Source organism: Sus scrofa, chromosome 2, assembly GCF_000003025.6.
Source record: "Sus scrofa isolate TJ Tabasco breed Duroc chromosome 2, Sscrofa11.1, whole genome shotgun sequence".
In the NCBI taxonomy this organism is placed as follows: Eukaryota; Metazoa; Chordata; class Mammalia; order Artiodactyla; family Suidae; genus Sus; species Sus scrofa.
In genome coordinates, this window is record NC_010444.4 from 147752025 (window position 1) to 147896203 (window position 144179).

At 43.4% G+C, this 144179-nt stretch overlaps 2 protein-coding genes across 2 annotated transcripts; one reads left to right on the forward strand and one right to left on the reverse strand.

Annotated features, from left to right (window-relative positions):
* On the forward strand, positions 37201-100437 carry TCERG1 (transcription elongation regulator 1). The gene is given in 23 exon segments (XM_003354339.5): positions 37201-37307; positions 43237-43462; positions 45617-45769; positions 47972-48251; positions 48254-48328; positions 52637-52879; positions 57632-57694; positions 58853-59053; positions 60293-60405; positions 61170-61258; positions 69045-69205; positions 70637-70693; positions 70826-70892; positions 73653-73788; positions 74601-74690; positions 84867-84985; positions 88995-89145; positions 93654-93818; positions 94033-94215; positions 96679-96858; positions 97590-97673; positions 98983-99083; positions 100236-100437. Coding segments are annotated over 23 exon segments (3198 nt in total). The 5' UTR covers positions 37201-37248.
* GPR151 (G protein-coupled receptor 151) lies at positions 102835-106081 on the reverse strand. The gene has a single exon (XM_013995300.2). It carries the CDS (start codon positions 105843-105845, stop codon positions 104580-104582), a length of 1266 nt encoding a protein of 421 aa, XP_013850754.2. The 5' UTR covers positions 105846-106081; the 3' UTR covers positions 102835-104579.

The following is a 144179-nucleotide window of genomic DNA, read 5'->3' on the forward strand; positions in this document are numbered from 1 at the left end:
AAGTCGCAGCATCCAGAGGGGCTGCCCGCCTAATAAATTGTTTGTTTAACTGGTTTGGGATGATGAGGTTGACAAGGCGACATGAAGCTTAAAAAGGAAAGCTGCCAAGGCCCCTGATATGCCTGGGGCTCAGGCTGCCTCGAGGGCCTCATCCAGCACGAAGCAGTTCTCAGAAGCCCCCCAAGCTCTGCTGGAAGGCACAGTTCACTGACCGTGTCAGCTGGGGAACTCGCCCAGCCCCTTCCAACCGCAGGCGATCCTGGGGCTCGGGCCCCCAGGAGGTTCTTCGCCACTTGGCACTGCACCTGGCTGCAGGAGATGTCTCGGGTGAGAGGTCGGGGTCCTGAGCTGGATGTACACCTACAGAGGTGTACTGCATGGGGCCACTCATGCGACACGGCCTTTAAAAGAAGCTGCGTGCCAAAAAGATGTTTCTAAGTTGACAGCTGTTTATCACGCTCTATGCGGTGAAAGAATCCTACAGCACACTCTGTTGGGAAGGAAGCAATGCTTTTGTTTTTTAAAGTTTTATGGAATAGACTTGATCTCCAAGGTTGTGCTGATTTCTGCTGTACAACAAAGGGATTCGGTCGCACAGATGCACATCCATTCTTTGTCAGATTCTTCTCCCACATGGAGTATCACAGAGTATTGGGTAGAGTTCCCTGTGCTGTCCAGCAGGTCCCCATTGGCCAGTCCTTCCGTGGACCTCAGTGTGCCTATGCCCGTCCCAAACCCCCAGTCCATCCCTGCCCCCAGCCTGTCTGCTTTTATAACCATAAGTTTGTTTTCAAAGTTGGTGAGTCTGTTTCTGTTCTGCAGATAAGTTCACCTGTATCTTTTTTAGGAATGCTCTTGGAAAGCCTCTTTCTCCTCTAGAATTATGGTGTGGAGTCTGGCTCCCAAGGAGCTTTCCGCAAATGCCAGGGAGTGGCTTGGCGCTGAAGGGCCTAGCTTTTGGCATCGCACGGTATATATTGGAGCTCAGGTTCTACCACTGAGTTGAGTGGGTTGTTCATGCTGCTAAGCCTCTGAAGAGAGGCACCTTCATGTCTAAAACAGGGATGATGACATCGGCCCTAGAAAGGAAGAGAGAGACTGCAGTAAGCCTGGGCACAGTGCTGCAGGACGTCCTCTCTGAGGGCCAGCGCTCGATAGAGGTGATGCTTCTTGAGGTGTGAGAGGACCGTCCCACCGCGACCCCGGGCCACAGGATCTGGCTGAGCGGAGGCTGCACCTCTGCTCAAGGGTTGAAAAGGGAGGTCCTCCAGCCCAGTCCGACCAGGCTTTTCTGCTCCACAGCCTTCCTGTGAAAGCCCTCGTTCCACGGTCCCCTGCCTCTTTGCAGGTCTGTCTTCCCGTCTAACCTGACGCCCTTGGACGGTTGTCTTAGCCGTGTTGCATCACGAGGGCCTGGCACAGTGCTTGGCACACAGCGTGGAACTGGATTCATTCAAACTGCAGCTTTAACCATCTCCACATGTGGCCTCGGGTGGCAAGAAAACCTTGTCGGTTAGGAGTCTTATATTTCTAAGTACAGAAAATGCCGTTGCAGGGGACTTAAACCCATGGTCCAGGAGTGGGGTCGCCTCAAGTGATGCCTCCAGAGACTGACTCATCTTGGTATTGGCTCTACGTTCTCTGACTGGCTCCATTTCAGTCAGAGGTGTTTGCCTCTAGCTGGCAAAATGGCTGCATAGCGCCAGACCTAAAACTCTCACCATTTCTAATCCAGCAGGAAAAAATAAATAAAGCAAGAATTTTTGTCCCAGCAGGAGAGTCACTGCAACATTAATGTGGTCCTACGTCCATCTCTGAGGCTCTCCCGATGTGACAAGAGCATGGAGCTGAGGTGTATGTTCCTCCCGGAGCCGGAGGTGAGAACATCTCCCCTTTAATCATGAATCTAGTCAGATTGGAGTGGGTTCTCGGGGGTACATACTTCTTTTCTTTTTTTTTTTTTTAGGGCCACACTGGAGGCATATGGAGGTTCCCAGGCTAGGGGTCTAATTGGAGCTACAACTGCCAGCTTGCACCACAACCACAGCAACGCCGGCTCCTTAACCCACTGATCGAGGCCAGGGATTGAACCCAAAACCTCATGGTTCTTAGATTCATCTCTGCTGCGCCATGATGGGAACTCCAATATCTCTTTTCTTTCTTTCTTTCTTTCTTTCTTTCTTTCTTTCTTTCTTTCTTTCTTTCTTTCTTTCTTTCTTTCTTTCTTCTTTCTTTCTTTCTTTCTTTCTTTCTTTCTTTCTTTCTTTTTTTTTTTGTCTTTTTCAGGGCCACACCCGCATATGGAAGTTCCCAGGCTAGGGGTCTAATCAGAGCTTTAAGCCGCCGGCCTATGCCAGAGTCACAGCAACGCCAGATCTGAGCTGTGTCTGTGACCTACATCACAGCTCACGGCAATGCCGGATCCTTAACCCACTGAGCGAGGCCAGGGATTGAACCTGCAACCTCATGGTTCCTAGTCAGATTCGTTTCTGCTGAGCCATGATGGGAACTCCAATATTTATTTTCAAATGTACCTAGGATTTCGGTTTTTTTTTTTGCAGATATGGACAGGCCAACACATCAGGAGATGATTGCCACTGAAAAAAGTGTCTGTTCCCAAGAGGAGGGGCATGTCATGCCACACGGGGCCACAGAGGGATTACCAGGAGAGAGACAAGCAGGAGTAAAAGTCTTTATGGTGGTTTTCACAGGAAGGAAGGGTCAACAGCCGAGTGGGTTTAGGAATGGCTGAGCCTACGTCATCTGAATGATTTTCGAGGGCCTGGCTACAGGAATGGTCCCTAGTTGCATGGAACGGAGCCCTGGGTGATTTAGAGTAGGGGATGGCGTTTGGAAAGGCAGGAGCCTGGTAAAAGGAGGCAGATGGGAGTTGGGACTCAGTGTTGATTGGTTTGCATATTAAAGATGTGGAACTGGCACACCCTTTGCCATTTCTAGGAATTAGGTACCCTGGGAGGGGCAGTTCCTCTCTGGGTCCACAGGATGTCAAAGCATCATAAAATGTAGAAAATTAAAGACATATTAATACAGCGCTGGGTGATGGAAAGCCACAGCTGTGTCCTACAAAGAGCAAGGTCTCACCTAGGAATCGTCTCCATGTTGTTGCCATTTATTCATTCACTCTTTCGCTTAGCTCTTTGATGTGCCACACACTCAACTGGGTGCAAGGGACACAGAAGTGAACAAACCCAGCATGGTTCTGCCTTCCTGATTATTAGAGCCATTGATCAAATAATTAGAATTCCTTTTTTTTTTTTTTTTTTGGCTACACCTGTGGAATGCAGACATTCCCTGGCCAGGGAGCGAACTGGAGCCATAGCAGTAACACCGCTGGATCTTTAACCCACTGAACTCCAAATAATTAGCATTCTTAAGGATGCTTAGTTTTGTTCTACTGGGACCTATCCTCATGACGTGGGATCCAGTAATTCACTTTTAAAGGCTTTAATCCACTTATTTATTTTAGGCTATAATGTTTGGCCTGGAAGTATCTTGGGCCACTGGAAAAAAGATCTGATACCCCAAAATAAAAACACCCCAGGAGTTCCCGTCATGGCTCAGTGGTAACAAACTGGACTAGTATCCATGAGGATGCATGTTTGAATCCCGGCCCCGCTCAGTGGGTTAAAGGATCCGATGTTGCCCTGAGCTGTGGTGTAGGCTGCTGTGGTGAAGTTCGGATCTGGCATTGTGGTGGCTGTAGCACAGGCCAGCAGCTGCGGCTCAGATTCGACCCCTAGCCTGGGAACTTCCACATACCTGGGGTGCAGCCCTAAAAAGGCAAAAAAGCAAAAACAAAAACAAAAAAATACCCCAAGTGAGGCTAGTCCTTCACAACACGTGTAGCATTTCAGAGACTACAAAATGCTTTAACTTAGGATCAGTAGATGCAAACTACTACATTTAGGATGGGTAAGCAATGAGGTCCTAACGTACAGCACAGGGAACTCTGTCTGGTCTCTTGGAACAGACCATGATGGAAAATAATATAAGCAAGGGAACGCATGCATATGTAAGCCTGGCTCACTTTGGTGAACCGCAGAAATTGGCTAAACACTGTAAATCAGCTATACCTTCATGTAAAAAATAAAAAAAATAAAAAACCTAAAAAAAACCCTAAACCAAAAATGCTTTAACTATTCTCATGTATTCATCACAATCCCTGATAGACAGAGATTATTATCCTCTTGTTTTGCAGCTGGAGAAGCTAAGGTTTTTAAAGAGAGGTGAAGTGATTTGCCTGAGGATTTATCATTGGCCGGTGGCCAGGCTAAGGCTCAAAACCAAGTCCAATTCTCTTTCCATTGTACTTGCATTTTGCAAACTGTGTTTGCACAGGGACAGAGCATCAAAGTACCTGACCTCACACGGTGAGAAGTTTCTTTCCATTTCAGCTCTCCTTCAATCCTTTAGTTCTGCCAAGTGCAAAGTCTCCTGTTTGTGCCAACATTTCTTTAACACCTTTCACTTGCTAATCTCTCTCTCTTTTTGAAACCAAGAAAGTGCAGGACTCCGTCTCAGAATCTTTGGCAGGTAAATTTGGTCTGGAATCTAATAACGTTACTTTGCTTTATGTATGATAAGTGGTGATTGTTTTTCCATCAACAGTTGAGATATTAAGTGTCCCTTTGAAAAAAATTTATTTTGGAAGTTAAGAGTGTTGATTTAAAACAAATGCTAAAGAAATAAGATGGTTTGTGGAGATGGGCAAGTCATGAAAACGATGCACCCTGGGAATACCGTGTAGACCAAGCAAGTAGGAAGCTACACCTGGAAGGAATTAGACGGTTTCTCTCCCTTCTCTCTTATCCAGGAAGGAAGAGGACTGGGTGAGGCCACGCCCTGTGGAAGGTATGATCACCAGCCTGGAAGACGGTGATTCTCAAACCAAGGTCCACAGACAGATGCCAAATCCGAGACAACCTTTTCGAGAAGACAAAGGAAATGTGTACGTCAGTGCAAAAATGCCTCTTGCTCTGTCTTAAGGTAAGAATGCCCTTCCTCCTAGAATTACGCTCTTCTTCTTTTGGTATGAGTGCGTGTGTCTTAATTTATTCATTTGTTTGGGATTAACATTATTATTATTATTATTATTATTATTTGCTTTTTAGGGCCACATCCGTGGCATATGGAGGTTCCCAGGCTAGGGGTCGAATCGGAGCTACAGCTGCCAGCCTACACCACAGCCTCAGCAACATCAGATCCGAGCCACATCTGCAACCTACTCCACAACTCACGACAACACCAGATCATTAACCCACTGAGCAAGGACAGGGATCGAACCCGCGACCTCTTGGTTCCTCGTCGGATTCGTTTCCGCTGCGCCACAACGGGGACTCCTATCTCTTCCTTCCTTAGCGGTTGCTTCATGAGAGCAGATGACCACTGTTTCTCGCGATTGTTCCAGGAGCTTCTCTTGGCAAAACAAAAAGCTGGCAATCTTAGCTTGACAACCCCTTCCTCTATTTTTTTTTTTTTTTCCTTTCTATCACTGAATCTTTGTTGTAGGAGTCTTCAATTGCTGTTAGAGGAAAAAGGTATGGACAGACCCAGTGTTATAATTGTGGTTACTAGCAGTGCACACCAGGCAGCCGTAAATCCTTATTGAACTCAGGCGCTGCTGTGCATCATTGAAAAGATGCTTCTTTCTCTGCAGTGGAACTAGATAAAGATGGGAGATTAGTGAAATAAGAGAGCTGTTAAAGAGGAGAATAAGCTCAAGTTTCAAGGAGGCTGTTACAAAAACAAATATACAAATAAACCTACCCCCAGACTCCTAGGCCCATATGTAGCTCTCAGGGGGCTCCAAGGCCACCTCACTGGAGATGGACCAGCCGAGAGCCCATTAAAAAGGACAGCCCCACCCCCACCCCCTTCTCTGATGACGGAAATGCAACCTGGTGTATCAGACAGCTCCTTGACCTGGCCATTCCTTTGCCACGCCTCTGTCTGAGGAAATGTCATAACTGGGCACAAATAATTAATTTTATGAATACACATCAGAAATCTCATTTATAGTAGTGAAAAGCTAGAGACAACTTCAATATCCGATCCCCAGAGATGGGTTGGGTAAATTGTGGCACGTTGGCTAGAATACTGTGTAAATATATAAAAATACGCCACTTTTACTTTAAGAGGGAAAAAAAGAGATGATTTCTTTAATCAGGCCCCGTTTAACCTGTTTAAATGGGCCAGCAAACATGCGCCCAAGCTTAAAGGTAGGTATTTGTGGGCTCGCATTTTGCAGTCCTGACGTGCTTCCCTTAGAACCAAAGGGAGACACTAAACCTCCCTGCAAACTCTTTGTAGATTCCCATCTGTGACTTGATAAATATTTGATGCCGTGGCCAGTCAACATCCCTACATTAGTGAAACTTCTGCCCAGGAGCAACTGCACAGCTCTCAGCGACGAGATCGGAGTAAGTTAAAAAGAGTGTATTCATTAGCTACTTCAAAGGGTTTGGTTTGGCAGTTTCGCAGACTGGTTGTTTGGCTCTGCTATCTACTGTGTGACGACCAAAAAAAAATATATATAGATATATACATTACTACAAGAAGGAGCCTGCTTCTTCCCTTAACAATATTTTCCTTCCTTTGTGTTCACAGCCCAGGAGGCAAATGCAGCATGCGTCACCCCCGCCGCCTGCCTGCCCCTTTCCCTTGGTTAAACAGCTGTGAAAATCTAAAATGTGTGTAGGATCTTCCTGGTAACTCTGATGCCCTAAACCTGGAATCTGGTTCCCCTGCCTGATATAATTTTGTACAATGGGGTGGACCACGTATGCTCTCTACACCTTCATGGTTACAATTGATGATTAAGAAGTCAGTGTTTTTGTCCCTACATAGCTTGAGTTGACAAATAGAATGGGTGATCAAAATGTAGCAGGGACCTGAATCTAGCTGAAATTAACTGCAGCCACAGGGGCTTCCAAAAGGACCTGGGCAAACGCCTACTCATTCCTCAAATTTCAGTTTAGATGTCACCTCTTCCTGGAAGCCTACCAGGATTTGTCTCCACTATTTCTGGCGTGGTGTCCCTCCCCTGAGCCTCTATAACGCCTGTGCTTCTCCTATAAGAGCTTCTAGTCTGTTTTCTAGTTTTCCTGCTGGTTTGTAGCTTTCCCTTGCCAACTGGGTTTCAGGAAATCAGCCCTGTCCACCCCTGCCTAGCATAATATCTGGTACTTAAAAAAAAAAAAAAACTTGCTGAATAAATATTTGCTGAATTGAATATATTTGTCTAGAAATTATTGCTGCAGAAGACAGAATCATATGGCATCACATTTGAACGTTTCCTCCATCCATTGCTCCATGCCCCACTCTGCACAGTCTCCAAGCAAGCCCTTGGTCAACTCCCTGCACACTTCTGATGACAGGGAGCTCACCTCCTTCAAAGAGTCAGAGGTAGGCTTTAAGTGACTTAGGACGATGAGTTACATAGGCAGTGAACATGGCAGATCCTAAATTGGGAAGTAGTTAATCCAGTGCCTCAATTTTCTGCAGGGCCTTTATCTCATCTGGGGGTCAAGTCAGTCCCACTCAGATGCCCACAGATAGCAGTTTAAGGCTTTGCTTTCCAAGTCCAAGAGGACTAGACAGTATGCCGAGGTGCTTCTGAACTCTACGAGGAACGTGGAGTCCGTCCTTCCTTCCTTCCTTCCTTTCTGGGGGTGGGGCTGCACATGCAGCATATGCAAGTTCCCAGGCTAGGGGTCGAATCAGAGCTACAGCTGCCGGCCTACACCACAGCCACAGCAATGCCAGATTCCAGCTGCCTCTGCGACCTACACCACAGCTAATGGAAACGCCAGATCCTTAACCCCTTGAGCAAGGCCAGGGATCAAACCCTCATCCTTTTGGCTACTAGTTGGGTGTGTTTCTGTTGAGCCAGAACAACAGAAATTCCCTAGAGTATTTTCTGAAACATCCTTTTTACTTGAAGATCTAGTATGGAGAAAAATATATGGATTTTAAAGAGATAGCACAAGACTTCAACTGATTAGAATCTTTAGGATTGAGCCTTCAGGCTCCTGGCAGTTAAGAATTCAGTTTTGGCCTGATGGGTTATTTTGGTGGAAAACAATATGAGAAATTCTACTGGCCTCACATGTTATCTTCTTTTACCCCCTAAGAGTATTTGTATTTCCATTGGTGTCTTTTGGAAACTAGAAAGGCTTTAAAACGAAAAGGAATCAGTAGACAGTAGAGTTTCAGGCAGCGTGAATTGGGATAGAGAGACAGACAGAGAAGGGTCTTGCATTTACCCTGTCAGCCTTTGACGGTCCCAGCTCAGAATGGATACAGTAAATGCCCATGTGATACAGCTTTGGCTGTGTTTGGACAGCGATTTTTCCCTAGAAAGCCGCGGTTTCCTTAGCTGTAAAATGAAATGAGAATGTGTGCCTCATGGGGTGTTGTGAGCTGTTGCATAAAAAGCACCTAGCTCAGTGCCCAGCACATACTAAGTTCTTGATGACAGTTCTTGTTTGGAAGTACTTATAAAATTAGCATGTGCTGGGTTAGACCCCCCGCCCCTGCCCCCACCCCCCGAATTTGTGGACCTGGGCAAAAATATAAATGACTAAATATTTAAAAGTTATAAACAAGCTAACAACTGCTAAATGTCGTAAAATATGTCCTATCCTTCTACTTTGAAATGACATAGAATATAGGTTTTTTTTTGCTCCTTGGAGCTTTTAAAGAAATTGTTGTGGCAAGAACATAGAACATGAATCTAGAGAAGAAATTTTATATGACCAAATATCAGCAAACTTTAAAGTTGGACTGATCTTTAATTCCTTTCACAGACCTGGGAGTTTGTGTGTTTGGCTGGTGTTCAGAGGAATAATAACAAAGGTATATAATTCATATATTATGACATATTTATTCATAAATTAAATTTTCTTCATTTTGAGCAAAATTGCTAATTATATTCTTATAATCAGGATTTTGACAGAAGTTGCTCTAAGGATAGTAATGTCAATTTAGTCAACCTTGCTTAAGTCCTTGTATTTTTATTTTTAAAGTAATTTTAATATGGTGAAAACTTGCTATTTAGCCAATAACAACTGAACAAGTCAAAAAAGTTTTTGTAATAACATTTACATTCAAAAATCAACCATCAATTTTATATATAAAGTTCACATATTATGATGGGGTCTTACCTTTATTATCATAGAAAATATTAGAACATATTCCAATTTCATCATATAAATCACTGTCACTTATATTGCAATTTTCACCTTCTCTCAAACCACTATCTAGAGCTGTAACATACTGAAGTCCTTTTTTCAAAACTTTTAAGACTGAAATATTATAAGGAAGACCAAAAATTTGCAACATGTTATGATTTATTCAAATCTCTCTTTAATTGACACTGTATCTTGATCCACAGTAACCCAAAAATTGTATCAATAGGTGTTGGTTTGGGGATTATTCGTGTGTAAATGCTCTCTTTTATAGCAAGGCAAATATTTTTGTTTACTTACTGGGATTTTCTCATGTTTTATAGGATTGCCATATTTATTACATATAACTTATTTCTTTTTTTGGTCTTTTGTCTTTTTAGGGCTAAACCCACAGCATTTGGAGATTTCCAGGCTAGGGGTCAAATCAGGGCTGCAGCTGCCAGCCTACACCACAGCCACAGCAATGCCACATCCGAGCCGCATCTGCGACCTACACCACAGCTCACGGCAATGCCAGATCCTTAACCCACTGACCCAGGCCAGGGATCGAACCCACAACCTCATGGTTCCTAGTTGGATTCGTTAACCACTGCGCCATGATGGAACTCCTAAATTAGTTATTTTTAATATTAAAAATTATAAGTGTAATTTCTTACTTTTAATACTATTTCGAATTCTCTATTTTTACACGATTTTTCAAAATTAGTTTTTAACCTATCTTATATTCCTGGCCATTCTGGCATCAAATTTGAAAGTTATTTTTTCAGCTAAACTAGAAAGTATCTATTGTTTTTATGAGTGTTTACTGTTGTCTCACAAAGTTGGCTAAATATAGAACACCTATGACTGTTGTGTAAGCAATATCATAGCCATATTTTTTATCAGCACTTATTTGTTTAGTGGTTTCTTAGGTCATTACTATTTGCTGTTGTTCCAGGCATTTTTCAGTTCTAGTATTTGCATATGCTGGGGTTTTTGTTTGTTTGTTTTTGGTACAGGTAACATTTTGTGTTCTTTTAATTGAGAATGTAAGTACTGTCAGTCACAAAAGGTTTACCTGGACAAAGCTACTGTGAAAACTGACTGTGACATATGTACCAATAGTAACAAAATACTTTGTCTTTCAACTTAAGATATTAAAAACGTTTCTGTGGTTTCTTTCTCTATTTGAAAAACATTTGGATGTGAAATATTAAGTTTTCCGCCATGGAAGTTCCCGGCGTGGCTCAGTGGTTAATGAATCCGACTAGGAACCAAGAGGTTTCAAGTTCAATCCCTGGCCTTGCTTGGTGGGTTAAGGATTGGCGTTGCGGTGAGCTGTGGTGTAGGTTGCAAATGTGGCTCGGATCCCGCGTTGCTGTGGCTCTGGCGTAGGCCAGTGGCTACAGCTCCGATTAGACCCCTAGCCTGGGAACCTCCATATGCCACGGGAGCGGCCCAAGAAAATGGCAAAAAGACAAATAAATAAATAAATAAATTTTTGCCATGTTTATTCAATAGGAAATTCATAGCCAATAATTTGAATGGAAGCAGGCCTATGATTTCAGAAGGATATGATAGACTTTTTTTCCTGGGTCACTTTCCAACAAACAGTAACGCTCCAAAGTTTTCATATTTCTCATCCAATTTGCCAGTTTTCTTGCAATTTCTTTATCTTCTGACGGGAAGGCCAGGATTGCATGTTTTTCTTCAGAGTTGTGACTTTTATGCAGAAAAGGATGTTTTTTATTTTTTTCTTTGGATTAAGAAATATGTTCATCAGTAAAGAACACAAAGTAACAGGTTTCATCAAAACTTTTCAAGTTGTGGATACTAAGAATATTTGGTTGCATTATTTGCCTTGTTTTGCTCAGCAGCTAAAATACGTGAAATAATTTGTCATGCCCATTTGTGAATTGTAGGTGGTTCATGCTCAGCAGAAGTCTGTTTACTTTCAATATTTGCAATTTAAAAAATTGAAGCTGACCACGTCTTCGAAGATTGGAATGTCTTATATCTTTTCAGTCCTTGCTTTTCTGAGCCCCACTTTCATATTTTGTGGTTGTACCCCAATCTCAACTTGTCCTCATCCTCAAGGGCCTATAGAATTAAAAAGATAGAGTGTAATCATATTCAAAAAGTTCCAAGTTTGGAGTTCTCACCAGGGTGCAACAGTGTCGGTGGCCCTTGGGAGCCCTGGGAAGCAGGTTCTCCCCAGCCCAGCATAGTGGGCTGGGGATCCAGCATTGCCATAGCTGTGACTTAGCTTGCAACTGTGACTTGGTTCTGATCCCTGGCCCAGGAGCTCCATATGCCACAGGGTGGTCCAAAAAAAAAAAAAAAAGGCGTTCCCGTCGTGGCTCAATGTTTAACGAACCTGACTAGTATCCATGAGGATGCGGGTTTGGTCCCTGGCCTTGCTCAGTGGGTTAAGGATCTGGCGTTGCTGTGAACTGCGGTGTAGGTTTCAGATGCGGCTTGGATCCTGAGTTGCTGTGGCTTTGGTGTAGGCCAGCAGCTATAGCTCTAATTTGACCCCTAGCCTAGGAACATCCATATGCTGCAAGTGCAGCCCTAAAAAGACAAAAAAAAAAGTTCTAAGTTTGAATATACTTCATCAAAAATGCAATTAAAGTACATGTTAAAATATTGAAAAATTAAAATTATTTTTCCTATTTCTCATGTCTCAGGCAATAGGAAGACTTGAGGAGAGGGACCTCCTCTCTTTAAATAGTTATTTTTTTCCTAAAATATGCAAAATTATCTATTAAAATTTTTAAAATAATAATCATTAAAATTTAAATAGGAGTTCCCATTGGGGCTCAGTGAGTTAAGAACCTGACCTAGTGTCCATGAGGATATGGGTTCGATCCCTGGCCTTGTTCAGTGGGTTAGGCATCCAGTATTGTCACAAGCTGCAGTGTTGTTGCAGATGTGGCTTGGATCCAGATTTGCTGTGGCTGTGGTGTAGGCTGGCAGGTGCAGCTCCGATTTGACCCCTAGCCTGGGAACTTCTATATGTTGCAGGTGTGGCCATAAAAAGAAAAAAAATTTTGAACAAAAATTATTCGAATAAAGCTTCGTTTTTACTCTAGTTTTAAAATATGATTATATCTTATAAAATATTTTTATAAACATAAAATTATTTGCAATTCTTACAGTCAATATCCATCAGTAGCTAATGCAAAAAATTGGTATTATACTCCATGCCTCAAACATGCTATGTCTAGAGTATGTGTAAAAATTATCAGAGTTCCCATCGTGGCTCAGTGGTTAACGAATCTGACTAGGAACCACGAGGTTGCTGGTTCGATCCCTGGCCTCGATTAGTGGGTTAAGGATCCAGTGTTGCCTTGAGCTGTGGTGTAGGTTGTAGACTTGGCTTGGATCCCACATTGCTGTGGTTGTGGCGAAGGCTGGCAGCTGTAGCTCCGATTCGACCCCCAGCCTGGGAACCTCCATATGCCAGGGGTGCAGCACTAAAAAGACAAAAAAAAAATTATCTAAGGGTAATATTGTTGAATATTATAAACTGTTCTCTGGCTGCTACATGTCACTATTGTGAATACTGCAGGCATTTGTGAGTACTTACAGATCGACAGACTGGAACTCAAAGTCAGAAAATAGATGCTCAGCACTCCTGGGAAATGATACTTCATTATGCAAGAATCTATAGCATTCATGACATCCAAGAGAAAGGATTTGACAAGTGAATTCATTTGTCTTTTCTCTTGCCTAAATGCTTCCACAGCTCAAATTCTCCTTACACTCCTAAGCAGTGTCCTTCCATGACGCTGGCAGTGGGAGGGACAACCCGTGATTCTTCCTGACTTTCGACTCAAGTCCCTTTTGCTTTCAGGTCAGAGGGCAAGCGATGTGGAGAAAGCATCTCCTGTGGCCTGAGTCACGGGTGCGGGTGTTTGGGGGGATGGCTGTTTTGTGGCAGCATGGGTACCGACCTCATAAGATCTTTAATAAACTTACCTTTTCATTATGTGTTTGTGATTGTCAAACTCTCTAACATATGAAGTCCCAGGTAGGAGCCCCTCTTGACTTGATCTAAGAGCTATGCTGAGTTCAATTAAAAAAACATTCAACACTACTTATTTGTACAACCTACAAGATTGAGGTAGAAATAGCTTCTCCCAACCAGTGCCTGAATAAGTTACCATACAAACACTTGGGCGTTTCTTTTTCTAGGCATCTGTAGGTCGCAGACACCTCTTGGATCGGTGTTGGTGCAGCTGTGGCTGGTGTAGGCTGGCAGCTGTAGCTCCGTTTAGACCCCTAGCCTGGGAACCTCCATACAGTGTAGGCTCGGTCCTAAAAAGCAAAACACACAAGCAAGCAAACAAACAGCTTTGTAAGCTTCTCCTTCTTAGCAATATATTATGCACTGCTTTTCATGTTGTCATGTAAAATTCACCCTTGACACTTAACCTTATTAGTAGTAGTATTTTTTACTTTTTAGTTCCGCACCTGCAGCACATGGAGGTTCCCAGGCCAGGGGTCGAATTGGAGCTGCAGCTGCAGTCTATGCCAGATCCGGCCTGAGAGATCTGAGCCATGTCTGTGACCTATACCACAGCTCACTGCAGCACTGGATCCTTAACCCACTGAGCAAGGCCAGGGCTTGAACCTGCATCCTCATGGGTACTAGTTAGGCTTGTAACCCACTGAGCGGCAATGGGAACTCCTAAACCAATTCCTTCTTGATTGACATTTATTTTTTCAAATTTTTGTTCTAGATGATCAGGATATTCTCATGAACCTCAAAGTAGGAGAAGGTGGAGGAAAACTCCCAGCAGCTAAAGACCCCCATTGTGTCAGCATCTGTGCAGGAGGAGCAGTGAGGTATGTGACAGATCCGAGAACAGGAGAACTCTGAAACTGGCATAGTGCTCGACCAAAAGCAGAGGAGACCAGTTTGAGAACAACTGCTGAAATTGGGAGGGCGGTTTCTATACTTCCGTGAAGATGCGGGTGTGGGGGCTCCAAGATAAGGTCTGAAGGAGCTGGCCTCGTTTTGGCTCTTTGAACCTCGAATGACAAAGCTCCCTTTCAGGAGAAAGCCTTACCCCAAAAGAAGACGCCTGAGAGCAGATTCCAAATGAGGAGGGGATGGGAGAATAGAAGCAAAGGAAAAAGAAAAGTCTAGATAAAAGAGCAGAGGCTACATCTCAGAGAGTCCAGAGCCATTAAAAAAAAATACTTTGTAGGAGTTCCTGTCGTGGCTCAGTGGTTAACGAATCCGACGAGGAACCATGAGGCTGCGGGTTCGATCCCTGGCCTTGCTCAGAGGGTTAAGGATCCAGTGTTGCTGTGAGCTGTGGTGTAGGTCACAGACATGGCTCGGATCCTGTGTTGCTGCGGCTCTGGTGTAGGCTGGCAGCTACAGCTCCAATTCGACCCCTAGCCTGGGACCCTCCATATACCACGGGGACAGCCCAAGAAAAGGCAAAAAGACAAAAATAAATAAATTAAAAAAAAACTTAGTAAAGATAGAAGAAGGAAACCTGAAGTAATGAAGCCAGAAAAGTTATCCCTAATTTACCCTTCCTTCGTAAAAGAAAAACTAAATATCTATAAAAATAAACAATAGAATAAAATCGTATTCAAATCCAACATTAAGTTTGATATGTCAACTAGCCTTATTGTGATCATTTTGCAATATATGTGTATCAAATCATTACATTGTACATCTTAAACTTACACAATGTTATATATTATACCTCAAATCTGGAAAAAATCCAACACTAAGTTATTATAAGGAAACAAAGAGGCGTTTCCATCGTGGCTCAGTGGTTAACAAACCTGACTAACATCCATGAGGCCGGGGGTTCAATCCCTGGCCTCGCTCAGTGGGTTAAGGGTCCGGCATTGCCGTGAGCTGTGGTGTAGGTCACAGACGCAGCTCGGATCTTGAGTTGATGTGACTGTGGTGCAGGACAGCAGCTACGACTCCAGTTTGACCCCTAGCCTGGGAACCTCCGTATGGCACGGGTGTGGCCCTAAAAAGACAAAAGACAAAAAAAAATTTTTTAAAGGAGCAGAATAACATTCTGACACTGAAGACCTATCAGAAAGACATGCTTATAAAGCAGATGAAAAATTGAAATTATTTCAAAATGAGCAAAAAAAAAAAAAAAATCAAGTGAGAAAGACCTGTGTAAATCAGAACTAAAGAAGCTCAGAAATGAGGCAAGAGAACTCAGAATTAATATTAGTCATTTGAGAGGTGGAGACTAAAACAGAAGAGTGAATAAATACATCAGGTAACAGCTTAAAATAAGTAGTAGGTGCCAAGTAGGGAATTCCAACAAATCAAGGATTCTAGAGAAGGAGTTCCCATTGTGTCCCATTGTTAAGAACCTGACTAGTATCCATGAGGATTTGGGTTTGATGCCTGGCTTGTTCAGTGGGTTAAGTGATCCAGTGTTGCTGTGAGCTGCAGTGTAGTTTGCAGACTTGGTTCGGATCTGACGTTGCTGTGGCTGTGGTGTAGGCCAGCAGCTACAGCTCTGATTCAACCCCTAACCCAGGAATTTCCATATGGTGGGAGGGGGCTCTAAAACAAAAGACCCCCCCCCCAAAGAAAGGATTCTAGAGAAAGCGGTGGATATAGAAGGTAAACAAAAAAACAAAACATATATAACAGAAGACCTGCAAAGAAGAAAATAAGCAATGTAAATTTAAAGGTAATTTAAATTTGAAAAGAAGTGTTTTCCTGATATAAAAAGAGATTTGACACTGGTACTTAGGAAAATTCAAGATATATTCTCAGAGTTCCCTGGTGGCCCATTGGTTAAGGATTTGGTGTGGTCACTGTTGTTGCTCAGGTTCAATCCCTGGCCTGGGAACTTTTGCATGCTGCAGGTGTGACCCCTAAAATAAAGGTTATATTCTCATAAAACTTTTGGCTTTATAAGAAAAGAAAAAAAATCATTTGGACATCTAGTCAAAATATGAAGCCACCTAATGGGAAAGAAATTGTCTTTGAACTTTATTCCAGAAGAAATAGGCTAACATACTGAAGATATTCAAGGAAAGGAAACCTGAGCCAAAGATTTTATATCTCATCAACGTGTCACAAATGATGACCATCAAAGACCAGAGACTATTGATGAGTTTACTGAAGAGGTTTTTGTAGACAACCAAAATGGAAAGACATTGGCATAAAGAGTGAAGGTATTATATGTATATCCACATATAAGGAGAGTTATAAGAAGAGTACATACCCAGATGAAGCAGATGTTGTACAGTAATTGAAAGAGAAGAATGGTGACAGAGACGCAATTAGATAGACTTGTTTTTTATTTGTTTGTTTTTGGTTTTTGCTTTTCGGGGCCACATGTGCAGCACATGGAAGTTCCCAGGCTAGGGGTCGAATTGGAGCAGCAGCTGCTGGCCTACACCAGAGCCACAGCCATAGCCACATAGGATCCTTAACCCACTGAGTGAGGCCAGGGATCAAACCCACATCCTCATGGACACAGTTGGATTTGTTTCCACGGAGCCATAATGGGAACTCCCTAAACATACTTGTGGAATATCTTGTTGCTCATGGAAGTAAAAGGATCTTTATTCAAATGAGACACTGGTGGACAGGGATGAGAGAGGAAAGAAGAAATTATTAACTAATCTTAATATTGTTGGGGAGCCAACAGAAAATTGCAAAAAGAAGAAGAGGGGGACTGAGGTTATTTTAGTTGTAGGATAACAGTAACCATTAAAATGAAAACAAAACCTTCCCAAATACTGAATACATTTGAAAGAGCAAATAAGTGAAACACCAGTGCTATAAAACACTTGCACATGTATAACATAAAACGATATGAAGTGAAAAAAATAAGGTGCAAAGGCGTATACTATTTGAATTAAAAAAGAGGGCAAAATGAGCTTCTGTGTGTGTAACACACACACATGTATTTGCTTATTTTTGCAATTAAAGAAAGGATAAACCAGCAACTAATAAACTGATTATGTACATACATTGAAGAAAACTTCTCAGTTACATTTTTATATGGTTTTGACTTTTTGAAGTATGCTACTCTTTTACCTATTCAAAAAATTAAATTAATGCTCACTTTGGCAGCTCATAGACTAAAATTGAAATGATACAGAGGAGATTAGCTTGGCCCCTGAACAAGGACGACATGCAAATTTGTGAAGCATTCCATATTTTTGTTATGGGTGTTAACTTACTGTGGTAATCATATATATATATATATATATATATCAAATTATTATGTTTTGCACCTTAAACTTAAAAATGTTATATATCAGTTATATCTCAATAATACTAGGGGAGAAAAAGACCACTCTCACAAAGAATAAAATGAAATCAACAAAGATAGGAAAATTCTAACATTAGATATAAAGAGAAACAAATGAACCTATTTCAAGGTTTAAAGGTTTTTAACAGAGCGTTTTACCTTTAGTGGGCTATATTCTAGAGATTAAAAAATATATATCCTTAGGTGAGGGATATTGCAGTGTCCACGGTATCATTTTGTCAACTTTTCCGTAGGTTTAAAAAATTTTCATAATGGAAGTTAGGGCAGGGGAAGGAACACATGGATTGGACGTGGGTGTGTGACTTGAAGACACTTAATCCACAGGACAGCCAGCTAGTGACCTGGGACCTGAGTGACCCGGCCTGAAGGGACAGCTATACTGTATCAGTCAGGAGGAGCCTTTTGGCTTCACGTAACGGGATACTGGAGTCAAAGTAGCTTAAACTGTAAGGATAGCTAATTATCTCATGTAACAAGAAGTTTAAAGGTCCATGGCTCGGGGTTCGTTAATCATCAGCTCAAGGATGTTGCCGCCTGCTTTGGCCAGTTCCTCTCTAGTTCTCCTGGCTTTGCTTCATGGTTGCAAAGTGGCTGCCATGGTCACATAGATCATGTCTTCAAGGTTTTTGCCAGAGAAGTCAGGAAGAGGATGGACCAATGCCTCCTCAGGCTTTGCCCTCTTGTATCAAGGGCTAAATTCTTTCCATAAGCCCTCCCCCGCCAAAGAGTCCCCCAAGCTCTCGTTGCTCTTAATAAACCAATTCTGGTTCACCACCTGGGCTTCGCCTGAAGAAGACTGATTGGGACGGATGACTGTGGAATGGGCAGCCAATAGCTTTTGCCACATGAGCCAATGAGACTCTCTTTGCTCAGGAATCTGAGCCAAGAAACCCAGCCTGGGTTTGGTGTTAGCAATCAAGCTGAGGTGGATGGATGACCAGAAGCTGAGTGAGGACATGGCACACCAGGCTGTGTACAAGCCAAGGTTAAGATAAGAAAAACTATAGAGAGGTGAGGAAGCCGTTTGGCAGAGGAAAGAGAATGGAGCCCACATGGAGAGAATGGAGCCCCGTCGAAGCTTAGAAACTGTTCCCTCAACTGCCTAAATCCCTGATGTTTTCTGGTTACGATTTCGCTTCCAGACTACAGAGAATGCACTGAGTAGGACTCATTCACTAGCAACAGAGAACAACCAAAAAGGACTGCTCTAGCACGAAAGAGGAACTGGTTATCAATGTACTTCCCATGGAAAGCAGGACGTTTAGCCTGTCCCTGGGAAGTATTAGAACCAGAAAATGCCAGAATAGGGTGGTGGGGTGACCTCTCTCTGCCTCTTCGTATGTGTTTCTCTGTGGTCCATTTCATTCTTTTTTTTCCATTGAAGTGTAGTTGATTTATAACATTGTGTTAATTTCAAGTGTACAGCACAGTGATTCTGATAAACACGCACACACACATAAATATACATACATAACACATAACCTTTTCAGGTTCCTTTGCCTTATAGGTTATTACTATTGAGTATAGCTCCCTGTGCTGTGCAGTAGGTCTTTGTTGGTTCTGTTTTATTTACAGTAGTGTGTATAGGTCAATCCCAGGCTCCTAATTTAACCCCTCACAGTTTATTTCATCCTTTTCTCTGCAGTAGGATGTCTCTGCTTCACATTCGTCTTGTTATCATACATCCACCCACACCTTCTACATTTGCATTAAAGTTTGACCCCCTGAAGAACCCAGGCGGTACTCAGTCCCTGGGTCCTAGTTTCAAATTCTCAAAGGAGAGAAGCCGAGGGGTCAGATGTCCAGCCTGCCCAGTCCATAGGCTTCAGGTCTCAACAGACAAGCATGGGATAGTAAGAAGCAGAGCTAGGAGAGAGGGGTCATTGACTAGGCTGGAAAGATACCCCCAAAAGTTTCCCCCACATTCCTGAAAATAATGTCTTTTTCAAGACTGGGGTGGGAACTTACCACCCAGGGGAAATTTTGCAAAGTCTGAAAACATTTCTGGTCATCACAGCTTAGGCAGTGGGTGCTCCCTGCCTCTACTGGGAAAGGCCAGGGATGTTGCTAAAATCCCAGAGTGCTCTCATGACGAAGAATTATCCCATCCCAGATGCCCTAGCACTGAGGGGGAGAAACGCTGCCTCCCTTGGGATCCGAGTCACTGTTCTTTCCATCAAAGGGAGCGTCTGTACCCACAGAGCACACCCCCAGGCCTGGGAAGTCGCAGGACCCCGTAAATATTTGTAGGGCAGAGAGTCTGAATGAAGACACCTTCCCAGGGTTTTGTGGACGCTGGTTCTACTGCTGATTAACTGGATTCGGGGTGCATTCTTGGGGAGGGAGCCTGCAAAGGCAGGAGACGTTGAAGTTCCTGCCCAGGGTGGTGGGGATTATTCAAGAAAAAGAGAAGCTGGAATAAGCAGAAACAGATCCAAGCAGAAGTCAGAACTCTAAACATACACACAACCTGCTCTTGTACGTGCTCAAAACACAAACAGCAGCTGTCTGGCTGCTACCTGCTCCTCCCCAAACACCATAAGGGAGAGTCCCAAACAGCTGTCAGCTATGACAGTAGCATTGTTTTTTCCACACTAACTTGTCAGGCAGGAAGGTACAGGCCCCAGGCCTTTGGGGTTCTTTTCGGCTTAGTCAAGACAACATCTGCTTCCATTTTTTTAAGGAGTGTTGTCCCTGAAATCCTTAAAAAAAAAAAAAAAAAAAATCCATAAATGGCTCAGAGAGGAGAGGCCTTCAAGAATAAGGAGAAGAAAGAAATTTTAAGGCAAGACATCTCCCTGAAATTCCTGATAAACCTGAGGCTATTTGGCAAAGGGGAGTCGTTTTCCAAAGTTTCTGGAGGAAACCTCAGGATTTTAGGTAACTCAGGGTCTTTGCTGCCCTCTGCTGGTTACGGTGGAGACCAGCAGGGGGTTCGAGAGGGAGAAGGGCTTTTCCGTGGATCGCTTCATTCCGTCATGCAGTTTTCCAAAGTGTGTAAATATGCTCTGTTTACTGTTTGTAAGTATACTTTGCCTGTATACTCTGCGCAGGTGCCGTGCTAGGCATTAGTGCAATGGTGGAAAATACACGTCCCTGTCCTCAGAGGACGTACCTTCCAGCAAAGGAGACAAAGTTTAAATCGACAACTAAGAAACATTTTAAGCTTGTTCAAGTGCTTTGAAAGCAACCGGCAGGGTAACGGGTGTGTGTCAGGGGCGCGGGTCCTCAGAGGTGACTGAGCTGAGACTCGGGAGGGAAACAAAGCCAGCTGCGCTGAGAACAGAGCCTCGGGCTCTGGGCAGATTGAGAAGCGGGTGTAAACCCACTCGGTGGGTCCATGAACTCGGTGTGGGGGCCGGGGCCAGTGTGGACGGAAGGCCAGAGGCGACGGGTCACGGAGGTTACCCCGCAGTCTGCGAAGGAACTTGGATTTTCTTCAAAGAAATCTTACCCAGTAGAAGAAGCTGTTGAAAGGCTCCTCTTTTTGCTTTTAAAAGTTTATTCTTGCAGTAGGATATTTTCACTCTAGGAATCCATAAAGATTTTTCTGGAAGGATCAGAAAGTTTACAAGGTGTGTTCATGAAAGGCAACATCTGCCTCCCTCTGGATCCTGGAAGGTAGGGCAGGGGGCAAGACCCGGGAGGCAGAGCTAGGCCGGGCTGTGCCCGAGGCAGGCGGGGCCAGGGTGGTGCCACCGAGATCCGCAGACTGGAGGGGCCTTTGGGAGTTACACCTGCAGGCCCACTGATGAGTTAGACGTGGAAAATGACAGACAGCTGCCAAGGCGACGCGGGCAAGCCGATCAGCTGTGACGGGCGCTTGAAGAAAAGTGGCACCTGCAGGCACAGGCTTCTCTGTGGTCGGGGGCGGGGGGCCGGGGGCCTTGACTCGCGTGCCTTTGCTCTTTCCTTCTGCTCGGTCTGGGTAATTAGACCTGACAGGGCTCAGGGAGGCAGCCCTCGTAAAAATGGCTGTAAAGCCTTTGTGCTAATATGCAGGCTCGCATAAATGTCAGGCGATGCGAATTACAGCCCCGTGCGGGCTCATAGAGAGAGAAAGCGGCTGGGCTGGCTGTCCACGCTGTCTGTAGTTTCGGGGAGGGTGGGACTGGGGACGGTGGAGGGCTGCTGGAGACCAGAGCGGCTCCGAGCCTTTCTTGGAGGTCCTAGTTCTCCAGTCTGTGGGCGCAGCTCCTCACGTGGCCCAGGGCTTCTTCAAGGTGAAGTGGAGCGTATTCAGCCGGGGCTGGGTGGGGTGGGGTGGGGGGAGCAATGTTAGGAACCTGCCCCCGGGGCAGCCTCTGATTCTGGGGAGTAAACAACATACTGTTTCCTGCCTTTTCCAATCCTTGACCCACCTGTCAGCTAATTGGTACCCAGCGCCTGGGAGTGTTCCCCGGTCACCATCTGTCTGGCGGTCCTTTGATGCACCCCAGATGCCTTACAGCCTGGACCCCCAGCTACCTTTCTTTCTCCCCGTTTAGTTCTCTCTTTCTTTGCATGCACTCAACATACAGCTAAAAATCTCTGGGGTCATGTGATAAGCATGGCAATGTGCCAAGGGCCTGGAACCTGGGCTGGGGGCAGAGAAATGGAATAGGAAGACCCTATGCGGAAGAAATCATTCATCAGCCCGGCTGCCAGCTGGATGAGCAACCCCCGGGGGAAGGGACACACTGAAAACCAGAGAAGAACAGATGATGGTGGCTCGGTGGGTTCTGAGGGCTGACGGCAGGCCGGGGATGGCAGGGGCGTTGTCTCAGGGGAGCCTCGGGACAGCCTCAGGTGAGTACCGTGGCCACTGACGCTTTCGGGTGAAGCGGAGGCCGGAGGTGGTGGATTCTGCAGGGTGGCAGCTCCTGAGGGATGGAACCCTTTCTCCACCAAGTCTGCCTGATGCTGAAGCCTTGGCACTGCCCTGTCTCTGGCTCATTGGTTAAGTTACCAGGAGCTTCCTAGCAGCCTGGGGGATAAGCCACATGCCACTCCAGTTTCCAGGACACGCTGCCTTTTGTTTTCGCCTAACTTCTCTTTTACACACTCATGTGCAAGAATACGCACACACACCTCCCATCCTGGCCCTGATCCTCTGGACCCTCAGTGCATCTTGACACTGAATCAAAACTACAGCAACACTATGACTTGGTGACCGAGAAAGCACTTTTAGGGTCACACTCCAGTAAATAACGCCCTTCCCCCCCCAAAAAAAAACACCAGTACATTTCTGGATCAGTTTTCTACATTAGATGATAGTTTTTCATTTTCTGCTCTTAGTTTTTTACTTGCTGAAGTAATTCAACGTTGCCGCAGGCTGCACGTACAGGTCGCAGATGTGCTTTGGATCTGCTGTGGCTGTGGCTGTGGCTCTGATTCCACCCCAAGCCTGCGAATTCCCATATGCTGCGGGTGTGGCCCTAAAAAGGCAAGGAAAAAAAAAAGGTGGGGTGAGTCAAAATGTCCTTCCTCCATCCATGCTTTGCTGCCACTGGAAATGCCATGTCATCTTTGTCTAATACAGTCATGTGCTTCCTACCCGGGAGCTGGCCTCATCTTTGGGAGGAAGGGCTGCTGCCCGTGGGGCTGGGTCTCCTGACCCTCTGCTGGGCTTTTGCTGGAAATCTTAGCATCTATGCTGCAGTTTTTGCTTCTCATTAGACCATATGCTCTTTGGCAGGAGTGGGGTCTCATTATACTATTTCCATTTATCAGTTCAGACATGTACACATTAGAAAGGCTAGGAATGAATGCTTTATTAATGACTTTTCAGTGTGATTACTTGGGCCTAACACATTCTTCTGTGTTGAGGGACCTGTGACCTTGCATGGCAGTTCTGGAAACTTCCTAGTTGAAAGCTCATGGAGTTCTGATGCTCTGATACAAGTGACTGGGCTAGGAGGAAACCGTTTAATTTTCACATTACTCCATGTCTGCCTTGTTCTGGAAATCCTACAGGATCTGGTTGACAAGGGGCTCTGAATATGATACAGCGTAAACCAAAGTCCCAAACCAGAACAAGCCTATTTAGAACTTATCTCTGTGACTTACACTTGATCTATAAGGTTGGAGAAATTATTCCTGTGCATTAACCCAGGCTGCCCAAGTTAGCAATCTTCATGTGGCCTGAAATTCCCAACTGTCACCCTCAAATCCAGTCAATTACCCGGTTTTGTTGCTCTGACCTTTTAAATAGCACCTGAAGCTGATCCCTTTCCTTGTCATTGTCATTGTCTCAGCTCGAAGTATCCTCACGGTCGATCACAACAATTTCTACCGTCTCTCTAACTGCAAACTTGCTCTGGTCTCGAACTCATCCTTCTCTCGGTGGCCAGCAGATCTGACCCTATCACTCCCCTACCTGAAACCCCTACGTACTTCTTAGCACCTACAGAAAAAATATAACCTCACCCACCGTGCTAATTCATCTCCTACCACTCCCCTGCACACCAGTGCTTTAGGCGTAGAGCTGCAAAATCACTTCCGAGATGCTGTCTCTTTTAAAAAATTGAAGCATAGTTGGCTGACAATGTTGTGTTAAATCTCCACTACACAGCAAAGGGACTCAGTCATACATACACACGTAGTACATACTTATACGCGCATTCTTTTCCATGCGGTTTATCGTAGGACATTGCTGATTGTTCTCTGTGCTGCCATAGGACCCTGCTGTTTCTCCATTCTGTGTGGAGTAGCTCATATCTGCTAACTCCAAGTTCCCTCTCCATCTGCTCCCTTTCCACTCCCCCTTGGCAACCACAAGTTTGTTCTCCTGGTCCATGCGTCTGTTTCATAGATAGGTTCATTTGCGTCATATTTTAGATTCCACGTATAAGCGATACAGGGTATTTGTTTTTCTCCTTCTGACTTTACCTATTATGATCATCTCTGGTTGCATCCATATCACGGTGAATGGCATTATGTCATTGTTTTTACAGCTGAGCAGTATTCTCTTGTGTGTGTGTGTGTGTGTGTGTGTGTGTGTGTGTGTGTGTGTATCTCACATCTTAATCCATTCATCTGCTGATGAACGTTTACGTTGTGTCCGTGTCTTGGCTGTTGTGAACGATGCTGCTGTGACCATGAAGTGCTTGCACCCTTTTGAATTAAGAGTTTTATCTGGGTATATGCCTAGGAGTGGGATTGCTGGATCAAACGAAGGTAACTCTATCATTAGTTTTCTGAGGACTCTCCAGACTGTTTTCCATGGTGGTTACACCAATTAACACTCCCATCAACAGTGTGAGATGGTTCTCTTTCTCCCTATCTCCAGCATTTGTTATTTGTAGACTTTGTTTGTTTGTTTTTGCTTTTTAGGGCCATACTCACAGCATATGGACGTTCCCAGGCTAGAGGTCCAATTGGAGCCACAGCTGCCAGCCTACACCACAGCCACAGCCACAGAGGATCCCAGCCGTGCCTGTGACCTACACTGCAGCTCACGGCTATGCCGGATCCTTAACCCACTGAGCGAGGCCAGGGATCGAACCCACATCCTCATGGATTGTGGTCAGGTTTGTTACCACTGAGCCATGATGGGAACTCCCAGTTATTTGCAGACTTTTTAATGGTGGCCATTGTGACTAGTATAGGGTGGCACCTCATTTTAGCTTCAATTTGCATTTCTCTAATAATTAGTTTTGAGCATTTTTTCATGTGCCTATTGGCCACTTGTATGTTTTCTTTGGAGAAATGTCGATTTAGGTCTTAGGCCCATTTTAAAATTTGTTGTTGTTGTTAACGTGTATGGACTGCTTGTATGTTTTGGAAATTAAGCCCTTGTCAGTCACATAATTTGCAAATATTTTCTCCCATTCGATAGGTTGTCTTTTCATTTTGTTTGTGGTTTCTTGGCTGTGCAAAAGCTTCTAGTTTGGTTAGGTCCCATTGTTTATTTTTGTTTCTATTGACTTGGGAGAGTGACCTAAGAAAATATTGGTACAATTTCTGTTAGAGAATGTTTTGTCTATGTTCTCTTCTAGGAGTTTTGTGGTGTTAATATCTTATGATTAACTTTAATCCATTTTGAGTTTATCTTTGTGTATGGCCTGATGGCGTGTTCTTTTTTTTTTTTTTTTTTTTGTCTTTTTGTCTTTTTAGGGCCACACCTGCGGCATATGGAGGTTCCCAGGCTAGGGGTTGAACTGGAGCTGCAGCCTCTGGCCTATGCCACAGCCACAGCAACACCAGATCCGAGGTGCATCTGCAACCTACACCACAGTTCACAGCAAGGCCGGATCCTTAACCCATTGGGCAAAGCCAGGGATCAAACCTGCAACCTCATGGTTCCTAGTTGGTTTCATTTCCATTTCGCCTCAACAACGGTGTGTTCTCACTTCATTGATTTATATGCAGCTGTCCACCTTTCCCAGCACCACTTGAAGAGACTTTCTTTTTCCCATTGTGTATTCTTGTCTCCTTTGTTGAAGATTACCTGACCATACGTATGTGAATTTATTTCTGGGCTTTCTGTTCTGTTCCATTGATCCATATGCCTGTTTTTGTGCCAGTGTCATGCTATTTTGATCACTGTAGCTTTGTAATATTGGCTGAAGTCTGGGAAGTTTATGCCTCCTGCTTTTTTTCTTTTTCCTTGGGATTGCTTTGGTCATTCTTGGTTCCAAAATGCTGTCCCTTAATGCATCTTTTCCTGGTCCTTGTTTGCTTGCTAGTTTTCACCTTCACCATGGAGTTTCCCTCCAAACAGTCCCTTTTTCTGTGTTTCTGCCTCAATTCCAAGCAGTATGGCATAAAGATTCAGGGCAAATGCAATAGTGTGGAGCTGCCTGACCACACCCCCTAAACGGGGGGCGTTCAGGCACCTTGAAGCTCTCTAATTCTCAGTCACCTCATCTGCTAAGTGGGAACAAGGTGCTGCTGTATGTGACTGTCACGAGGAACTGGATGGGAAGTTCATGCAAAATGCCCGTGTATGTTAATCACTTAGTCAACTGTAGTCGTTTGCCTTGGATAAGATTTAGTGTATCTACTTCCTCTTTTAGACTGTATGCTCCATGGACTGCAACTCGTATCTTTGGCAACTGTGATCATTCCTGGCACACAATAAGTGTTTGCTGAATGTTTGCCAAATGGACAAATGAGTTCTCTTCTGAATTCAAAATTAGAACCCTTGGTGTGCTACATTTGTGTAATAGAGAGCACCTATGGCATGCAGAAGTTCCTAGGCCAGGGATCTAACCTGCACCATAGCAGTAACCAGAGCCACAGCAGTGACAACGCCAGGTCCTTAACCTGCTTTGCCACCAGGGAACTCCAATAATTTCTAAAATGGTGGCTTACTGCTACAGAAATAAAAAATTATTACATCACTCTGTTCTGAGACTGGTGTGGTGCTTAGCGACACTGTGGTGGTTGAGTTTTGTAAATTTAAGAGACAGAGTTTCAAATTGACATGAGGGAGCATAGAATCGTAAAGACCTGGGTTCTAGTCCTGTTTGTGGACTATCCACTATCTACCCACTAACTGGATATGTGACTACGAGAAAGTTAATAATCCAACTCTCAGGGTCTCTGCTTCCTTCTCAAATCTGTAGGCAAAGAATGTTGGACCAGATGATCTCAAAGACTCCTTTCGGCTCTCCAGTCAACTTTTTTTTTTTTTTGCTTTTTTGCTTTTTAGGGCCACACCCCATGGCCCATGGAAGTTCCCAGGCTAGGGGTCGAATCTGAGCTGCAGCTTCCAGCTTATACTACAGCCACAGGAACATGGGCCAGGGATCGAACCCACATCCTCGTAGATACTAGTCGAGTTTGTTGCTGCTGAGCCACAATGGGAACTCCAACCTCTTTTGTAACTTCTCAAGGTGGTAGTTTGGGGAAATGTGTACGACCGATATAAAGCAACTGCATTGTGGTAGTTTTAAATATTACCTTTATGAAAAACATGACTAAGCATGCTCGTTAGCCAACTTGAACCCTCTCCCTAGGGTCTCAGGACTGCTTTAGGGACATTCCTGTTCCTTAGACAGTACTCCCCTTCTTTTACTGTGTATCGGGAAAGTATTTGTTGTTTTAGCCAGCTAATTAAAGTCTTTTAAAAACATTATCTTTTAAAGCTGTCCTTCACAGCTTTGGATCATAACATCTCTCTTTTTTTTTTTTTTTGTCTTTTCACCATTTCTTGGGCCGCTCTCACGGCATACGGAGGTTCCAGGCTAGGGGTCGAATCGGAGCTGTAGCTGCCAGCCTACACCAGAGCCACAGCAACTTAGGATCTGAGCCACATCTGCGACCTACACCACAGCTCATGGCAACGCCGGATCCTTAACCCGCTGAGCAAGGTCAGGGATCAAACCCGCAACCTCATGGTTCCTAGTCGGATTCGTTAACCACTGCGCCACAATGGAACTCCATGGATCATAACGTCTCTTAAACAAAATCTTTAACTTCTAATTTAAAAAAAAAATTCCCTTTATGTGAGGTTTCCTGAGATGAAGCTTTTTAATTTTGAAAAATAGAAAAAAAATTAATAGTATGGTTTTGAAGCTGGAACGAACCCTGAAAGACACAATTGTTGTTGATAAAAGAAAGAAATAGAAAGGCCTCACTGGAGTTCCCATTGTGGCTCTGTGGGTTAAGGACCTGACCTTGTCTCTGTGAGGATGCAGGTTGGGTCCCTGGTCCTGCTCGGTGGGTTAAGGACCCGGCATTGCCATAAGCTGTGGTATAGGTTGCTGATTCGGCTCAGATCTGGTGTTGCCTTGGCTGTGGGTTAGGCCACAGCTCAGCTCCAATTTGACCCTAGCCTGGGAAGTTCCATTTGCCACAGGGGCAGCTGTAAAAAGAAAAAAAGTCTCACCAATTTAGTAAGATAAGTAGCAGTTACTTTAAATAATGCATTTGATTAACAGTTTATACTAATGAGCCAAGAATTATAAATGTCATTGAGCATTTTGGAATAAATAAAAAGTTTCTGAGAGTCAAACTAATAAAATCATACACAATGGACTTAGATAAGCCATTTATGTTAATTAACCAAGAAATTGCAGAGGAGTAGTTGATGATTCCAGGACAAATCCAAATTAGGGTAGTTTTAGGGAACGTGATTATCACTTATTGCCTTTTTTTTTTTTTTTTTTAGGGCCACACCCACGGCATATGGAAGTTCCCAGGCTAGGGCTGAGTCAGAGCTGCAGCTGCCAGCCTACACCACAGCCACAGCAGCACAGGATCTGAGCTGCATCTGCAACCTACACCGCAGCTCACGGCAACTCGGGATCCTTGACCCACTGAGTGAAGCCAGGGATCGAACTCGTGTCCTCATGGATCCTCATTGGGTTCATTACCACGGAGCCATGACGGGAACTCCCGAATGTGGTTATCATTTAATAAGTGGGAGCCTAAATAATCATACGGTATCCTATCGGGAAAAAATTGTGTAAGCAAAACAGAGAGGGTCCTTCTAAGTATACTTAATGCCTTGCAGATCTCAGTAGGTCCATTACATTATCTTAAGGGATGACAAATTCACCAGCTCACTAACCACTTATTTTTTTTTGAATCAGCCACTGATGCTAACAATAAAAATGACTTCATTTTTGTTTGTTTCCTGTGGAGCAGAACAGAAAATAACACATCTTTTGTAAAATTTCCCTTTGGGTAGAAAAGTAGGCTTAGCTTCTAAGCAGGCTCGTAGAAGAGTGAGGTTATTGGGCAGGACAGAGAGTGTCCTAATAAAAGAGGGTCTAAGTGGAAGGTATGTCTCTTTTTGGAGGAGTGAATTTTAGGACAATAATGACCCAACCCCATTAAGGACTCAAATCAAATAACTTACTGCTTGTTCTGCTTCCAGCTACATCGAGCTGCTTTCTGATAATTTTGCTTGTTCTGTTAAGGCTGCCCACAGACAGGGCAGGACTGTTGGGCTCATCTGACAGGTGTAGTTCTCAGTAAATAAACTGGCATTCTGGTTTATAGAGGTCTGGTTTATAGATCTTTATGGGCTCAGCTTAAAGTGAGTGTTCTTGACTTTGGTTCTCATCTCATTTTGCCAAGAAAATCTATTTGGGGAACTGTAAAGCCAGGAGTACAACCCTTAACCGCACATATTTTATTTTCCAAGTTCAAAGGTACCTTGGACTCTCCTTTGGCATTTATAAAGCGAAGCATTTTTTTTTTTTGTCTTTTTTTTGCTATTTCTTTGGGCCGCTCCCTCGGCATATGGAGGTTCCCAGGCTAGGGGTCCAATCGGAGCTGTAGCCACTGGCCTACGCCAGAGCCACAGCAACTCGGGATCCAAGCTGCGTCTGCAACCTACACCACAGCTCACGGCAACGCCAGATCGTTAACCCACTGAGCAAGGGCAGGGACCGAACCCGCAACCTCAGGGTTCCTAGTCAGATTCATTAACCACTGCGCCACGACGGGAACTCCTTTTTTGTCTTTTTCTTAGGGCCACACCCATGGCATGTGGAAGTTCCCAGGCTAGGGGTCGAATCGGAGCTGTAGCTGCCGGCCTACACCACAGCCACAGCAACGTGGGATCCAAGGTGAGTCTGAGACCTACACCACAGCTTACGACATTGCTGGATTCTTAACCCACTGATCGAGGCCAGTTATTGAACCTGAGTCCTCACAGATGCTAGTCAGATTTGTTTCTGCTGAGCTATGATGGGAAGTCCCAAAACTAAGTCTTTTCTGGAGACATTTCTCTGCACGGCTTGCCCTTATCATTGGATGAGCATCTTAACCAACCCTCTCATTTTGCAGGTGGATAAACTAAGGCAACATCACAACACGGCTGTTGTTTCCACCCTCTGCACTTGGCGTCGTTGAGAATTCACTATCTGGAAGCTTAAAACATATTTTAGGGAGTTCCCGTCATGGCGCAGTGGTTAACGAATCCGACTAGGAACCATGAGGTTCGGGTTCGATCCCTGGCCTTGCTCAGTGGGTTAACGATCTGGAGTTGCCGTGAGCTGTGGTGTAGGTTGCAGACGCTGCTCGGATCCAGCATTGCTGTGGCCTGGTGTAGGCCAGCGGCTTCAGCTCCGATTAGACCCCTAGCCTGGGAACTTCCATATGCCACGGGAGCGGCCCAAGAAATGGCAAAAAAAAAAGACAAAAAAATATATATTTTAAAAACTTTATGTTTTGAGATAACTTTGGATTTAATAGACGAGTTGCAAAGTCAATCCCGAGATTCCTTGCACCCAGCTTCACTTAGTGTCAACATATTCTATAACCATGGTACACTTATCAAAACTAAGAGGTAGAATACTAACTAAACTACACACCAAAGTCAGATTTCCATGGCTTTTACTGCTGGTGTCCTTTTTCCATTCCAGGTTGCGGTCTAAGACTCCACGATGCATTTAGTTGTCATGCTTCCTTTCTTGCCTTGACAGTTTCTCCGTCTTTACTCATCTTTCATGATTTAGATGCTTTTGGAGAGTATTGACCAGGTACTTTGTGGACTGTCCCTGAATTTGAGTTTGTTTGGTATTTCCTCAAGTTTAGAATTGGGTGACAGATTTTGAGGAGGAAAATTCCACAAGGGCAGAGCTGGTCCCATCCCATCACAGGTGCATGTCAGCACTGACATTGCAAGCCTCAGGTGCCTGGTTAGGCTGAAGTCTTTTGGGTTTCTCCATTGCAAGCCTAAGTTGTATTGGGAGTAGAGTCACAAAGTCCAGCCAACACTTAAGGAGAGGGGGAATTGAGCTCCACCTTCTGGAGTAGGGAGGAGGTTTTTGTTTTGTTTAAATTTTATTGGAGTGCAGGTGACTACAACGTTGTATTTCAGGCATACAGCAAAGTGAGTCAGTCATACATAGACATGGAAGATTCTTTTCCCATAAAGGGTTATTACAGGGGATTGAGTAGATTTCCCTGTGCTGTACAGTAGGTCCTTGTTACTTGTCTATTTTAAATATATAATAGTCTCTACATGTTAATCCCAACCTCCTAATTTATTCCTCCCCCCAACGTTTCCCCTTTGGTAAACCATAATTTTGGTTTTAAAATCTTGGAGTCTTTTGTGTTGTTGTTGTTGTTTTTCATTGTTGCTTTTTAGGGCTGCACCCAAGGCATGTGAAGTTCCCAGGCTAGGGGCCCAATGGGAGCTACTGCTGCCAACCTATACCACAGCCACAGCAACATGGGATTCGAGCCGCATCTGTGACCTACACCACAGCTCACAGCACTGCTGGATCCCCGACCCACTGAGCGAGGCCAGGGATCAAATCTGCATCCTCATGCATCCTAGTCAGATTTGTTTCTACTGAGCCACAATGGGAACGCGCTGTTTATCTTTTGTGAAGACAGGAGTTTCAAAGAACTTGTGGACATGTGCTAAAACCACCACAGTGTTTTGTAAATTTTGGGTGGAGATATTTGAGTAGATGCAATACTTTGTTTCTCAAAGTTTTACCCACCAGTTTTAGCACTTAACAGTATATCTTGCCTGCAACAATGGATGCTGTGGTGCTCTAATGGTAATTTTCTGTTTTATTCCTTTTACACTGATTTAGAAACAGTGATTTAAATGGAAATCGATTTGTACAGCAGCTTGTTTTGTGACCTGGCATCTTTTTATCTGGCTTCTCAACTCGTCCAACTAGGATAAGCCTTTTCTCAAGGATATCTTCTCTTTAGAAGACAGGTTCACAAGGTTTTAAAAAATTTATTTTATTGGGAGTTCCCACTGTGGCCCAGTGGCTTAGTGATCTGGCTTGTCTCTGTGGAGGCGCTGGTTCCATCCCTGGCCTGGCACGGTGGCTTAGGGATCCAGCATTGCTGCAGCTGTAGCACAGGTTGAAGTTCGAGCTCCTATTTTATCTCTGGCCCCGGGAATTTCCATATGCTGCAGGGCTGGCCAAAAAAAGGAAAAAAAAAAGTTTTATTGAAGTGTAGTTAATCTATAATTTTGTGTTAAATTTCTGCTGTCCAGCCAAGTGATTGCTATTCTTTTCCATTATGGTTCCTACAAGGTACTGAATGCAGTTCCCTGTCTCATACAGTAGAACCTTGTTGTTTATCCATTTAACATGTAACAGTCTGTGTCTGCTCACCCCACACTCCTGATTCGACCCTCCCAACCCTTCCCGCTTGGCAACCACAAGTCTGTTCTCCGTGTCTGTCAGTCTGTTTCTGTGTCATAGATGAGTTCATCTGTGTCATAATTCAGATGCCACATATACGTGACATCATATGGCATTTGTCTTTCTCTTTTTGATTTATTTCATTCAGTTTGATAATCCTTAGGTCCATCCATGGTGCTGTAAATGGCACTATTTCATTCTTGTTCATGTCTAAGTAATATTCCATTGTGTATAGGAACATCTTCTTTATTTATTCCAGATTCACAAGTTTCTTTTCCCCTTCTCTTTGTAGTCATCAAATTTTCTCAGTTTTCACATTTAAAAAAGCCCACACATATCAGTGTTAGCTTTCCAACAAGAAGTCAAATATAAGTTAGTTATATCTGAATTTTAAAAAGTCAAAGATGATTTTTTTCATCTTAATCTCTCTCATGAGGATGTTCTTACTCTTTCCACATCCAGTTTGGCTTGTGTCGGATAGCGTGTATCATCGGTTCTCCTTTGATTTCTTATTTGCTATGTGACTATAAACTAATAATGTTAGCAGATACATTTTGCTGTGTATTGGTTTCAATACTTTTAGGCAGTTCCTGATAGTTTAACGTTTCAGAGGCTTAGAAGATTTTCTCTGTTAATGGAAAATTTCAACATTTCTTTGGTGGTGGTAGGGGGGCCTTACCCATGGCATATGGAAATTCCCAGGCTAGGGGTTGAATCGGAGCTGCAGCTGTCAGCCTACACCATAGGCACAGGAACGCCAGATCCTTAACCCACTTAACCCCCTTAATCGCGAGGCCACAGTGGGGGGAAAAATCAGAGAGTATAGTATCAAAAACTCTCACCTCCCCATCACGCAGCTTCAACAGTGATCCAGTGAAGTCAAGGTTGTTTCATCTATACCCCTCCCCTCCCCCATCCCTCCCCTTGCTGTTCTCCATCCTTATTTATTTTGTTTCCGTTTTTGTTTTTGTTTTTTTTTTCTTTTTTTTGCTTTTTAGGCCACACCACAGCATATGGAGGTTCCCAGGCTAAGGGTCTAGTCAGAGCTACAGCTGCAGGCCTACGCCATAGCCACATCAATGCAGGTTCCAAGCTGTGTCTGCCACCTACACCACAGCTCACGGCAACCCCATATCTTTAACCCACTGAGTGAGGCCAGGGATCGAACCTGCAACCTCATAGAGCCTAGTCGGATTCGTTTCCGTGGTGCTACAACAGGAACTCCATTCTTATTTATTTTGAAGCTAATCCCAGATATTTTATTATTTCACCTTTAAGTCTTCAATAGGTATTAAAATTCTTTTTTGGTGTCAACCAGAAGTGATAATCATTAATTAATTTGCTCATTGATTTATTTATTGACTGGCACTGAGCTACATTCAGGAGAAACTGATTAAAAAACATGGAACGCATTAGCTCTCTCTTGGAGTCTGTATTCAGTTGGACATTGAAGTTACTATATGAGACAGCTTAGTAAATTTCTTAGTTACCTAACTTCTCTTTGTCCCAGTTTTTTCTTTTCTTTTTTCTTTAGGGCTGCACCTGCGGCACATGGAAGTTCCCAGGCTAGGGGTCGAATCAGAGCTGCAGAAGCCAGCTTACACCACAGCTACAGCAATACCAGATCCAAGCTGTGTCTGCGAACTACACCACCCCTCACGGCAACGCCGGATCCTTAACCCACCTGAGCAAGGCCAGGGATTGACCCTGAGACCTCATGGATACTAGTCAGGTTCATTACCAGTGAGCCACAATGGGAACTCCCAAGAGTTATCAATCTTTTAAAAAACCAAATAGAAAGTCTATTTGGTTTTTTAAAAGATTCACTGAATCTCTTTAATTCTTTTTCACGGTAATTTAATAAAATCATTCACTGAAGACACAACTCATACCGGCTATTTGAAGTATGTTTTTATAGAACCACTGAGTACAAAATACCTGAATTTCAAGGACATGGTTATGTGAATAAACTACAGCAGTGATGCAGTGAAATGAATTTCTGTCTAATTATCCATCTCTCTCTCTATCTAATACATGTGATAAACATATGTATATGTATCTGCCTTGGAAAGAGTTTCCTTCATTCATTCAATTCAAACTGACGGTTTGTTTTCACCTTCTCTTAAACACTCATGATTAGCTTTCCATAGGTAGCCTTTTTTTCTGCTTTTTTAGGGCCACATATGGAGGTTCCTGGGCTAGGGGTCAAATCAGTGCTGCAGCTGTGGCCTACACCACAGCCACATCAACAGCAGATCCGGCCATGTGTGTGACCTACACGACAGCTCATGGCAACATCAGATCCTTAACCCACCAAGTGAGGCCAGGTATTGAACGTGCATCCTTGTGATTCCTAGTCAGATTCATTTCCACTGTGCCACGATGGGAATTGCACTAGTCAGATTCTTAAACCCACTGAGTCACAATGGGAACTCCCATGGTATCCATTTTGAGGGATTTTTTTTCCCCCCAACAATTGGGATTAGTCTATCTTGAGCTGTGTATACCAGTGTTATTTTTGGAATAATTTGCTGGGACTTGGAGATGCATGCTGATGTTTAAAAAGGGATCTACGCATCCACTCTCATTCATACTTCAATTTGTTCAAATGTCACATATTAAGTGAAATTTTAACCATAGTTTCTTGCTATAGATGAGCATGATTAGAACTGTTTGACCCTTATCACATTTTATCATACCTAACTGAATTCAGTATAGCATATTCTGTAATTCACACATAATAAAACTCACCCTTTAAAGTGTATAATTCAGTAGGTTTTAGTATATTCACCAAATTGTGCAATCATCACTACTATTTAATTTCAGAACATTTGCGCCATCCAAAAAGAAATCCTATATCCATTAGCAGTCCCTGCCTCCTGGAAATGTACTTTCTGTCTCTATGGATTTGCCTATTCTGGACATTTCATTCAATGGACTCATATAATATTTAGCCTTTGATATTTGGCTTCTTTCACCTAGAATAATGTACTCAAGGTTCATCCTATTGTAGCATATGTCAGTACTTAAATTCCTTTTTTATGGCTGAATAATATTCCTTTGTATAGATGACACCATATTTTTAAATCAATTCATCAGCTGTTTGGACATTTTGGCTATTATGAATAATACTGCTATGAATATTTGTGTACAAGTTTTTGTGTACATGTATGTTTTCTTTTTTTAAAATAAAAAAATTTTTTTTGGCAGCACCCAAAAAATTGGAATGTGGAAGTTCCCAGGCCAGGGATCAAACCTGTGCCACAGCAGCGACCTGAGCCACTGCAAGGACAGCACCAGATCCTTAACCCACTGAGTTCCGCACCCCTGGAACTTCTGCAATGATGTTTTCAACTTTCTTGGATCATGGTGTTTAGTAACGGGGCTTCTCTGCCGAACGGTCTTGGGTTTAAGGGTAGGCTGTGTCAGTTATTAGCTGTGTAATTTGAACAAGTTCTTTAACTTCTCTGGCCTCAGTCTCATCTACAAACTGGCTATTCATAGTACCCTCCTATTAGGAGGCCTTTTTATGAGTCCTAAAACAGACAATACGTGGGTAGTAATTAGAACAGTGCTTGGTATGAATGGTTAGGTCTGAGTAATACATTAGTTTAATATTTTATTAGTTTATTGTTTTGAGCGCCGTAACGGCAGAGTTCCTCTTCATTGTGCCTTTGAAACCCCAGTACCTAAAGTCTTTTTTTTTTTTCCTTTTTTTTGGGCCTCCCTGCTGCATATGGAGTTCTGGGCCAGGGATTATATCCGAGCTGCAATCACTGCTGAAGTGGCAGCTGCAGCATGGCTGGATCCTTAACCCACTGGGCTGATGGACCCTGTGTCCCAGCACTCCCACCATAGCACTGATCCCATTGTGCCACAGTAGGAACTCCCCCAGTACCTAAAGTTTTTTTTTTTTTTTTTAATTAAAAAAAAATTCAGAATTCCTTCTGGGTATTAGGATATGCTAATTTCGGACAAATGTGTTTCGAAATTGAAGGACAGATGTTTTAAACTGTAAATTGCCAAGAAGTTTTCTTCCTCCAACTTAATACAGCAACTTATAGCAACTAATTATTTAAAACAACCTAAGAGGTATTCTCTTTTTAAGTATAGTTGACTTACGATGTTGTGCCAATTTCTGCTGTATACGACGAAAGCATTATTTAATAACAGATATAATCTGGTGGCGCCTTAAGACTCCTGATTCTGAAAAGCTGGGAAGGGCTCAATTCCACAGCAACTCTGTGATTGGTTTACGGGTGATCCAGGTCGATTTCTCATTGGCTCACGGGGTGGAAATCGTCTCGGCCTGAGCCAGTACTGCCGGTTTGAGGCCAACATGGCTCCACAATTGGCTTTCCAGGAAGCGGGCAGACACGTGGCCACCGCAGGCTGAGCAGTGGGTGGGAGGACCTAGTTTTGCTTACCGCGAGAGGGCGCCGGCGGTTCCTCGTTGCTAAAGTCTCGTTTCCCGTAAGGCCTTCGAGCGACCAATCAACTGGCTGTCTCCATACCGCTTTCAAAGTCGGCGGGCCCTTTCACCAATCATAAGGCAGATACCACCCTTAGCGCGAGGATGGATGGGAAGTTTGACCAATCATTTCACAGATCTCTGCTCTCTCCGCCTCCCTCACGCGGGATTGACGATCCGTCAGGCCAATAGGAGACGCTGAGGCGGCGGGTGGGTGAACGCGGCCCTCTGTAATGGCGGAGCGTGGCGGGGACGGGGGGGACGGTGAGCGGTTCAACCCGGGGGAGCTCAGGTAAGGGGCCCCGCTCTCCCTCGCATCTCGGCGCTCCGGCGGCCCCGGGGCTGGGCGTGCCGCGCGGAGAGCCGGGTGGAGGGGGGCCGGGGAGCCGCGGCGGCTGCGAGCCAGGACCGCATGGGGTGAGGGGGAAGGGGAAGGCGGCTTGAATGAGCCGGGCCGGGGCTGGGCCGCGGCCTCCTGCGCGTCCCCGGGGCGCTCCCTGCGCGCTTCGCGGGGCCCCGCGCCCCTCGCGGCCCGCGGCCCGCGGGCCGGGTCCGGCCTTCGCGCTTCGGGGCCCCGCCTCGGGCGCGGGCCGCCGCCGCCGCCTCCGCCGCGGCGACCTCCGCCCTCCTCGGGCTCGGCGCGGCCGCGGGCCCGGGTGTCCTCCCCGAGGCCCCGCGCCGCCGCGCCCCGCTGCGCCCTGTCCCCGCCGGCCGCGGCCCGCGCGGTCCCCGTTTGCCCGCTCCCCACTGCCCCGCCTCGCCGGCTCGGCCTGGACTTCGTGCGGCCTGCCTGCCTTTTCGCCCCGGTTCCTCGTCCCGCGTTCGTGCCTGGTAACAATAGCGGGAGCCGTTTGCCGGGCGCCTCCGTGGGCCCGGGAGCCCCTCCTGGGGGTCCCCGCGACCCTCACGCCCGCCCCCGGGGAGGGGGTGCTGATCCCGTGTCCCAGGCCCCAGAGCTGAGCCGTCTTCGGTTAAGTGAGTGCCCCGCGGCAGGCGAGGACCCGGAGCCGCCTGCAGGTGGGGAAGTAGAACCGCGTCGCTTTGGTGGGATGGTGGCCCCGGGAACTGGCCGGGACCCGGGCCGCCGGGCTCGGAGCCTGCAGTCCTCCTCCTCCTCCTCGCGCTGGGTCTGCTCGCGCCGTCGCCCCAAGCAGGGCAGTGACCTTCCTCGCCCTGCTTTCTCACCGCCTGTGGAATTTGTCGTTAACATTTGGTCCCAGTGTCCCGGGGGTACGATGAGTGGGGTTTAAGGAAAATGAGGTCCTGAGTTTTCTGTCTGGTCCTTCCCTCCCCACCACGGGAAAAGGTCGTGCGAGCCGTTCCCCTCCCGTTCTGAATTGTGCCATTGTCAGCGTTTGGGAATGAAAAAGAGCAGAGTAAGTTGGGAGGACTCTAGCATGGTCCAGAGCTCCAGATGGAATTATGTAAGGAAAATGGGTATTGTTAAGATTTCAGGGAGGAAAATCTTGTCTTTGAGATTCTGAGTTGTCAGAAATTGTTAACTCTGGCAGGAATACAGTCTTACTTCTTGGAAGACTCTTAAATCCTTTAAACCCCGTGTGTACACTTGAGTCATGGGTGATCGCACTGCCTTGTCAGGGTCGCGCAGTGTTAGGGTGGAAGGATTATTTCTGATTCTCATCTCCAGAAGGTTCCTTGAGCTGGTCTTAAGGGATTATTTGGGAACATTAGTTTGCATTTTAGAGAGTATTCCTCGTCAGCTTTACAAGGAGTAGCCTTCTAGACTTTATTAATAGTAGTCCAGACGTTGTGCAGGCTTTAAATGAGATGTTGTGTTGTAGGTGTTCCACACCTTAGCCTCTTGGATTGGAAGTCCTCCCAGAGCACGTTGTACGGACCTTCAGTTTAGCACCCCGTGGTTTAAGAGAAATTAGTTGTTCTCCACGGCAGAAATTGGGGCTCAGTTTTTGTGTTTGTGTCCTGAATGTGTTTTGTGGCGTTTCACCATCACGGAGTCTGATGGATAAGGGGTTCAGTGGGTATATAAATAACTGTATCTAGGAGGTTTAGAGATGGCTCACCGCTCACACCTGCATTTATTAAGTGTGTGCAGTGTGAGAGTCACTGAGCCAGGTGCTGGCAGTAGAGTCTTGAACCTGACAAAAAAAACCTTTGTCCCCAAGGACCTTTCATGCTAATTAAGATTGATGTAAATTGTAAACTAAGCACATCAAATAAGGAAATTGGCCTGCAAGTGTGAGGAGACTTAACCAAGATCCCTGACTTATTGACAGGGTCTGGATTAAAGCCTAGGTCTCCCTGCTTGGTGTCTGCCGTATAATTTGCTCCCGTTTATCAGCGTTTAAAATTGTTTTCTCCCCCTGTTATAGTAAAGTAGTTGCAGTCCTCACCATTGGGAAGATTGCATATCTGGGTATAGGACTCCAGGGAAGTACATGTGTTCTTACAAATGTGTGTGTGTGTGTGTTTTGTGGTCATGCAGGTAGGCTTCTGTTTTCCTCACATTTGGAGGTAGTAGGAATGCAAATAATCCACAGCAGACAGAATTTGTGTGGCGATCCAGATGCTGCTAGAACTTGGAGAGTCATATTTGTATAGACCCTTGACCCAAGGCCTTTGTGTAGTTATTACTGCTTCATACCGTATGGCAACGTGCTGTCTGAGTTACCTCCGTGGTACAGTGGGAATAAGAATGTGCTGGTGGTACCACTGACTCGCTTAAACCTTAAACAAGTTCTTTTTCTGTGCTGCCGTTTCCTCTGTAAAAATGGTGCCAAACTTAGCTCATTGGGTTGTCTTGAGGATTCAAGGAGTTAGCAGAAATAATGTCCAAATAACCATGCCTGGTATACAGGAAGTACCCAGGGTTCCCTGTCATTATTAGAACAGTAACGGAACACCTGCCATCCCAGGCACCGGGATGCAGCAGTAGATGGAGGAGAACCTGTGTGCTAGTGGGTAGAGGTGAGACAAGGGCAAGCCAGTAGTGAGAGATTTCCGCGTGGCATTTACCATAGCTGTAAACTCAAATTGGGAAATGAAGGAGAGAGGCAAGGGCTAGAGTGGGAAAGCAGTTGAAGGTGACCGTTGAGCGGAGGCAAAGAGGGAGAGTTGGTTATATAAAGATCTGGGGAGAAGCACGCTGGGCAGAGGGAAGAACACCTGCGCAAGGCTTGAGAGAGTGGAGGAGTTGGTGAGAAAGACTAGGATCTACAGAGAGACCAGCAAAGGCCAGGTTGTGTTCAGCCTGCTAATGGTAATTATAGTAGGTGACACTCCTACTAATATTGATAGCATTTGACACTCACTCATTCTGTCCCTTTTCTGATGTTACAGCGACAGCAACAGTAGCTAATACTTACGGAACCCTTCTGTGCTGGGCAGGGTTCCAAGCACTTTATTAGCTCATTTAATGCTCACTGCAGGTTCTGGGAAGGTGGTTGTGATGAAGCACTGTGTAATAAAGAGCTCAGCATGTGTGCTGTACATCTCTGACAGCAGAAGATGGCAACTTGAGGCTGTCGACAGGAAATTCTGTGAATTTGACCACCATTTCAGTGGCGGACTTTTGGAAAGCCGTCTAGTCAAATTGGCAGTAAAGTGAGTTGCAGGTAGGACACTGTGCTAGGTGTTGTGTGGGAATGAGAGTAATGACAGTTGAAGTAGTTTACTGTGTACCAGATATTATCCTAAATGTTTCACAGGGATTATCTCATTGGACGTAGAGAGGCTAATTCACATCTGAGTATATTCAGCTCTGAAAATATGTAAGTAGTCTGACAGCAAAAGCTACAACCCCGATTTGACTTTTCATGATTTTAGAGCCTGAAATGCTTAACTTCAGGTTATAACTAGGAAATAGAAAATTCTAAACAAAGAAACAGGATAGATTTTTTGCAAAGGATGAAGCAGACTCAAAGGAAATAGGAGATTAAGGTACATTAGTAACTGAAGACTGAAGTGGAATAACTTTCCTTGGTGGTTATGTTTTTTCTGCCCTACAGGTTGAGACATTGATTCAGTAACAGGGACCAGCCCTCTTTCGGGAGTCCTTGTAATTTGAAAAAGACTGATAATTCTGTTACAGTCTGAATTCCTTTTTGCAGTCACTGTGTTTTGTTTTGTTTTTTTTTTTTTGCATTTTAGGGCAGCACGTGCAGCATGTGGAAGTTCCTGGGCTAGGGGTCGAATTGGAGCTGCAGCTGTGGCCTACGCCAGAGCCACAGCAACGTGGGATCTGAGCCGCATCTGTGACCTGTACCACAGCTCACGGCAATGCGGGATCCTTTAACCTTAACCCATATCCTCACAGATACTAGTCAGCTTTGTTACCGTTGAGCCATAATGGGATCTCCTGCAATTAATGTTTTTAACTCATACTTTTAATGTTGAGTGTAGGCTCACTTGCAGATTTGGTTAAATATGTTTGTATAGTAGTTTTGGATGTTTTTACAATCCTGATACTCCTAGAAGGGGAATTGCTTCCCTATTAGCATTTTTTGGTGTCAGAATGAAATTACGATGTGGAAAATTTATAGACAATTGAAAGGGTAGACTTACGCACAGGGTTGAAAAGTGGAAGAAAGTTGGAAGAGCCTGGTGAGGACAGGGTATAAGAATGATTGTCACCAAATGTACGTGAGGAGTGTAGTTGTTAGTGTCCTCTTGAGCACTGAAGTGTAATTGCCTGTGTAATGGAGAAATTCAGAGTGGCTACTGGGAAGACTGTTAGGTGCTCAGTGAATTGACAAATCACAGAAGAGATTTCTCTTAAGATTCTCTGTGCCCTGTGGTGAGGTAGCTCAGGTGCAGTATCCCCTAGGCAGGTGCTGGTTCATCGAGCGAATTCTTAGCGAGCTCTCCTCTGGGGAGGCACAGCCATGTGCTGGGGAGGGACAGGTGAACAGGACAGACAGTTCTTGCTCCACAGGGGCTTGGTGTCGTGTCCCCACAGAACCAGTTGTGTGGCCGTGGGCAAGTTCTTGTACTTTTGAGTGCCTTCATCTGTGAAGTGGGGATCAGGTCCATCTCATAGTGTTGTTTTGATGATGAAATGACTAAAAGGGTGCTTACAGCACTGGCTGACACATGGTAAGCCCTTGTAAGAGTTAATAATTTTTTCAAGAAGCGCTGCTGAGAGCAGAGCGCTAATACCGTCTTATGTGACATTGCTTGTCTGCCTCAGTGGCACGGAGCAAATAAAGTAGGGTGTTTGGCTGGAGCTTGGAGGGTGGGTAGGTCGGTACAGTGTAGAGAAAGGCTTTCCCTTCAGTTCGAGAATATTAGTGACCTCTTAAGCTGCCCCTTGTCCAGCTGTAGAAACCTTGTATTTGGAAGTAATTGCAAACCTCCAGAAAGTTGCAGAAATACAGAGAATGTGCTTAGTGTTAATATTACATCTGTTCTGCTGTATTATTTGTTATTTATTATTATTATTTATGCATTCTCTATTACTCTGAGCCATTTGAGGGTAAGAGCTATACACTGTGGCCCTGTACCCCTAAATACTGGCGTGTTCATTTTCTAAGAGAGCTCGTCTCTTACCTAACACAGCACAGTTGTCATCTTCATAAATGTCACTGATAGGATCCTTTGTTGTCCGTGTTGCAGCGCTGTCAATTCATTAGGTCCTTGTGTAGCGTTTCTTCCCTCTAGTTTAGGGCCCCAACTAGAGTTGGTGTCGTGTCGTGTCGTCATGTCTCTCTGGCCTCCTTTATTCTAAAACATTTCCGTCGCCTACCTTTGTCTTTTAGGTCTGGCATTAGTGTTGCTGAAGAACCCACCCCCCGTTCCCCGCCTAACAGAACATCCCCCAGTCTGATAGCCGCCGTTACTAGGTGGAGGTTGCACCTTCCTGCCAGGGTCCCTCTCAGTCACGGTGATGTTTGTGTGCCTTTCAGTCACAGTTTTCCTTCGTAGTTGATGGTAGTTTTGGGTACCTGGTCAAGGTGTCGAAATAGGTCAGTGTCCCCTTTGCCTAGCGTTGTGTTTGTCTCTCTTTGCAGCTTTAGGCAGCACGTGGGGAGCTGTTTTAAGACCATCCCGATACCCCCTCATCAATCTTCCTCCTAGATTTGGAGCCATTGATCATTCTTCCTGGTTTACTGTGGTGGTACAAAATGCTGACTTTTCAACTCTGGTTTCTCTTAAGGGCTTTGAGCATTTGATGTAATGAGAAATTAGTAGCTCCGTCTTTGTTATTTGGAGAACAAAAATTTATTCATTGCTTTTCTACACAGGATGGCTCAACAGCAGGCCTTGAGGTTCCGAGGCCCGGCTCCCCCCCCAAATGCGGTGATGCGAGGCCCTCCTCCTCTCATGCGGCCTCCCCCGCCCTTTGGTATGATGCGAGGCCCACCTCCACCCCCGCGGCCCCCGTTTGGACGTCCTCCTTTTGATCCTAATATGCCACCCATGCCTCCCCCAGGAGGGATTCCTCCACCCATGGGCCCTCCGCACCTCCAGGTAAGGAACGCAGAGGTGGCTGGGTCTGCGTTGGCGTTAGTGTCTGTGTGCCACATGGGCTTTGCTTAAAAACTTGGGCTCTTGATTTCAGTTTCTAGGAAAATGGAAACTAACACTGCATTAAAGTGCTGTTTAAAAAGCAGTGGTAACTCTAACGAGGATGGAACTTCAGAGCGGGAATTTAGATGGTGATAGAAAAACGCACATGTAAAATTAGGATTGAATAGGGTAGTTCTAGCCTGCCTTCATTGCTCTCTGAGACTTGCCTTTAGTATTCCGTCTTCTTTAGGGGAGGTGAAGTTGGGAATCTTAATGTATAGAGTGGGAGAAATTTATTTTCAATAACACGTGGTGCCAATAATTTGAAATATGTATGTGTTTTCCTGAGTAGTTCTCTCCAGAAATGATACCTAGGATAGAATCTAGAAGTGACAGTAGCACATTTTGTAGGCACACTACTGGATTTCCCCCCCCCCCAGGAAAAAAAAAAAAAAAAAAGATTATCTTATAATTTTAGAAATAGAATCGTTGTGAAATTTCTTTAAATAAAACCTTTTCTGGTGTTTTAACCTTAGACATTATCCCTCTTCAGTGTATTTAGACTCAGTTATTATCTGAAACGAGGTTGTGAAGGTATCAACTCTCAAATATCTACTTTTGAGATTATATTCTTTTTGATTGTTTTTCTCTGTTTTCTTAGTTTATCCAGCCTGTACAAGTTCTGAAACCTATTAAATGCAGTGGTATCATCTGCCTTCTGGTAGCTTAGATAATGAAGGATGAACTTACTAAAAATAGAGAGAACGCAGGACTCTTTAAGTGATGTTAACTCTTTTTCAACAGGGGTGTATTTATGGAAGAAATACAGGGTTTGAATACTTTGCTTAATACTTGTTTTCCTTCCTAAAAAGGAACAATCCCCCTTCTCCTAGCCCCCTTCAACAAATTGTTAAATGGTTTTGCATTTTCTTCAGGATTAGAGTGAGAAGTAACTTTTTGACCTGGTGACTGGTATAACTTGTTACATATGAATATATTCTACTTTGTGCCTTTAGGAGTTAAAGCTCCTTGCAGAAAATTGTCAGAGGTGATGGGTGAAGGTCACCCTCTAATGGAAACGGATCAGATGTTGTAATGGGATACTTTCTAATGTCCTGAGGGTTTTCTTGGTCTCGATTTGTGATGGTGTGGTTTTACATTAAATCTCAGTGATTTCCAGCTGTTGGTGACTGGGATACATATGGGGTGGGTGTTTTATAGAACGCCCTGTAGCTGAGGCGTGAAAAACACTAAGCTGAGAAAGTGGAGTATGGGAAAGAAAACATTTTTAGGAAAATGAAATAGAGTTTCACATTTTCAGCGTAGTGTCATTTCTCTGATCCAGATTAAGATGCTTTGGATAATTGAATTTTAATGTTACTTGTAGATTATAGAGGAAGTCTTTTTAATCCCTGTTTAAAATCTGTTGTAAAAACAGGCAGACTTCTTTTCTGCCTTGGTAAGTAAGATATAGCAGTTAGAGTTAAATTGTTTGGTGCAGGGTCTTGAATTGTGTCAGCAATCATTGAAGGAATTATCAGATAGTATTGAATTAGTAATGGCGCTGGGAGATTTTTTTTAAAAATTGTGATGTATGCCATTTAAAGTCTTATTTTCCTTGAAAGAAAATGAATAATTTTTTTTTCTTGTAGGAAAGGGAATAAAAGATTAGGTAGATCTGATTTTTATGCTTTGGTTAGTAGTTGGCTGTGTTTGTAAAATAATGTCTGTCTGTGGTTGGTTCCTGTTATAGGTGAGCTCTGGAGGCATTGGTGTAGCTGGTGTTAAAATGAAAGCATCGTTTTTTTTTTTTTCTTTTGAAAGTAATCCAGTGCCCCGCGTATGAAATAGGCAGTCGAGGTATAAAGAATAAGCAAAACTCATCTAGAATGCTATTACCCAGAGAAGACTACTGTTCGTATTTTGCTGTTCTTCTTTCTAGTCTGTTTAGTAATCAGTTTGCAAAGAAACGTTCCTTACACAATCTAAATAAATGTACTTGGGTTAACTCTTAAACTGGTTTCTCTTTCAGTGCTTTTCTTTGGGGTAGAATTTAGTAATAATGTGAAGGGAATGAGATAAACACAAGTGACCGTTTTTCTTGTGACTTAACAGAGACCACCTTTCATGCCTCCACCCATGGGGACCATGCCGCCCCCCCCGGGTATGATGTTCCCCCCAGGAATGCCTCCTGTGACTGCTGCCGGTGCTCCAGCACTACCTCCTACTGAGGAGATATGGGTGGAAAATAAAACTCCAGATGGGAAGGTAACATACTTAGGTTGGGGGGGAGTGGGAGGGATCGGGAGTTTGGGGTTAGTAGATGCGAACTATTACATTTAGAGTGGGCAGGCCACAGGGTCCTACTCTATAGCCCGGGGAGCTATATCCAATCTCCTGGGGTAGATGGACGATGATGGAAAATTTTTTTTGAAGTGTACATGTGTGCGTGTGTGTGTGTGACTGAGTCATTTTGCCATAGAGCAGAAACTGGCACAAGATTGTAAATTAATTATACTTAAGTTAATAAAAAGGAGAAAACATGGGAGCTCTTGCTGTGGCGCAGCGGGATCGGCAACGTTTTGGGAGCACTGTGACGCGGATTCAATCCCAGGCACAGTGGGTTAGGATCTGGCGTCGCTGCACCTGTGGCTTAGTTCGAGACTGTTGCTTGGATCCCATCCCTGGCCGGGGAGCTCCACATACCATGGGGTGGCCAAAAAAAAGAAAAAAAAATTAAGGGTGTTATTTTCTCGGAGGCAGAAAAGTAACTTAAGAGTTCTGGCAGCTTGAGATCAGTGAATATATCTTTGCCAATTAAGAGTGAGCCTTGCGGAGTTCCTGTTGTGGCTCAGTGGGTTAAGGACCCGACACTGTTCCTTTGAGGATGTGGGTTCAATCCCTGACCTTGCTCAGTGGTTTAAGGATCCAGCATTGCCGCAAGCTGCAGCATAGGTTGCAGATAAGGCTGGGATCCGGTATTGCTATGGCTGTGGTGTAGGCTGGCAGCTGCAGCTCCGATTTGACCTCTGGTCTGGGAACTTCCATTTGCCACAGGTGCAGCCATTAGGGGAAAAAATGATCCTTGGGTGAGCAGGGATGGGGCGGAACTCCAGGAACGGCTCACTGGATCGGACTTGGCGTAGACATAAGGCTGCCTGGAGCACTTACATAGGTTTTCCTGTGATTCTAGAAGCCTGTGTTTTAAATGTGTGCCACAGGGCCTCACCTGCTCTCAGGCTTAGAGTTTGCTGGGATTCACAGGACTCAGCATGGAGTTTTACTTGCAGCTCAGACTCATTACATTGAAAGGTTTCAAAGCAAAACCAGCAAAGCCATACATGGAGTGCAGTCTAGAGGGAACCGGACTTGAACCTTCAGACGTCCTTTCAGTGGAATCCTATAGAGTGTATTTAATTCCTGCAGCATGGATTTGTGAAAACACCCGGGAAGTGTTGTCTGCCTGGGAAGCTCTCCTGAGGTGAGGAGTCAAGGGTTTTCGTTGGGGACTGGTCACTTATTTGGTACCATCTGCCTGGCACGTGCCAAATTCCAGACTCCCAGAAGGAAGGCAGGTATTTAGCATCAACGACATTTTTCGCGTGAAACGTGTTTTAGGCGTCAGGAGCCATTCCTGTCATCTCTCCTGAAGTCAGGTCCCCGAGGGCAGCCCAGCTCAGCGTAGTAAGCAGGGCTTCCCGAGGTTAGCCCTCTCAGGCCCACTGTATGAACTTTGGGCACAAAATATAACCTTTGTTCTCCTTTTTTGGTGTGTGTTAGAAATATAATGTGCTTCTCATGGAAAATTGGGGGAAGGGAGAAAGGAGTGAAAATCACCTCTGGTCTCATGCAAACAGCCAATTGTGATGTACTTTGTCTTTCCTAAGCTTTTTTTTTAAATACCATTGAGGCAAAGGTGCGTGTGTGTGTGTGGTGTGTGTGTGTGGCGCGCTTTTTAGGGCTGCACCTGCAGCATGTGGAGGTTCCCAGGCTAGGGGTCCAATCGGAGCTACAGCTGCCGGCCTACACCAGAGCCACAGCAACGCCAGATCTGATCCGTGTCTGCAACGTGCACCACAGCTCACGGCACCATCAGATCCTTACCCAGTGAGTGAGGCGAGGGATCGAACCCGCAAACTCATGGTTCCTAGTGAGATTCGTTTCTATAGCGCCACATTGGGAACTCCGCATTGTTGTTTTTTAATGCTGTTTTGATTCTGTTGCTTTTTTAAGTTGAAGTATAATTGATATACAATGGTGTATTAATTTCTGCTGTAGAGCAGTGGTTCAGTTGTATGTACATGTATATACATTCTTTGTTAATATTTTCCTTTATGTTTTATCTCAGGATATTGAGTACAGTTCCCTATGCTATATAGTAGGACCTTTTTAATCCATTCTATACATATGCATTATTGTTTTTAAATGACAGCAGATTCTTTGATACTAATGATTTTTCTTCCTCTGCAGGTTTATTATTATAATGCTCGGACACGTGAGTCTGCATGGACCAAGCCAGATGGAGTTAAGGTTATTCAGCAGTCAGAACTGACACCTATGCTTGCAGCCCAGGCGCAGGTGCAGGCCCAGGCGCAGGCCCAGGCGCAGGCGCAGGCGCAGGCGCAGGCCCAGGCCCAGGCTCAGGCGCAGGCCCAGGCCCAGGCCCAGGCGCAGGCGCAGGCCCAAGCACAAGCACAAGCAGTGGGAGCTTCCACCCCTACTACCAGTAGTCCAGCACCTGCAGTATCCACTTCACTTCATCATCCACCCCATCCTCTACCACTTCGACCACCACAACTGCCTCTTCAGTTTCGCAGACAGTATCAAGTGAGTACTAGTCAGCTTGTGTTTTCATGTAGGGCAGAGAAGTGGACACGTAGAACTGCATTCCAAAGTGACCCTAGGGGGGCAGGTATTTTCCTTGATGTCATTTAAAATATATTTTTGACATAAAGACTTTTGGGTAAAAACAGAAATTTACATTAGTAGAAGAAATTATTTGCCCAGTTGCGATTCATGAAGCTAAAACTGGGGAGGTATAGAGTTAGCTATTTAGCTTGGCCAACAGTAATGCCGGCTGCTGTGGGATTTGCAAAATAAGTGTAAGTCTTGGCCCCTATCTTGCAGAGTTTCCAGTTTTTCTAATTGAGGAGGCAAGAATAATGCATGTGAAACAATTAGAGAATAGCATGCAGAGTTATGCAGCGAAAATAGAAGATGTAAGAATTCAAGAAAACGGAGAGACAAGTGAGTGGACCGCATGGGTATTGAGGTTGTTTATGAAGGATGTGTGGTAGGATTTGAGTAGGTTCAAAAGTTAAGGAGAAGTGATTCAGGTAGGAGGGAGCAGCGCAAGCGTAGGTCAGGTCATGAGGATAATGTAGTTTATGAGATGGTGGGAGGATTTGTATTAGTTACTGAGTAAGACTGAGACCAGGTTATGAAGAGTTTTAAGAAGCAGGCAAATGGGTAAGGCAGGCAGATAGTCAGCATAAATGCAGTATTTCGGAAGATTTTTCTGATTTTCACTTTTTGAGTAGTGTTGAAATCAGGGAAACTTGGGAACTTTAGAATAATCTTGTTGAGAGGTGGGTGGGTCTTAGAATGGGATTCAGCAGATGAAATGACAAGTTGAGATAGAAGCAGTCCAAGAGGTAAGAGAATTTGCAGGTATAAAGTCATTGAGGCCCGAAGGTTAAATCACTTTGAAAGAGATGAGAGGTGATTAATAGATTTCAGAGATGAGAGAAGAATCTAATTTGCTTAAAAGGTTGTCATTAATATTTTTGCTACTACTTCTGGGATCTGTGGTTTTTTTTTGTTTTTTTTTTTTTTTTTTTTGGTGTATGTTGTTACTTATTCTGTAGGCTGAGATTGAGCCCCAAAGTATTTAAATAATTTTATTCATTTGGTGACTTATATGATAGTGGTCTGAAGATAGATAGTTATCTCTATAGGGTGATTATAATTTAGGTTATTTTGCTACGTGGATAAAGACGAGGATAAGGAAGACAAAAACAAGCTGCCTCTCCTCCCTTCCACAATAGCTTCAGGGACCTGGGAGTTACTAGTGTCTATTAACCTTGTAAGAGATATGTATATGAGAGAAACTTAGTAATACTACTGAATTTAAATTCAAACTTGATTTTATTTTATTGGCACAAGAAGTAACCACAGAAGTAGGTTAAGGTACATGTGATGTGGAGACAGTTTTTTAAAGGTCCTATGTGATATGTTTTAGAGAGCTTGGGAGAGAATGTACTTACTGGGATGATGTAAGAAATGCTCTCCAAGTCTGTGTTCTGTTGTAGCGAGGGTGAATTCTGATAGGGAGGTTTGTGATACTAGCTAGTTGGTTGAGGCTCTTTGCTTTTTTTGTAGGCGAGTGCTCCTGTAAGCCGTGTACCCAGGCAGAAAACTGCCAGTTTTTTATGGTGAATTTGTGGTAATGGGAGAAGGAGATGAATTAAAAGCAGTGTGGTTCTTTGTGGAGGGTCTGTGTTATTTCCGTTTTGTTTCTGCCTTCTTAGGAAAGGGAAGTAGTCGTACTTTGTTTTAAGGAAGGTGGGTAGCCAGAAACTTTGAACTCTCCTATGTGTACCCCATGTCTCTATCCGAGTGGTCTGTCAGAAGGCCCATAGGCATTGGTGATTATCAGCCATTCTGTTCATAGTTCCTGTTGGTCATTTTTACACTACCCTTCAGCGACAGGGAGCCCTTTATTCTGAGAACAGAATTGCAAAATCTTGTTCTTTTTATTGCCTTTTAAACATTGGTTTTGATGTCTGAGTATTCCTGACACCTGTTTTTATTTCACTTGATTCAGTGTCATGAAGTGTTGTCATACTACAGTCTTAATATTTCTCAGTCTGTTAGAGATAGTCTCACTTGTCTTTTTCAGTTAAGATCTGAGGCTGGATTCATAGTATATTTTGAGGTCTAGTGTTATCACTAGTTCTTTCAGCAAGTGGAGTTCGAAGGAATTTACCTACTATAATAAAGTCCTAGCTGCCATTCTCTCAGCTTCCCATTTAATTCTTTTATTGCCTATATCTTTTTCCTCTGATGACTCATGACTGCTAATCAAATTCAGAAAATCCTGTGTAGCAGGAGGAATAGGTTAATGAATACTTTTTGTCATTGCCACTGGAGTTCCTTTCCACTTGAAATTTGATACCTTTATAATTCATTTTCCTGACGATGGTACTTTGCTTCATAATTTTAGCAAAAACTGCAAAATACTATTACCATAATATTTAAAAGATGTAATTCTATGGACTGCAGTATAAACCTGTGGGTAAATGGAACTAAAAATAAAGGAATTTATGCTTTAAATCCAGTTGAGCATAAACTCATCCTGTGCAAGTTTGTAAAAAATGCTAATGAAGTCCTACTTCTCAGGGAAGTTGGGAAGAATCACTAGATGTATATTCAGCTGCTGCAGTAGATTACAAATGCTAAATGGTATATGTATGGGACTGGGCAAATGTTGCATGTAATTTGTATTTTTCACACTGTTATAAAATTATATTAATATGATACTGTACCCTAAGGCTAGGTCTATGCTAGACCAACAATTCATTCCTGGGCCCCTGAAGATACTTGTTTGGCCCTGCTGTCTATTTAGCCAAGGTGAGTCCCTCATTAACAAGTATGAAATTGCTCACATCTTCCCAGCCTAAGTGAGTTTTTCATTGTTAGGAGCTGAAAAAAAGATACTGACAAATTTTGTCAGTTGGATTATTGGGTGGTTTGCATTAAACTGTGTGCTTTCCCTTAGGATAAAATTGGCATAAAGATTGGGAAAGCACTATTTAATTTGATAAATTTGTTCTTAGTCCAATATAGGAGACGTTGACATTTTTTTTCTTTATATCAAGATAAAGATGAAGTATATGTTACCCATGAATTACCAAAATGAGTTTCGATGTGGAGCTGGATGGGTTATGGATAAGTAACAAAAACTGTTTTATAGTATTCGAGAACTGAAAGTTCAAAAAAGGGACATACAGATTTTATGTTTGGGAGTCACAATTTGATTTTACCTGTGATTACTAAGAATGAAGTGTTTTATTTTTGATACTTCAGAGTAATGTATTAGGAGAACCAAATTATCCTGAATTTCACATTTTCCTGGTCTCTCAACTGGAAACCTGAGGGTTTTTTTTTTTTTTTTTTTTACTTCTTTTTTTTAACCTTTTTATTTTGAGATAATTATAAAGAAACTCATTTGTTCATATCCAGTCAGTCCTTAGTTATTGCATATCTTTTTCTCCCTATTCCTCCTTGCTTGGACAATTCTAGATATGTTGAAATTGATTTTCCCACCTCTGTTCTTTTTTCTTCCTGTGCACCTGCCGGGTTAATTCATCAAATGAACAGTGGTTATTACTCTCCCGTACAGAAACCTTCATTCCGCCTCCCCAGTATCCCTTTTACATTCACAAGGTCACATAAGCAACATGTAAATGCATTCTTAGAAAAAATTCACTCGAGTGACGCATGTGTGGTCAAAGGTAAAGCTGTACACAGACACGACTATCCCTTTCGGGGTTCGTTCCTTGAGGTCATTTCTCTCCGTTGACATAAGTGCTTCCCCTTGCCTACCCAGGACACTGCAGCCTCAGTCTTCTGTTCAGGGCTTCCTTCTTTCTGCCTTGGTCTCCCTTTCAGCTGTAACACACTGGTTCTGTTGCTGTGCCTCATGTTCGACTAGTTGACTGCTTGCCTTCTGTTTTCTAAACGATTCCTTGGTGCTGCCCTTCTCTCTGCTTTTACTCACTTTTCTCACTACTTACTTTTTTTTCCTTTCACTTTGTCATTTTCCTTGTTGAAATCCTAATCTTTCAAGGCCTGTCGTCACAGTTAAAATTTCCTGTACCCTCTCATAATAAGAAATGGTTTAAGGTCTTGAAAGAAATGCTTCACATTTATTCCATTTCACTTTGTATTTTGGTTTTTTTGTTTGTTTCATTTAACTATTTTCAACCTTCTTGAAGACAGAGACCTTGTTATAAATTCCTTGCAGTGCATGGAATGGGCCCTTAAATACTTACTGAGTGAGTGAATGACGAATGAATATGGTGAAATGGTTTATGAAGGAGTGATACATATTTTTGTTTTATCTTTCATCAGCACCCACAACACAAGATCAGACCCCAAGTTCTGCTGTTTCAGTTGCCACGCCTACAGTTAGTGTTTCAACTCCTGCTCCTACAGCCACGCCTGTGCAAACCGTTCCCCAGCCGCACCCCCAGACGCTACCTCCTGCCGTTCCTCATTCAGTACCTCAGCCAGCAGCAGCTATACCTGCTTTTCCACCAGTAATGGTACCTCCGTTTCGTGTTCCCCTTCCTGGCATGCCAATTCCACTTCCAGGTAAACCAATAGATTATAATAGTCTTTCCAGCTATGTTTTCATATTGTCAGTTAGTTTGTTCTCATGTGTCTGTTGCATTTGAAATTTGCCTTGAATCTCACCTGTTTGAAACGTTTTTGAAAGATTCATGGCTAACTGCAATATTTTCTCTTGAGTTTTGGTAAATGTCCTTTTTTGTTTGTTGTTTACATGTCTTAAAATTAGAGCCACATTTAAAGCTACACTCATTTTGGATAACGGCCTCAATGGATTAAAAATGGTCTCTCTTCATGTAAATATGTTCTATCTAAATGCAGTATTTTTAAGGGATTGAGTGTATGAAGTTAAGAAATCGCAAGTCATAATAGCCAGCACATATTGAGTGGTTTATTGTGCATTGTTCTAAAAGCACTTTACATGTAATAATTTCCACGACCATCTTAAGAGGTGGGAACACAGGTTAAATTAGTTGCCCGTGGTCACATAGCTAAGAAGTGATGGTGTTGGGATTCGAGTCTGGACACTCCAGATCCAGACACCACACTCTTAATAATTATGTTACACTGAGAAGAAAATGTGAGTCACTCAATTTGAAAAAGTTCTTCCAAAACAGAAACCACGAGTTTCCCTTGTAGCAGTTTTGAAGTTTAACATGCACCATTTAAATGTTGAAATAATTACAGTGAATTCATGTGTTTCATTGTCTTAGGGGAGATCCGTACAACTAGAGAAGGAATTAAAAGATGGTGGAGTAGAGTTTTTCCCATAGGGATTGAACAGTGAAGTATTTGGCACCTGAATTTGAATGCATGTGCTGTTGTCAGACATATTTGCTCTTTAACCCATGGTCTGTTCCAGAATTACAGTTGAAAATATTGGTACTTTAGGGAGGTCAAGTTCATAAGGATAGTTTATAGCCAAGATGAGTAGAACCTAGGCTTCTTGTCTCCTCATTTCACATTCCTTCTAGAGTGATTGCTGCTTCATTGTACTAGTTCGTAAGCACAGGGTTGTAATGTAGCTATTACTTAGATTTGCACACATTTTCATTATCACTCTTGCTCTGATTATCTATTTCCTTGTAACCGCTTTGAAAGGAACACGTTCAGGTATTATACTTTAGTAAGAAAGAAACCATGAATTTAAGAATTAGTGGGGGGGTATTTTGGGAAATTATTTACATGTTGCTGATGTAGTATCAGATAATTAATTGGCCAATAGGTGATGTTTAGGAAACTGAAATTTAAAAGTAAGAAGAAAATCAAAAAGGTTTTCTCTAATGCTAGGGATTACCCATTTTTCAAAATTAAAGATGATGAGCTGAATATTTTCTTTTTGTAAAAATGTAGGTGATGAGTGGATAATAGCATGATGTTTGTCATAACCTCTTGCAATCTTGGTTAGCTTTGGGGTCAGGGACAGTGTTAAGACCAGATCCTGGCTTCTGAGTGATCTTAGGGAGCTGGGATTATTACTTCTCTAGAGAGGAGATGGAGAGGTAGCATAATAGCGTATCTGTGGTATTTGAAAGTGCTCATCTGAAGGATTTTGGTTTTGCTTTAGAGGTTCTTTTTTTTTTTTTTTTTACTATTTCTTGGGCCGCTCCCATGGCATATGGAGGTTCCTAGGCTAGGGGGCGAATCGGAGCTGCAGCTGCCAGCCTACTCCAGAGCCACAGCAATGCGGGATCCGAGCCACGTCTGCAACCTACACCACAGCTCACGGCAACGCCAGATCGTTAACCCACTGAGCAAGGGCAGGGACCGAACCCACAACCATGACCAACCTCATGGTTCCTAGTCGGATTCGTTAACCACTGCCCCACAAGGGCAACTCCCGCTTTAGAGGTTCTTAATAGGATTAGTGGGTGAAAGGGACAGAGTAGCAAAATTTATTTCTATAGAAAGTGGATTTTTTCACCGTAAAATCCCTTCAGTTATAGCATCTTCAGATGTCATGGTCTTATCTGGCTCCCATCCCATCATTACTTTTTTTTTTTTCTTTTGGTCTTTTTAGGGCTGCACCCCAGGCTTATGGAGGTTCCAGGCTAAGGGTCTAATTGGAGCTGTAGCTGCTGGCCTACACCAGAGCCACAGCAACGCTAGGTCCAAGCCATGTCTGTGACCTGCACCACAGTTCACAGCAACGCCGGTTCCTTAACTCACTGAGTGAGGCCAGGGATTGACCCTGCTTCCTCATGCGTGCTAGTCAGATTCGTTTCCACTGAGCCACGACAGGAACTCCCATTAAATTTTAGAACAGATGATGGTAACCATTTGGGTTACCAAATGAGGTAGTACCTATGAAGTTTGGCAGTTAAAGGCATTTAATAAATGGATAATTTATTTATTTTGGATAATACATGGAAGTAAATGGATAATCTATTTAATAAATAATGCCATTAATGTCATTTGTAGGTCAGTTGGAAGAGACTTGAGTTAGATAATCTATAAAATTTTGTCCCAGATACAAAGGTTCTTTAGGGAGCTAATGTTTTATAGAAGGTAATATTAATATCTTTATATATACAGTAAGGCATCTTTGGTATTAAAGTTTATTCATTTTCTTATTTCCCTTTGTCATCTAAGATGCTTTAGTAAAAACGACAAAGACTTGTTTTTCTCCTCAGATCTTTGGCCTTACACGCAGTGCCATCTCTCTCTCTCTTTTCTTCTTTAGTCAGTTCAGCAGTAAGGCCATCAGGAGGGATTTGGATGGAATTGTCTTGGAGCTCAGTTCTGTTTGAAATAGCAGTGCATGGCTCAAATGAGGATAATTAGAGAGGAGAGAGTCAAACAGGAGGAAAGAAGGGAATGGAAGAGTTGGGCAACTTACAGAAATAAGAGCTGGCATTAGGATGGTGAATCGGATTAGGATGATAGGACTTCTGCTTCTTAGTCCGCAAAATCTTATTTGGAATTTTAAGAGGCTTATGGGCAGTGGCATCAGGATTATCTAGAATACTAAATAGGGAACTTTCTAATTTCCTGTTAGAACCTAATCTGAGGTCAGAGTTGTAGAAAAATTGATCAAATGCCCTCTTTGTAAAAAGAAGGATAAAAATTTAGAGATTTGGTTATTTTATGAGTCGTTGTGATATGCGTATAGTCACCCTTGGAGAAGAGGTTTTTAACGTGAGAAATACACGTGATCTTGCATGAAGGTCTGTGAGTGTAGGTAAATACAAGAGTTCCGTGTCGGCCCAGGTGGTCCTTAACTGTGGCAGTTAGGTCTAAACATGGAAAGATTTGATTTTCTTCCGTTTCAGTTTATAGTTGAAATTATTTATTGGGAAATGGTTTTGGAGAACAGTCTTTGAGAATAAAGTTCATGTCACCTAAAAATCTCAAAATCTAGTGCCGACTTAGTAGAGCCAGTGGCCTGCAGATGGCAGTGTTTATACTAATTTAAACCTAATGCACTGTCACTTCCCTAACCAAATGGAATTTTTCCATTGCTTTCTTTAAATATTGTGGAAAATAAAACTGCATATAATTTTACTCAGCATGTTTTTATGATCCAGTGCTTTTGTTTTATTAATAGAAAGTTTAGCTTAATATTTTTATATAAAATTGTAATTTAACAAATTAGACACTTTTCAAAAATTGGCAGTATTTTTGTGTGTGTGTGAGTGAACATAGATAACATTATTTACAAACCCAGGGGTTTAATTTCAATTTTCATCTCTGAATTAAAAGAAACTTCATTTCATTATGGGGAAGATAGTTTATTATTTTTAATTTTATCAGTACCAGAGTGGTTTGGTGTTTTTTTGTTTTTGCTTTTGTTTTTTTTTTAGCCAAGACAAATAGAAAATAAAATTTAATTTCCCAACCTTTTGCCTTCAGTCTTTTCATTTAAAATTTTTTAAAAAAACACTCTTAATTTGATTTTCCTCAATTAATCAGACTTAGTTTTCCAGCTTTTCCTTTCATTCCCTTTTTATCACCATTGTAATGCATCACGATGAGTCTTCATTCTTCTCAGAACTGTACGTAATTTCCATTCTGTGAAGTAAGTGCTGCTCCTTTAGCGGGCGTAAAGATTGAGGTTTTTAAAGCAGCCAGCCCCCGTGGTCATTAATGATAGTGCAGGGACTGCGTCTTTCTTCACATGTTAGCCTGCCCCCACTGTGTTCCAAGCCCATGGCATTCCACCGGGCAGGCACGTGGGTATTTTGTCATTAGTTGAGTGCTCTCCTTCTCTTCATCTTTGCCCTTCTTTTTTTGAAGTATTACTTGCAGTGGAATATTTGGATCTGTCTCATACTTCATTTTCTTTCTTTCTTTCCCTCTGTTCTTACTCTTTTCCTCCTGCATGGTTATGCTCCATGCTTCTGCTTCTGCGTGTAGTTCCCACTTAGCAGCAGCACAGAGAAAGTGTCTGGTCAGCGTCATGCTGCGTCTGCCTTTCACTGGTATCTAAAGCAGCATGGGTTTGACGTCCTGTGGGAACAGGTCCCACAGCAGCCCTTGTCATGCATATGTAATGAAGGGGCTTTCCTTTGTTGAATTCAAATTCTTGAGACTCCTTCAGATACTGTCAGCTGGTTTGATGAAAAGGTAATTGATGTTATAATTTAGAATCAGTTATCATTGGATTTGGCGCTCCTTCCCACAAAATGTCAAGCAAAATAAATTTTACTCCATTCTTGGTCTTTTTCATTGGAAATAGTATTCTAAATTGTAGTGGTAAATTATTTCCCTGAATCCCAGTGGTAGCCGACATACAATGGCAGCTTTCCAACGTATGCTTGCTTATCCATTTTACAGGTGTAGCAATGATGCAAATAGTCAGCTGCCCGTATGTAAAGACAGTCGCTACCACCAAGACCGGTAATTTTTAAAACCATCTTAGTTTGTTTTGTCTGTAAGTTGGCATGGTAGTGAATGTTGTTGTTTATCCTTTTATTTATTTATTTTGCCCAAGTTGAGTGGATTTTTTTATATTTTTCTTTTTAACGAGCGGTATAAATGCAGTTGTCATATTTGGCCAACACTTAATTTTCCCAATTGCCTGTAGTATTAGCTTCGTTGGTTCACAAAAGCAAATAAGGTCAGATCACTTTATATCTTAATTTTTGTAATAAGTGTAAACAACTTCATTCTCATATTCATAACATTTAATTTTATTTTTTGATGTGTGTTTTAAGTTAAATATAAAAAAATCATTTCCATGTGTAAAGTGATGTGATTATGCTTGCATGCTAGTAAATATATGTGTGTGAATATTTGTGTGGTAGTATAAATTTGCATTTTAAAAGTTATAGAAGTTAACTACCTGAAACTGAAATTCTAGTATAGGATTTGAGGGTTTTTTCAATTTTGATTCACATTGATTATTTATATCATATCAGCTTATCTATCTGGTGATATAAATCTCGGCTTATCTTTTAAAAAATGGGAGAACCTTTGCTTTCTTTTTGGAAAAGACTAAATTGACTGTCAAAGAGTTTACAGGGATATCTGACTTAATCTCATATATTAAAGTAGATTTGACAATAAACTCAATCATTTTTGTATAGTTTTTCAGTCATTTACTTTAAAGTAGAATTTTATTCATGTCTTTTTTTTGGTACGTTAGAACAAGAAAATTATTTTGCCTCAGAAAATATGCTTAATAAATGTGCTCGTGGCCTTGATTTCATTGGAATTTGAGAAATTCTTTATAAAAATACAATTTTATGAAGTAGAGGATGTACCATTATTTTTTAATTTATTATGTTATTCTAGTTCATTAAGATTTCATCATAGGTATGACCTGAATTTGTGACCGTTGAGGTGTACTCTTTGGGTGAATTTCTGAATCTATTTGAATTTAGACAGAACTAAACCAGGGGTATAGCTTTAAGTAATTAAATCACTTTATATGATTATTTTCAGCTAGCTCTTTCATTTATTAATATTTAATAGAAAGATTTAGCTCTTTTCAAGTTTTTCTTCTGTGTGGCAGTTTGATACTTGAATCTGATTTGGTTGTTGCTCTTCTTGTAGGTGTGTTGCCAGGAATGGCCCCTCCCATTGTACCCATGATACACCCCCAGGTTGCTATTGCAGCCTCACCTGCTACCTTAGCTGGGGCAACAGCAGTTTCTGAGTGGACCGAATATAAAACAGCAGATGGGAAGACCTATTATTATAATAATAGGACATTAGAGTCAACCTGGGAAAAGCCCCAAGAACTGAAGGAAAAAGGTATAGTTTTAATGACTTAGTGGGGCATAGTATAAATAGAATACTGTGTGAAACTCTGAGTTAATTCGTTTTTAACATGCTTGAGGGATTCTTTTTCTTTTCTCTTCTCTTTGCTTTTTTTTTTTTTTTTTTCTTTTCCTTTTAGGGCTGCTACACCTGCGGCATATGGAGGATCCCAGGCTAAGGATTGAATCGAAGCTTCAGCTGCCAGCCTACACCGCAGCTCACAGCAGTGCTGGATCCTTAACCCATTAAGTGAGGCCAGGGATTGAGCTGCATCTTCCTGGATGCCACTTGGGTTCATTACCACTGAGCCACGATGGGAACTCCCGGATTTCCTTTTTTCTTTTTTTTTATTATTTATTATTATTATTTCTTTAGGGCTGCACCCAGGTGTATGGAGGTTCCCAGGCTAGGGGTTGAATCGGAGCTATAGCCACTGCCCTACACCACAGCCACAGCAACACCAGATCCGAGCCGCATCTGCGACCTGCACCACGGCTCATGACAACGCCAAACCTTAAACCACTGAGCGGGGCCAGGGATCAAACCTGTGCCCTCATGGATGCTAGTCAGGTAGTTTCTGCTGAGCCACGACGGGAACTCTGTCTAGGATTTTCTAATTACACAGTTTTGGATAGTTAATTTCCTCTGAATTGATAAATAGGTGTTGATAAATTGAATTGATAAATAGGTTATTCTTCTACTTACATGTTTGTCTATCATTTTACCACATGGAGAAGTGGATATACAAATACATATTTACTATTTTTTACTGTTGTCAGGGACTGTATAATTATTCTATTGAATAATTACTGTTGTCCTTATTGAGTTTGATAGTGAAGGAAGAAATGTATTTATTGTGTGTTCTAAAGGGAGAAAATGTAGACTGTTGGAGTCTTGGATGAAGAGGACTCCATTTCCTGTGTCACAAGTCCTTTTTTTGCTCCTAAGTATTTCAGTATCTTACCCCTTTCAAGTAAAATGAATGGCTCCTACAGATGATGTGTGAATGACCTGAAAGGCTTTATGCCCCTCTGAGCTCAGTAGTTCTCATTGTATAGCAAGGTATTGGGAGCTGAGCATTACATTGGAGTCAAATCAATGATATTTCAAGGAAGAACATTTTATTTTTGTGGTTAATAACTAGAAATGGGATATCTTAACTGCTTAGTCTCTGAAAGTTCTTTAGAACTTAAATCAGAACCACTGAGTGATGTTGTCTCAATTTTTTAATAGAAAAATTAGAGGAGAAGATCAAAGAGCCAATTAAAGAACCTTCCGAAGAGCCTCTGCCAATGGAGACAGAGGAGGAGGATCCTAAAGAAGAGCCGATCAAGGAGATAAAGGAGGTACAGGGCCATCGCCTGTTAGCCTGGGAGCCAGCTTTGGTTGTTGGGTATCGTTGACTTAGAACTGAAAATCCGTTTGCTGTAGTTTTAGATAACTGCTATAAATCGGAAATTTTAGGGTTCTTTGAAGTATTTAATTCAGTTTTTCCTTTGAAAGTTTCATTAAATTACTTCTTATACTAAAACAAGACCCCCCCTCCCCCCCTAGAAAGAAAGGGCCTTGGACCAGAGCTTGGACCTGATGTCCAGTCTCCTGACTTGTAGACTGGTACGTGTCATAGTTATAAGTACACTTCATATTTGGAGAATGTTGATTGTGTCTTTCTGTTCTCTCTTGGTGTGGAATGATCTCTGTTTGGCACTCAAAGAGCTCTTCTTTTTGGAAGCTGCTTTATTGAGTGAGGGACCAGTGGCAGTCGTGCAGGGAATTGAGCAGAAAAAAGAAACAGCCTTAAATGAAGAGGTCTTCTCTCATCTTCTCTCCCCTTTTCCTCATTTCTGCTCCTAAACAGGTGATTAGTGTGTTTGTAAGACAGGACCATCTACTGCTGATGGGGTGTACTGCTGTAGAATTTGGCTCTGTCTAGGGCACAAGGATCTAGAACTTACTTAGAGATTGTGATTCAGAGTCTCCCCTCACTATGCTAGCAACAGACCTGATGTTGGTTGTACTTTAAGGTGTTTGCAGAGATTCTTATGTTTGTGGGGTAATCAGGTATAGTTTTGTGATACTGATTTAATGGGAGTAATATCATTTCCCATAGGAGCCCAAAGAAGAGGAGATGACTGAAGAAGAAAAGGCTGCCCAGAAGGCAAAGCCAGTAGCTACTACCCCTATTCCGGGTACTCCATGGTATGTTCTTGACTTAATTAGCACGCTGATGGATTGATAGATTCCTGCTTGATTACTATGTAATTATACGTAGGAAGAAAAGTGTAGCCTACTGCATAGCACAGGGAACTATATCCAGTCTCTTGGGATAGACCATGATTGAAGATAATATAAGAAAGGGAGAGAGAGAACGAGAGAGAGAGAGAGAGAGAGAGAGAGAGAGAGAGTGTGTATATGTGTGTGTGTGTGTGTGTGTGTGTCAGGGTCACTTTGCTGTAGAGCAGAAATTGGCACATTGTAAATCAGCTATGCTTTAATTAAAACAAACCAAGGGAAAAGTATGTGTCAAATGAATGTTTTTATCTACTGAATATTTATTGGTTCTTCTTCTTTGAATTTTGGGTGCTCAGACCTAAAACTCAACTCTTGCAGTATCTTCCTCCCTTCATGAAACTCTCCATTAATGTTTATTGTTTATGGTTATAAATTTGAACCACTCTGGGACCCTGAATCTACTTTTTATTGTTTAAAATACTTTAAAACTGCTTTTGTGTAAATATCCACATGTGTTTATAGAATTTTGTGAAATTGTGTGCTTTTATGTTAGTTCTGAATGGTCTGTTTTTTAATCTCCTCTGTTTGGTTCTCTCTTTTCTTCCTCTCCCCACTTCAAGGCTTTCTCTCCTGTTGCTGTTCTAACTTACTTACTCTTTTACAGTCCCTGCATGGCACTGAGCTGGCTTGTCTTACTCTCCTCATCTCTAGGTTCCTCTCCAGCTTGTTGTCCTTACTTCGTCCTCCTTGGTTTTCTTTTCTTTCTTTCTTTTTTTTTGGTCTTTTTTTTTAAGGCCACAACCTTGACACATGGAGGTTCCCAACAGGGGCTCAAGTCAAGCTACGCCCCAGCCCCAGCATCGAGGGATCCTAGCCTCATCGGCGACCTATACCACAGCTCACGGCAACGCTGGACCCTTACTCCTTGTTTTTCTTACTGTGAAAGTAAATGTGTTTGTTCTGTAGAATTCCACAGCCTGGATTTTATTACAGCCCCCTCATACCCATTCCTCCGTTTCCTGCACACTAGCAGGGTTGCAGAGATAGGATCAGGTGCCCGTGAGATCTTTTTGGCAAGACTAGGTCATCAGTGATAATGTGCTTTGCCCTCAGGATGCGTCTGGTTGTCTTTCGTGATGTTACTGCTCAGAACGTGGTTTTCAGCCAGGAGTAATTCTGTCCGTCTTCCCTCAGCCCCTCTTTCTCCTGGACATGGGCAGGGTCTGGAGGCTTTTTCAGTTGTCGTCACTTGGGTGGTGTTAGTAAGCACGCAGTGGATAGAGGCCTGGGATGCTGCTTAACATCCTACCTTGCACAGAACAGCTCCTCACAAGAACTAATTGTTTGGCTCAAAATGTCGGTAGTGCTGAGGTTGCAGAACCCGGGCTAGACCTCTTGTTACGAGTTGACCACGGTGGTAATGTGTTTGTGTTACTCTCTGTTCATCTATTGGCTGTAATACCTAGAGCTCCTTCCCCTTGCGAATGTTACAAATGATAGAGAAAGAAAAGATTTGCTTATACCTGTTTTCAGAAGGAGTTGGTTTAAGTATTAGAAATGCCTGGATTTAAATATGTCTTATATGTTTCTCTCCGTAGCAGTTATTGTGCTTATTGTGTTTGTTTCTTTCGTCTCGGGCTGGGCGGAGTATCTCAGGGTTGACTTCTGAGGTTTTGGTGGTGTGGTGCAGCCCTGTCCGATGGTCTCTTTCCTTTCTTCGACAAGATGTTGCTCACTTATAAATTTCCTGCTTCAGACCCGATTCAGCTGTTTCTCTAAGGAACCCTGATTTCTTTTTGTGGAAAGTGGCTTTATAGGCCCTGGTGTGGGATCTAGGGATAGTGGTTACTACTGAATTAGTCATTATTTTTAGATTCTTTGGTAGACACAGATGGAAGATACATACATTTGAAGATGCGTCCTGAGTTCACACCATTGCTTGCAGTGCCAGTTGCTACAAGGTTTTTACCCTCATCATCGTCAGTATCTCATTTCCTTCTGAAAATCCTGTTGGAGTGACAGCCCCGTGATTACTCACATGCTCTTCTCACACACAAGACGCACAGCAGTAGTACCAGTGCTATCACCAACCATGTGGTTACTAAAGACAGTTTAAGCTTTTGTTTACAGTTATTTTTTGTTTAGGGTATATTACTTTAGGAGATGTATAGTTAAATTATTGTGTGTGTGTGTATTTTTTTTTTTCCTTCCTTTTTTTTCTTTTAGGGCTGCAGTTGTGACATCTGGAAGTTCTCAGACTAGGGGTCTAATCAGAGCTACAGCCACTGGCCTAAGCCACAGCCATAGCCACAGCATTGTGGGAACCGAGCCACGTCTGTGACCTATACCACAGCTCATGGCAACGCTGGCTCCTTAGCCCACTGAGCGAGGCCAGGGATCGAACCTGCATCCGCATGGATCCTAGTTGGATTCGTTAACCACGACAGGAACTCCCAATTATTGCGTGTTTTAACAGTGTTCTGGAATAGTTTTCTATATATTTATTCCACTAACTTGGTACACAGCCTCACTTTAAAAAATAATTGTGTAAAATATATACTCGTTCCAGAATTAAGAGTTATGAAGGCAATCTATTTTTTAATTTAATTTTATTTTTTTATTACTCAAATGAATTTATCACATCTGTAGTTGTATAATGATCATAACAATCCAATTTTACAGGATTTCCATCCCACAGCCCAAGTACATCCCCTACCCCCAAACTGTCTCCTCCAGAGACCGTAAGTTTTTCAATGTCTGTGAGTCAGCACCTGTTCTGCAAAGAAGTTCAGTCTGTCCTTTCTTCAGATTCCACATGTCAGTGAAAGCATTTGATGTGGGTGTCTCATTGTATGGCTGACTTCACTTAGCATGATAATTTCTAGGTCCATCCATGTTGCTAAAATTGCCTGTATTTCGTTCCTTTTAATGGCTGAGTAATATTCCATTGTGTATATATACCACATCTTCTTGATCTACTCCTCTGTCAATGGACATTGAGGTTGTTTCCATGACTTGGCTATTGTGAATAGCTCTGCAGTGAACATTGGAGTACATGTGTCTTTGCGAGTCGTGGTTTTCTCTGGACAGATGCCCAGGAGTGGCATTCCTGGATCAAATGGTAGTTCTACTTTTAGTTTTCTGAGGCATCACCATACTGTTTTCCACAGTGTTTGCACCAATTTACAATCCCATGAACAGTGTCATAGGGTTCCTTTTTCTCCACACCCTCTCCAGCACTTATTGTTTGCAGACTTTTGGATGATGGCTGTTCTGGCTGGTGTAAGGGAAAGCAATCTCTTTAAAAGAATATGTTCCTAGATGATGGTTTCTCTGCGTATTGTGCATGAAAAGCTAATGACCAACTTCAGCCCCACTAGTCTGGAGCTTTGTGGACCTTATCAATTTTCAGACTTGGATGTGACCTCAGATGAGTGCAGTTTCCTTTCGGAGTTTGTGTCATTAATGCTTCTCTTCATCTATTTCTTTTCTTTTCTTTTTTTTTTTTCCAGGGCTGCACCCGTGGAATATAGAAGTTCCCAGGCTAGGGGAACCTCCACATGCCAAGTGTAATACATTTTCCTTCAACTGTTCACTGCAGAATTCTCTTCAAGAATTTCCATTAGAACCATCCCAAGACTCTGAAGCCACCTTGTTAAATAGATGGTTAACTTTATTGGGGAAAAAACTAAGCCTACCTTTTCTGTGTGAATTTCTGAAATACTGTTTATATGTATTAATAGCCAATAACCGCTTTAAGGTGAAGGTGCTAGTCTACTAATTCATGTTGGCTTCAGAGAACCCAAGTGTGCTGATTCAGCTCTAGTGGTATTGGCAGCAGACGTGCATGAGAAGCGCTCAGGACATTTCAGAATTAATAGAAAAATGATGGACAAAGAATTTTTATGTCAGAAAACTGCCCTTTGCTAATAATATGCGTAATAAAGTGTGTAGGGTGAAATGTACTTGGATAATCTACAACTTGGGATGTATCGAAACAACGAAGCCTGGCAGGTGCGTTGAGGGAAGGATAGACGAGTTATAAGGTGTATGTGACAAAATGTTAAGTGTAAACATCTAGGTGGGCAATATATGGGCACTGTTCCAGAAACCTTCTTTCACTAATTCTGTATGTTCCAATTTTTCATAGTACAGTATTAGGGTAAAAAACCGTGGAAACCAAAAAATGGAGCAGCAGTCAGTAGATGTGTAGGTAAATAAAGTCTCTGTGCCACTCCCGGTCAGTACAAAAGTTCAGAGATAAACTTTTCATAAGTGAAAGCCTAACACAGATCACAAATAAAGCATGGCAAATATACGCAGCTCTCACTTTGCACTTTGTACGAGATTGTAAAACTTAACAGCAGGCTAAGTCTTTGTGATGCAATCTTAGTAAGCAATGGGAAAAGTTACAGTCGGTTTAAAAAGTTTTGTCAAAACATAAAAAAACTTTCTTACAACTAGAAACTAAAATTTCCTGATCCTAGGAAATACAAAATGTTACTAATTTTGACCTCTCTATTCTTAAAAAAAAGTCAGACTAATGCCCTGAAATACCAAGGAAAGAATCCCAGCATTAATAAGAGAAACGTACAACTTCAGGTTGTACCTTTAGCTTCTTAACATACCTCTAAAGAAATATTTGAAGAGCAACATCTAGTATCAAGAGATAAACTAATAAATTTGATTATCCAAATGAGGTAGCATAGCTGAACAGTTTGTTTAGCTTCTAGTTATCATTTACCTATTTTATAAGAAATAGAAAATAATAAATTTGAGAATTGAAGTTATGTGGACAATACTTTCCTTTGTTGACAACTTGGAAGATAATTGGGACAATTGGTTATCTTTCATGTATTCAGGTGGACTGTAAAAATACTAGGAATATCTTAGTTGTGGTTTTGGAGAGGAATTGGAGATGATTCCTAAGAAAGACACAAAACCTAGAAGCTATAAATAAAAAGATAAATTTGACCTCATAAAAATATAAAATTTATGTGTGAAGATTTTTGTATATTTTATAGACTAGACTCTTGGTTCCTGGTTGGATTTGTTTCCACTGTGCCATGGTGGGAACTCCCATTATTATTATTTTTTAAAATAAATAAATATGAGTTCGTTTTGTGGCTCAGGGTAACAAACCTCACTAGTATCCATGAGGATGCTGGTCCGATCCCTAGCCTTGCTCAGTGGGTTAAGGATCTGGCATTGCTGTGAGCTGTGGTGTAGGTCACAGACTCAGCTTGGTTCTGGCGTTGTGTCTGTGGTGTAGGCCGGCAGTTGCAGCTGTGATTCAACCCCTAGCCTGGGAACTTGCATGTGCCTCAGGTGGTGTCCTAGAAAAGCTAAATAAATAAATAGGAGCACTTTAATTCATATTCTCTGATCTTTAATGCCATCTTTTTTTTTTTTTTTTTTTTTTTTTTTGGTCTTTTTGTCTTTTTAGGGCCGCACCTGTGGCACATGGAGGTTCCCAGGCTAGGGGTCCAATCAGAACTGTGGCCCTCGGCCTCCCCCACAGCCACAGCAACCTGGGATCCGAGCCACATTTGTGACCTACACCACAGCTCACAGTGACGCTGGATCCCTAACCCACTGAGTGAGGCCAGAGGTTGAACCCGCAACCTCATGGATACCAGCTGGGTTCGCTAACCACTGAGCCACGACGGGAACTCCTTTCCTTCATTCTTTATTTTCATTTTTTTAAAGTTGTATTGATGTATAGTTGATTTACTAAGTCATGGTCATTCCTGCTGTATAAGAAAGTGTTTCGCTTGTACGTGAACACACGTCCCTTCTCTTTCAGATTCTTTTTTTTCCCTTTTTCCTTTTCTCTTTCAGATTCTTTGTGCGGTACACAGAATCTTGGGTAGAGTTCTCAGGGCTGTAGGACAGGTCCCCTTGGCCAGTCCTTCCATAGACCTCGGTGTGTGTATGCCAGTCCCAAAGCCCCAGACCATGGGTCTCCCCACCTCCTTCATTCTTTTAGTGTGGGGAATTATATAGATTTTTGAATGTTAAACTAGCTTTGCATTTCTGGAATAAACCTTGTCATGGTAGAGGAATCTTTTTAATGTATTGTTGGATTTGATTTGATTTGGTAATGTTTTATTGTGTTTTCCGTCTGTGAGATACGGATCTGTAGCTTTCTTTTGTAATGTTTTTGTTAGGATTTGGTGTTAGGGTTATGCTGCTTTCATAAAATATGTGAGGTGATGATTGGTGGTTTCTGCACCTCTATTTACTGCAAAAGTTTCTAAGGTGTTAATACTTTTTCTTTAAAGGGTTAACAGATCATCTGGGATGGAGTTTTTATGGGAAGATTTTTGATAACAATCTTTTTTAATAGCTATAGGCCTATTGAATTTTTTTGTTTCAGCTTTGGGAAGTTGTATTTTTTAAGAAATTTATTTGTATTATCTAAGTTGAATTTGTTCTCATTATTCTCATTATTCTATTTGATATGGTCCATTGATGAGCTGTAAGCTCCGGGCTGATCTGTGGTGATGAACCCACCCCTTTTTTCTTTTCCATGCCAGGTTTTTTTTTATGTTGTGATTGTGTGATAACTTTTTCTTTCCACCAGGTAGTGATGTGTTCTCTTTTCTGGATCAGCTAAGTTAGAAGTTTGCCAATTTTGTTGATCTTTATTAAAAAAAAAAAAAAACACAAAAACGTTTTGAGGTAGTTGCCCTCCTCCCCTTTTCCCACTGTTATTTCCTTTTTTCTAATCACTTGGGCTTACTTTACGCTTTTCTAATTTTATTTATTTATTTATTTTGTCTATTTCTAGGCCCATGCTGGCAGCATATAGAGGTTCCCAGGCTAGGGGTCTAATCAGAGCTGTGGCCACTGGCCTACGCCAGAGCCATAGCAATGGAGGATCCGAGCCGAGTCTTCGACCTACACCACAGCTCACAGCAACGCCAGATCCATAACCCACTGAGCGAGGCCAGGGATCGAACCTGCAACCTCATGGTTCCTAGTCGGATTAGTTAACCACTGAGCCACGTGGGAACTCCTGCTTTATGCTTTTTTTAGCTTTTATTTTTTAGGGCCTCACCCATGGCATATGGAGGTTCTCAGGCTAGGGGTCGAATCAGAGCTACAGCCGCTGGCCTACGCCACAGCCACAGCTACGTGGGATCCGAGCCGTATCTGCGACCTATGTCACACTCATGGCAACACCGGCTCCTTAACCTGCTGAGCGAGGCCAGGGATTGAACTCACATCCTCATGGTTCCTAGTCAGGCTCGTTAGTGCTGAGCTGGGCCACACCGGGACCTTCCTTTATTTTTTAATATTTGACCTGATTAAATATTAAAGCCTTCATAGCAGATTGTATTTGAATTTGTAATTCTGGTTTGGTAGGAAATATTAATTATTATGTAACAGGGTGCCATGGTCTGTTCTTTAGCTTAGACCTCCTTAGTAGCATTATTACCTTTGCTTTTAAAATCATCTTTTGTGATAGGTTAAAATTGAGCGTACCAGACTAAGTTCCTGAGCACTCTAGATTCTGATCACAAATTGCTTTGCTCTTCCTGGTTTTCTCAATGTGTTGAGCTGCTCTTTTATCCTTAGCCAGTCAGCTCTCTTCTGTTCAAAAAATCTTTCATGGCTCTCTCTGAGTAACAGTAATATGAACATGTCCTTCCTGCACCACCACCTCCCCTTTTGAGGATGAGAATAAAAGACTAGCTGTAAAACACATTCCATAACATAAAACACTGATATTTGAATCCATTTGTAGGTGTGTTGTTTGGACGGGTGATGAGCGCGTCTTCTTTTACAACCCTACCACCCGTCTGTCCATGTGGGACCGGCCCGATGATCTGATTGGAAGGGCAGACGTTGACAAAATTATTCAGGAGCCCCCTCATAAGAAAGGCATGGAAGAAGTGAAGAAGCTAAGTAAGTTTTACATTTGGAATTTATCCTCTACTTTTAACATTCTTTTAATAATTTTACAGAAAATGCGAGGCCGCTTAGAAATAATCTGTATTTTCAAGGAATACAAGAAAAGGAGTATTTGAGACATGGGAAATAGTCTGCTCCTCTTGTTTGAGTTCAGTAATAGAGATATTTAAAGTAGAGAATTTGGATTAAATTACGTTTTCTGAAGTATTTGTAAGAATTTTTAACTTCTCATCCTTTTTAAGATTGCACGTCCAAGATGTGGTAGGTACTGTGAAACTGGCTCCGTGCTTGTTAAAAAAAAGCACCAAAATGCTCCTCCGTGAGCCTTTAGCACCTTTCCATTAGTAATGTATTCTTTGAAGTAATGAAACGGTACATAGTATTTTATTTTACTGTTTGCTAAAATTTTGTAAAATAAAAACACAAAGACTTAGTCTTTTAAATTTGATGAAATTTAGGGAAGGTAAGCCTTATTCCTGAGAATAGAGGTGCCTATGTCTCATTGAGACATAATCCTTTTTTTTTTGCCTTTTTCTTTTTTTTTTTTTTTTTTTTTTTTTTTTTTTTTTTTTTTCTTTTTAGGGCTGCACTTGCAGCATATGGGAGGTTCCCAGGCCAGGGGTTGAATTGGAGCTACAGCTGCCAGCCTATGCCACAGCAACACGGGATCCAACCCTGTCTGTGACCTACACCACAGCTCACGGCAAGGCCAGATCCCTGACCCACTGAGCAAGGCCAGGGATCGAACCGCAACTCAGGGCTCCTAGTCAGATTCATTTCTGCTGCTGCGCCAAAATGGGAACTCCTCCGGGAACTCCGAGATGCAATGTTTTAATCTACCTAACGCTCAGACAGCATTTCAGTGTGTATAATGAACACAAATAATTTGCACATCATTTTTATTGCATTTTTTATTGGTAATTTGCCCTTGTATGGATATGATCGTGTTTTTATAGAACCCTCCTGTGTCGTATAGAAGCATGTTAAATGAATTGTTTAATACTTCAGTTGAAGCAAATCCTAATGTATGTCATTTATTATAATAAATGTATGTCATTTATTATAATAAATGTATGTCATTTATTATAATAGAGCAGTCGTCAGTGGTTATATATACATGGTACTAACATTTTGTGCTTACTAGTGATTCCCAAACTAGTGAAACTTGCTCTACCAGGTGCAAAAGATAGAAGGATCTGATCCATTTATTTGAAAAATGCATGTGTCAATAAACATTTCAAAATGAATTAAACATTTAATGTAAAGCGAAGAGTGATAGAGGAGGAATAGAATTATTATGCTTTGTTTAATGTTTTATAAAGGAGTGACTGTTATGAGATAGACATATAAACTAACTTTTTAAAAGCAAAGATGGTGTGAAATGTGCTTACACCCATTCCTAATATTTGAACTGTTTTTTGCCAGGGCACCCGACCCCAACAATGCTGTCCATCCAAAAGTGGCAGTTCTCGATGAGTGCAAGTGAGTGAACTGTAAGGGGCAGCTTAAAAAGAATAATACTCATGCCAGTGCTCTAGTGGTTGGTAGCAGAAGGTTCATACCTATTTAAATTGTTGCTTTATTTTTATTCTGGCACTTTACATTTTCCTGCAGTTAAAGAAGAACAAGAGTTAATGGAAGAAATGAATGAAGATGAACCTGTTAAAGCCAAAAAGCGGAAGTAAGTCATACTTAGAGTTTATGTGATTTAGGTAGAGTTTTACCTTTTTAAACAGCTGGTTAGGTTGCAGTCAGTTGGTGATTGGGGCAGGTAATGTGTGTGTTAGGAGACAGATGTCAAGATTGCTTTCTGAGGCATGTAATGAAAAAGCTTTACTTTGGAATGTGGAAGTGATGTCTCTTCTGTTGCTAGATGTGCAGAGGTTTGGTTATTCAAATATATATTATGAAGCCAAATGACATTTTAGAATTAGTTGATAAATTATTTTCAGACATTTATTAGGCCTGAATTTTAGTAAAAAAAAAAAATCTTCCGAGTCCCATTGTGGCGCAGCAGAAACTAATCCAACTAGTATCCACGAGGTTGCGGGTTCCACCCCTGGCCTTGCTCAGTGGGTCGGGGATCTGGTGTTGCCATGAGCTGTGGTGTAGGTCACAGACATGGCTCAGATCCCTTGTGGCTGTGGCTGTGGCTGTGGTGTATGCCAGCAGCTGCAGCTCTGATTTGACCCCTGTCCTGGGAACTTCCATATGCTGCAGGTGCGGCCCTGTACAGACAAAAGTAAGTTTCCTTCCTAATGTAGACCCCAGCAGATACCATTCCACACATCTCATATAAGACTCAGAGTTTTCTCTTTTTTATGTGCTTGTCACTTCTCTAGTCCTTGTTTCTGTGGTCCTTACTTGGTGAAGAGGAAACCCATTGGCTTATTAGAAAGTGCTCTGAGGGAAAGAGAGTGGTGCAAGTGGAAGCATTAGCGTGACCAGTGCTCAGTACAATGCGAATGTTCCTAATTATGGGGGGGCGGAAGGGGTGTGGTCAGAGGGTGTTTGTATGTGGGCGGGAACGCACGGGACTAGTATTTAGCAGCGAAAGAAAGGTTTTGAAAACATTAGGAAATGGTTTATCATAGTCCTTATCTGAGAAGGACAGATTGAATGCAGCCAAATTATGGCAAAGAAACCAGTAAGACAACCCTGTCAAGGGTGGTTCTTTTTTAAGTTTATTGGCAACAGTGTTAAAGAAATTAAGATCTTGAAGAGTCAATCATAATTGACCACAGTAACTACAGCTGTTTGCATTTTTGCAGTTGACTTTTTAGTTCTTAACCAAATGTATGTCTTTTTATTAGTTGTAATCAAGTGAATTTGTGTTCTTTTTTAAAAAAAAAGTCTAGAATAAACATTTATTTTCTTAATTATTGTAAATGACTGTATTCATTCTGTTTATGTACCATAATTTTGGATGTTCCTACGATGTTAAACTTTTAGGTTGTTTTTAATTGTTTGTTCTTATAGACAACTCTGTAAGGTTTTTAACTGCTTTTATCAGGAGAATGTCAAAGAAGTCCTTTATGTGGATTGCCCGAGCTTCTCTATTTAGGTACAAAGCTACAAGCCTATTTTACCTGGCTTAGTTTTTTCTTTATTTCTTTTATTGAGATAGATAGTGATAGTTTGTATTGTGACATTTTCATATAGTATAATTCTATAAAGGTTATTTGTTTTCATTAGCTGTATTTCTTGGATGTCTTAACTCTTTATTTAAATAGTTCTTAAATTATTATAAGAGGGTATATTGTTTGGCAAATTGCTTTTACCTGTTTGTTTTGTGCATATCTTAGGTCACAGACTATCTCGCTAAGTTCCTGCAGGTCACGGACTGTGTCTTCTATTTTTGATTCACTCCCTAAATTGTTAATTGCCTCTCACATTTGTGGGCTAGCCTTAGCTTCCTGGGCTACCTTCATTGCCCTAGATAGCTTGTTTTTGAATTTCCCGATGTTCTGTTTTATTTCCTTTAAGTTTATGTAGGAAATATGAACCAATTTTGTTTTTGTAGTTAGCAGATTGAATTTAAGAAGGACGATCTGCTTAAACACCCCTGAATATTACTGACTTACCTTTTCTTTGATTACTCACTTGAATGGGCCTTGTTAAAAGTGCAGATGTTTTGAGAGGTGATTGAATTTCACGTTTGCAGTCTCACTTGAGTACCACACAGCAGCAGGGTTGCCCTTAGCCCTGAGGTGCATTTTTTGGAGGAACAAGAAGTAGTTTAGTCATTGATGAGGAGTTCTAATTCCATCTAACTACTCCGGGGCCTATGTTGCTCTCTGGGACCTGTCCTTCAACTTAAATCTCAACTTATCACCCAGAAAGTGAGTAAAAAAAATGTCAGGTAGGTAAGGTATATATCTCACATATCCACTTGGCCAAGTTTGCAGGTATTTTCATTTTATTTTCAGAATAAATATTTAAGATTTCTAAGGCTTATACCAATTTTATTAAATTAAAACTTTTATGCTTTTATAATGTAAACCATTTTGGAAAACACTGTTTTTCCTATATTATTTTAAGAACTAAAAATTATGTTCTGTTGCTGTTTGATTCTAACACATACGGAGTTTTGCTGCAGTTTTAGATAATTTTTTTTAATCAAGGTAGCTCATTTTGTGTATCACTAGTGTCAGGGAGACGTAGCACATTAAAGGTATTCTTCTAACAATGTAGCCACTGTAGCATCATTTGAAGCTCATTGTAACTTTATTATTATTATTATTATCATTATTATTATTATTATTATTATAGTGAAAGTTGCTTATCCCATAGAGTTTATTTGAAACCCTCTAATAGAATTCATTTTTGCCAAAAATATGCTCCTCAGTAGTGAGTCTTGAATATTCCAGTCATTTTAAGATTTTGGTAAGATTCTTTATTAATGTTTTGTCAGTTGATGCCTATATTTTATTTTTTATAGGAGAGACGATAATAAAGACATTGATTCAGAGAAAGAAGCTGCCATGGAAGCTGAAATTAAAGCTGCCCGAGAAAGGGCCATTGTCCCTCTGGAGGCCCGAATGAAGCAGTTCAAGGACATGCTGCTAGAGAGAGGGGTCAGAAAACAATCTTTGGGGGAGATATTTCTGTTTTGTATAAGTAATATAAATATGTCTTGCTAAAAGGTCAAATCTAAGGTTAGTGCTCATGTCGTGGGGGGGGTAAGGGAAGCCTATCAAATTACTGTGCTCTTTTCCAAACAGCCTTTTTCTTGGCTAATCAGACCATGTTTAACTAAATGCCATTTTGCTATCCTTTTAAGTACAAATAACATTTAACATTTATTGGGTCGTTAAATTTTGGTGAGTAATATAAGACGAGTATTAACATTGCAGAATGGCGGACTGCTCGGGATAGGTAAGGTGTACGTGATTCTTTTAATACCTTCCGGATGGCTTTTGCTTAAAGAACTGGTACTTTATAATGTTACTATTAATGAAGCTCATTTGGGAAGCGATTTCAACCTTTGGGTTACATTCACAGATTCATTTGAGTAAGTCTGATTGTTCAAATTTAAATCACAACGTTGTTCACAAATTGGAGCAAGCATGGGAAATCAAAATGCAGATCTTCAAGGCTTTTTCTGATGCACTGATTTTTAAAATGTCACACAGTGGTGGTTATTTTAATGAGTAATTAAGGGTGTGTTATTTCTATATAATATAGAAATGTTCAGAGCCAATTAGTGTGGAAATTTGCTCTTGCTGGCCTCCCACTGCTTGTCATTTATTAGTGATGGAAACTTCAGTGTGGTTTTTATTGTGTGTCCTTTTTAAGTAGATGCCCTGTAGATTTCAAGCAAAATTATATGACCTTTCTGGTTTTAGAGCCAACTTAATTATGAGGCAATGCATTTTTTATTTTAAAGGTGTCTGCTTTTTCAACATGGGAGAAGGAGTTACACAAGATAGTTTTTGATCCTCGGTACTTACTGCTCAATCCAAAAGAGAGGAAACAGGTAAATGGAAAATAACAGCATTTAAGAAGTGTGTATGTCTTGCCAGCATAATTTTTAAATTATAGGAATAAAGTTTCATCCTCCCCCCCCAATAGAGTATTTTAAGAAAAGTTTCATACTTTAGAACCTAGTGATCCTTTGTGTGGACGTTTCCGCTTCAGAAGTACTTGGATAGGAGTTGCCGTTGTGGCTCAGCAGGTTAAGGACCCGACATAGTGTCTGTGAGGATGTGAGTTCGATCCTTGGCCTCGCTCAGTGGGTTAAGGATCCGGCATGGCTGTGGGTTGTGGCTGTGGCGTAGGCTGGCAGCTGCAGCTCCGATGAGACCCCTAGCGTGGGAACATCCATATGCCACAGGTGCAGCTCTTAAAAAAGAAAGAACTACTAGGATATTTTTCCTATTATGGGCATGGCTTTTGCTTCGTAAACATTTATGTCTCATGCTTATGCCTCATACTTATCAAAGTTTCAAAATTCATTTCCATGCATTTGTTAATTTACTTTTTATTGGACAAATGATGCAAATTTAGAATAGAAAAACAGCAAAATGCAGGTGAGTAAAAACGAAAAAAAGCGTACCCATAACCCTTCTCGACAGATCCATTGTTGGACACTTCAGCCTTCTGTCAGGTCTGAATATCCCTTTCTGTATGTCAGTGTTGTAGAAAAGCAAAATTCAGCATAGTTTTTTGTTTGTTTGTTTGTTTGTTTTTAGGGCTGCACCTCTAGCATATGGAAGTTCCCAGTCTAAGGGTTGAATCAGAGCTGCAGCTCCTGTCCTGTGCCACAACCTCAGCAACTCGGGATCCAAGCCGCATCTGTGACCTACACCACAGCACACAGCAACGCCACATCCTTAACCTACCGAGCGAGACCAGGGATCGAACCCGCATCCTCATGGATACTAGTGAGGTTTGTTACCCCTCAGCCATAACGGGAACTCCAGATTCGACACGTCTCTATTTCATACACACTACACACACAAGTCCACATCTGTTAAGTGGCATCACTTAAGCTGTCTTTTCATCATAAACTTTTAAGAAATAATGGAAACTTCAGGGTCTCTGTTGAACTAGACTAGAACTAGCATTGCCTTGTTGTTGAGGTGTCATTTATTCCCATGATGATTCAGTGACACCTATCACGTCAAAATGATGGCTGATTTCTCTAAAGCATTGCACACTTCTAACTTCAGTACTTTCTGTATTACCTGGACCATCCTTGCACTCGACTCCGTAAAATAGTGAGTGTTTTGAACCACCTGTTACAGTGCTGTTGAGTTACAATGTTTCATTTACTAGCAGTGGTGTTCATCTTTCATATTTATAACCTAATGATTGGAAAAGTTCTTTACAGAGTTTGTGCCATTTCCCATTTAGGTCTAATCATAGAGGTTTTGATGGAGAGAGGAAATTTACAGTGTGCCAGACATGTGTTTTCGACTCATAATAGGAAGACATGATTTTCCACATATACATGCATCTGTATTTCATGCACAGTGGTTTTTAACTATTTGTGTACGATGGTCTCATTTTCCCCCAGTTGATAGCCCTGTCCAAACCTATGAATTAGCCTTGATTCTTTACTTTTCCTCACTGCACATTTCAAGTCTGTGAACAAAATATACCTCGCAAACCTTTTATAAATCCAGCCTCTTACTCACTATTTCCCCGGCTAACACCCTGATTCAAGGTATCATGATTACCTCATTATGTGTGTGGCCCTTGGATCGATCTTGCCTCCTCCTGTTTCTGTTTTCTATAGTCAAGTTCTTTTTCCACACAGCAGCTGGACTAATTTTAAAATATAAGTTACAAATTAAGGTGGTGTTCCCTTGCTTAAAAAAGGTTCATTGCTTCCCATTTTATTTTGGATAAAATGGAAACTCCTTTTCATGCACTCATCTGCGTACTCCTCAAGGCTCTTGTCTTTTTTTCCTTTTTTTTTTTTTTTTTTTTTGTCTTTTCTAGGGCCACACCCACGGCATTATGGAGGTTTCTAGGCGCTAGGGATCTAATCGGAGCTGTAGCTGCCAGCCTACGCCAGAGCCACAGCAACTCAGGATCTGAGCCACATCTGCGACCTACACCACAGCTCACAGCAATGCTGGATCCTTAACCCACTGAGCAAGGCCAGGGATCGAACCCGCAACCTCGTGGTTCCTAGTCGGATTTGTTAACCACTGAGCCACAATGACAACTCCTTGAGGCTCTTTTCTTGCATTCTGTTACTGATTGGTTCTAGCTACACTGGCCTTGATGTGCCTTGGGCAGCATAGGCACATTCTGCTACTTACTAGTCCCTCTTCCTGGATTGTTCTTTCCCCAACTGTTGGCATAACTGATCCATCACTACTTCAGATTCTTGACTAGGTGCCTTCTGATTAACCTATTTCTTCACCTACTTTGTTTGTAGCACTTGGAACTATAACATTGTCGTCTGTCTTTTCCTACCACAGAGAGCAAGAACTTTGTTGTGTTCATTGCTCTTATGTGCTGTCTAGAACCATGCTTTAACCTGCATATCCCTGATGACTTACTTTTTTATAAAAAAATTTTTCATTGTGGTTGATTTACAATGTTCTGTCAATTTCTGCTGTACAGCAAAGTGACCCAATTTTATATATATATATATATATATTTTTTTTTTTTTTTTTCTGTCTTTGTAGGGCTGTACTTGAGGCATGTGGGGTTTCCCAGGATAGGAGTCGAATCAGAGCTATAGCTGCTGGCCCATACCACGGCCCAGCAACGCAGGATCCGAGCCTTATCTGTAATCTACACCACAGCTCATGGCAGTGCCAGATCTTTAACCCAATGAACAAGGACACAGATTGAACCTGTGTCCTCATGGACAATAATCGGATTCATCTCTGCTGAGCCAGTCATGCATTTATGTACGTTCTTTTTTTCACATCGTCCTCCATCATCTTCCGTCACAAGTGACTGGATATAGTTTCCTGTGCTACTGTACAGTGGGATCTCATTGCTCATCCACTCCAAATGCAAGAGTTTGCATCTGCTAACTCCAGACTCTCAGTTCTCCCACTCCCTTCCCCTCCCCCTTTGCAACCACAAGTCTGTTCTCCATGTCCATGAATTTGTTTCTTTTCTGTAGATAGGTTCATTTGTGCTATATATTAGATTCCTTATATAAGTGATATTCTATGATGCTGTTTTTCTCTTTCTGACTGACTTCACTTAGTATGAGAGTCTCTAGTTCCATCCATGTTGCTGCAGATAGTATTTGTTGGTTCTTTTTCATGGCTGAGTAGTATTCCATTGTGTCTGTGTACCATATCTTCTTAATCCATTTATCTGTTGATGGACACTTAGGTTGTTTTCATGTCTTGGCTACCATGAGTAGTGCTGCAGTGAACACAGGGGTGCATATATCCTTCTGAGTGGAAGTTTTGCCTGGATATATACCCAGGAGGGGATTGCTGGGTCTTGTGGTAGTTCTGTATTTAGTTTTCTGATGTACCTCCATACTCTTTTCCATAGTGATTGTACCAGCTTACATTCCCACCAACAGTGAAGAAGGGTTCCCTTTTCTCCTCTCCCTCTCCAGCATTTGTTGTTTGTAGATTGGGCCATTCTGACTGGTGTGCAGTGGTGGTACCTTAATGTAGTTTTGATTTGCATTTCTCTATTAATTAGTGATGTTGAACATTTTTTTTCAAGTGCCTTTTGGCCATCCTTGTCTTCTTTGGAGAACTACCTCTTTAGGTCTTCTGCCCCATTTTTCAGTTGGGTTGTTTGTTTGTTTTTTGCTGTTGAGTTTTATGAGTTGTTTGAATATTTTGGAGATTAAGCCCTTGTTCCATCATTTGAAACTGATTTCTCCCATTCCGTAGGTTGTCTTTTTGTTTTTTTATGGTTTCCTTTGCTATGCAAAACCTTTTAAGTTTGATTAGGTCACATTGGTTTATTTTTGTTTTTATTTGCTTTGGGACACTAACCTAAGAAATGTTCAAATGGTTGATGTCAGAGAATGTTTGCCTATGTTCTTTTCTAGGAGTTTGATGGTGTCTTATGTTTAAGTCTTTAAGCTTTAAGTCTTTAAGGGTGTGTTCTAGTTTCATTGATGTACATGTGGCTGTCCAGTTTTCCCAGCACCACTTGCTGAAGAGTCTGTCTTTTTCCCATTTTATATTATTGTCTCCTTTGTCAAAGATTAATTGACCATAGTGTCTGGTTTTATTTCTGGGTTCTCTATTCTTTCCATTGGTCTGTATGTCTGTTACTGTAGTTTTAAAATATTGTCTGAAGTTTGGTTCAGTTATATATCCTGCTTGTTTGTTTTTTTCCCTGAGGATTGCTTGGCAGTTCTGCGTCTTTTATGGTTCCATATAAGTTTTTGGGTTGTTTGTTCTAGTTCTGTGAAAAATGTCATGGGTAATTTGATAAGGATTGCATTGAATTTGTGGATTACTTTGGGTAGTATGGCCACTTTAATGATACTCTTCTAGTCCAGGAGCATGGAATATCTTTCCATTTCTTTGAATCCTCTTTCATGTCCTTGATCAGTGTTTTATAGTGCTCAGCATGTAAGTCTTTCACCTCCGTGGCAAGGTTTATTTCTAAGTATTTAATTTTGGGGGTATAATTTTAAAAACTCTTTTATCTTTATATTTCATTCCTTGTATTTGATTGTTAGTATATAGAAATGCCAGTTTCTAAATGTTAATCTTGTGTCCTGCTACTTTTGCTGAATTCTTTGAGTAGTTTTTTGTGTGGATTCCTTAGGGTTTTCTATTTATAGTATCATGTTATCTGCATAGAGTGACAATTCTACCTCTTCTCTTCCAATTTGGATACCATTTATTTCTTTTGTTTGTTTGATTGCTATGGCTTGGACTTCCAATCCTATGTTGAATAGAAGTGGCGAGAGTGGGCATCCTTGTCTTGTTCCAGATTTTAGCAGGAAGGCGTTCAGCTTTTCTCTGTTGAGTATTATATAGGCTGAAGGTTTGTTGTAAATGGCTTTTATTATGTTAAGTTATGTTCCCTCTGTACCCATTTTGGTAAGAGTTTTTATCATGAATGGATGTTGGATTTTGTCAAATGTTTTTTCTGCATCTCTTGAGATGATCTTGTGGTTTTTGACTCTTTGACTTGTTTTGTTAACATGGTATGGTATATGACGTTGATTCATTGTCAAGAGTTTATGAGTTGGGTTGAGCTGGAGCTACAGCTGCCAGCCTGTGCCATGGCCACAGCAACTCAGGATCCAAGCCATGTCTGTGACATGTACCACAGCTCACAGCGATGTTGGATCCCCATCCCACTGAGCAAGGCCAGGGATCAAACCCGCATCCTCATGGATACTAGTCGGATTTGTTTCCGCTGTGGCACAGTGGACACTCCTGGATGATTTTATTCTGTGCTTGTGTCCTCTTCTTTGTAATTGTTGTGAATGTATTGTTTGGTTTTTATTTGTGGTTGCCCTGTTATTCAAGTATGTTAACCCCTTCCTGTATCTGCTTGCTTTTAGCCTGATAGTCCTATAGGCTCGTACACATTCTGGAAAAAAAAGAGTCTAGACTTCCTTACTTTCTTTCCCCATGTTTTATGATTTTGATGTCCTTTGGAAACATTTTCATGTTTCTCCTTCTGCTGTCCCCTGTGTTTATCATCACTTTTATGGTAGCTTTGTTTCCCCTCTTTAGTTCTCTATACTGACTTTTTTTAGGTGATTGCTTTCCAATTGTGATTTTCTCTATCCTATTTTTTTTTTTTTTTACTTCTTTTTTATTTAGTGGAGCCCTGTTTCTTTTAGAATGGGTTTAGTATTGATGTACTTTTCAGTTTTTTGTTTGTTGGAGAAATTCCTTATTTCTCCTTTTCCTTCTGTTTTAAGTGATATCCTTGCTGGGTAGAGTATTCTAGGCTGCAAATTTTTCCCTTTTAGAATTTTGAATATATCTTGGAGTTCCTGTCATGGCATAGCAGAAACGAATCCGACTAGGAACGATGAGGTTGCGGGTTTGATCCCTGGGCTTGCTCAATGGGTTGAGGATCCGGTGTTGCTGTGAGCTGTGGTGTAGGTGACAGACATGGCTCAGATCTGGCATTGCTGTGGCTGTGGTGTAGGCAGGCAGCTGTAGCTCTGATTCGACCCCTAGCCTGGGAACCTCCATATGCCACCGGTGCAGCCCTAAAAAGAAAAAAAACAAAAGCCAAAAAGAAAAAGAACTTTGAATATATCTTGCCACTCTCTTCTGGCCTGTAATGCTTCTATATGGAAATCATTAACGCTTTGCTTTTCTCTTGCTGCCTTTACAATCCTGTCTTTATCTTTAACTGTTGCTGTTTTTATTATACTATGTCTTGGTGTGGGCCCGTTTGGGCTCAGCTTGTTTGGGGCCCTCTGCGCTTCCTGTATCTTAATATCTGTTCCCTTTAGATTTGGAAAGTTTTCAGACATAATTGCTTCAAATGTATTTTCAATCCCCTTTTCTCTTTCTTCTCCTTCTGGAATCCCTCTTATGCATAGATTGGCCCACTGTATATTATCCCATAGATCCCTTATATTGCTTTCATGTTTTTTCATTTGGTTTTCTGTCTGCTGTCCTGATTGGGTGATTTCCATTTTTCTATCTTCCAAGTCACTAATTTGTTCCTCTGCAAATGAGTTTTCTAATCTTTCTTGGCTGCTCCTTATATCTTGCAGTTCCTTTGTGAAGTGATCTCCATCACTGTTCACATCCGCTCCTAACTCCTTCGTACTCGCCCTTAATTCCTCCACTGCTCTCACTGTCTCCTTTTTGAACTCAGTGTCTGTCAGACGGCAGAGGTCTGGTTCACTGTTGGCTGCTCAGGGGAATTCTCCTGTTCTTTTACCTGGGAATGGTTCCCGAGCGTCTTCATCTTGCTTGTGTTTTTCTTCTTCTCTGATTTTAGGGAAACCAACTGCTGTAGTCTTGGAGGGCCATTTATATGCCCGAACACCCCAGGGTATTTTGTGGCAGGGTGGTTACTACTTATTTTTGTTGAAACAGTTCGGATATTTGCCGTCTCTTTTCTCAGTGTGAGCAGACTGTTATTCCCTTGACAGGGTGCTGTGTGTGCTTCCGGGGAGAAGGAGGCAGTAGGCAGGGCTAGGAGTCAGGGCTTGGTTGCTGGGCCCTTGACAGTAGCAGGGACCTGCGGGAAGGTGGCACGGGCTGCTCCTCGTTGCAGAGCCCTGTCAGCAGGTTTAGGTGGTGCCTGGAGCATTTGGCAGTGGCAGCAGCAGGGTGTGTGTGAGTCCCCAGGAGAGTGAGAGCAACAACAGGTGGTGCTCGGCTGCAGTGTCCTCCGCTGTGTGGACTTCTGAGGTGACTGGTGCTGCAGGTGGTGCCTGTTGATGGATCCCTAGTGGTGGTGGTGGCCATACCCACCTCTGGAGTCAGAGATAACTGTGGTGGTCCCCCCCACCCCACCCCACTGCCTATAGACCACACAAGAAGTGCCCCGTCCTGCTTAGCCCTCACAGGAGGTGCCGCCACCTGTAGCTGGTGCAAGAGAGGCTCTGACTTGTAGCCCGTGCAGGAGGTGCCTGGCTGCCTGCAGCCCCAGCCTCTGAGCGCCCGCGTGCGCACAGGGGAAGAGATTCCTGCGGCGGTCTGCCCTCCTCCTCTTGCCCTCCCCGCAGTGGCAGCACCTTGCTTCTCCTGTGGGTCCAGACCTCCTCCCGGGTTCCCTTGGCTCTGGCGGAGTGCTCCCTAGCCCCTCAGGCTGTCTCCATACCACCAGCCCTTGTCCTCTCCCCAGAGGTGACCTCCAGAGCCTGAGTCTCAGCGTCAGCCCCGTCTGAGCGTCTCAGGCAGTGTCTCCTGGGCCACGGCACCCATGGTCTGCTTTGCTCTCCTCAGTCCAGCTGCCGCAGCCCTTTTCTCTCTGGCTTTGAGGTCCCTCTGTCTCAGCTGAGCTCCCTGTCGATAAGGTGGCTTCCCAGGCTGTGGGTTCCTTTCCTCTTCCTCACTTCTGTCTCGGGAGTGCTCTTGGCCTCTGGGTGGGCTCTCATGAGTGTTGGCTTTACTTTACCACAGTGATTCTCAACCAGGGCATTTTTTGCCTCAGGGGACATTTTTGTTTGTCACACCTGAGGGAGTGCCGTCTGGTGGCCAGGGATGCTGCTGAACGTGATCTGGTCCAAAATGTCCAAAGTGCTGAGCGGGACCACCTCTTTGCTGTAGGGCGATTTAGGCTGGTGTGTTGAGATCCTGTGGCACAAGTACTCTTTAAGCTGGTCAGACTCCAGGTGAGGGCTTGAGATCCCTTGGAGGGCCTCGTTCTTGCTGCTTTGTCTGGTATGTTACTGTTTGCTTGCTTAATTCCTTGTTTTCTCAGTCTGATGCACATCATTCCTAATTTATTATGTTCAGTCCAGAAACACTGTTTTATCTTTTAGAGGTAAAGCACTTTTTGGGGGGCCATGCCAGCAGCATGCAAAAGTTACTGGGGTGGGAATGGAGCTTATGCCACAGTAGTGACAATACCAGATCTTTAACATGTTAAGCCACCAGGGAACTCTGGGGTCAGCAAAATGTTAATATAAAGGGTTATTTAGATAATAGTTTTTTAAGGTTTTTTGGGCCATGTGATCTCTGTCCTGGTTGTGCAACTGCTGTTTTAGTGTGAGAATATCTACAGATTTATGTAAAAGAAAGAACATGATTGTTCAAATAAAGCTTTATGGAGGCTGAAATTTGAATTTCATTTAATTTTAATGTGTCATGAAGTTTTCTCCCCCCCCCCCCCGCCCCAACTATTAAAGATAGCAGAACTATTCTTGGGCTCTACAAGAACAGTCAGCAGGAATGATTTGCCGACTCTTGCTCTGAAGAATAACCTCTTGCCTTTTCTGAGTTTCAGAAGTGGCTGTGCCCCAGAGGCGTACAGTTGGCCAGGGGGATCTAGTGATTAAATTGCTTCTTTAAAAGCCTTATGATAGCTGTACTCTGCTCGTTTCATGAGTAACTGGTGCTATCAATTTTGGAGCTGTTTGAGGATTCTCTAACAGCTTGTTGGTAGAGGGTGTGCTTTCTCATCCAAATCCTTTATCACTTCTCCATGTGGCTTTTTTTTTAAGAGCTTTTTATTTTTTTTTAAGTTTTTGCTTTTTAGGGCTGCACCCACAGCACATGGAGTTCCCTGGCCATGGGTCGAATTGGAGCTGTAGCTGCCAGCCTACACCACAGCCACAGCAATGCCAGGTCCGAGCCATGTCTGCAACTTACACCACACCTCATTGCAGTGCTGGATCCTTAACCCACTGAATGCGGCCTGGGATCGAGCCTGCTTCCTCATGGTACCTGGTCAGTCAGATTTGTTTTCCACTGAGCCACAACGGGAGCTCTTCCGTGTGCTTTTATCCTTCCAGTGTTGCTGTTTCTTTTTTTCCCTATTTCTCTTTCTTACTGGTTTGTGACTTAATTGTCATTTTATTGGCCTTTGAAGGCCAATATGCATGTTTAGCTCATTGTCTTTTTTTTTTTTCTTCTTAGGGCCGCACTTACGGCATACGGAAGTTCCGCGGCTAAGGGTTGAATCGGAGCTGCGGCTGCCAGGCACAGCAATGCAGGATCCAAGCTGCATCTGTGACCTATACCACAGCTCGTAGCAATGCTGAATCCTTAACTGACTGAGCAAGGCCAGGGATCGAACCCACAGCCTCATAGTCGGATTCATTTGCACTGAGCCACTAGGGAAATTCCCCAGCTCATTATCTTGACTGTATATTAAGTGGAGAAAAATACTATAGAATATATGTAAAGCATAATTACATTTTGGTGAAAATAATTATGTTTTAAAAAGAAGCATAAAAATTAAATTGTAGGTTTTTACTGTTTATATTTTTTTCTAAAAGGGGTTTGGGAAGACTGATTTACACATTTTACATTGCTTGAAATTTAAAAAATAGACCGATGTTCAGTTTGCAATCAAGGAACATGAAAATTAGAGGAGGTTTTAACGTTTTTCTATTCTGGAAGCCTAAACAGAAGGCTTGAATGCCTTAAGGTGAGACTTGGATCATCTGCATATACTGGTTACCTGTACTTAATATAGTTTTCCTATTACTGTTTGAACAGGGTCCTGACTTAGTACTTTTTTAGTAGAGTCTACAGTTTGGTATTTAGATTTACTGTATGAAAGACTAACTTGTCCAATTGGTTTATTTTTGTAATAGGTATTTGATCAGTATGTAAAGACCAGGGCAGAGGAAGAACGCAGGGAAAAGAAAAACAAAATAATGCAAGCCAAGGAAGATTTCAAAAAAATGATGGAAGAAGCAAAATTTAATCCAAGGTATATGGTTCATTACTGTCAAATATCAAAGGTATATGTATTTTCTCCTAGGTCAGTTATACGTAAGGATTTTTGGACATGAAATGCTTCTTGGTTTCTGCCTAAGAAGTTTCATTCTTAATATATTTTTTTTTTGGAGCAATCCCTAGTGTTCTTTAGAGGCACTGGTGCCTTTGTTTTAAAAGCTTCTCTGAGAGTAAGTTTCCTTCTCTAGAAACTGGTAAATGATTAAAAATCTGTCCCTGTCTTTTCTTTTGTTTTTTGTGGGGGTTTTTTTGTTTTTGTTTTTTTTTGTGTTTTTTTTTTTGTTTGTTTGTTTGTTTTTGCTTTTTAGGGCTACACCCTAGGCATACAGAGGTTCCCAGGCTAGGGGTCGAATCAAGCTACAGCTGTCAGCCTACACTACGGCCACAGCAATGCCAGATCTGAGCTGAGACTGTGACCTACACCGCAGTTCACGGCAATACCAGATCATTAACCCACTGAGCGAGGCCAGGGATTGAACCTGCAACCTCATGGTTCCTAATCGGATTCGTTTCCACTGTGCCACAACGGGAACTCCTGTCTCTGTCTTCTTAAAAGTTTTACACAAAATAAATTGCAGAGCGGGATCATTATTTTGAATGAAATAGTACAGTGATGAATTTTTCATTTCAAGAATTTCTAAGTGTCTAGATTATTGTTGACATTTCAAGTGATTGTTAGTATGTGTTGCACATACGTAATGGGCTGAAGAGCACGAAACATTTTAAACTTACATGACTGGCATTATAATAAAATTATGGCATCAGTTATTGAATATTTTAGGTAGAGGTATGAACTGACACGTAACATGCGCTTAAAGTACATGCATATGTGTGTATGTGTGTTAGCTCATTTAATTTTCAAAACAGCTAGTAGAATTTTTGTGACTGGAAGAATAGAAGATTCTTTAGAGAAAAATAGTTTCAGACTCTTTAGGAGGTCTTGGGCTTTTTCTTAAAAGGGTGAGTTCATGGGTCAGTGTAGTTGCAACTGGGTTACAAAAGACTTTTTGGAAGGCGGTTGAGGAAATTTGAACATGAGTTAGTATTACATTATATTAAAGAATGAGTAGGAGTTCCTGTTGTGACTCAACGGTAATGAACCCAGCTGTTAGCCATCAGAATGAGGGTTCCAGCCCTGGCCTCGCTCCGTGGGTTGAGGATGTGGTGTTGCTGCAAGTGGAGGCATAGGTCACAGATGAGGCATCTGGCATCGCCATGGCTGTGGTGTAGGCCGGCAGCTGCAGCTCCCTTTCACCCCTAGCTTGGGAGCCTCCATATGCTGAGGGTGCGGCCCTAAAAACCAACAACAACGCAACATGAAGAATTAGTCTTTTTCTTGGGTATTGTAGTGGCAGAAGAAGAAGAAAGGGATTTACTCTGAGGAGGTGCCTGCTGAAATGTTTATGTGAAGTCTCATGGTGTCTGTAGGTTATTTTCGAATGACTCAGCAGACTGTATGCAGTTTGTAGATATAAAGCAATGGAGTTTATTCAAAGGAAAAGAATGACTGGGGAGAATTACCTAACTTTAGTACCTACCTCTTCTGTGTCTTCTTCTGTTTTGGTGGAAATTACAGGTTGCACTTCTTGGTCAACCCCAAGTCACGTATTCTTCCCCATCCCCGTGGCGAGCCATTATCCACCTTCCTCTTTTCCCCAGAGGCTTCTTACACCATGTCTGTTAAAGGAGTGCTTTTAGAGTTAAAAGATAAAACCATTTCTGTGGGAATCCAATGCCAAAACTTCGTTTTAGTCTCTTCTCATTTAGAAAAAGGTATTCACTTACCTATTTTAAGTAATGTAAATATGTATAAAATAATTGAATTCTCACTTTCATATGTTGATTTTACAATTTTTGAGTTTATTTTTTAATCATAGTAATAATTGCTTTTTCTCAAAATTATAAAGCAAGATTCTTAATTTATCATGAAAAGGAATAGATTTAATGGTCTACATATGATCCTTTTTCTGGGGTATGCATTTTCATTTTACCTTAAAATTTTTTTATAGTTACGTATCCATTGTTCAGATCTGGTTTGCAGTGTATCCTGTTGTTAAAAAAGTTGAATTAATGAAATTAGATATTATGAGTAATACCAGTTGCATATAAAAGATTGTTGGAATTTGGCTTTGGTTAGGAAAGTTTAAAAATAGCAAGTATTAGCAGTGAGTGGTACTCATCAGTTGATGTTTTAAATTCTGAATTCTGAGGTTAACAAGGCAATTTTTTCTTTATAATTAAAGCAGTAATTTCGTCTTTGTTTTGATACCTAACAGAAGGTATTTCGTTTTTGTATTAAGATAGTTCCCCCCCCCCACTTGGGAAACAAGGAATATGGAAGTTCTCTGGGCCAGAGATCGAACCCATGCTACAGCAGTGACCCAAGCCACTGCAGTGACAACACTGGATCTTTAACCCGCTGTGCCCTAAGAGAACTCCAAGATATAGATAGTTTTTAAAGGGGGGAAATAAGCTTTGTTTTTCACCTCTAAAAAACATGCTAAATATTGGAGTGTTTATTGGAATGAATTCTCATTATGTAAGGTGAAAGCTTCAAATAATGAAATACATCAGTATAAGAAAGCTTGTAAGTGCCCTCATAGACCTTAATTTTCCATGTCTAGGCTGAAACTCCGTCTTTGTTCATCCATTGAGATCCTGCTTTAAATTCTTTGAACTTATTTTTATTTAATTCTTCTAGTATAGTTTTAAAGGATTTATCTGTACCTGAAACAGCCCTTGGGCATCTTGAGTCAGTTTCCATTGACTGACTAACTGTATATATGTATATATGTGCTTGTGGGTGTGTGTGTGTACGTGCCTCTTTTTTAGGGCTGAACCTGCAGGGCATATGGAGGTTCCCAGGCTAGGGGTCTGATCATAGCTGTAGCCACTGGCCTGCGCCACAGCCATGGCAACAGTGGATCCTTAACCCACTGAGTGAGGACAGGGATCGAACCTCTGTCCTTGTGGATCCTAGCTGGATTTGTTTCTGCTGAGCCACAACGACTGTAAGCATTTTTTTCTATAGATCACACGTTTCTCTGTATTTTTAGTGAATTTTAATTGAATGTTGGGAATGACGGGTAATAGGCAGAGACTCTGAATCTGTTCTCCTCCTCCAAAGAGTGTGGATGCTTGTTTTGGTAGGCAGTTCAGTACAGGCCCGCCACTTAAATTTTAGGTTTGATTTTATGCTTTGTTAGTGTGGATTTCAGAAGGTGGAAAGTGTTTTTGTCAAACTTCCAACTTTGTCTCTCTTGTGGATCATTTGTGGGCTTTGTTGTCCTAATACTGTTCTTTTTCTAATACTCCTCGGGGTCTGCTATCTCTTTGGTGCTCTTAACCATGTAGCAGTTTGGTAGACAGTGGTAGTTCCCTGCTCTTTTATAGTTTGGCCCTGGTGGTCTGCGTGTCATTCAGGGGAATTTCTAAGGGATATTCATGCTTGGGGGGCACCTTCTCTCTGTCCTCCGCCATCTTTGCAGCCAGACTCTGCTACCTCCTGCTTCTAGCTCTTTGGGACCATCGGACTCCAGCTCTCCGTGTTTTGGGAAGTACCCCGAGGCAGAGGGCCGTCAGGCTGACTACCTCTCTTGTCCTACATCTTTAAATTGGTTTGCCTTTATTGTTTTGTGTTAGAGTTTCTTGTGGGGGGAGAGCTAATTCAGTAAGAGTTAATCCACCATGGCTGCAAGCAAGACTCAGCCTCACCTTGGGGTGGAAACAGCGGAGCTCTTACCTCCCTTGAAGCACATAGAGTCTTTGCTCTCAGAGGTCTGTCCCCCAACATCGTGTTGATAGCATAGATCTCTACCACATTTTCGCCCTTTCGCCCTTTTTACGCCTCTCTGTGGGCAGGTGTTGGGACTCGTTCGTCTAACTGGAGCATGTTCTTACTGGGAAAGTGGTGTCATCTGCTGTACCTTTGTGCCAGCAGAAATAGCTCTGCCACAGTTAGCACACTTACTGTTTTGTTACAGAGCTACTTTTAGTGAATTTGCAGCCAAGCATGCTAAAGACTCAAGATTCAAAGCAATTGAAAAGATGAAAGACAGAGAAGCCTTGTTTAATGAGTTTGTGGCAGCTGCAAGGAAGAAAGAGAAAGAAGATTCGAAGACGAGAGGTGAGAAGGTAAGACGGTTTTCGTTTCAGTGGTGTGAGTGGTGGGAGTTGGAATGGGTGGGACTGAGCCGGTGTTGCATTTCTGATCTCAGTTGGGCGTAGATATCAGGACCCACATTTATTGTTTAGCTTTTAAGTTAACTTTTTAGAGTTGTTTATATGTGTGTGTTCTATCACTTTGCTTCAGTCGTGCATTGTTTTAGTAGTATCACTAAACTGTATAGATTTTCTTAAAATATCACTAAGATGAGTAATAAGCCCAGGACTGTTTGTAGGCCTGTCTCTTCACGGGCGCCTGCCTGCTGAGATTTCATGGTTCTTTATAGGTAGTAACATTTAAATTTCAAAAAGCTTCTTTATCTTTTTTGCTCTCTGAAAGATAGCATTTTAGTGACTTTCTAATCTTTTAGTAAACATATCTTACATATAAATTACTGCTGATCAGAATTAAAGGTCAGCCATTAAAGATGAATGAATTCCAAATGTCAGTTGGTGGCAGTGTCAGGAGGAGAGGAGCTCACCACTGGGGAGGTAGACTGGCACGGAGATGGCACCACTGGTGCGTGAGCCATCACAGCATGCCACCCTCTCCTCAGTGTCCCTGCATGCTCTATGTGTGGAGACTAAAAACCTCTCAAGCATTATTTCTGACATTTAACATTGCCTCTTATTCCAGAAAGTTAAAATGTTACACATTCTATTAAGAAATGTTACTAATGGAAGTAACACCACTCTTACTGGGAAGAAGCTACTTTCATTGAAAATAGCAACAGTATTAGGTGAAGTAATTCCTGAAATTTCCTGATTTTCCGATTTATTGTGCTTCAAGGTAGATTTTTTTCTAGCATTATTTCACTGTTAACTTTTTTTGTTAAATGATTGGAAACGAACAAGATTGAGTTCTACATAAACATTTTATCTGCTGAATTATAGTCGTATCAGTGAATGGTTTGCTGCTTTTGACTTTTAGTTAGAACCTGTTTGGTTAAAGAAAACCAAGGAAATAAATGATTGATGTCATATGGTTGCTTTTAAACAAATTGAAATGCAAATGCTCTTTTCATTTGTTAACTAATACTCTTTTTCTAAACATTTTTTTTGATAACTATTTTATGTATTCTGTTTTAGAACAAGAGATAGACTTTCTGGTTTAGTGCTGTGCAGCCTGTCAGCCAGTTCAGTCTGACAGGTGTTCAGTCACTGATACACAGAGTATCGTGGGATAGTCCGGTGAGGGAAGAAGTGGTATCTGGGGGGTGACTAGCTTCCGCAGTTCCTGTACATTAGGTTTTATTCAGTCTTCTTTACCAAGTAGTGAGAGCTGTGTCTAGAATGTGTTAATAAAAATAAGAAATTAAATAGACATTACAGCTAAAATAAACCTCATGAATTCAGCTTTATTTTCTTTTGATTGTAAATAAGAATTCTCTAAATCAGAGGTTTAGCTTTGTACTATAACATTTTTTAAAAAGACAGGAAATTACTGAAGTGAAACTTTCTCACCCACTTTAAAGAATGCAAGCTTACTAGGCTATGATAGCAGAACTCTTTAAAGGTTTAGATGTGGTTTATTTTATGTTTACATTTTGAGAAGTAGCTCATTAATGAAGTTTTATCACTTAATGACTTTCACTGTATATTCTTATGAAGTATATTGTCAGTACATTTTTTTAAAATTACAGTTTAACTCTGTGTAATTGAATAGTAAACTAGTGTATTGGAGTTTTGTTGTTCTTATGATTCCCTAACCCATCTTTGTAACCTTCAGAAAAGTGAATCAATAACTGAACAGTAAAAATGTGAAGGTAGTTACTTGTTGAGTCAAAAACCTGTGAAGGACATTGACTTTTGGTGAAATCCCTTTTTTCTCTTTAGTAAACATTTTCAGGCTGAAAGGTTCAGTCATCATTTTCATGTAAATTCCATTGGTAGTTTTATTTTAAATGACCTTAAAACTGTTTTACTAAACTGGACAGTTTTGTTTGCTAGAGTAGCTACCCTCAAGTTTTTATTATAATTTTATTATAACTAATTTTTATTAAATTGTATTTCAAATAATTTTTTTTGGAGCGGTAAATTTGAAGTTGCACACCATGGAGTTAATCCTTTTATCAAGTCGATGTTTTTCCTCTCCTCCCTCTCTTTTGAATGGGCTGCTGAACAATTTTTGTTACAGTATATTTGGCTGAGGGAACAGTTTCTCCCCTTTTGCTTTTGTTTTTTGATTTTTTTTTTTTTTTTTTTGGCCGCACCTGTGGTGTGTGGAAGTTCTCCGGCCAGGGGTCAGACCTTTGCCCCAGCAGTGACAGTGCTGGATCCTGAACTGCTGCATCACCAGGGGGAACCTCCTTATTTCTCCCCTTTGAATGAAACAGTTTAGATGGTAAGGTACTTTCATTTTGGAGAGAAGAAAATAGGGGCAATAGGGTCTTGAGTTGTTGCTAATGGTAACTGACTTTTTTTGACATTTATGCCGTTGTTAAATAATTCTTCTCATACAAATGGCAGCTTCAGTAAGCCATTTTTAGCCTGTCATGGTAGTATCCACAGTGAAAGGAAGTTAAAATTTAATTTTATTTAAAGTTCAGTTTGTTTACACCTCATGCATTTTTAAAACTATATGGTAATCCTTACTTTATGGGCTTCAGATCTAATGTTTGAAAATTTTCTAAGTTAATATAAATTCTGTGGTTTAGGCTCCCATTTGATACAGCTTATGTGTTTTTTATTTAGCATAAATTTTGTAAATTTTGCCTTCTAGTTATCCTGTGCATCTGGGAATTCAGTGTTCATGGTGTCAGATACAAAGTAGGCAGCAGAAAAGTTATGTTGCATCACTGTATGAAGCAGTTTATCGCTTTCTAGAAATACTGGGTTTATGAGTTATTTCTCATTAATCCAAATAAAGTCCAGAACCAAGTTCAGTGAGTGAAGAAATCCACAGCCAATTAGCTCTTGGGCTTTTTTTTTTTGCTTTCTAGGGCTGCACTTGCAGCATATGGAATTTCCCAGGCTGGGGGTCCAATCAGAGCTACAGCTGCTGGCCTACCCCACAGCACAGCCACGCCAGATCCGAGCCACATCTGTGACCTACACCATAGCTCACGCCACTGCCAGGTCCTTAACCCACTGAGCGAGGCCAGGGATTGAACCCACATCTCATCATGGTTCCTAGTCAGATTCGTTTGTGCTGCGCCATGATGAGAACTTGTTTTTTAAAAAAATTCTTCGATGCAGAAACTCTGTTTCTTAAAACTTTACAAGTGTTTTCCAGAAAGGATATCTACCTCCCTTTTAATCCTCTTTTATGAGAAATGAGGTTAAAGGGAGAAGTGAGAAGGAATGAATGATTTTGTGCCCACACAGCAATTCTGATTCTGTTCCTCATTTCTCCTAATGCCTTTGGTCAGGTGGGAAGACAGTGTGTTTACTGTGGGGAAGAGAGGTTTCCAAGTATTGTATATAATGACACTAAAGGAGTAACATTATTAAGTACCTTTGTATTCTGTTACTCACTGGGACTTGATTTGTTAAGAATGTTAATTTTGGAGTTCCTGTCGTGGCGCAGTGGTTAACGAATCCGACTAGGAACCATGAGGTTGCGGGTTCGGTCCCTGCCCTTGCTCAGTGGGTTAACAATCTGGTGTTGCCGTGAGCTGTGGTGTAGGTTGCAGACGTGGCTCGGATCCCGCATTGCTGTGGCTCTGGAGTAGGCGGTGGCTACAGCTCCGATTCGACCCCTAGCCTGGGAACCTCCATATGCTGTGGGAGCGGCCCAAGAAATGGCAAAAAGACAAAAAAAAAAAAAAGAATGTTAATTTTATTGGCCTTTATATTCTGGTCAAAGCATACATGTTTAATGATGAGAAAGTACACAAAATCTGTAGTTTTTTTGTTTTAGTAATGACTAATGATGACCATAGAAATTCTGTAATTTTCTTACATATAAAGGTACAACATCAGTTGCTCTTTTTAAAAAATGTAAAGGCTTTCTCTTTGTTTTTATACATTTAACAGTATAGATTTAGGTTTGTTATGAATAGGACTTGCTGTTTGTGCTCAGTTATTTCTGGATTACCCTATTTGAACAGTTTTATTCATCTGCTTTTTAAAATATTCTTGCCATCTTGATGTTAAAGTATTTTACAGTTCATAAGCCTGAATCTTGGCTAAAAATAAGTGCAGATTCGTATTCTTTATAAAAACATGGCAGTTATGAGATCAGAAGTTAAAAACAGTTTAAAATTTTTTTCCTGTGTTTGAATAATTTTATTTAAGAATATGATTTGTTTTGAATTTGGTAGATTTTAAATGAGAGCCTATATGTGTATTGATTTTTATATTTCTCATCAAAGAGCAATTCTGAGAGTCTCTTACTAAAATTCCACTCCGAATGCATTAAAAGAAGTTATTTTCATTTTTAAGGTAGTGAATGTTTTTTCTCGTCGTAAACAGTGATGAGGAATTTCTCATGGAGTATTGTTTTCCTCCCACCCCACACCTGTTTTGAAATACAGATTAAATCGGATTTCTTTGAACTGTTATCTAATCATCACTTGGACAGTCAGTCTCGATGGAGCAAAGTAAAAGATAAAGTAGAAAGCGACCCACGTTACAAAGCGGTGGACAGCTCCTCGATGCGAGAAGACCTTTTCAAACAGTACATTGAGAAGATGGCCAAGGTAACCATGGAAGGGCAGAGGCTCCACTGCGTGACAGAGGCACTTGCTGCGTCAGCTTTGGGGTTTCCCTCATCACCGTGCTTCATAAGAGCTGGCGCGGGTGTTTCTGACATGAAAGTAGTTTTGAAGTTTTGTATTTGGCAGACTGGTTATTCTGTGGAGGCATGTTCTGATGGCGTTTGACACGAAGCTTAATGTAATTTCACTTTTACAGAATTTGGACTCAGAAAAAGAGAAGGAGCTTGAAAGGCAAGCCCGCATTGAGGCAAGCCTTCGAGAACGAGAAAGAGAGGTTCAAAAGGCTCGTTCGGAACAAACGAAAGAAATAGATCGGGAGCGAGAGCAACATAAAAGAGAAGAAGCTATCCAGAATTTCAAGGCTCTTCTGTCTGATATGGTATATGATTACTTTTTTGCCTTTTTTCTCTAAAGTACTGGATATTCAAAATTATTATCGCCTCATTAATGGACATTTTTATTTTCTTTAATTGACTCTTGAGAGATAATTTAGTAAATTACCTATAAAGTATTTTATTTGTTAAGCCTTTTAAACTTTTAATTATTTATTTATTTTTGCTTTTTTAGGGCTGCACCCGTGGCGTATAGAAGTTCCCGGGCTAGGGGTTGAATCGGAGATACAGCTGCCAGCCTGTACCATAGCCACAGCAACACTGGATCCCCGACCCACTGAGCGACGCCGGGAACTGAACCTGCATCCTCATGGGTACTAGTTGAATTTGTTTCTGCTGTGCCACAACAGGAACTCTTCTATAAAGTAGTTTAAAATTGAATACTTGTTACTAACATGATTAGGAAAACCCTGGTTATTTGATATTTGCCGAAGTTCGATGTTGTGTACATATAAAATTAACAATCTAATCTTAGTTGCAAAGCTTCATTTTATTGTCCTTGAGGAAGCCATCCTCAGTCATCCCGCACTTGTGTGCCAAGGTAATAAAGTATATGCTGAACATAGTTGAATCTCGGGGCGATTTGGGGTCCTCCTTGTGACTGTCAGTTACTGCACGTACGGATGGTGTGCTCTGGGCGAAGAATGGAGGGATGCTCACCCCAGGAGATACCCTGGACTTTTCCTGAAAATCCTGCGACTGTGGGTTTTTTCTTTTGCTTTTTGTCTTGTTTTGTTTTGTTTTTGTCTTTTTTGACATTTCTTGGGCTACTCACTGGGCATATGGAGGTTCCCAGGCTAGGGGCCGAATTGGAGCCGTAGCCACCGGCCTACGCCAGAGCCACAGCAACGCTGGATCTGAGCCGCGTCTGCGACCTACACCATAGCTCATGGCAACGCCAGATCCTTAACCCACTGAGCGAGGCCAGGGACCGAACCCGCAACCTCACGGTTCCTAGTCGGATTCGTTAACCACTGCACCACGACGGGAACTCCGGTTTTTCTGCCTGCAGTGTTTGTGCCCACAGGCCCTCCGCTGTTGGACCTGCTTTTCCCTTTTCTCTTTGTCCCTGTCTCTTCTGTTTGTTTTCTCTCTTCCAGGAGGGCTTCTCTCATGGTTCCTGCTGCTGCTTCTCATTTCTGCCCTTCTCTCTCCTGATCTGTTTTCAGTGACCTCTTTCTCTTTGGATGAGGACAGGCGGTTCCTGTTTTCTCTCCCTGCCTCTGCTCCCCTCAAATTGGTCCGCTTTACTGCAGTCTTAGAAGTCTTTGCCAAAGGCAAATCTAGTGACTTGTGTCACCCTTCTGGTTGCTTGCAGAGCGGGAATGGTCTCCTTCCTCCTCGTGGTTCTCTGCGTTTCCAGTTCCATGTCCTTAGCGCCATACGGAAGACAGTTCACTCCTGACTCCCCCCCTTCATGTTAGCCTGTCCTCTCTGGCTTCCTCTCCTGCCCGCCAAGCTCTCGCCTTGCTGAACTTAATGAGCCATACTTGAGTTTAACGCATCCTGCCCTTACACACGCCAGTCGCCCACCTATGATGATGCGTTTACATTTCCTGCTCCAGGGGCCAGTTTTGTCATTGTTCAAGTGCACACTCAGATACCTCTTCTGTGGGGCCAGTCCCACCCCCTCTGGGCAGATTGGATCTCCCTGTTGCATGTGCCCCCTCGTGCTCAGCATATTCCTTTGTAGCACTTAGTGCACGTTAGTGCCTGTCTTCCCCTAAAAGAACGCAAGCCTTTGAAGGAAGGAATAGTGTCTTGGTTATTTTGTATTCCTGGTGCCCAGCTCACTGTTTTCCCTGATATGTTTTTAGGTCCTTGATAAATGTTGGTTAAATAAGTGTTTTTACGTTTTTCTTTTTTCTTAACCTTTCTGTCCTGCACTGTCCCTGTATTTCTCCGTGTTGGCAGCAGTGTGACTCGACTTGTAGTCCGTTACCATCGTGAAGCGTACCTTTCTGCTGGTTGCTGAACCAGCCAGACCTGTCATTTATCTGTTATTTTGTCCTCATAATGATGCTAGTTCCTGCTCATGTGTGGAAGTGTCACTTCCGGTGTATAGCTGTTAAGTCCCACTTTGAGTTCAGGCATTTTTCTTCCCTGCGAGCTGCTTGTGCTGCGGTAGCTCAGTGTATTTCCTCTTTGATTCATATCCATGTCTTTTGGTAGAAGTTGGTCAGATGTTCAGTAGCATGCCTAGATTCTTAGGGACCATGTGGATGGGGAGACACCTCCTCTTGATCCTTCCTGCCTCTGAGCCCATACTGTATAGCATGGCCGAGCTCTGGGAGGTGGCATCTCTAGCTTCAGTGCCTTGGCTAAGGTGGAGCCAACGAGAAGCTTCTTTTATTAAATACAGCGTTCCCAAGTCAAGCAAATTGGTCTTCTGTTGACAAAATACAAAAAAATAAGTGTGTTTGGTGATGGAGACCACTCTCTCTTTTTAGGTACGTTCTTCAGATGTGTCCTGGTCTGATACCCGGAGGACTCTTCGGAAAGATCACCGCTGGGAATCTGGATCCTTGTTGGAAAGAGAGGAGAAAGAGAAGCTTTTTAATGAACACATTGAAGCCCTTACCAAAAAGAAGAGGGAGCACTTTAGGCAACTTCTGGATGAAACTTCTGCAGTAAGAATCTCTTACTCTTCTATTTTAATCTAGATTAATCTTCGTTAATAATTCCCCAAAGCAAAACATTGACATGCCTTTTAATGTCATGGTCTTTAGAGCCATTACTGGAACTCATGGGTTTTAGGACACGTTCCTCTTTGATTTTTTTTTTTTTTAAGTAAAATGTTGATGGTACTTTTGCTATCTAGAAATCACTTCCTTAAAACCAAAAAAGAAAGAAAGAAAAAAATTACTTCCTCCCGTGGTTTTCAAATCCGTGTCTGCTCCTGCGGTGATCCAGAAGGTCCTTAGCTGTGTGGGGTCCTTGGTCCGTCCTGATGACCAAGGTGATAGATGGCCGCTTTGGCCCATTTTTAGTTTGATACCACGGCCTCTTGTTTGGCAATTTGTAGAGTCTGTGGTTCAGGTTGTGTTCCCTGTTTATCTGCTCTCTGTTTGGTGAGGTTTCTTCAGAAGTTATGATGTTGCCCGTGGAGGAAGAGGGTTCACAGGTGCCTGTCTTAGGCCACCTTGAGAGCATGGCCATGGGCATAACTCGTGGCCAGCCAACAAACAGAAATTGCACTGAAGTGCCTCTCTGTCCCTAACGAGCCCAGTTATGCTGGGCATTCCACGAGATTTCGGGTTAGTGTGTAGCGTTACGTAACATTATGCACCACGTGTGCTGCGGTTTGACCCCTTCATAGAAGTGAGTTCTACCTAAGTTTTTCTTCACTTGTCTTTCAAAGATTACCTTAACATCCACGTGGAAAGAAGTGAAAAAAATCATTAAAGAAGATCCTCGGTGCATTAAGTTCTCCTCCAGTGACAGGGTAAGAGTTTGAGATTTACTTTCAGTTGGTTAGTGTTATTTGGGTGCTTAATCAGCACAACTAGTATCTTGACCAAAATGAAGGCGATGGTTTTAAGTGTATGAAAAATAAATCTGAATTTTAAGTTCACATTAACTACTAACAGTTTCTACAACACAGTAGAAACTTTATAACTTTAATTCTTGGGGTTAAGCTTGTGTTTTGGGGATCTTCTAGAGATTTAATGAAGCTATAGTTTTTATTTATTGTGCATTCAGGTCCCATTAGATAGATATTTTCAGGCTGGCAGTTGGTATCAGGCTGTCAAAGTATTTGGCTCTTACAGCCACGCTAAGAGAGTTTCTTTTCCTTTCCTTTTTTTTTAGGGCGGCACCCGAGGCATATGGAAATTCCCAAGTGAGGGGTCAAATTGGAGCTGCAGCTGCTGGCTTCCACCACAGCCCTAGCAACACCAGATCCGAGCCGTGTCTGCAACCTTCACCACAGTTCACGGCACCACTGGATCCTTAACCCACTGAGCGAGGCCAGGGATCGAACCTGCGTCCTCATGGATGGTAGTTGGGTTTGTTCCTGCAGAGCAACAACAGGAGCTCCTGGAAGTTTCTTGAGTGCTCAGAGACTCGGGAGTGGGGCGCCAAGGGTCTGAGATAGTGACATCAGGGAAGGTGTCGCTCTTACTCCCGGCTCCGCTTTGTCTCTCGGCCTCTGGGTTCTTTCCTCCCATCATGCTCTGTGCTGGCCGCTTTCTCTAGGTCTAGGATCCAAAAAATGCATGGATTTCATACTCTCCTCCCGCATACTCCATTAGGTTGAATTTTAAAGGGTGGGCGCAGCCTGTGTGTGGTGGGAAGGCGTGGTCGATCAGTAGCTGAAAGACCTAGGCTCAGTCTCTTAACTTCTCTGCTTGTTTGGGATTGAGAACAAGGTCTCATAAATTATGCCACATCACTGTCTTTTTGCTGGAAGATATAAATACAGTCTATAGGAATGCACATTTAACCCTTAATTTCCTAATTTTTGAAGAGTGTCTGCCCCTTGAGGTTGTTATGAAGGAGATAGCATTTTAAAACCTTCAGCACTGTGTAGCACATAGCAAGCCTTCGGGTTTTGGCTACTGCTAGTATATTATTTGATTTCTCATTCTTTTTGCCTTAAAAATATACATTGTATATTTTGCTTTTTAATGAATGTTACATGAAGAAAAACATATACTTTATTGATTTTTTTCTTTTGAATTATGTTGTGACTTACAAACTAATTTTGGAAACAGTGGAATATTTTTTTTCCTAATCTTACTGTCTTTTTGCAGAAAAAGCAAAGAGAGTTTGAAGAATACATCAGAGACAAATACATCACAGCCAAAGCTGACTTCAGGACGCTCTTGAAAGAGACCAAATTTATCACCTATAGGTGTGTTCAGTGGAATGTTTCATCCTGGCAGTTGTTGTCTTACTAGTCCTTACTCTGGTGGCCAGAGCATACTTTGCATTCACACACATGTTGACATTATTAATTTTTAGGAGTAAGAAGAAGCCAGCTTTTATCAAATGCCGAATATACAGCCCATATCTACCTTACCTCTTTTTTTTTTCTTTTTTTTTCAAAGAAAGGGCCCAGATGTTAATTCTTATTTTGCGTTACCCACCCATCCAGTTTTTAAACATACTTTTGTTTTTTACTTCACTGCTTTTTTAGAAATATTCCCAGATATATGAGTTGTGTTTCATGAAGAGATTTTTTGAAATAATCCTTCACTGTCAATACTCACTGCCTCCTCTGAAGCCTGTTCATCGCTCATGCTAAAGGTTACAATCATCCTATTTAAGCTCAGCAAAAACATGTTTTTTCCCCTGAGAGGAAAGCAGTTTGCTGGATACTTTAAAAATTTTATAAAGTCAGCTTTAAAACAAGATTCTCTGTAACACACCCGCTAGTTCCCCATCCCCAACGAGTTGCCGGGAAGGCCATTTTGCAGTTGCTTAGCAATCAGGAAACCATTTTTGTTTCGTGCTCCCGCTTTTCTTCCTTTAAGAGAAAACTTTGAAGCATCTTAATGAAGGGTTTGTGCTCGGGAGGACAGGAAGTGCTGAGGGTGTGGTTTTTAGGAATTTCGTCATTGGATTTTTTGGTCAGGATCCTTAATGTTTTGCAACAGCTTGGGCTTTTAAATTAGATGTGAAGTAAGACTTCTTTCTACATTTTTATAGTTAATTTAGTGAAAGATGTGAAAGTGAAAGCTTGTGAAAGATGCTGGGATTGGCAGCCCCGCAGACTGAAGTCCTCTGTTCATCCACAGAACAGGTACAGCACGGGCAAGATTACCCACCCGCCCTCAGCCCTGATCTGGAGGGACCACCAGTAGGGGTGGGAGGGTAATTCAGCTTCTGAGGCCCTTTCACTCCTTGGAGTCTTTGCTGAGGCGACTTACAAAGGTGACCACTGCAGTGAAATTTTTCTTAAAAAAATGGAAACACAATTAGGAACTAGATGGACATTTCCGCTCATTTCTGAAAGACCTGTGAACAGCAGTCAGTAATTCTTGGACTTCTTTTCTTATTTCAGATCCAAAAAGCTAATCCAGGAATCCGATCAGCACCTGAAGGATGTAGAGAAAATTCTGCAGAACGACAAACGGTATCTGGTACTAGACTGTGTGCCAGAGGAGAGGCGCAAGCTGATCGTGGCGTACGTGGACGACCTGGATCGCCGGGGTCCACCCCCCCCTCCCACGGCGTCAGAGCCCACCAGACGGTCAACAAAATAATTCGTACTACTCTTCCATAGGGGTGTCTGTTAATTCAAAACGCTTGCATGAGCCAATTTTCAGGTTTTTACATGTACGTGCATTAGTCAGACTATTGCAAAACCATCTGATGAACAGAAGGAGAAGCATTTGTGAACAGTTTCTGAACAGAGAACACTTTGGAAATATTTATGCTTTTCTTTGTGTGGCATGACTGACATACATACTCAAATATAGGCTGTCTCTAGTAAATAAAATCTTGAAGCTAAAAAAAAATCATCCTTTTATGAGGTGTGGAAGTCAGTGACTTGGTGGCGTTCTTTCTAGCAGTGTTACACATGCAAGGCGTGAGAGCATTTGTGGTTTGAACTTACAAAATGCAAAATACCACAGACTCCAAAAAAACCTAAGCTGGGGTTTGTTCTGTTTTGATTTAGTTTTTTAAAGCGGGTAAAAGAAAAAACACTGAAAATTGAATACTTATCTTCCAGAGGCCTAATGGACATACTTTTACCTTCGTCTCTAAAGAACACCTTAGTTTCATTTGTTCACTTTTGTGCTTTGATTCTCCCCTTTGAGTTATAGGCCCAAGTCTTGTTGTTTAGCCTAAGAGAAGATTTATTTAGTAATGTCTTCTCGGGTGTGGAACCACGGTCATAGCTGACATGTTGGCCGGACTAGGACTGCTGGTTAAACCCATTTTATTCACCATTAAGTCATCTTTATCAATATTCTGGATTAGACAACAAATGACCTTTCTTGGGTGTTCCCTGTAAGCTGTCCTCCTGTTTGAATGTTAAATTTTTGTTTCTAAAGTTTAATTTTAAGATGTTTGAATGTTCAGTTTATGTATTTGAATTACAATAAACCAGCCCTTTTTATATATGTGGATTGTATATGATTATTGTTATATAATTTATAAAGATTTCTTTTAAACCTGTTCTGAAACGCAACAGCAAATGTAATCTGACACCAAAAAGCTGCAATCTTGAATATCACAGCATTTTAAAAGGCTTGGATGTAATAAATGATAGCATAAAAAGCAAGGACTTTGTAAAGAAACATCTGGTGCCCTTTCTCAGACTCTTAGCAGTAGCTTCCTGGCAAGCAGGTGCTGACCTCTTGTCTCTTCTCTCTTTCACATCAGCGTGTTGGTGACGGAGGCCCTTTGCCGGCCGCCTCGCCGCGTGTCGTGCACGTCATCCTGGGAAACTTACTTTTGATTCCTGGTGGTCTTTTTAGCTCTGCGAACTCTCTAGTTTAAGAAAAGATTCCTCTGTTTCATTCCTTCATAGATTTCTAGTTTCAGAGTTACAACATAAATAAAATATTTAAGAAAAATGTGTTAATAGGATAATCTGTTTTCCCTCTTACCTCCCACCTGCTGTTCGGGCAACAAAACCTGGAAAGAAGGACTGTGATAGACCTGTATTGGTCACATGCAGGCAGACACAGGCACGCACCGCATGCATACAGAAAGTCACATCTCTGTGACTTAGTGCTTAGCTAAATAAATATTCTGAGTGTCACAGAAATTAGGTGAACTCTTTATGTAGAATAAATTTGGAATGGATTATCTAAGGTCTTAACCTATAAAATTGGTGATAGGGTATTTTTCTTTTCCCTTTTTTCTCTTTTTTTTTTTTCAAGTTCATTTAAAAAAATGCATTGAGGGATTTTTGAAGTTCGATCAGAATTGAAACTGAAGTGTTTGCAGAGGGAGCGCATTATAGAATATGACTGTCCTAAAAGGCGAAATTTATAGGCTGATTTGTTTTTTTACTCTCAATCCCACATAGTATTGTTTGCCCACTCACTCTGTTCTGTTTCTCACTGAAAAAGTGAGAAAAAATGGTTTGTTGATACCTATTCTAATTTCCTACTTTTACCGTAAAGTATTTGGAATTAAGTTTTCATATAAAGTTAAACTTTTTTATGCAGATTTTGTTAAGGGATCAAGTCAGCTTTATATTAGGCTTTTTTTTTTTTTTTTTTGAAGCGTGGTTTACAATGTCGTGTTAGTTTCAGGCACGCAGCACAGTGATTCAGTTACGCACGCAAACACACACACGTTCTTTTCCATTATGGGCTATTACAGAATACTGAGTATAGCTCCCCGTACTATACAGTAGGTCCTTGTTGGTCATTTTATAAGTAGTGTGTGTGTGTTAATCCTAAACTCCTAATTCATCCCCCGACTAGGTTCTGAATGAGAAGGTCATTGTAAGTGCCCCGTTTGCAATAGCTGCATCTCGATTTGGTGCTTGTGAGCAGACTCTTTCAAAGTACGTGGTGATGCGCTGTCCTCTGACACTCGTGTCAGTGCTAAGGTCGAACCGCCCGAACATTTAGCCCTGCTGAAGGTGATGCTTTCCAAAGCGGCAGGCAAGACAAAAGACAGCTTCTGGTCTCCAAAAGTGTCAGCGGGAAAACGTAATTGTTTTATTTGTTTACACGTTCATTGTCCAAACACTGTAAGCTTACATCCTACATCTACAGTAGAGAACAAAAGTCTTTAATTCAACTGGTTCATCACAGTGCTAAAGGTGATCCCAGAATATAACTATTGTCTCACAAAACAGTATTTTAGGTAAGTTAATTGTACTTCGTGTGATCTTGTGAGCCTCAGAGGTCTACCTTCTGGGTTAAAGCAAAACCATGACCGTTTATAAAGAGTGAACAAACCAAAAATCCCTCAGTCTAAACATCTTTGAAAAAACAAAAATTCCATCCATGGCGTAGTTACATAGTTTCTCCATTGCTTGCCCCAAATTTAGTTTCTTTGTTTTTTCCCAGAGAGTACCCCTTCAGTGAAAATATCCCAAAATTCTATTACAGACTAAGAATCAGGGTAAGTGGCTTTATTACACTTCACAGGGGGAAAATGTTTCGTAATTGTTTTACTGGCTATGCTTTGCTTTGGTATAAACTGAGCAGCTGCCTCTTACATTATACCGGTAATGTGTTTGGGAACAAAATTTAATTTTACTGCTTTGCTTTCTGCATTGCCTTGTTTTCTAACCAGATTCTGTCTTATGTCCATTGAATTTTTTCTTTTCCATGCTCATTTCTCCCCCTCTCTTCCTCCCTCTCTCCTCTGCTCTGCCCCTTCTGTTTGGTTGCTCTTGAACATTATAAATTAAAAACCTTGAGGTATTTAAAACGTTGGGCAGGGTTCAAGTTCAGTGTCACGGCTGTGTCTTTTTCAAGAAGGATGATCATCTTTATACTTGACGGTCGCCTTCAGTAGGTTATTACCTGCATCATTCACCATGGTTTCTAGCGTATCTTGAGAGAAAGGAGATACTGGGCAGGACGGATTGATTTCTGTTGGAGAAATGCCTCCTGCGACTCTTGGGGAAGAGGTGATTGCAAAGAGAAAGAAGGGTGGTTTTTTCTAAGTTCTTTCTCCAAGTCAGAAGGCAGAGTGTCATACTAAGCTGCTAAAATCCCTGGACTTAGAAACTGAAGACTCACTGAGGTGCTTCAGAAAGATCAGTGAAGCAGATTTTCGTAAAAGGCAAAGTCTGAGTGTATTTAAATGTAGCCAGAGTAAGCCGTGGTGTGGAATTAGCCCAGAATTGGAGGCAGTCATGTTTCGTAGCTCCCAAGCTTCCGCCATGGAAATGCCGTGTGGATTTTCATCAAGTAATTAACGTTTCTTAAGCAAATAGAGATGACTCATTAAAAATGCGTTAAAGAAAAATTTCTTAAGTGAATGTGGAGTCTGAGCTTTTGTTATGTGAAATAAGGTTTGATAGGTGAAGTTAGAGTTAGCAGGTGCAGGAAGAAACTAAAGAGATTGAGCCTTTGACAGATAAGCTCTACTCCAGCCAATACTTAGCTCATCCTAAGGACTGCCCAGTAAAACAGCCATTGTGGACAAGTGACAGAAGAGCTGGCCTTTCTAAGCACTTGCGGCAGCAGCATCTTCCTACAACGAGTGTAGTTAAATCTTTGGACAGGTGGTAGTTCTGAAACATGGTTATTCTAAGGCAGCGTTCTACTCACCAGATTGGCACATTTGGAAAATGCAGGCTGCAAAGCATTTTTGTAATTCCTAATGGTAGAAAGTTGGATCATGTTTTATACGGCAGAGTCAGCAGCATGGATAAGCATCATTACCAATAAATACAGCCGTGGCCATCTGCTGTGCTTTGGACCTATTTGCCACGATCGCCTGTCTCCTGATCGTCGTGTTCCCAGGGGGCAGGGTCACTGTCCTGAACACAAGGGGCTGAGTCTCTCTCGTGCCAGAACTGCTCTACATCAGGCAGGGTGGGGATTTCTGCCTTGTCAGCTTTCCCTCGGCCGGAGGAGGGAGAGCCGGTCTCCCCTCTCTCTGGTATGGATGCTGGGGATGCCGGAACACTGTCGGGAAAGGCCTGTGAGTCGCCAGCAGGTGTCTCCTGCGACACGGAGGCCGTCGGACGCTTCTTGCTTATTACCCATTTCCACAAGCCTTCCCGGCCCTCCCTGAACTCCTCGGACGCCACCAGGAAGATGAGAGGGTTTGCGGAGGAGATGGAAAACATGAGGAGCTGAGACAGGGCTATAAAACCCTGCGGTGGGGCCGGGCCGCCAGCCTTCAGATGCCATGTCCACAGCCACGCTACCCACTCAGGGAGCCACAGCAGAGCAGAGGTGACGGCCACGCTCAGCAGCATCAGTGTGAGCTGCCTCGAGCGCATCTGGTCCCTCAGGTTTTGAGGCTTAGTGCCTCGTTTCCGGCATTGGCCATAAGCTCTCCAGAAGTAAAAGCTGGCAAAGAGCGATGGGAGGCAGAACACCAGGAGAGGGTAGAGCTTACCAAACACGGACATGAACTCTCGGGCCACGGCGGGTACAGCCACGAGGCACATCTCCACGCCTGCATGGTGCCTGGTGGTGCTGAAGAACCACTCCGGCAGGGGCAGCAGACAGGCCACAGCCCAGATGGCCCCCAGCACCGACCAGATGGTGCAGCTGTGGGTGCTCACTTGCCCGGCTGGGTCCCTGGCGTGCGCGCAGCACACTTTGGCCACTGCGACGATGGTCAGGCTCTTGGCTGCCATACACGTGTGGATGAACCAGTCAGAGGACTTGCAGACAAACCAGCCTAGATCCCAAACGCCTCTGGAGTACGCCGTGGCTCGGACAGGTGCAGAAAACAGCAGGAGGGAGAGGTCAGCCAGGCTGAGGTTGAGAATCAGGGAGTGGATCAGGGATGGCTTTCCCTTGCGGGCGCCGCGAAGGAGGACGCCGACCACGCACAGGTTCCCCACGGAGCCCACCAGGCAGACGGCCACCAGGAGAGCTGGCACCGTGCTCCTCCAGTCCTTGGAGTCGGAGGGCAGGTACCCACCGGCAAAGTGCAGGTGAGCGAAAGACACGTTCATGGTGCTCGAGTTGGAGTTGGCCAGGGCGGCCGGCGGCATCCCCTTTTCCATCCAGCCCCTTCCTGCAGAAGCGAGCTTCTTTTTGTCTTTCCGCCTTGGCTCTTTGGCGTGGGGAATAAATACGCCTTCGTCAGTGTCAAGTGACACCACTGGGCCCTCCCCTCGCTTGTCTCCTGAAAGGAGGCTGTGGAACAAGGTTGGAGGCTTGCTGTGCCTTGACTGCACGGAGCGACGGGCAGCGGGAGGGCATGGTTGAAGCTCATTAGCAAGTCTGATATCCAATTGTCAGTCCTGTGGAGTCAAAAAAAAAAAAAAAAAAAAAAAAAAGCCATCAATGATGAATGAGGAGAACACACAGGGGAGCGGGGTATGTTCCTGGAGGGTCCCTGGGGCCAGTCAAGGCAATTATTTTCCACTAGCTGTTTCTAAAAATTTGACTGCGGACTGAGACTCAGTAAACACCACCCCTGACCAGCCGAATCCTTTACACTCAAGCATGCATCCGAATCACCTCCGTCCAGCAGGTCTGGAGGAGGGCCCCAAGACGTGCCTTGCTAACGAGTTCCCAGGGTGTGTTGATGCTGCAGGTTGGGGAACCACACTGTTTTAAAGGAAGAACCAGATGCCTCCTCCCTCCCCCTGCCTGCAGGGAGGAACTTCCTCTTCTTTACCCAACCCTCACCCCTGCTTCAGTCCCACCAGCACCTGACTGCGATCAAACACACCGGGCTCAATAAGGAGAGACATCATCAAACACACCGGGCTCAATAAGGAGAGACATCTGCTGGAAAGATGTCCTATTTAAAAAATCGAATCATCCGACTTCCTGCTGTGGCTCAGCTGTAAGGAACCCGACTAGGATCCATGAGGTCGAGGGTTCGGTCCCTGGCCTAGCTCAGTGGGTTAAAGGTCTGGTGTTGCCGTGAGCTGTGATGTGGGTGAAAGAGGCAGCTCAGACCCAGCGTGGCTGTGGCTGTGGTGAAGGCTGGCAGCTGTGGCTCCAATTTGACCCCTAGCCTGGGAACTTACATTGCTGCACTTACGACCTAAAAAAGACAAAAAGATAAATAAAATTAAAAAAAATCTAATTATTGATTTAATCTATTGTGAATTTTTTAGAGGTGATTTTAGAGCACTTCGTGAGAATGGGTTTATATGCTAATCCGACTTTTAAACAACTGATGGTGATTAAAGCAACCAAATGATGAATTAAGCTTCAGAGAGAATTCCTAGAGGATTTACTGAGACAAGCGAAATAAAAGAAAAATAAACAACATCTCTGTGGAAGACATTTAAGAGATTTAAAGAAAGTGACACTTTAAAGTTGGGAAAAGCGGGAGTTCCCTGATGGCCTAGAGGGTTAAGGGTCTGGCGTTGTTGCATCTGTGGCTTGGGTTGCTGTGGCAGAGGTTCGATCCCTGGTCCAGGGAATTCTGCATGCCAAGAATGCAGACAAACAAACAAAAAAATCCTTGGATAAAGTGGTTTTAGAATCAGTCTTGAACATTTTAAGTGAGCAGCAGAAAGGTACTGGAGGAGATCAGAGGAGCTGAACTTGTTAAAGGAAAGGAGTTTGTGTAATTAAAAGATTTTTGTGTCCTACTCTGGGCTGAACAAAAAATGCTTCAGGTCCTGTCATGGAGAATGTGCTGAGCTCAGAGGCTGACCTCTGGGTTCTGGTTCTAGCTCTGCTTTCACCAGTTTTCTCTGGAAACAAGGATGGCATTTAAAAATTCCTCAAAGGAAAAAAAAAATTAAAAAAAAAAAAAAAGGAGTTCCTGTTGTGGCTCAATGATTAACGAATCTGACTAAGAACCATGAGGTTGCAGGTTTGATCCCTGGCCTTGCTCAGTGGGTTAAGGATCCGGCGTTGCAGTGAGCTGTGGTGTGGGTCGCAGATGCGGCTCGGATCCCGCATTGTTGTGGCTCTGGTGTAGGCCTGTGGCTGCAGCTCCGATTAGACCCCTAGCCTGGGAACCTCCAATGCCACTGGCGCGGCCCTAGAAAAGGCAAAAAGACAAAAAGATAAAATGAAATAAAAAAAAAAAAAATTCCCCAAAGACCCAGAACTCAACAAATAAGTATTGACGGAAATTCTGCATATTGGGGGGAAGTTGTCACTGGTGAGGGGGTTACCTTTTCTGTTTTCTTTCCATTTCTCTCTAGGAAGTAGTGGTACCTGGGAAACCGTACATTGGGGGTAAGGTCTTGTCCCCGCACCCCCCAGTTAGCGCTGTGGACAATAAAGTTTCCTTAAGCCTCCATAGCACCACTTTTGGGGGTGAACAGGCCCTCAGGGTCTTATGAGAAGGCAGTTGGGAGGGGATATGCAGAGCAACACCTGAGGACTACTTAGAGGCGACGGATGCTTCGTGAGTCCGAGGCTGCAGCAAGGCCAGTTCTAGCTGATGACGTGTGAAAACCATCGGTTCAGGACCAGAAAGCAAACACTACTTGACATTACGGCTTGTAACCTTGGGATGTTCAAGGGTCCTGAGAGGTGGAAAAAAAAAAACCAAATGGATTCAAGAAGGCTTTAACAGTATCGAGGTTGGACTCTGTTTTTTTGGAAATAATTGCAAACGTGTAGAAGAAATGCAAAAATAGTACAAAAAATTGTCTTATACATTTCATTCTGATTTTCTATTAACATGTTGGAACATTTGTGCACATGGGCTCTTTCTCCACACACACACACACACACACATACACCCCTACCTACCTATGTACACATATTCGCATTGTTCTATGAACCACCTGAGGACTGGAAGTGAGTTTTTGAGTTTTCTTCCTGGATTATCACTAGATAAAAAAATCAAAATGAGACTGTGTGGGGAGTTCCTGTTGTGGCTCGGCAGAAATGAATCTGACTAGTATGCATGAGGACACGGGTTCGATCCCTGACCTTGCCCAGTGGGTTTAGGATCCGGCATTGCCGTGAGCTGTGGTGTAGGTTGCAGATGAGGCTCAAATCCCTCGTTGCTGTGGCTGTGGTGTAGGCTGGCATCTGTAGCTCCAATTCGACCCCCAGCCTGGGAACCTCCATATGCCACAGGTGTGGCCCTAAATAGACAAAAAAAAAAAAAAAAAAAAAAAAAAAAAAAAAAAAAGAGAGAGAGAGAGAGAGAGAGAGAGAGACTGTGTGCTTGTGGCAGAAAGAAATTCTCTCCTTTGGCAGTCATCACCCAATCCAAATCTTTGTCTCTTGGCATATCAGCACTCTTTAGCTGTTTGACCAATGTAATATGTAGCTTGCATCCATTTTTTCTTTTCTTCGTTTTAACATCATTTCCATTTAAAGGACAAAGGTAAGTTAGCAAACCTAAAATATCATCGTGTATATTTTTCTTATGTGCTTTATAAACTGAAGTTATTTTGATGTTTGTGGAGACCATATGCATTTAAAATGCAGGATGAGGAGTTCCTGTCGTGGTGCAGTGGTTAATGAATCCGACTAGGAACCATGAGGTTGCGGGTTCGATCCCTGGCCTTGCTCAGTGGGTTAAGGATCTGGTGTTGCCATGAGCTGTGGTGTAGGTTGCAGACGCGGCTCGGATTCCTGTGTTGCTGTGGCTCTGGCGTAGGCCAGTGGCTAAGGCTCTGATTAGACCCCTAGCCTGGGAATCTCCATATGCCGTGGGAGCGGCCCCAGAAAAGGCAAAAAGACAAAAAAAAAAAAAAAAAAAAGAGATAGTTGAATTATTTAGAATTGCTTAAAAAGAAAAAACAAAACAAAACACTCTTTCTCTAATACCCCTGAGTCTATGAACCCAAGAGGTTTAGCGAACAGTGGGGAGGAGTGAAGAATTGGGCAAAATATAAAGTAGTTAAAAAAATAAAATAAAATACAGGATGAAGGAATTCTTGTGTGATGCAGCAGGTTACGGATCCCAGTAGTTTGGGTCACTGCTGTGGCGTGGGTTTGATCCCTGGCCCGGGAAGATCTGGGTGCTACTGGTGGGGCCAAAAAACAGAGAGAGGATTAAATGCTGGAAACAACGGTTCACCACTTGGGACTGGACGAAGAGTGGCTGTATTCATACAACGGGCTACTGTCCAGGAACACATGGAGGAACCTCACAAATCCTGTGCTGAGTGAAAGAAGCCAGAGGAAAGGATGACATGAGATTCCATTTACACCAAATGTCCAGAAAAGGCAAATCTATAAGACTGAAAGCAAAAGAGTGATTCCCCAGAGTTTAGGGTGGGGAAGAGGAGTGACTGCAAAGGGGCACAAAAGACCTTGGAGAGAGAAGTGTGCTCTCATTACCTTCTCACAGCAGATGGCATGGGGCTTAGAGAGGTGAGCCCATGCCCATGGGGCTGTAGGTCCCACAGCTAGTAGGTGAGGGAGCTGGGACGGAGGCCCCCATGGGTCTGACCCCGAGTCCAGGTTCCAGAACTAGCGTTCGCAAGTTGGACGCTCTCCTGCCACCACGGGAGGTTGTGGGGTGCTTGCTGTTCTCTAAGGACTGTGACTGTGATATTGGCAGAGGTCACGTCCACAAGCTGGCGTTGAGCCCTTCTGCCCTGGGAATACAAATCTCGTGTATTGTTTTTTCTTATCTTCTTTTTGGGGACCTGAAACGGTGAGTCTAGGACAGGACCTGGGGACTGATTGGAATACCTGGGTCTAAGAGGGAGCTGGGTGCTTCTGATGGCTGGGTCCAAGAGAGGGACTGGGGTGCTTGCCCTGGGCGTAGATGGATACAGGGCACATGGGCTCCCTTGGTCCTGGAGGAGGAATCAGCAGCTTGGATTGTGTCCGGGTCCAGGACAGAAGCTGAGCCTGGAATCAGAGCTTGGATCTTATGTGAAGCAGGTGTGGGTGTGGCATTAGAGTCCTGGATCCCGTGGTTCTAGGAGGGAACCCAAGGCCCTAGACCCCCCAGTTCAGGAGGGGAGATGGTTCCATGAGTCCTGGAGGAGAAGTAGGTGGCCTGGGTCCCTGGGTCTGGGGGATCCCTCGGTTTCCTCCAGCTCTCGGGCCACCCCGCCCCTGGAAGCATAGGTCTCCAAGGCCTCAAGCAGGCAAGGGCCTGACTCACCCAGCCAGACTCCTGGGGGCGCTAACCTCGTCCTTGGGTATTTTCCTTTCAGTGAATATTTGCTGAGCCACGCCCCCTGTGCCAAAAACAGTGCTCACCCCTTTTCTTGAAATGCTACCCTCCAGCTGGAGAGATGAACCAACCAGAAGCTGCAATGACAGGGCTACAAGGATCCTGACCAATGATGCTGTAGGAGGGACAGCTGAGCAAACACACCAGCAAAACAGCTTTTTCTCATCAGAGAAGTCAGTAGGGCTTCCTCCCCAACTCTCCTTCCACCTGGGGCTCTGCCGGCTCTGAATGTGGCAGGTGAGGCTCTGGGAGGAGCAGAAGGCATCAGGCGGGGCTTCTTGACCAGCAGCAGTTTGTTGGCTCCTAGAGCTTAAGACGTGCTCGGTTCCGCCTCTGCGCGCCCGAAAGAACTCAGCCCTGGGTCTGCCCTTTCTTTGCTGCCCTCCCCTCCGCACTCCCACTCCCAAGGTCAAGAAAAGGCTGTCAGGCCCGGCTGGTGCTCCCTTCTTTGCTGATGGCCTGGCTTGGCCGAAGCTTCCTTTCTCCAGCCCTCTGATGGGGCCCCGCTTTGGACCGCAGTGCCTTGTTTCTGTGGAGCTCCTTTGCTGTGGGGCCTTCCGGAGTGAAATGCCCCGTTATTTAGCGTCTGGTGTCTTGGAGTGTCGTTCCGGGCTGCGGACGCCAAGCTGAGTGACAGCCCATCTTAAGGTAAGGGTTGGGTGGTTCTGGCTGGGTGTGAATTGCCTCTCCTACAAGACGGCGCTTCCCCCGTTCCTCCTGTTCCCGCTGTCGGTTGGGTAGGGACGTCTGCTGCAGAGACGGTGGAACGAGGTGGATTGTGTGGTCAGTTACAAGGCGGTCCCGTCTGGAAGTGTCGTTATCAATAACCATTTCTTAAGTAGTGGCAGGTGTATCCAGGCGTGACGGCCATCCCGAGTCTTTCAAATTCCACGAACTGGGGGTCAGGAGGTCTGAGCCCCGTTTCTGTAAAATGAGGCTGTTCGATCTGCGAGGGCCCCTTTTGGGTTGTCTGTGTCACAACTTCATTTTGTAGGCGGGAGGCAGAGGCTCAGAGAGTATAAGGGACCAGCTCTAGGTCATTTCGTTCCTCGGTAGGTGGGCACCAGCTGGGATCCAGGAATCTTAGTTGCCAGGTGGAGGCTTTTTGTCCTTCATGCGTCTTGGACTTTTTTCTGCCAGTTTTTTTCACCTTTGTTAATAACTTGGGGTTTGACTTTCTGGAGGAGAAAATTTGGACAAAGATCCTGAAGGCTCTCTGGAAACCAAGAAGTTGGTGAGAATGTAAGGAGGTAAGCTGGTACGCACTGTACCAGCTCATGTCGAGTTTAAACTGTCTTTTCTTCAAAAAAACCCAAATTTCTAGTCCCGTCGAAACACACCTGTGGGAGTTCCCACTGTGGCACAGTGGGTTAAGAGCCCTCAGCGGCTGCCTGGATTCAATCCCTGGCCCGAGAACTTCCACGTGTGGCCATTTAACAAAACAACACAAAACACACAGCTGTGGCTCATACGATGATGCATTTGCTTTTATCAGTTTTTTTTTTTTTTTCTTGCGAGTGTTTGTTTGCTTTTTGCACTGTTGGAATGAAAATTGTGATTGTTGGGAGTTCCCGTCGTGGCGCAGTGGTTAACGAATCCGACTAGGAACCATGAGGTTGCGGGTTCGGTCCCTGCCCTTGCTCAGTGGGTTAACGATCCGGCGTTGCCGTGAGCTGTGGTGTAGGCTGCAGACGCGGCTCGGATCCCGCGTTGCTGTGGCTCTGGCGTAGGCCGGTGGCTACAGCTCCGATTCGACCCCTAGCCTGGGAACCTCCATATGCCGCGGGAGCGGCCCAAGAAATAGCAACAACAACAACAACAACAAAGACCAAAAAAAAAAAAAAAAAGAAAAAAAAGAAAATTGTGATTGTGGCTGTGTCTTCTGTTATAATGTGATGAGAGACCCAAAGTGACCCTGGAGGAGAACTGGCTCGGGGACCGAGTTCCACAGTGATGACGGTTTCATTTTTGTGGGGGCCACAGTCCTAGGAGGACCGCAAGTAAAGAACGGACACATGTATGCCCAGACTGGTTAAAATCATGCTTTGGGCACAAGCAATGATCCTGGCTACAGCTGCCTGGTTTTTGTGGCGTACTGTTGGCTGTGTGCTCTTCCTGAATGACATGTGGACGTGGTGATCTGTGGGAAGCAGAACAGGGCTCTGTTCAAGGTGTAGTTAATAAATGTTGCAGGAGTTCCCATCATGGTGCAGCGGAAACGAATCGACTAGGAACCATGAGGTTGTGGGTTCGATCCCTGGCCTTGCTCAGTGGGTTAAGGATCCAGCGTTGCCGTGAGTTATAGTGTAGGTTGCAGATGCAGCTTGGATCTGGTGTTTCTGAGGCTGTGATGTAGGCCAGTGGCTACAGCTCTGATTCGACCCCTCGCCTGGGAACCTTCACATGTTTTGGGTGCGGCCCTAAAGAGACAAACAAAAAAAACAAGAAAAAGTTATAAAATACCCAACATTAACTTGGATTTAGAATTAATATTGGATCTATTTCGTCTTAATTTTTTTGTTTTTTTGTTAACCAATACGGTTGATTATTATAAAGGCTCTACTAAGACCAAATCATTTTCATCTTTGTTTGACTTGGGCATATGTAATCATGGCATTGCTGTTTCAGTTGTGTAATGTTTGAGACCTATACTTCTGGTAACCACTCGCAATTTAATATTTCTATCCCATCTGTTTTAAATAATATGTTCCTGTAACCAGGCGGTTCTACAGCTACCAAGAAGGCCACCCACCCCGAACTGCTGCTGGGCACGCAGTGCCCCCTTGTGGTAGCTCTAAATACTGGTTCAGTAGATGCAGAAAAGTGTCACGTTTGTGCCAAAGGCAGTTGGCGGGCACTATGACTAACATAACATGCAAAAGAAAAGTTAAAGGAAGTTTAGGGAATGCTGTTGACTGGGACATGGATGCAAAATATTTTTAGGATGAGCCTCTTTGAGTATAGACAGGGGAAAATGAACACGGGAAATAAAAAATGGTTACAGATGCCCTTAACAGGAGAGTATCGTCTTCCTCCAGACTGTGGGTGGAGGACCAGCAGGTGCCGTTTGAGAGCTTGGTAGAAATGCAGAATCCCAGGTCCCACCCCAGACCCCCCCCCATCAGAATCAGCCTAAAACAAGGACCTCAGGTGATTCGTCTGCCAGGTAAAGTATGAGAAATGCTGTTGCAAATTTCCTTAAAACGTGGTTCAATAGAATAGAGCCGGACTCTCCCGTCTGCTTCTGCATCCAATCTATTCAACCTGTGGGAGCACCAGTCATCACGTAGCCTCTAGATGCTCCACTGTGCCCTCCAGGGCGAAGGAGGGTGGAAAAGGTACATCATAGTGTAGTATTACTAAAAAATTAGTTTTGCTCTTGTAGACCTTCTGAAAGGGTCTCAGGGACACCCAGGAAACTGGGGGTTTAAAAGATGAAAGTGGCAAGTTCCCGTCATGGCTCAGCCGAAACGAATCTGACTGGTATCCAAGAGGGTGCAGGTTCAAGCCCTGGCCTCAACTCAGTAGGTTAGGGATCTGGTGTTGCCATGAACTGTGGTGCAGTTTGCAGAATAGGCTTGGATCTGGAGTTGCTGTGGCTGTGGTGTAGGCCAGCAGCTGTAGCTCTGATTCTACCCCTAGCCTGGAAATTTCTATATGCTGCCCTAAAAAGACAAAAAAAAAATGAAAGTACATTCATTGCAATTAAATAGATATAGCTGGAGACAAACTGTTAATTCCGCACATTAATTAATTGCTTAATGGGGCGGAGCTCTGCTGGGATCCCACACTGTACTTGAAATGCACGAGACAGAATTTCTGCAAGAATTACAATTCTCAGGCTTTGCTAATTTGGATTGGTCTTACACACCTATGGGTGTTCGCGTGTTTCCACAGGTGTCTTTGATTAGGTGCACTAGGCTATTACCCCTCGACTTTGACCTAAGCTGCAAAAAATCTTGACCTTTTGCCTTCTTCCTGCCGCTAGTTAGGAGTCGGTGATTAACTTGCTGGATGTGATCAAAGCTTACTTTCTTGTCATGTGCTACCTTCTAGAGGGAAGAGAATGGTGGTAAAAATAGAGCAGAAATCTCTTTCACTGAATATGGGATGTTCAAATAGAGCTGTGAAGGTGCATCAGGTTGGGTGACTGCAAAGTCTCTGCGCAGAAGCAAGGTCCTGTCAGGCAGCGATTTGCCTGCTTGCAGGTTTGCATCTGGCAGCAGCTTAATGACAAAGAGCCTCTTGTTTTGTGTTGGCTCCTGTGAGCACATTGGGGTGACGAGAGGTTTACAATCTTTGGCATTGTAGCTCTTGGAAACTTTAATGTGCTTTAATCATATTCAGGAACGTGGTGGGAAATTATTTCATACACTATTTTTGGAAAAAATAAAGCTTGGTTAGGTGAATGAAATAATTCTGAATTCTCTTCACAACTTAAACTGTAATAAGAGAGCTGTAATAATAATATGATAATAAGGTTGCATTCCTGTTCCTTTTTCAAATGGTGGTCTGTGAAAATCAAATTCACTTTGCATTTCTTGCATACATATCATTTGGTCTTGGGAGGAGGTCAGGAATTTTTGTTTTGCTTTTAGTAAAGAATTTTGTGTTTTGTGTGCAGACCATCAACAGCCTGGAATAATTTGGTAGCTTTGCACAGTTGCATAGAATTGCCAGCAGAGGGCGAGAGACTAACATACCTTGCTGATGCTAAGGCCAACGAGGGGTCATCTGGACCAGTTCAGATACCTAGAGGGGTTGGAGAGGGGTCCCAGGTCTGAAAGGATGAGCTTACACTCTGTTCTAGCTGAAGGTTGCCTTTTGAAAGAAAGTCCTAGTGTTGCCAAGTCTGAGTTTTCAGTAGAAGAAAATATTCCAGATTTCTCTCTGAAATTTTCTGATTTAAGTTTGCTTAATTTCTTTTAAAGCATCATTTAGGCAAAAAACCACCAAGAAACATATTTTTGGGCTGAACCTGGCCTGTGGTCTGCCAAAAACCTATAAAATTCCGGGATCATAAATGGCCACTTGTCTCTTTTTCTAAAGGGGCATTTCCATAGTCTTTCTTTTAAGGGGAGGAGGGTGGGGCATAGACACCTTAAGTCAGAGTGGCATTAATATTTCATGGGGAAGTTGTGCAGTATCCACTAGGATTGAAAGTTCAAGGTGATAAGACATTTTTGTTTTGGTGTTCTGATAGGAGTTGGTCTGCTTGTTAGTCAAGGGTTCTCCTTCAAGTAATATATGACTCTGAGTATTTATCATAAAGATATTTTGAATGTGTATTTACAATAAGCTTACTGCTGCTGGAAAGACCACACACTCCAGGTTTTGTGGGATCGTTGGGCTTCTAAATATTCTGCCCCATTTTCCCTGTAATGACTTCCACAGTTGTGAGGTTGCTGTCTTAATTGTAGGTTGGGAGGTGTTGTGATGCTCTGGCTGGTGACTCAGAACCTGCCCTCAGAAGTGGCGAGATACTCCATGCTCTTGGGTTGCAAGAAGTAATATTGTAAAAATGGCCATACTACCCAAAGCAATCTACAGATCCAATGCAATTCCTATCAAAATAGCCATGACATTTTTCACAGGACTAGAACAAACAATCTAAAAATTTATATGGAACTGTAAAAGACCAGAATTGCCATAGCAATCCTTAGGGGGGGAAAACAAACAAGCAGGAGGCATAACTCTCCCACACTTCAGGCAATATTACAAAGCTACAGTTAGTCAAGACAGTGTGGTACTGGTACCAAAACAGACAAACAGACCAGTGGAACAGAATAGAGAACCCAGAAATAAACCCAGACACCTACAGTCAATTAACCTTCAACAAAGGAGGCAAGACTATAAAATGGGAAATAGTCTCTTCAGCAAGTGGTGCTGGGAAAACTGGACAGACACATGTAAATCCATGAAACTAGAACACACCCTCACACCAGGCACAAAAATACAACTCGAAGTGGCTTAAAGACTTAAACATAAGACATGACAGCATCAAACTCCTGGAAGAGAACATAGACAAGACCTTCTCTGACATTAGCCTTGCAAATGTTTTCTCAGGTCAGTCTCCCAAAGCAACAGAAATAAAAGCAAAAATAAACCAATGAGACCTAATGAAACTGACAAACTTTTGCACAGCAAAGGAAACCATAAAAACAAACAAAAAGACATCCTATGGAACGTGAGAAAATAGTTCAAACTACACAATTGACAAGGGCTTAATCTCTAAAACACACAAACAACTTATATAAATCAACAACAATCCAATTGAAAAATGGGCAAAAGACCTGAATAGACATTTCTCCAAAGAAAACATACAGATGGCCAACAAGCACATACATGAAAAAATGCTCAATATCACTAATTATTAGAGAAATGCACATCAAAACTACTATGAACTGGGCGGTACCACCTCACAGCTGTCAGAATGGCCATCATTAAGAAGTCAACAAATAACAAATGGTTGAGAGGGTGTAGAGAAAAGGGAACCCTCCTGCACTGTTGGTGGGAATGTCAGTTGGTACAGCCACTGTGGAGAACAGTATGGAGGTACCTTAGAAAACTATGCATAGAACTACCATGTGACCCAGCAATCCCACTCTTGGGCATATATCTGGAAAAAACTTTCATTGAAAAATATACATGCACCCACATGTTCATTGCAACACTATTTACAATAGCCAAGACATGGAAACACCCTAAAATGTCCATCGATATATGATTGGATTAAGGAGATATTTGAGTAATAAAAAAATAAAACAACAACAACAACAAAAATCATCGTGAAATGTTAAAAAAAAGGATATGGTATATATACACAATGGAATACTACTGAGCTATAAAAAAACAAAATAGTGCTATTTGCAGCAACATGGATGGAAATGGAGACTCATACTAAGTGAAGTAAATTAGAAAGACAAAGACATACCATATGATATCACTTATATCTGGAATCTAACCTACACCGCAAATGAACCCATCTACAGAAAAGAAACAAAATCACGGACTTGGATAACAGACTTGTGGTTGCCAAGAGGGAGGGGGAAGGAATAGGATGGACTGGGAGTTTGGGGTGAGTGGATGCAAACTATTGCATCTGGAGTGGATAAGCAATGAGCTCCTGCTCTATAGCACAGGGAGTTATGTCCAGTCACTTCTGATGGAAGACAATGTGAGAAAAAGAACAGGTACATACATGTAAGACTGGGTCACTTTGCTGTACAGTAGAAATTGACAGAACCCTGTAAATCAACTCTAATGGAAAAAATAAAAATCATAAAATGTAAAAAACCGAAAAAGAACTGCCCTCGAGCTCTAGTGTGACAGCCTCCAGGAGGTCTGTCTGCATTTTCTCTGGCCCCCTCCAGGCTGCTCTTCGTAATTTTTCTCCGCACAGCAACCACAGTCATCTTTTGAAAACTCAAACTTGATTAGGTTTCTCCTGCTTCTGTGTTTTCCTTGTGCTCTTAGACCCCCTCCAGGCCCCTCTTACGGCTCCTCAGGTTTTCCAGAACTCTCCACTCTCTCTCCTGCTTTATCTCCATTGCCTCCTCTTCACACTCCAGCCACCCCGGCCTTGTAATTACCATTTCCTTCACCTTGAAGCTTTAGAACAAAACTATTTTTTTTTTTTTGTCTTCTTGGGCCACTCCCTCGGATATGGAGGTTCCCAGGCTAAGGGTCCAACTGGAGCTGTAGCCGCTGGCCTACGCCAGAGCCACAGCAACGCGGGATCCGAGCCGTGTCTGCAACCTACACCACAGCTCATGGCAACGCCAGATCCTTAACCCACTGAGCAAGGCCAGGGATTGAACCCACAACCTCATGGTTCCTAGTCAGATTCATTAAACACTGTGCCACGACGGGAACTCCAGAACAAAACTATTTTTAAAGCCCCCAAGAGTTAAGGTTATAGTTGAAACCACAGGCAACAGGCTCTATGGACGTGGTGAGAAGTACTGTGTAAAGTTGGTGCAGACAAGAGAGTTTTCTGTTTTGTTTTGTTTTTTGTTTTTTGCTGCTTTTTTTAAGGGCTGCACCCTCGGCATATGGAAGTTCCCAGGCTAGAGTCCAATCAGAGCTGCAGCTGCCGGCCTACGTCACAGCCACAGCATCTCAGGATCTGAGCTGCGTTTGTGACCCACACCATAGCTCACAGCAACGCCAGATCCTTGACCCGTTGAGCAAAGCCAGGAATCGAACTCACAGCCTCATAGATACTAGTCAGGTTTGTTTCCGCTGAGCCACCACAGGAAGAGTTTTGAGTCAAGGGTTATTCTTAACCCTTTAGAGACAAAAGGGAAAAGAATAGAGAATATTGACCAATTGGGAACCACAACATTGGAGTTAAACCTGTACTGATGATCTTATCCATACAAGGTTGCATTTCTAAGGGTTCCCTTAAAAAGGGCAAAGAACTTTCCAGTAACATTCAGGGGTTGGTTTGAATAATTATCTTCTAAGGATGGGAGATCTATGACTTGGGAGCTTGTTGTAAGGAAAACAGCACTTGTTAACATGTTTGCTGAAGAATACTGTTCACCAAACTTGTGATATTAACGGCAGACCATTCATTTACTGACCTTCCTATAATTAATCCCAGCAACCTGTTTACAAGTAAAATCTCACAGCGCCCCAGTCTCATAGCCATCTTCCTGCTTCCAGCAGTCTGGATCGGCGCGGCGCAGTGGCCCTTTGTGTGACAGCAGAAATGTTGTGTTTTTACGGTCCCCTGTGCCGTGGGCCCGGCGCCACCAAAGTACCAGCTAGTTCATTTTATCTCACTTTGGTTAAAACGGCAGTATGTGGATACTGGCCACTGCTGTTGGCTGAATGTCTGTGTCTCTCCAAAATTCTTAGGTTGAAATCCTAACTCCCACGGGGGTGGTGTTAGGAGGGAGCCTCAGAGAGGCGATGGGGGCCCAGGGCACAGCCCCTGTGCAGAGTGTTAGCACCCCTCTCGAGGAGAGCTCACCAAGCTCTCTAGCCCCCCTGCCATGTGTGGGCAGAACAAGAAGTTTGTGACGGGGAAGAGGGCCCTCCCTTGGCCATGCTGGCACCCTGATCTTGGACTTCCAGCCTCTAGAACTGTGAGAAATACACGTCTGGTGTTGATAAGCTATCTAGTCTGTGTGTGTGTGTGGGAGGGTGTATATTTAGAGCTGCACCTGAGATATCGGAGGTTCCCAGGCTAGGGGGCGAATCAGAGCTGCAGCTGCCCGCCTACACCACAGCCACAGCAACGCAGGACCTGAGATGTACTCACAACCTACACCACAGCTGGTGGCAACAACGGATCCTTAACCCACGGAAAAGCCAGTGATCGAACCCGCATCCTTATGGATACGAGTCAGGTTCTTTACCTGCTGAGCCATGATGGGAACTCCAAGTCTGGTATTTTGTGACGGCAGCATGCATGGACCAAGACAGCGAACAGATACAGACTACTTTGTTGTTAGGTGTCTGAAAGACTCTCCCCTTCAGCATTTATTAATTTTTTTTTATTATGGTTGATTTACAAAGCATTTATTTTTTCAAGTAAAAATCCATGGGTGATTCCACCAGGTTAATTTCAAAGTGCCCTGTGAACTCGTTATCATAGGATCCATGAACAAGAAGGATCCAGCTGCCTGGGCAATTGTTCAGTCCCTGTGTCCCCAGCTATCTCTGCATCCTTCAGGTCTTGTTTAAGCATCACTTCCTCTGGGACACCTTCCTGATCCTTCTTCTAAGTCTCCTGTTCACAGCACAGCGGCCTCTACCTCACTGGAGCCAGTGCGTGTTGGAGAGAATGAGGCAGTGCTGGCTCCTGAGACCCCACACAGCCTATGGCGGGGCGATGCCTTTGGGAAGTGTGGAGCCTGGGCATCCAGATCCCATGTCAGGGACGGGCTTTGAATAGGAGGAGTGCAGGTCTCGGCTGTGGGGGAGGGCCCAAGTGGCAGGCGGATGTGGACACCAGGAGGGTTTGCTATTTGGGAAAAGCCGCTCCTGTTTTCTTGACTGCTCCAGGAAGTAGGAGAGGACAGAGTCTGGAAGGTTGGAGAATTAGGACAAAGGAAGACCTGTGACTCTGAAACAGCAGGATTGCCGCATCTGGCTGAATGCTTGTTTGAAACTAGAGATGCTGATTTGTAGAGATATCCACCTGCCCAGGCCAGGCTTCACAGATGGGGCTTAAAGGAAGTGGATGGTTGTGCTCTTCAGGGCTGGGGAACAGCCAAGTCCAGGAGTAAACAGGACAGATCTGTCGAAATCAGAAGGAGCTGCTCTCCATTTTTGCCCCACGGTGATACATCTGGGGTTTCTTGCTGATGTTGCTGACACTGTGAAGCTGGCGATTGTGGGTTGAATATGGACTTAAAATCTTAGTGACTTCCCCCGTGTCCTCCTACACCTGGCTGATTGGCTTCTCACCTCTGATATTTGGGGACCAGCAGCAGGATTTCTAAGTCAGGCTTTTCCTTCCCGGGCTCTTTGTTGACATGGGATGGAGTTGTATGGCCTTATTCTTAGCACACGGGAGAATGGCAAAACACAGCATCTCTGCTACCTCTCGTTCCTGATGAAGAAATACTGATTGCAAAAGGAAAAACAATTCTCTGAGAGGGAAAGTAATTGGACTCAATTCTTGCTTCTGGAGTCTGATGATTCCGTGACCACCCAGCCCCACAAATACCCCAGCTGGGATTGGTTTTCATTGAGAGGGAACCAGGTATACTGCCTGCTGGATGGCTTCTGGTGGTCAGCCCACAGATGAAGTGTCTCTGACGGGGGCGCTCAGCTGACAGCCCAGCTAAGAGTCCTCTGGGGAGGTGGTTGCTATGATGGCCCAGCCTTCGTGTGGCTGCAGTGGGTGAGCGTGGTAAAGGGCAGCTCTGGAGCACCTGAGGCCCTGAGCCCTGCCAGCTGCGGCTTCATCACACTCATTCTTTTAATTTAACATGGATGTTTCTCCTTTATTTTAAAATTGATTTTTAGATGTACAAATCCATGAGTGAATTCTCAAGACTCAAATCTTTTTTTTTTTTTGTCTTTTTTTAGCTATTTCTTGGGCCGCTCCCGCGGCATATGGAGGTTCCCAGGCTAGGGGTCGAATCGGAGTTGTAGCCACCAGCCTACACCACAGCCACAGCAACTCGGGATCCAAGCCGCGTCTGCAACCTACACCACAGCTCACGGCAACGCCGGATCGTCAACCCACTGAGCAAGGGCAGGGACCGAACCCACAACCTCATGGTTCCTAATCGGATTCGTTAACCACTGCGCCACAACGGGAACTCCCTCAAGACTCAAATCATAAGGAGCTGGATTTTCCTTGTCCTTCTCTCTGAAACTGCACGTCTTCCCTCCTCTCCCCCGAGATGATAACTGAAATTAGTTTGGTGTGTGTCTGCCGATGGTTGGATCGCCAGCTGTATTACTTAGCATTAGGTTTGGCTGCATGTGATGAGCAAACCTCGAATCAAAATAGCTTAGATAATTCAGGGTGTCCTTCTCACTTGAGGAGAGTCTGGATGCGGGCAGTCCAGGGCTGGCATGGTGGCTTCATGATGTCATCAAGGATCCAGATACCAATCTGCCATTGTCTCCATCCTCAAGGCCCCCTCCTTGTCCAGGACGGCAGCAAAGCACGGACCATTCTATCCACACCCCAGGCCAGACACAGAACAGAGGAAGGAGGTCTTATTTACCTTCACTTCTGAGTACATCTCATTGACCAGAATTTAGTCCTCATGCTATGCTTACCTGGAAGAGGTCCTGGGAACTATAGTCTTTGAGCTGAAATCATTGCAACAAGCCAATAAAATCATGGTTCTATTTTTTTTTATGGCCGCACCCACAGAATACGGAAGTTCCGAGGTCAGGGATTGAACCTGAGCTGTGGCTGCCACCTGCACTGCTGCTGCAATGTACACCACAGATGCAGCAAAGCCGGATACTTTACCCACTCTGCCACAGCAGGAGCTCCCATGGTTCTCTTATCAAATAGCATGTGGAGCAGGCAAATAGCAATCTCTGCCACGCAAACGTGTGTATAAAAGTACACAGCATTGGAGTTCCCATTGTGGCGCAGCGGAAACGAATCTGATTCGGAACCATGAGGAACTGCAACCATGAGGTTGCAGGTTTGATCCCTGGCCTTGCTCAGTGGGTTAAGGATCCAGCGTTGCCGTGAATCGTGGGGTAGGTAGCAAACACGGCTCGGATCTGATGTTGCTGTGGCTGTAGTGTAGGCCAGCACCTGTAGCTCTGATTTGATCTCTTGCCTGGGAACCTCCATATGCTGCAAGTGCAACCCTAAAAAGCCAAAAAAAAAAAAAAAAGTACACAGCATTATTTTTACACATTATACTCCGTGTATCATATTTCAGCTTGTTTTTTTTCCAGTTCAATATATTTTAGAGATCTTAGCATGTTCATACATAAAATTCTATTGCATCTCACCCACCGTTGCATAGTGTTCCGTATTGTGAATGCACCGTAATTTGTTTTGCTATTTTTCTCTATCACAAACATTACTGTGCTTAATACCCTTGATACGTGTTTCTTGCACACAGTTGGGTGTTACCTTAGTCTGCTCTGCTCAGGCAGCTATAACCAAACATCACAGATTAGGTGGCTTATAACCAATAGGGATGTAGGTTTCCCAGTCCTGCGAGGCTGAAAGTCCAAGACCGAGTGCCAGCAGGGCCAGGTTGCAGCCGGACGAGTTCCTGCTGTGTCCTGACAAGCTGGAAGGGGCTGGGGAGCTCCAGGGTATGTTTTATAAGAGCACTAACCCCACTCATGGGGGCTCCACCCTCAGGACCTAATCACCCCAAAAGCCCCACCTTCTCATACATCACGTTGGATGTCAGAACTTCAACCTGTGAATTTGGGGGGACCTAAACCTTCAGATCATGGCAGGTATCCTATTCCAGAAGAGATACTGAGATGTGAAATTGATGGGGTGAAGCTTAGGCCCCTTCAAAATGTATCCAAAAAGGCCAGATTGGCCTCTCGACTGGCTCTGTCGTTTGGCGCCCTTTCCATTTGTGGATGAGAGTTGTGTCTCACCCGACGTTGCCTGTACCTGATGTTCCTGTCGAGGTTTGAGTACCTTATACCGGATCCAAAGAAATGTCTGCTGAGACTAATGGGTTTGCCACTAATTTGATCCGTAAGTAAGTTTTAATCTAAAACTTCAAAATCCTGTCCATTGTGTAGTTTTACAATCAACTTTGTTTCTCGTTTTGCATGTAATGGTCTGTTTGGCAGCCACATGTTGGCCGTCCATGGAAGAGGATTTGTGTCAATCAGAGAGAAGATCTCTGTGTGGTGGGAGCCTGTTACAAAGAGCTGACATTTATTGAGCACCAACTGTATGCCTGACATGTTTGTGTCCAAGGAACTTTCTGTTACTGATCTTCTCCTGACACATGCAAGGGTTAAGAAAATCGGCCAGGGTTGTAACAGGTAGAAAAGTTGGGATTTAGACCAGGCTAAGATCTCTCACCCATTCTGAAATATTGCATATGCCTGTGGTAGTTTAATATTTATTTTATTATTATTATTATTTTTTGCTTTTTAGGGCCACACCTGTAGCATATGGAGGTTCCCAGGCTAGGGATAGATTTAGAGCTGTAGCCGCTGGCCTACACCAGAGGCACAGCAACATGGGATCTGAGCCGAGTCTGGGACCTACACCACAGCTCATGGCAACACTGGATCTTTAACTCACTGAGCAAGGCCAAGGATTGAACCGGCAACCTTATGATTCCTAGTCAGATTCGTTTCTGCTGTGCCACAATGGGAACTCCTTTTTTTTATTTTAATTTTTTTTGACTTTTTAGGACTGTACCCACCCTAAAATTTCCATACGGAAGTTCCCAGGCTAGGGATCAAATTGCATCTGTAGCTGCTGGCCTACACCATAGCCACACCATGCCAGATCTGAGCCCCCTCTACAACCAACACCACAGCAGTGCCGGATCCTTAACCCACTGAGCGAGGCCAGGGATTGAACCCACATCCTCATAGATATAAGTTGGGCTTGTTACTGCTGAGCCATGATGGGAACTCCAGTTTCGTGTTTTAAACACATGATCATTATTGAGTCGCTCCTTATGCAAAGTATTCTGATAATGAGCGGTGTGGATGTTAGGTGCAGGGAGAGGGTTTTGCAAAAGAGTGAACGGAGAAGGCTTAGGAAGATGCGAGGTACAACCCAGCCATCACCTTCAAGACCCAACTCTGAGCTGGGAGAGGGTGTGGGACTCTGCACCTGTTAAAACCCCTCTGTCAGCAGTGACCTTGCATTTTGTCATGAACCTGATGTCCTCTAGGAGCTCCTGGGGTGGAGAGGATTCCTGTGCCTGGGAAGAGGTAGGGAGGGCAGTTTATGGAGAACCCTCGTGGAAGCCACTGTCTGCCAGACCCTCCTCCTCGTCTCCCCCCCTCTGTCCCACGTGGCACCCAGAGTGACCTTGGAGAAGCACGAGTCAGATGGAGTGGCTCAGCCCTAACCACACGGAGCTTCCTGCGGGGACATGCCGGACACTTTCCCACTTAACACCTTGATGTCTGCACTTAGCCTGGGATGCTCTTCCTGGGGGTGTCCTCTTGGCTTCTGCTTGCGTGTCCCTCAAGGAGGCGCTCCCTCACTCGTCCCTATGGTCCCAGCCAGGGACACCCGGCCCCTCTCCCACTGTCCTGTAGTCCCGCAGGGCACCCTGGGAAGTTCTTGTGCATCCCCAGGAGCCAGAGTGGGAGCTCCACCAGGCAAAGCCCTTGTCATGCGGCTTCCCTGCCTGGAACAGCATCTCATGTGAGAAATGCTTGTTCATGAACCATAAGTGCTGGGGCTCCGGCAGATCCATGTTTAGTTCACCTGCAGGTTGTTAGCTGTTTTGGAAGCTGCTTTTTCCTTTGTGGTGTGGTGTGGTGTGTGATCAGCAGTTGGTACATGGCACACACCGTGCCAACTGCTCGATGTAGATGATCTCATGTGAAGTTCACCATCACCTCATGAGAAGACTGAGGTTCCCGTTATGCAGATGGGGAAACTGAGGTCCCTGAACCTGGACCTGTCCCTCCAACACTCGAACCCTTCTCACGGCCTGAAAACCCAGTGTTTCCAGCAGTCCCCGCCTCGGCCCCACAGTGAGATCTTTAAAGAGCCACAAGCAGTTAAGTTTATCAGCTATTTTGGCCTTTGTTTTTGGTCTTTTTGTCTTTTTAGGGCCACACCCATGGTATATGGAGGTTCCCAGGCTAAGGGTCCAATTGGAGCTGGAGCTGTTGGCTTACACCACAGCCACAGCAACACAGGATATGAGCTGCGTCTGCGACCTATACCACAACTCACGGCAACGCCAGATCCTCAGCCCACTGAGCGAGGCCAGGGATCGAACCAGGAACCTCATGGATGCTAGTTGGGTTCATTAACCACTGAGCCATGAGGAGTACTCCTGTTTTTGTCTTTTAAAGTTAAAGCAACTAGGGAGTTCCCTGGTGGCCTTGCGGTTAAGGATCTGGCGTTGTCACTGGCATGGGTTCTACCCCTGCCCTGGGAACTTCCATATGCTGCAGGCATGGCCAAAACAAAACAAAACAAAACAAAGGCTTCTCCTCAAAACCTAAACGTAAACAGACAAACAACAAGAAGCAGAATCGAGCAAAGCAGTTACACGTTTTCTCAGTATCCTCATGCTGGGAGGTACAGGGTCTGTCCTGCTCAGCTCCCAGTTTGCCCCATTTCACCACTGAGTGCATTTTCTAGGCTGGCCCAGCTTGGCAGGAGATCACACATACGGCGTCAGTGTATTTAAAAAGTGGGTAATTCATTTGTTAAATGAATACAGCAATTATTAATTTCAATTTATCCTGTTTATGGGGAACAGCTGTTCATTAGCGTTTATTTAACTGCTAATTTTAGAGCCAAACTAATTACCTCAAACACACTGCGCGGTGGTGTCCTGTATCGAGAAGTGCTCAGACAACTACCCTGCGTGCCAGAATAGAAAAATAGGGAGCTCTCCAGGGTGCTGTTTTGCAGGTAGCCAGGTGGGGGCTCTCCTCAATTGGAGTTTGGACCTTCTGCGGCAATCCTGCCTTCACAACTGAAATGCTGCCAGATACTCTAAGCCCGGCGGCAAACTGGTGAGGGTGGAGTGGGGGCGAGGTTGGCGATAAAAATGATGAAATGGGAAGGTCTGAGAATTCACACAGCCTCATTGGACTATATCTGCGTCTGTGCTTTTGCTCAACATACAGTCATGAGAAATCTTTACGGTAAGAAAGATTTTTTTCAAGCATAGTGGTGATCATGGCCATTGACTCTCAGCCAAAGTTCCCAGGAGGCAGTAAGGAGTGGTGAGGATTGTAGCAAAGTCAAAAAGGTACCATTGGAGGTGGGCACGTGGTTGGCATCTGTTTCCCGGAGAAGCCAGTTGTCAATTGGGAATGCGGGCCCCGATATGATAGTTCTTCTTTTTCAAGAGAGACCACATATATAAGTTTTTATATGAAATCTCCCAATTTTAGATGTTATCTCACATGTTAAAATTACAGTGTATAGGAGTTCCCGTCGTGGCTCAGTGGTTAATGAATCTGACTAGGAACCATGAGGTTGCCGGTTCAGTCCCTGGCCTCGCTCAGTGGGTTAAGAATCTGGCGTTGCCGTGAGCTGTGGTGTACGTCACAGACACGGCTCGGATCCCACATTGCTGTGACTGTGGTGTAGGCTGGTGTGGCTACAGCTCCGATTCGACCCCTAGCCTGGGAACCTCCATGTGCCGAGGGTGTGACTCTAAAAAAAATAGACCGAAAAAAAAAAAGAAGTTTCCCAAGATCTGCGGGTAATACTCAAATGGCTGGTGAGTAGACTTAGCAGTCATGTTATCCCGAATTTGGATTTACTACGCTATATGAGATTATGTTCCTTGAGAATGACTAATCGAGTGCCATTCTTCCCTGTGACGTCAGGGCTGCTGTCTGTGTTCTCACACCCATGGGGTGTGTACTGTCCATGCACACCCTGCATTTCCAGAGACTGTCCTCTGAGTCCATGACGCCTTCAGCAACCTGTCGGGTCACCCTGCCCGTGACATAGCTCTGCAGCGCCGCCTCACTCCCTGGCCAGCCCGCATCGTATTTGAGAGAGAGAATGGCTTCTTGAGCCAGGTGGGCTGGGTTCGAATCCCAGCTCTACCACTTCCTGGTAGTGTGACCCAGGGAAATCTCTTAGCCTCATGTCCCTTTTCCCCTGCATCTCTAAATTGGAGTTGTTTGGAGCATAAAGCTTTAAAGTGGTGACTGGTACAGGCTCAATACACTTTAGCCAGTTATGCCTTGTCCGATGTTTCAAGAATGTGAGACAGAGACGGTCCAGTCTGGGGGCACACAGACCTAACGTAGGTAGCATGTGCGCTCTCTCATTTCTCCTTTCATCTTTCAAGGGCAACGTCCTGGCTAGTCGCTCATTTGTCTCTCACCACCTCTTTTCCACTCGCCAAGCGGAATGGCATGGGTGGCGAAGAGTCTGAAAGACCTCCATCCAGGCCGCCAGCCGACCTCTGCTTTCACTCAGTTGGCGACACGCTCTCCGTGATTACAGAAGAGCGTCTTTACCGTCCAAAGGATGTGGTTTTCTTCAGCAACGAGGGTGGTGGTCTAGAGGCAGCTTTCTAAGGCTGATTCCTGGGTTACCAGGTCTTGCAGAATTTTACTCCTTGGCTACTAGACGCATCCTCAGCACCAGATTAGACTGACCTTTCCCATGTCTCTCCAAGCTCGGCTCTCTTTCCTCTCCCCTCTGTTTCTGTTAATGGTGCCACCATTTGCTGGGTTAAGTTTCATATTTCGCCTTATCAGGAGCGGCTGCCTGGAAAGGATTCCTGAAATCTAGGGAGAGTGGAGTGGAGACTAGTCGTCATGTTGTGTGGGATACAGAATGGGCAAGCGTGGCCAACGTGACCAACGCCTCAGCTGCAACAAAACTGGACATTTTGTCTCTGTTGTTTGGCTTTACTTCTTCCCTGCCATCTCCCTGGTCTATTTCCCTACCAAGGCCACTTCTACTCCCCGAAATTCCATGAAAACCCTGTGCTCCCGCCTCCCTCCCTTCCTTTCCTTTTCCTGTCTCCCTGCTTCCTCCCTTTTTCCTTCCTCCCCTTTTCCTCCCTCCGTCCCTCCCTCCTTGCTTCCTTCCCTCCTTCCTTCCCCTCTTCTTTGCTTTCTCCCTTCTTTCCAGACTGTTTTTAGAGCTCTTTTAGGTTTACAACGACATTGAGAGAAAGGTCTAGAGATTTCCTGTATACCCGCTTCCCATGCACATGCACAGCTTCACCTCGCATTCTTAGCATCACTTAACGGAAGGACACATTTTCCGCCAAATATGAACCTACAATGACACATCGTAATCACTTAAAGTCCACAGTTGAGTTTAGGGTTCCCTCTTGGTATGGTGTGGTCGGTGGGTTTGGACAAATGTCTAACACGATGCCTACATTGTTAAGTCATACAGAGTGTTTTCACGGCCCTGAAAGTCCTGTCTGCTCTGCTTCTTCACACACCCTGCCTCCCCAACAACTGCTGATATTTTTGTGGTCTCCATAGTTTGGCCATTTTTTTCAGAATGTCATATAGTTAGAATTATATAGTATGATTTTCAAAGGAGTAGCCCTTTCAGATTGGCTTCTTTCATTTAATAATAAGCATTTAGGATTTCTCCATGTCTTTTCATGGCTTGATAACTCATTCTTTTTATTATTTTTTGTCTTTTTAGGGCCACACCCATAGCATATGAAGTTCCCAGGCTAGGGCTCCAACTGGAGCTATAGCTGCTGGTCTGCACCACAGCCACAGAAACACCAGATCCAAGCTGTGTCTGTGACCTACACCTCAGTTCATGGCAATGCCAGATCCTTGACCCAGTGAGCGAGGCCAGGGATTGAACCCATGTCCTCATGGACACTAGTCGGGTTTGTTACCACTGAGCCACAATGGGAACGCCAGCTCATTCTTTTTAGTGCCAAATTATATTTCATTGTCTGGCTAGACTTCAGTTTATTTAACCATTCACCCCCAAAGGATATCTTGGCTGCTGGCGAGTGTTGGCAGTTATGAATAAAGTTGCTATAAGCATCCATGTACAGATTTTTTGTGGATTTAAGTCTTTATTTCTTTGGATAAATACCAAGGTGCATGACTGCTGGGTCATATGGTAAAGGCATGCTTTGTTTTGTAAGGAACTCTCTTCTTGGACTCTGGAAACTGTCCTCCAAAGGGGCTGAGCCGTTTTGCATCCCCTCCAGCCACACAGGGGAGCTCTGACGGCTTCACATTCTCATCAGCGCTGGGTGTTGTCAGTGTTGTGAATTTTGGCCGTTCTCATAGGAATGTAGTGAACCCCATCTTTCTTGACCCAAATAATGAGTCATTGTCTCCCACACAATGTTGAGTCCATAATAATAACGAAATAAGTATTTGCTGCATGAACAAAAGACTATGCTTTCTACTGTTGCATTGAACAGCCTGCATATTTTTCTTAGCTATTTATGAATTTATAATACTTTCGAAACTAAAATGGGTACCGTGGAGGCAGGGGGACAGAAGACCTCATTCTCATTTGCATAATCTTCATTGTCTTGTTCTTAGAGACTTAAGCAGCAGTGTTCTGTTGGAGAATTGTGCCCTTCCCGCTTGTTGGCAGGGCAGGGGTGGGTCTGAAACTAACAGCGTTCATGGCCTGACCTGGCCAGCACACAGATGGAGACTCAAACCCATGTGCCAGGACTCGAACCCAGCCTGAACCCAGACTGGGACTCGAACCCATGGCTTTAAATTAGAATCACTCACTCCGTTTCTGGACTCACGGAGTTCAGGTTTTTTATGCCTCCCTACAGAAGGAATTCAGCTAGAGACAAGATGATAGGCAAGAAGGAACCACTACTCCTTCTTAGTACCTGCCAAGGTATGTATTCCAATCAGCAGAAGAGTGGTCCTCAAACCCCCTTGCCCTTGGTCTGAGCCTGAATGCAGGCGTCACCCCTCCCTCCTCCCAACGACCTGAGTCATACCTCGAGCCTCCACTAGTCAAGCAAGTGTTCTGATGGTGCTCTTGAGAAAGTTATTAACTTACAGAGATCTCTCAAAGTCCCCTGGGTTTCCCTTCATAACTGTGGTCCCTTCCTGGGACTTGTACAGCCACCTGTGCCTCCTCCATCCCTATCGGGTCTAGGGGCACACACTTCTCTGTCTGCTGTTAATGATGCTGTTTGGGGACCTTTGCATTTCCGAGGGAGGAGGGATGGGAAGGCAAGTTGGGTGTCTCGCTGACAAAATACCCTCCTCTCTGCCTTCCCCACCTGCTCCTCACCTTGGCACCCACTCGCATCCTTTGAGTCTCAGCTTCTTTGTCATGCTTCCTCGGAGAAGCCTTTGTCTTACCTGAGTAGCTTACCCCTCTGATAGTACTGGTGACTGTTACTACTTGGCACTTTTTACATACATGAACTCCCGGAGACCTGTGACCTGTGACAGCCTTTGCTCTTCCTTGCAGCCCCAGCTCAGTGTGGTACCTGGCAGAGAGCAGACATTTTCTCAGGATGGTTTGGATGGAGAAAGACTTCCCAGGACGTTAACTTTCAGCTGCATTTTTACTAATTTACATCATTTAGCATTGTCATGATCATATTTGGATTACAATTTGAATATATAAAGACCATGAAGGGTTTGGCATGGTGGGCGGTAGAGTACAGCATCTCTAAACAACTGCATATCCTAGATTACAGTAACCTTAAACCCAGTACTCAAATTCCTATTAATTTCACCCAATATGGACTATGGCTTCTTCCTTTCTTTTTCCCTTTCCCTTTTCTTTTGTAAACTGGGATGGCCCTTCTGAGCCTTTCAAGGCCTCAGATTCATTATATGCATAGCCTCATATCCCCTGGCTGTGAGGAAGGACCAAGCAATACAGGGTCAGCCTAGAACTGCCAGAGGCACCTCAAGGCCCACATTTTTAAAAGAGAACCACTATCTTCCTTTGTAATATTAGAATGCCTTCGGGACCACAGATTTCAAGGTAGTATTTCAGTTTTAATTTTAACTCTAAGCCACTGACGAACATGACTTGAACCTATGGGGAGAACTCTGCCCTTAAAAAAAATCCTCACTGTAGACAGCAGAGGGATGCAAAGAATTAATTGCTCCGTCAGTTTTCATGTTCTGCTTAGTTACGCTGGGCTAATATTTAGACTTCAGCCATGTTTTTGAGGCAAACATTATGCAAGCAAGCATGCCCGTGTCCTTTACATTTTCTTTTTCTCTTTCTTTCTCTGTTTCTTTCTTTCTTTCTCTGTTTCTTTCTTTCTTTCTTTCTTTCTTCCTTCCTTCCTTCCTTCCGCTCTTTCTCTCTTTCCTTCTTTCTTCCTTCCTTTCTATTTATCATCTGTCTGTCTGTCTGTCTGTCTGTCTGTCTGTCTGTCTGTCTATCTATCTATCTATCTATCTATCTATCTATCTATCTTTTTAGGGCTGCATCCATGGCATATGGAGGTTCCCAGGCTAGGGGTCAAATCGGAGCTGCATTTATGACCTATGCCATAGCTTACAGCAACGCTGGATCCTTAACCCAGTGAGCGAGGCCAGGGATTGAACCCCCGACCTCATGGTTCCTAGTTGGATACATTTTCACTGCACCATGATGGGAACTCTGTATTTATTTATTTATTAAAAAAATTAAAAAATTTAAGGATAGTTGATTTACAATGTTGTGCCAATTTCTGCTGTACAGCAAAGTGACCCAGTCATGCATATTATACATTCTTTTTAAATATTCTTTTCCATCATAGTCAATCCCAGGAGACTGGATATAGTTCCCTCTGCTATACAGTAGGATCTTATGGTTTATCCATTCTTATGTAATAGTTTACATCTGCCAACCCCAAACTCCTAGTTAATCCCACTCTCCCTCCTCCCCTTTGGCAACCACAAGTCTGTTCTCTATGTCTATGGGTCTGTTTCTATTTTGCAGATAGGTTCATTTGTGCCATGTTTTAGATTCCATATCATGTGATATTTGTCTTTCTTTTTCTTTTTCTTTTCTTTTTTTTTGTCTTTTTGCCTTTTTGCCATTTCTTGGGCCGCTCTTGTGGCATATGGAGGATCCCAGGCTAGGGGTCTAATCGGAGCTGTAGCAGCCGGCCTACACCACAGCCACAGCAACGCGGGATCTGAGCTGCATCTGCGACCTCCACCACAGCTCACAGCAACGCCAGGTCCTTACCCACTGAGCAAGGCCAGGGATCGAACCCCAAACCTCATGGTTCCTAGTCGGATTCGTTAACCACTGAGCCACGATGGGAACTCCTGTCTTTCTCTTTCTGACTTACTTCACTTGGTATGAGAATCTCTAGTTGCATCCATGTTGCTGCAAATGGCATTATTTCATTCTTTTTTCATGGCTGAGTAGTATTCCAGTGTATATATGTACCACTTTTTCTTAAGCCATTCATCATGGGAATAATGCTGCCATCTCCCTATTAAATTACAAGATTTGCACCTGCTTGTGAATCCCAAGAGGACCTCAGACCTCTCCTCTCTTTCCTGCACATGGGACTTGAGGCAAGTCATTAAAACGGAAGGACCCTTGTGTCCAGAGCAGAGGAGCCTACTGGTATGGTGAAATCTGCAAAATGCGAGGGAGGCCCTGACATCACAGCCGGTTTAGCTGAGGAGCAGACAATCGTCCCTTGGTGTCCAGGCAACAGTGATGTCCAGGGCAGTTCAAGAGTGGCCTTGAGACTCTCAGGTGTCAGGGGCCCTGGCCTCTACGTAGAATGTCTATAATTCCACCCTCTCCCCATGACCCTCAACACGAATTCATCTACAACGAGTCTCTTTCTCTCATCTGCCCGGATCACCCCTGGTGGTCAGAGTGGTTGTGGCCGAAAATAATGCTAATTATAGCAATAATTTTATAGCAATAATCGTAACTGCCCTTTATTGGCCGTCTGCTGGGTTCTAGTAAGTTGCTAAGGGCTTTCCGTGCAGGATTGTGTTTGTTCTCCACAACCAACCTGTTGTGGGCATGTCTCCTCAGGCGGGGTTGGCCTGGGCATGTCTTCGCGTGATGCTCCCTGCTGTGGGGGAGTCCAGACAGGGCCCTTCCCCCACAGGTGCCTGACTGTCCCTCTCCCAGCACAGCCGTCAGAAACTGACGCCGTATTCTTGGAATGCGAGCCTGAGCCTAGAGACAAGAGACAGGGATGGAAGCTGTGCGGCTGGCAGCAGCCTTCTAGAAGCCGTGCTGCCCAGTGTTCAGAGCGCCCCGGGGCTCCTGCACCTGCGCACCTCTTTATGTCTATGGATTCCAGTACATTCTTCTTGCTTACAGCCAAGCTCCCTGTCACATCTATGAGCTGAGTGCTGTTCATCTCTTCGTTTTATGGGAGAGGAGACTGAAACTCATATTGGGTAAGGAACTTGAGAAGGTCACGTACGAGTGTGTGGCAGGGCTGGGACTCAGTCTCACCGACATCGGATGCCAGAATCCATTCCTTCCACTGGCTGGCTAAAGGGACTCGTACTTCTGCTTGCCTGATCCATTAAACGTGGTCCACAGTATCTGAGAAAAACAACAGCGTGGCCTAGATGATCATTGTACAACTATAAATGTAATAAATTCATTGAGTAATAAAAATAAAACACACACACACAAAAAGAAAACACACATCCTACTTTTCTAGAGCAAAAAAAAAAAAAAAAAAAAGACACACGACTAGGTATTCTTTCCCTTTAACAAGATAATACCCGGTTGATCTCTTTGTCCCCCGAGCCTGTCCCCATCCTCTTTTGTTCATGCTTCTTTCCCCCTTTTAATGCACCAAAGGATTGCAAACCCATGAGCGATTTTACATTAAACACTCATTTTTTGTTTCTTAAAATCCAAAGCTCCAATTAAAAGAAAAAAACAAAACACAACTGCATCAAACTTTATCACTTGAGTCCCAAGACAGAAAGCAGCCATAAAACAGTGACATTCTGGAAACAAATTACATGCATTTATCAGTAAATGGGGCTGTGTATGCTAATGGGCTTCGGCTTGGGAACATGAAGCCTGGCTGTATCGGGCTGGTTAAAAGCACAATTCATTACCAGGAGCCAGTGAAGGATAGACTTACATTGTTGAGAGCCTGCCGTGGGTCCCACCAGAGCAGCTGGGCGTGTGCCTTCACCTCTGGGACGGATTCTGCGGCACCATCGTTGTGAAGGACGGGGGCTGAGTGGAGACTGGTGAAAATGGGACCACGTGGACCCAGACAAGACTTGGGTGCCCCAGACCAGCGCTTGGCAAGCTCCTGGGTGTGGCAAATAATGTACGAGGAGCTTTCTTTTGATTAATTTTTTTTTTTTTTGTCTTTTTGCCATTTCTTGGGCCGCTCCCGCGGCATATGGAGGTTCCCAGGCTGGGGGTTGAATCGGAGCTGTAGCTGCCAGCCTACGCCAGAGCCACAGCAACGCGGGATCTGAGCCGTGTCTGCAACCTACACCACAGCTCACGGCAACGCCGGATCGTTAACCCACTGAGCAAGGGCAGGGATCGAACCCGCAACCTCATGGTTCCTAGTCGGATTCGATAACCACTGCACCACGACGGGAACTCCTTTTTTGACTAATTTTTGTCATTGAATCCTCAGGGCAATTTTTGGATATAGGCGGTATTAATCCCTTTGAAGAAGAAATTGAGGAAGAAATTGAGGATTCAGAAACGTCCAGTGCTGAAGGTCACATGGGGAGGAATAAGTAGACTTGAACCCAAGTTTTACTCCAGAGCTCTATCTTATGACCTTGGCAGTTGCTTTATCTTGCAGGACCTGTTTCTGAGGTAGAGGATCTGCCATAGTCAAAGGATGGGCTCTGATGTCGGGCAGACCAGGTTTCAAGTCTCTTTAACTCCTTGTAAGCCATCTGACAAATAACCTCTCTGAGTGTCTCTTTCTTACATGGAATTTTAATAAGCTGTCATAAGACTTAGTAAGAGCGCACCCACATATGACATAGTGCAGGACATATGTTGCCAATAGGTGGTCCTTGATACAGCTCTTTTTAACTGGTTTTGCCTTTGAGGGTTATGCATTCTTTGTGTTTATTTCCCTCTGAACATCTGCACTATGGCTGGCTTCCTGGCTCTAAGTTCTTCTGTCTTTCCCGTTCATGGGTCTTTATGGAGCCCTCATGACAGTGCTGTGAGGCTGGGGGCTGCGGGGGATGGGACTGTATCTTCTCTTCCTCCGCCTCTGCTGCTGTAACGGAGCATCAGGATTTTACATTAAAAAAATGTCTGGGCTCTTTCTCTTCCTCATAGGTGAGCTTGGTGAAGCCACAGTAAAATGGGGTTGAGATTTCAAGGAGGCCAGCATTTAAGACGAGGCGCTGGGGAGTTCCTGTTGTGGCGCAGCAGAAAAGAGTCGGACTAGTATCCATAAGGGTGCGGGTTTGATACCCGGCCTTGCTCAGTGGTCAGAGATCTGGTGTTGCCATGAGCTGTGGTGAAGTTTGCAGACGGCTTGAATCTGGCTGTGGTGTAGGCGGCAGTTTTAGCTCTGAATCAACTCTCAGCCTGGGAACTTACATATGCCATGGGTTCGGCCCTAAAAAGCAAAACAAAATTTTTAAAAAAAGATTATATCTTGAGTTATTCATAAAGCCGAATTTATTTTCTGTCTGTCTGTCTGTCTGTCTTTCTGTCTTTTTAGGGTTGCACCAGTGGCATTTGGAGGTTCCTAGGCTAGGGTTCGAAACGAACTGCAGCTACTGGCCTACACCACAGCCACAGCAATGCCAAACTCTGAACTTCATCTATGACCTACACTGCAGCAGCTCATGGCAACGCTGGGTCCTTAATCCACTGAGCAAGGCCAGGGATTGAACCTGCATCTTCATGGATGCTAGTCGGATCTGTTACCATTGAGCCAAAATGTAGGAACTCCTACATTTATTCTGTTTTAAAGGATTTAAAAAAAAAAATCCTGAGACTACGGCTTTCCTATCTTTTGTTATCTTTCTTTGATAAATTACAGTGAGGGAGGGGAAAATCCTTGCTTTTTTTAAGGCAAAAAGGCAAAGAGCCAAAACCCCCTAAAAGTGTGGGTCTTCATTTTGGAAATAGGTGGGTAAATTTCTTGAAATTTGAAGGTCTAAAATAGGAGAATGGCTTTGCATTTTTAAGTCATATATCCGTTTTTATGCAGTCCTAGCTTTCATATATATATACATATAAGATATATATATCTCCTAGCTTTTGTATATAAATATATATATATATTTATATAAATCATATGTCTGTTACTGACTCCACATAGGTTAAACATTAGTAAAGTATAAATGCTTATTTTAAAAATTAAAACAATACATATTTCCATACTTGAGTGGATGGATTTGCATTTTAGAGGCCATTCGTTTAGTTTAGTTTAGAAAATAAAGGACATCTCTCCAGGGCTACCCACCCTGGCTTCTCTGGACGGCCTTCCTATCATTTTTCAACCCTCTGGTATTCTATGCAAAATGGTGTATTTATAGTCCTTTTTCTGGAGTTTGGGTTCATTGCTTGCATCAGATTCTCAAAGATTAAGGTCTAGCGACAAACCCATTGATCTGATCCAGCTGCTCTGCAAGACAGAAGAGAGAGCAAATTGCCAGGGTGACAGCAGCACATTCAGAAGTGACGTGGGGTTTGCGTTAACTGAGTTCCGATTTCATTGCTTTTAGGATTGTACATATTTCCATCTTGATCTCATTGTTGAGAATTAGGTACACACAAACGAAACTGCATAACACAGTCCCTCAGCTGTAAAAGAGATTTTTCACATTTTAAAATGCTAACAATACGTTATTAAGAAATAGTTTACATAGAGTAAAATGCACGAATCCTTTTTTTTTTTTCTTCTTTCATTTTTGGCCGCCCTGCTGGCGTATGGAGCTCCTGGGCCAGGGATCAGATCCAAGCCACAGCTGGGGCAACATCGGATCTTTAACCCACTCTGCTGGGTCGGGGATCGAACCCGCATCCCAGCACTCCCGAGATGCTGCTGATCCTGTTGCACCGTAGTGGGAGCTCCGAAAAGGCACAGATCTTAAAAGTGCAGCTTGATGAGTTGTGACAAATGCCTGCTGTGTGTGAACACCGCCCAGATTAAGATAAGTAAGTTTTCCATTACTCAGAGATTCCATCTCTGAGTTTTCCCTTGCTCCCCGTTGTGGGAAGCCTTTCCGTCCCACCAGAGGTAATCACTATCGCAGTTTCCACCACTGGAGACTGTGTTGGCTACTTTGGAATTTCACGGAGATGGAAGCCTTTGGTGTTCACTCCTTCTCTTGGTGACGAATTCCTTTCATTCAACATGCTTCTGACAGTCATCCAAGTTCTGGCTTGTACTGGTCCATTCTAACTGCCGAGATGTATTCACTTGTGTGGACATGCAATTATCCGGAGTCCATCCATTTTCCTGATAAAGGATATTCAGGTCATTTCCGTCGTGTACTAGTATAATGGTGCTGTGGACGTGCATGTAGATTTATTTTTATGGACATATACACTCATTTCTGTTAAGAATATGCGTGAAATTTATGGGTCCTAGGGTAGAGAACCACCAAAATGTTTGCAAAAGTGATCGCACCATTTTATATTTCTATCAGAAGTGTAGAGGTTCCAATTGCTCTGTATCCCAGCTAACACTTGGTATTGTCTTTTAAAATTTAGCGGTAGAGTTCCTGTTGTGGCTCAGTGGGTTAAGAGTCTGACTAGTATCCATGAGGATATGGGTTTGATCCCTGGCCTTGCTCAGTGGGTTAAGGATCCGGTGTTGCCACAAGCTGCAGCGTAGGTTGCACATGTGGCTCGGATCTGGCATTGGTGTGGCTATGGCAGTGGCATAGGTCAGCAGCTGCAGCTCTGATTTGACCCCTTGCCTGGAAACTTCGATATGCTGCAGATGTGGCCCTTAAGAAGAAAAAAGAAAAAAAAATGTAGCTATGCTGGTAGGTGTTTCTGTTCTTCTCCTCTCTGACCTCCATTTTAACACTTTGGAAACTGAGACTTGTTGCGTTAATATCAAAAGACACCTTCCAGCCAGAGGAATAAGTAGTTCCAGGTCAGAAGTTGTCCCTGCCTATTTAAACTCAAGAGTTCATGGAAGGACCCGTTCACTGATGATTACCTTGCCTGAAAGACTTTTTTGGTAGCACCCTTCAATTTAAATCTAAAATTAAATGTAGATATCTCATTGCTGGTTAAAGTGCCTTAAAAAAATCATACTATCCTGCAACATAGAAACAAAAATGTTGTAAATAGATTTCTACACTTGCAACTAAAGGGAGCAGTATTTTCCAAATGTCTTGGAATGGTTGATAGAGTTTTCTAAGCTCTAGGAGGCTGGTATGACAATTCTTGTGTTTGAGCATCCTCTGATTGACTTTAGAAAGAAGCTGTTTAACATCCAGTGGTATATATGTCAGTGACAGACAATAGAAATGATGAGTTTAACCAAATAGGCAATGAAGATGGAACCTGGTTATACTTCGAGTCGCCTTGAAAGTATTTTTAAAAACCATACCTTTGCGTGATTTCAAATTCGAGAAGTACACAAGTACATAGTTAGGTATCTCCTTCTGATCCTCCCCTTCCCCCCCAAGTAGCCAGGGTCAGTTTCTTGTGTGAAACTTACATGAAGAAAGCAAACATGTTTATCTTCTCTTGCTGCCCCCTTATCCTCTTTCTCTTCTTTAAAAAAACAAAACATAAGAAAAAAAAATCCCCAAAGCAAAACAAACAGAAAGAGAAGCATAGCAAGCATGCTGTTCAGTACTCAGCACCTGCATCATTTTGAGGAAGATAAAATTTCTAGGAGTTTTCGTCTTGGTGCTGAATCTAAATTGTGCCTGTTTCTAGTGTAATGTACTGGTCCTGTAGCACTTTAAAAACTGGTCAAAACTGTGGACTTTGATCCCAGAAAAATCCGTGTGGATATGGATGAATTTGACGTTAACTTTAGGGGATTCATAGACTCCCTGAAGCTCACTTGTGGCCAGTACCTTGAAGCAGTCAGGTCTGATCTGCCTCGGAATATAAGCAGTTTGTGTTCTGTGGGTTGATTTTCCCTTGGGATTACTGGCACGAAACCTATAATTTTTATAACTTTGGGAACTGTGGTAAATAGAAAAAGATGATTGCAACTTTTTGAGGGGCACCTGTTAGAATGCATAAGCTCTCAAATGATTTCCTTCCACCATCCCACCCCTCCCCCCATCATGCGTCTGTGTTTGGCCACTTAGAAATGTTATAAAATAACATCGTCGTTAAGAGCATGGGCTTTATGTCAGAACATCACAGGGAGCAAAATCCTAACTTTGTTCTGACACTTAATACCTGATACAGGACAGTTGAATCTTTCTTAGCCTCACGTTTTTCACCTGTAAAGTAGTATTAACAGCGCATCTGACAGCATATTGTGAAGATTACGAGAGGCAATGAATGAAGAGCTATCTATACAGTGTCTGACAGGAATTAGGGCTCAGTTAATCATATCTGTCAATTGCCCTAATGTCTAAGATTCTCATTATTTTGGAATTGTATCAGACGACTCCATATCATATTCATCATTATTTTAAGCTATCGAATCATCTTGAGACTGAGAAGTTCAAGACTGTGAATTGCCAAGTGGCAAGACTGCAGTTAAAACATATGGTTGGAATGCTATTGGCCACCTGGGGAAATGGGTTTTATGGGGATGCTAGAAATGTTGAAGTTTATGGAACAGAATATTTTTGTAACAGTAACTTCAACGGTAACTTCGGCATCCATACATATTTGTCTTCTGCTAGGAAGACTTTTATTAGCATCACTGTTAAACAAATAGATTAAAAGGGGTTCTATTTACAAAAGGAAGCTGAGAAACTTAAAATTACATGTTAACTTAGGCCCATCCTTGAATTGGTCCCATGATTCTGGAGAAGTAAAAGAAGGCTTAGCAGAGTCCCCATTGTGGCTCAGTGGTAACGAATCCGACTAGTATCCATGAGGATGTGAGTTCAATCCCTGGCCCCACTCGGTGGGTTAAGGATCTGGGGTTGCCACAAGCTGTGGTGTAGGTCGCAGATGTGGCTTGATATTGCTTTGCTGTGGCTGTGGTATAGGCCAGCAGGAACAGCTCTGATTCGACCCCTAGCCTGGGAACTTCCACATACCGTGGGTGTGGCCCTAAAAAGCAAATAGCAACAACAACAACAACAATAGTAATAAATAAGAGAAGGCTTAGGAATACTTCTCAAAACGTAGTGTCAAGGAATTTATTTATTTTATTTTTGTCTTTTTAGGGATGCATCTGGAGCATATGGAAATTCCCAGGCTAGGGGTCAAATCAGAGCTGTAGCTGCCAACCTACGCCTCAGCCACAGCACCTCGGGATCCGAGCTGCACCTGTGACCTGCACCACAGTTCAGGGCAATGCCAGACCTTAACCCACTGAATGAGGCCAGGGGTTGAATCTGCATCCCCATGGATACCAGTCAGACTTGTTTCCACTGAGCCATGATGGGAACCCCAAGGAATTTATTTATATTCACACAAGATTGATGGAAAATACCAGGTTTCCCAAATTTGGGAGATTCTCCATATCTTTTTAATTCCAAAGGCAAAACTCATCCTGCAGTCATTTATGTACACATTTTTAAAAACTAAACAGGGAGCAGAAGGCCATCTGAAAACTAGGTAGGCTTTAGCCAAATTCAGGTTGTGTGGGTCTTTGTGTGTGTGTATGTTTCTCTGTGTATATATATATATCCAGTGTGTATGTGTGAGTCTGTGTGTGTATCTCTCTGTATGCCTTTATCCATCTGTGTTTCTGCATCTATATTCTTTCCCAATCATCTGATGACTGAGAAGAGACGCTAAGAAACAAAGGCATGAGAAGCTGTTCATCACTGGGTCTGCCTCTCTGCCTCACTAGTAGCTCCTCAGGGAGTCTTAACAAGGTGCCATGGAGTCCAAGGTCTTCTCCCTGCCCCCACACAATCCTGAGGACACTGTAATTTGAGGCTGTTCTGTCACCTTCACCTCCAGGCTTTGCAGGACCTTTCCTCCCCCATTCATCTCTGAGCCCATCAACGATGGGGCAAAGGGAGCATTACAGTAGATAGATTCATAGCCTTGGGATCACATCCATCTTCATACGTGTTGAATATTATGTCAGTTTTTCATCACCCAGAGATATCATTGCAGGGAAAGATCACATTCAGACAAGCCAGGAAAACTAAAGGTTATAAATTCCAGCCCCAGCATAAGCACAGGCAGATCGGAAGGAATTCAGTGCTGGTTCCTCCGTGGTGGTCCCCTTGGAATGAGGCGTATCAGACCTTCCTTTAGAAATGTTTCTCCTCCAGGCTTGCCTCCACCAGGCAGAGAATCAACCTCCCAGGGGTGAAAAAGAGCAGATAAAAATCTGTAAACACAGCCCTCCTAAATTTCCTTTGAATTCTGCCATCACCTCGAGTGACTGTCTGAAAAATGCAGTTTTCTCTCAGTTGACTCAAGGAAGCATTTCCTCCAGCGCTAGATGATACCAAAAATGGGTGTCTGAGAAGATGGCGAATGCCACAAAGTAAATATAACTCAACGCAGCATGCAGAGTTGTTGACAGAGAGAGTGTGGGAGTGTAAGGACTCTGCACCAGGCAGTGACTCAACCTTTCCAAATCTGCATTTCCTCATTTTGTGAGTTTAGGGATCCTGCCAATCCCAGTGGGTGGCTGTGAAGATTAAATTAGATAACCTAAATCACATAATTCCGAGGCTCCCAACCTTATGGAGCCGCTGTTACTTCATGCCACACTTTGTGGGTGGGCCACCAAGCCATCCTTGAGGGTCTCGGATGGCTCCTGGGGTGAAGCTTAGGTGTCTTCTGTGCTGCGACATCTTCTCGTGGAGGCTGGTCCTGGAGGTGCTCCTCTCCTTCCCCAACTTCCTTCCACCACAGCTGTGACTCCCTTATTTCATTCCCTCAAAGAATCACCAACACCGACCATTTATCTGTCCACTCACATAGGGACTGCTCCCGGAGCTCTGCATCTGTGCAGTGGAGGAGCAGTTTTGAACACGATGGAAGGTCCTCCGCTCTTGGAGCCTACATTCCAGTCTGAATGACCAAGAACGAGGCCACAGCAGGTGCACCAGCAAGTTCAGGTGGCAGTGGGTGCTGTGAAGGTGATGGTGCAGGGTGACAGGATGCAGAGCAGAGCGTGGTCTGAGGTCAGGTGAGGTGCGTTGAAGAAGATGACAGTGAAGCCATCACCTGAAGGGTAGGAGGAAGCCAGTGATGTAAAGATCTTGGGGAAGAGGGTTCCAGGCAAAGGGAGCTGCAAGTTTAAGTCTGGTACGGGAAGGAGATGAGGTCATGCTAGAAGCAGAAATGAGGACAGTGTGGCAGGAAAGGGTGGTCTGAGGGGAGCAGAGGGGTAGGCAGAACTTGGGAGGCCATAGAAGGAATCTGGAGCGTATTCTTGCACAACCAGTTTTCAGCAGGTGCATGACATAGTTTGATTTGCAGTTCAGGTGGGGAGGTCGCTTTGGCTACTTGTGTACAACAGGTGGTGGGAGTGGGGAGAGCAGTTACAGGCACCTGTTAAGGTGAGAGATGGTGGTGACTTGGATTAGGTAGGGTAGTACCAGTGGGAAGATGTCAATAAATGGCTGGGCTCAGGATTTGTTCTGGAAGCTCCGGAATTCCTTGCTGGCTCCTGTGTCCTGTGAGAATCTACTGGTGGGTTCAGTGTGGGTGAGGATGGAATGGGGGGAAGAGAGGGTAACTCCGAGGTGTTCTATAAGTTTTGGCTACTTCAGAAAAAGATGGTAAATCTGGTTCATGAAATGTATTCATTTTTGCCTGCCCTGGAGATTTTGTCCCTGGCCATGGGTCTCCATGGGCCCCGGTCTCCCCTGACTCTTCTTGGCTTTCTCATCCTCTGTGTGTGTTCTATTCTGAGGGCTGAATATTTTTGAGTGAAGGGTGGCACTGTTCTGTTTTTGATTACTAGGCTACTGAGTGCCCAGACCTGTGCTAGTCCCTGTAGGAAATGTAGGGAAACTTCTAGAAGCCAATATTACGCTAATGCCCATTGTAGCATTCCTACGAAGAGCATCCCTTTGTCCCCAGGACTTTCTTGAGGGACTTGAGGTCCATTGAACACGTGATAGTTCTGCATAACATGCCATTTAGGGC

Coding starts and splice junctions, on each gene's coding strand:
- GPR151 (XM_013995300.2), bottom strand. CDS start 105,845: ATGGAAAAGGGGATGCCGCCGGCCGCCCTGGCCAACTCCAACTCGAGC.